This window comes from Candoia aspera, chromosome 1 (genome assembly GCF_035149785.1).
Source record: "Candoia aspera isolate rCanAsp1 chromosome 1, rCanAsp1.hap2, whole genome shotgun sequence".
Classification (NCBI taxonomy): domain Eukaryota; kingdom Metazoa; phylum Chordata; class Lepidosauria; order Squamata; family Boidae; genus Candoia; species Candoia aspera.
In genome coordinates this window covers 2,068,580-2,196,006 of record NC_086153.1, presented here as the reverse complement: position 1 = coordinate 2,196,006, position 127,427 = coordinate 2,068,580, and the positions used below count along the sequence as shown (strand labels likewise).

General features: G+C 47.1%; 3 protein-coding genes across 4 annotated transcripts; 1 reads left to right on the top strand and 2 right to left on the bottom strand.

Annotated features, from left to right (window-relative positions):
• Positions 1-5,733: 5,733 nt before the first annotated feature.
• On the bottom strand, positions 5,734-54,275 carry GOSR1 (golgi SNAP receptor complex member 1). 2 transcript variants are annotated; one of them, XM_063296064.1, is made up of 9 exons: positions 54,165-54,275; positions 52,044-52,164; positions 50,172-50,259; positions 47,155-47,262; positions 45,066-45,157; positions 31,486-31,560; positions 15,822-15,851; positions 9,030-9,112; positions 5,734-7,562 (listed from the first exon to the last, which is right to left on the bottom strand). In XM_063296064.1, exons 1-9 carry the CDS (start codon positions 54,211-54,213, stop codon positions 7,438-7,440), a joined length of 771 nt encoding a protein of 256 aa, XP_063152134.1. In that variant the 5' UTR covers positions 54,214-54,275; the 3' UTR covers positions 5,734-7,437. The 2 variants fall into 2 exon arrangements, with proteins under 2 accessions (XP_063152134.1, XP_063152143.1); XM_063296073.1 differs by having other exon boundaries at positions 52,050-52,164.
• A 6,115-nt stretch (positions 54,276-60,390) lies between these two features.
• On the bottom strand, positions 60,391-101,249 carry CPD (carboxypeptidase D). The gene is made up of 21 exons (XM_063295718.1): positions 100,555-101,249; positions 98,506-98,753; positions 88,291-88,433; positions 84,918-85,087; positions 83,092-83,456; positions 78,619-78,810; positions 77,477-77,644; positions 76,585-76,694; positions 74,468-74,570; positions 73,493-73,635; positions 73,145-73,314; positions 69,451-69,762; positions 68,073-68,268; positions 67,164-67,299; positions 66,578-66,718; positions 66,299-66,394; positions 66,154-66,218; positions 65,874-66,005; positions 65,015-65,200; positions 63,580-63,679; positions 60,391-63,145 (listed from the first exon to the last, which is right to left on the bottom strand). Exons 1-21 carry the CDS (start codon positions 101,214-101,216, stop codon positions 62,919-62,921), a joined length of 4,065 nt encoding a protein of 1,354 aa, XP_063151788.1. The 5' UTR covers positions 101,217-101,249; the 3' UTR covers positions 60,391-62,918.
• Positions 101,250-111,397: 10,148 nt separating this feature from the next.
• TMIGD1 (transmembrane and immunoglobulin domain containing 1) lies at positions 111,398-117,480 on the top strand. Its single transcript, XM_063296086.1, has 6 exons — positions 111,398-111,509; positions 111,905-112,183; positions 112,586-112,864; positions 114,141-114,244; positions 115,341-115,378; positions 117,312-117,480. The coding sequence occupies exons 1-6, from the start codon at positions 111,446-111,448 to the stop codon at positions 117,313-117,315; spliced, it is 768 nt and encodes a 255-aa protein (XP_063152156.1). The 5' UTR covers positions 111,398-111,445; the 3' UTR covers positions 117,316-117,480.
• Positions 117,481-127,427: the final 9,947 nt, after the last annotated feature.

Below are 127,427 nucleotides of genomic sequence, written 5' to 3'. Positions count from 1 at the left end.
TGTGTATCCCCAGGCACTGGCTGGACCAGTCGCCTTCTCTTTCACAGCCCCTGATGTTTACGTGCATTTTCAAGGCCTGGGATCTTCCAGGCCAGTGTTTCTCAAGCTCGGCGGCTTGAAGGTGTGTGGACTTCAACTCCCAGAATTCCCCAGCCAGCTATGCTGTCTGGGGAATTCTGGGAGTTGAAGTCCACACACCTTCAAGCCGCCGAGCTTGAGAAACACTGTTCCAGGCACTATGAATCGCAATAGAGCTTCGGTGCTGGAGGAGGCTGCCTGTTGTCATCCTGCATGAGTCACTGATCTGGCGAGCATCCTGCTGATTGGGAAAATCCCAGGCACCCCTCCCTGACGCCTCCACCCTTCAGATCCACACAGGGAAAACAGAACCAAGTAGGGCCTGGAGAATGGGGGCCTGGAGTGAAACAAGGGGTGCATTTAGATGTCAGTGTCTGAGCTGCTGCTGGCAGCCCCAGGACTCCCCCACCCCCGGCTATGTTCAGGCTTGCCTCCCCCTCCCCCAAAGCTTATTTCGGTGCTCAGCATCTCAGAGCAAGACTCTGCGCAAGACTCTGAAGATGCTGCTGGGGGTTGGGGCAAGAGTGCTGGGGGTGGAAAGGCTTCCCGTTGCAGTGCCCCCCCCCCAGGCTAAGACACTATTTGGCCTGTTTGGCTTGGATTAGGAAATCATAGCTTGTGAACTAGCCACTGTGGTTTACAGGTAGTCCTCGACTTACAACCACAATTGGGACCGGAACTTCCATTGCTAAGCGAGGCAGTTGTTAAGTGAGTCATGCCTGCTTTTATGACCCTTTTTGCCACTGTCCATCACATGGTCATTAAGTGAATCTGGCTTCCCTGTTGACTTTGCTTGTTGGAAGCTGGCCAGGAAGGTTGCAAATGGTGATCATGTGACCTCGGGATGCTGCAGCTGTCGTAAATACAGGCCAGTTGCCAAGTGCCTGAATTTTGATCATGTGACTGCAGGGACACTGACGGTCATAAGCACAAGGACCAGTTGCAAGTCACTTTTTCCAGTGCCGTCATAACTTTGAATGGTCACTAAACAAATGGTCAGAAGTCGAGGACTACCTGTATCAAGTGGCTCATTCAAGTAGCCATAATGATCATGGTATGGGTCCCTCTCTCACACAGATGCTGAATTCACTCGTTGCACTAGTCCACAACGTGCTTTGTTTGATTTTGGCTTCCATGTTGGGTGATGCCGGCCCATGAAGGCTTATCCAGCCAACCATGATTAAGCAAGCGACAGCTTAGTTCAATGCACCCAGCTTCTTCTCTTCCCCCCTCCCGCCACCAACTGATGCATTACAGAGGCCATTTCTTTGCCTGAGTGAGCAGCATATTCTGCTGGGAGGGGCGGCTGGCTGGGCTCCTGTTGGCTTCTTTCTGCCAAATGGAGAAGCTGCAACAAAATTAAAACGCACGCTCCTGCACGCACACAGCCCACAGCGGCCCCGACTCCAGCGTCTTGGTATTCTTCCAGTCTCTCGATCGGCAGGAATGATCGGTGCAGAGTGTGCATGCAGGCAGAAAGCCCAGAGATCACTCTCCCTACATCTCCAGTTAAATTTCAAAAAAAAAAAATCACGTAACTTTGAGGGACACCATTCTGCGCTCCCCAAGCTGCTGTCATGCATTTGCTTAAATATAAGGCAAAACCTCCTGACGGATTTGCACAGCTGTTGAACAGCTCCTGTGTGTAGGCAGTTAAATTCTCGGAGGCTGGATGGAAGGTTTCATTGGTTTTTCTACACCAGTGTTTCTCAACCTCGGCAACTTTAAGACGTGTGGACTTCAACTCCCAGAATTCCCCAGCCAGCCATGCTGGCTGGGGAATTCTGGGAGTTGAAGTCCACACGTCTTAAAGCTGCCAAGGTTGAGAAACACTGTGTGGAAAAACATGCAGGGCTGTGGCTTGAGGGGAAGAGTGACTTTCTGCTTCTGGAAACTGGAATCTTGGGGGAGATGGGCGGTAATTAAATCTGAATAATAAATACCAGCCCCGAAGATAGTTATGCAGAGCCCTCTTTTAAAAACTGGAGACCCCTGAGCCAGCTCTCCCGTTTTCCTTTTGAAAAACCTCGATTTTTCACATCAGCAAATGGGAAAGCAGGAAATCATTCTAATGGGCGTTTGCAGCTTGTTCACAGTTCGCAATATTTAAAGCCGTTTTCACACCTACCCCCCCATATCTATAAATTTATACGTCAAAGATGGCTTGCAGTCTAAACTATGGCTGTGTTTGCGCAGCGTATCTGACCACAGTTAAGGCACTTTCGGGAGCTTGCGTGACACACTGTGCAGCCAGCTGAAGCGCACTCACTAGGTCTGTGACACTTGCTTCAATGTGGTTGGCTAATTTGCACTTGTGTGTGTTGTTTGAATGAAGCCAGCATATGGAAAATGAATAGAAAATCATTAAAAACCAGCAGGGATCTGGTAGTTGACAAACTGCTTCCAGGATGAGGGACGAAGTCCAGCTGCTGGACCTGCGTAGCCTGCAAAGGGAACTGAGGTTTGCCCAACTCTGCAAGTATGGAAGAGGCCGGCGGGTGTGAAAGAGCATTCCCGTTCTCTGCTGAAACCGTGGGCAGAACAAGGACCAGGAGGCTGGGCCGAAAAAAAGGAGATTTTCTGATAATAGGAGTTGTTAAGCAGCGGAACCCAGACTGGTGGTGGGAAGTTGTCAAGCCTGCTGGCTGGGGGATTCTGGGAGTTGAAGCCCACCCGTCTTAAAGCCTGCTGGCTGGGGGATTCTGGGAGTTGAAGCCCACCCGTCTTAAAGCCTGCTGGCTGGGGGATTCTGGGAGTTGAAGCCCACCCGTCTTAAAGCCTGCTGGCTGGGGGATTCTGGGAGTTGAAGCCCCGTCTTAAAGCCTGCTGGCTGGGGGATTCTGGGAATTGAAGTCCACCCATCTTAAGGATGCCAAGGTTGCAAACACTGCTCTAGCTTGGTTTGTGTTCCTCCCTTGGCTCTGCGTATGAAACCAGCCATAACGAGAGACCAAGGAGTAAGCAGCTGAGCAAACTCAATGCTTCCTAGAAAAAAACACACCCTCTCACAAACAGAGAACCACTAGAGTTAGGAGATGGGAGTTCCAATTCTGGTTTTCTTTGGAGCCATGAGGACTAGAAACTTGACTTTTATTCCTGAATATAGCTGGCCCACCCACCCATATAGCAATCAGAAATTCTGAAGATAGGACTCAGAAGCCTTGACTTATGATTTCTTCAAAGTCTTTGCTTGATTTCCAGGCTAATGAAACATCTTCCTGGTCACCTGGACACAGTCTTGTGCCGCAGCCACTGGACAAGCCCCCCGCCCCAGCTGAAATCACAGCCTGTGGGGTGAACCAAGCCAGAAGCATCAGGGAGGGAGAACAAAAGGGAAACGGGGGCAGGTTCTCCTGGCAGCCCCAGGCAGGCCAGAGTGCTAAGCTGTCAAAAGATTAGACCTGACGGTTTTTCGGGAGTGCTGAGTACTTTGGCCTGCTGAATTATTAATAAATATACCAACTTAACGGGTTCCCATGAATAATAGATTCAGATTGGAAGGCCAGACAGTGAAAGAAAACCCAGGAACAACACAGTTGGGTATTTCTGCCCAAAGTGTGAAAGCAGATTCATTCATTTTAATACTGTTCCCACCCCCCACTTTTTAAAATTGATTTAGTTTTGCAGAGGAGGCCTAACAGCTGCCTGGGAAAGGGGTGGGGAGGTATGCTAGCCGAACAGGAGACCCCCACCCCACCCCAGAAGGCTTCCAGCAGAACGACAAGAGCAGCAGCTGCCCCATCCGATCGGTTTGCAAAATCAGCTGGCTGGAGAAAAAGCAGCCAGCATGGGGCTGAGAAAACTCCCCAGCGTCTCCAGATACCGAAAAGGGAGATTGTAGCAGCCGTTCTGCACACCTGAGGCCCTGGGTTCAAATCCCAGCATCTTGAGTTCCTCCGTCAGAAGGAGATGGGAAATATTATTCTCTGCCCACCGTCCTGGATAATGAGGGAGGGAATTGCGTAGAGATAATAGAAAATCCATGTATAAACCAACTCAGTTACATCTACATAGAGCGGTGTTTCTCAGCCTTGGCCACTTGAAGATGGGTGGACTTCAACTCCCAGAATTCCCCAGCCAGCATGGGTGGCTGAGGAATTCTGGGAGTTGAAGTCCACCCATCTTCAAGTGGCCAAGGCTGAGAAACACTGACAAAGACTTAAACCTTTTCAGCAAGAAACTATGCTAGTTACTGGCACACAAATTATTATGGGTTGGAGGATGGACCATACCCTGGGGAGAACGTAGATTCTACTGTTGGGTTCTTGGTGTTCTTTGAACTTTTTTTCCTGTTTTGTGACCAGGCGAGGTAACATCCTGAGGGCAGGGGAGAAGGAGGGGGGGGCAGGTGCTGGGTCCTCCTATAGATGGTCTTGGTGGGAATGTGGTTTCCTCCTGGGGGGTTCTTCGACCGGGCTATTGCTTCTTCCAAGATCGGCTATCCCACCTGGGTGTTGGCTGCTAAGGAGAATGGGCTCTTTGTGGCCCTCCTTGACTTTTGGTTCTTTCAAATGGTATGCTGATGGGGGTCACCGCTACCTGTCTGTTGATGGCTGCTTGGCTAGACCTTCCAGGAATTCCCGAGCATTTTTAGACTGGCCTCGATCCAAAGGGCCAAGTTGCAACTGGGGTTGAATTAGGGGCTGAGACATTCGGGAACGAGGTCGCTTCTGCTCGCCACCCTGGGCTTGGCCACGGCTGCCCCTTCTCTAGGCTGCACCCGCCTGTGACTAACCCCAGGCCTGCCGTGGGGAAGAGGAAGGCATTTGCTGGAGGCGGCCCCAGCAGGGAGCAGCCCCACCACACCGGCTCAGCTCACCTGGGAAGTCATTATCCCCATCCAATTTGCGAGAGAAACACCCTGGCAAGGCGGTTCCAGGCCGCCTTCCTCTCCTGTCCCCACGGTAAAACACTTCACTGGGCAGGAATGGGGAGACACAGCTTTGTAGGAAAGGTACCCCCCAGAAGCTTCTCAGAGGATGGGGAAGGCAGATGGGTCTTCAGTGGTCTAATAGCGACCTGGTAGGCTGATGCCCCAGGCTGGAGTCTCAAACTGGAGAATATAGCTTGCCCAGAAGGAAGAAAAGAAGGCACCCACAGGTATAAGATATGTAAGTATATAGGTAGCCCTCATTTAATGGCCACTCGTTCAAACTTATAATTGTGCTGAGCAAGGGGGACACAAGACCGGTCCTCGAAGTTCCGGCCATCTCAGCCCCCCCACATCACGTGATTGTGATTTCTGACCTTCCCTGCCAGCTTCCCTATTGACTTTGCTTGCATGCTTTTAAGACATGCTGGCTGGGGAATAAAGCATGCTGGCTGGGGAATTCTGGGAGTTGAAGTCCACACATCTTAAAGTTGCTGAGGTTGAGAAACACTAAGCTAACGTACCCAGATACGCCCATTAAAACGAAACAGCTCCTTCCAGCATGGGGAATTCTGGGAACTGAAGTCCACACATCTTAAACTTGCCAAGGTTGAAAAATGCTGCTGTAGACCCCAACATGTCAACGTATTTTAGCTTCACGTGCTAGGCAAACTCACCCCCAGATCGTGCATTTCACACCTGATTTCTTAAGCCTCCCAAATCAGTTCTGCGGCTGCCACTGAACCCCAGGAAGAGAAACAAATGAAGAAACAAGAATCCTAAGATTAAACAAATACGTTTTATTCGGAGATAGTGCTTAATCTTTTCATTTTTGTTAGCTAGATAATGCAACCAAATCTTTCCTATCTCAGCAGAGTCGAACCATCCGAGGTGGAAAGAAAAAATAAAACTCCAGCAGCAGTTCCTTAATGCAGAGCTCCGATAATGAATTCATCTTCATCTTTTCCCCCGTTTTTGCTATTCTGAAAGGGCCAATAAACAGCTTATTTGAAACAGGAGCCTTCTCTAACATCAAGCAATCTCTTACAGCCGAAAACTACCTGTCATTTTCTTTTATTCATAGCACTAACAGGATTAAACAGTCTTCCAAACTCAAAAGAGAAAAAATAGTTCATCAATTTAGGAACTTGATGCCACAGACCCTCATGGCATAGTGGCCGTCTCTGGAACTCATTGGAACAAAACCATTGTGTGTTAATGTTTAATTTCACAGTGTATGAATGGAGGTGAGGACCAGGATTCCTGGCAGCCAAAGCGCTCCAGATCATCTCTTCTCACCCTTGAGTCCTCTAAATACATTGGACTTCAAATCCCATGATCCTCACCGGCTGAGTGACAAATGGAAGTTGCAGTCTGCATACCACCATGGAGGAAGAGGTGACGTTTGGGTTAGCTTGGGTTGCATATAAAAAGACAAAATCTCTGTTTCTGAATCAGAAGATCCAACAGAATTATGCAATAGACATCTTTTTTAGATTTTATTTTTTGTTTCAAAGCGGGGGTGGGCAGGGGACGTCCAGTGTCTTTGTTAGGACGGGAACCAAACCAAAGTTGGACAAACAGAAGCTGAGGACAGGCCGGTGTTTTGTGGAAAACGCTTTTGACCAAGAATACATCTGATAAAATGGTTAACAGATATGTATGCCAGAGATGCTCCTGTGCTCCCCACACCCGCCATCGCCCTTTGGTGGTCGATCAAGATGAGGAACACGCTCCCTTGCTTTCAAGAGGGACCCGTGCAATGTTGACTGGGCTTCCTGTTGGTCAAAAAGTCCACGTGGAGTGCCTGGCTGACAAATGTCCTCCCCAACAAGAGGTTAGACCTCAGTCCCTGTCCACACACTTGCCCAGCATCTGCTGAGCTGGTACGTCTTGGTCATTCTCAGTGCTGTGGGAAGGAGATGAGAAGGCCCGGTCTTCTTCTTCTTCTTCTTCTCCACAAGGGGGTTGGGTTCTCACCAACCCAACCCTTGAGGATCTTCTTCCTTAAATCAGGCAAGAATGCCTCTCCATCGTTTTCGGATCTCCGACTGGGCCCGGCCGAAGTTTAAGTAGCAAAGTCTTGGCTAAGCTGCCTTGGATCTAAGCATCTGAGAGGGTGCTTAGCATCTGAGAGGGTGTGAACAAAGGCATCAACGTTCTCCTTGGGAAGATAAAAGTCATGGCCGGACGGGAACACGTTTTGGAGCTGGCTCACCTTCGGCCGGGAGAAAAATGGTACAAAAGGGGCAGGACACGTTCACGGGGTGGGAGGGACTGTGCCTCCAAAGTGGGAGAACTGGATGGGGAGCAGAAAGGGCGGCCCCTTTGGATCTCGTGGCCAGCCTTGGAGGGAGGAAGAGGGGAGCCCACCTGCCCGGGGAACCTTGGCCTCCGCGTGCCCAGATGGAGGGTCCCGCGGCAGTCTGCCTGCCCCTTCCCAGGCGGTGGAACATGGTCCCAGAAGTCCCTGTAGGCAGCGTCCTCCGTCAATGGAAAGCATAGAGCAGCAGGAGGATCGTGCAGATGCTGATGACGCCCCCCAGGATGAGCGTGTCCCGCCGCTTGCGCAGGTTGATCCTCTGGATCAGGCTGTTCACGGCTGGAAAACGGTCTTGGGAGGGAGCCGCGAGTTAAGGAAGCAAGGAGGAGCGTTGGCTTGCCCCCCCCCCGCCGCTTGTGGGCTTTTTGAGGGGATGTGCTTAAAAGAACCATCCAACCTTGACTCCACAGACGCCTAACCAGTGTTTCTCAACCTCAGCAACTTTAAGATGTGTGGACTTCAACTCCCAGAATTCCCCAGCCAGCCATGCTGGCTGGGGAATTCTGGGAGTTGAAGTCCACACATCTTAAAGTTGCTGAGGTTGAGAAACACCATGCCTAAGTGTGGCGGGCAAAGCTGCCTGTTGGCCCCCAAGTAGCTCAGGGGGTCTCAGACCCTCCTCACACGCATAACTTCATACTGACACAGCAGCACATGAAGGGTTCTTGTTCGCTGTTATTGCGATGTGTATTTGCTCCTCCGTATTGAGGAGGCCACCTCCCACGGGGGTCCTGATGAGGGGCTGGGACTGTGTCACCCATCCCTCCTGGAGCAGCCCCACCACCCTGGAGGCATTTTCTCAGAGGCAAGCCTCACATCGCTCAGGATCTTACCCCCTGGGTGGCGTGGACTGGAGGACAGCCAAATGCTTGCAGGCAGGGGCTGGCCCCTTTCCTCAGAGATGCGTCGGGAGTTGTACCTCTTAAGAGCCAGACGCAAAGGCCAAGCAGTCAGCCCCAATCCCAGATCCTGGCTGTTCTGGATCCAGCCCTCCCTTCTGAAGGGCCAAAGCACCCCAACCTGACCTTTCCACTCTTCCACCTTCAGGCCTCCGTCACCCTCCCTCCAGCAACCACAAATTGGGACTCACAGCTCAGTCGTTAAGTGAAGCAGTTGTTAAGTGAAACTGCGACTGGGCTTATGATCTTACTGTACTTCAGCTTTCCAGACCTGTCAAAGTCGTAAAGGCGAGGATTGGTCGCAAAGTGACTTTTTCATCACTGTCTTAACTGTGAATGGTTGCTGAAGGAGGCAGCCGCTAAACGAGGACTACCTGTGTATGCTCAGCCTACAGAAAAAGAGATTGAGGGGAGGTTTGACAAAGGCATCCGCAGCGTCTTCTCCTTTTGTGCACGTAACACAGCAGCACCATGCGTGACAGAGCTTATGGTGCTTCTGTCGTTTTGCCCCTCTCTGGATACAGCAGCTGTTTTGAGACATCTGAGGGGCTTTCAAAGGGAGTGGACCGACTCTTAGTTCCCCAAAAGGCGGGGTCAGAACGAGGGGTGAAAATGACAAGGAAGGGATTTCAGGCTAGCCATCAGGCAGAACTTCCTTACTGTATCAGCGGTCAGCCCGCGAGACAGGCTGCCCCCTGAAATGGTGACTTCTCCTTCCCGGATTATCTGCCAAAAATGCTCTAACGGACCTTGCACCGAGCAGGGGGTTGGACTGGATGACCTCTGAGGTCATTTCCAACTTTGGGATTCCAATCTCATCCAGTGCCCTGGAGGTGAGAAGCAGCAGGAGAAAGGATACTGGCCAGGGTGTTCATCTTACTCTGTATGGATTTCATCACCCCTCGCTGGGAAGTCATATTTTCTTTCGTGGCCATGGCAATGCTGGCGGGGGGACCAGAGAGAGAGAGAAAAAAGGATTAGGCATGAAACTCAGGTTGAGGTAACTGAGCTGTGCTGTGGCTCTCCTGCTTTGCCGGACAAGCAACATTTGGTTTTATAAATCTGTTTAAGCCCCCGGAGCTTCCCCCATGGAATCCTGGGGTTTGTAGTTCGGGGGGAGAAAAGTTTGACCTCCCCAGACTGTTAGATCAACAGAAGGTCCAGAAAAGCCGTTCCTAAACCCTGGAACTTTTCTGTGGCTGCATGGAGATTTCCTGCTACGGGTCTCGAAGGAGGCATTCAGCGGCTGTTAGGCAAAGGCCAGCTTGGCCCAGCGAGGGAGGAGGGAGTGAGAAGCAAGCTCAGGATAATCCAGCCTTGATCCTCTTAGGTATAAGAGGGAAAGGAAGGGGAACACCAGCAGGCTTTCAAGATTCTGTTGTTATTATACCCTGTAACAACAAAGTCGTTCTTGTGGAACCCGTTTCCTGACATTGCCTACCTTGAAGGGCTGGCATATGCTAATGACTGGGCTGCCCACAACCACAAGCCCGCCCCCCCCGTTTTACCTGTGCTGCAAACAGCCAGTCCCCCATCAGCTGCGCCAGGCCGGGGGGTTGAGCAAGCCAGGGAGGCCTGGAACTGAGCTGGTTTTCCCTCACCCAGTGGCCCACGGAGGTATTGGGATCAGCCAGGAGGACCCCTCTTAACAGTTTCTCATGAAGGTACCCCGAGTGTGCGAAGAGAGGGTGTGTGTGTATGTATGGCAGATGCTCAAAGTCTAAGTATAATGCAGAGACAGCCTTTTCCTTTTGCAAGATGGGACTGCCTGCAGGGGGTGGGATGTGGAACAGACACCGGGACAGTCTTTTCCCTGGAGTGGAAAATCAGGGCTTCCACACCGCTCCCCACACCTGTCCCCAAGAAAGGCAGTTAGGATTAAACTGCGATGATTAAGCTGCTGCTTGCAAATGAAGAAGAAAACCACAGGGAGCCAGGAGAAAGTGGGCCCAAGATTGGGCAGTTTTCTTCATCTGACGCTGCAGCATCTGTCCGGAACTTTTGCACCAGGGGGACCTTCCAAGCAGACCGACATTTCAGCCAGGAGGCTTAACCGGGAATGCGTGTCTCTCTGCCACAGCAGATGAGCGCGTTTCCCGGGCTACCAAACCAGGGAATTGGGGCCGACCCATCTCTACCCAGGGGACCCTCCTTGAGGAATTGGGGCCAGCCCAGGAAGGAGAGAGAAACAAGGAGCCTGGGGGGAGAAAGGCCAGGTTGGTGCAGCAAAGCTGCTGACAAAGTCGAAATAACAATGTGGCAGGAGGGGGACCTGCCGAGAACAACAAAGAGAAGCAAACTGCTTCTTGGGGCTGGGAAGAACTCCGATGGCCGTAACAGAGAGAGAAGAACATGCCCGGGCTCTTTGGAATTCCAGGCTGGAAAGATGGGCAAGTCAAAGGGATTCCCAAGAGAAAAACAGCCATCGATGACCAGCCAAGCACCTCCTTTTCGCACAGACCCAATACAGGCAGTCCTTGCTTAACGACCACAATTGGGACCAGAATTTTGGGGGTTAAGCAAAGTGGTCATTAAGTGAATCCGACCCAATTTAATGATTTTTTGCAGCAGTCGTTAAGCGAATCACCGTGGGTGTTAAGCAAACCAGGTGGCCGTTAAGCAAATCACGTGGCTCCCCATTGATTTTGCTTGCTGGAAGCTGGCCGGGAAGGTCAAAAATGGCAATCATGTGACCGTGGGACACTGCGATGGTCATAAATGCAAACCAGTTGCCAAGTGCCTGAATCGTGATCGTGTGACCGCAGGGACACTGCAATGGCCATAAGCGTAAGGACCGGTCATAATTGTTTTTCAACACGGTTGTAAGTCTGAACTGTTGCTAAACAAATGGTTGTTAAGCGAGGACTACCTGCAAACTGACCTCTTAATAAAACTGGCTCCACCCAGTGGGTCCACCCAGTGACTGATGTGAAGAGGTAGCCCCACCATTTTAGAGTGGGCCCAGAGCTCAAGGTACAGCACTTTGTACATTCAAGGAGCTAAAAACAAATTTTTTTTTAAAATGGGGGGGGGGGGACAATAGGAAGGAGAATCCCAAACCATTTTATGAAGAGTGAGGATGCTGGTGATCCCAGAAAGCTGACCATTGAAGAGGCCAGGGAATGAGGGGAAAAAATGGAGCATCCCCAAAAAAAGCCCACTGCTGGATGGCTGGAAGCCTACCGTTCTACGCATCAACATTTTGTTGCAGTTGCCACTTATTCTAGCAGCAGAGTGAGCAACCTAAAAGCATTCAGTACTATCCCTTAATCTGTGCTCAAGCTCACATTTGAATTCATGCCCAAGATAGAAAAATGTCATTTATTATTGAGGTGAGAAACCTGAGGCCTTTCTTGCAGCCCCAGCAGGACTCTCCAAACATACAGCCAAAGGTCAATTTCGCACCACTTTTACGTTGTAAACACTCACCACCAACAATGTTCCCCTAAAAAAGGCTTGAAAATTTAACCCCCCCCAAACAAAACATAAGCAGCACACACACCCTTGCATCATCTGTGCCTCCAGGAAAAAAAAGGGCTACCAACTGGATAATTATAATTAAGAGAGGGTGAGGCTATCGAAGTCCAATTGTCACAGGGGCCAGGTATTAAGTAGCCAGCCAGGAACCCTGGATTGACTGCAAGGGGCTTTCCTCGTGGTCTTTCTTGCTCCTGCCTGCAGTGCAGGCCAGTTCCTGCCTAGCAAGCTGTTCAAGCAAGGCAGGTTAGCAGCCACGCTGCCTCTTCCTCCCTGACCCAACGCTGCCACTTCTAAAGCAGTTGAGAGGGCCACGGCTCTTCCCCGGAGCGCCCCTGGTGTGCTCAGCATCAGACCAGGCAAGGGTGTGTGTGCAAATACGGGCTGCATCGGCCCACAGCCACTGCCTGCAGCCAGCAGGGTGGCTCAGAGGCCCGGAGCCAAGCGCTAATGTTAAATACACTTTAGATTCTCTCCCTCAGAAGGCCACAATCGCGGCCCTTGTTCCAGGGGAAAAAAAGGCTGCCAGATGGTGCCTCTGGCAGAGGAGAGGAAAGGCAAGGAGTCAGAACAGACACCATTAAGGAAAGAGGTTTGAAAGCGCTGCTTCCCCGAGGCGACTTGTAAAACTTCCAATTTCCAATCACCCCGGGTCTCGAATGCGATACAGCCGTCCCAGATAGACTGCACCACAATTGCCATCGTCTTCCAGGCAGAACTTTGTAGTGGAGGGAGAAAAGAGGGACTGAGCCATTTTGATGGTCCCTTCCTACCCTTCCCTGTTGTTGTTTTTTTTGTGGGGGGGAGTTAATTTAGTTCCATACGTACTGAAGAGCTAAGAAGTTCCCACTTTAAAAAAGAAAGATCTGAAACAGTGCAAAGAAGCAAGAAGCAATGAAAGACACACTTCCTGGGGGCCCCTGCCCCCCCCCCCCAAATCTGTAAAGCTGTGCAGCAGGTGAGGCCCACCTTGCGGGCCAACACCTAGCCAAACCTTAGCTCAGCCTTTCTCAACCGTAGCCACTTTAAGATGTGTGGACTTCAACTCCCAGAATTCCCCAGCCAGCGTGGCTGGCTGGGGAATTCTGGGAGTTGAAGTCCACACATCTTAAAGTGGCCAAGGTTGAGAAACACTGCCTTAGCTGATCTCCAAACCTATGCAGGACCAGGCCTGATTGGGGCTTGGATGCGACACCACCAGGAAATCCCAAGCCTAAAATGGGATTAAAAAAAACAAAACAAATCCCAGCTAACCATCAGTGACCAACCATTTCCATATTGCTGCCCATGATGTGAACGTGGCCATGGATTCACCACCAGCAAAAATGGACTCGTTGGAGGCTGTCCTCGCGAGACGATGCAGAGATTTTGCTTCCTTTCGGTGGAACGGGACCCAAGGCCCAAAATCTGTTTTTCTTCGTTTCAAGGAAAGCTGGCAAAGCCCAAGGGAAGCGAAGGCGGGACAGGAGCCCCCCCACCGCAAGGAAGACCCCAAGGCCAGGGCAGAACGAGACTCCCACAGGCTAGAGACTGGGAGAGGAAACGGGAGGGAAGGAATGGGACAGAAAAAGAGGGACCCCCCCCAAACACTAACACAGAAGGGAGAAGTGGGCCCTGGACCCCAGAAACAAGGCCACGCTAACCAGCCAGCTACACCCTGGAAGAAAAGCTGACCATCAGTTTCCCTATTTGCTGCCCCTCCAGTTAAAATCAGGCAGTGCTGATTTCCAGCATCTGGCCCCCGAGAGGTAGGCTACTCTTGGAGAGGGAGGCTCCATCGAACCATCAGGGCTAACCATGTGGGGTAAACCGTGCCTCTGTGGAGGTTCCCAGTCCCTCCTGAAAGCTATCCAGTGGCCGTCACCAAATCTCCTGGAACGAGTGCCCGTAACGGGTTGCTCAGAGTCTGTGCTCTGAGTCAAGAGGCTTTCTGGGGGTCGACCTGCCTTCCTTGCTTCGGCACAAGAGGAAAAGGTGCCTTAAAAATCAATGGATTTAATCTCTGCCCAAGGCCACTCTGCCCTCCCATGTGCCACTGCCTGCTCCTGTGGGATCTCCTGGTGGTCCCCCATCCAAGTCCTGACCAGATCCGATCCCACTTAGCCTTTCTGTCTCAAAAGCCAAATCCAATAAATTAGGATGGCCCCGAAGGACAGGGAGGGGGCCATAACCCCCCTCCAGGGGAATTAAAAAGGTAACCCTGCCATTCCCCAATGAGAATTCTGGATTTGCCTTGAAGCAGAAACCTGGGGAGGAGGTGAATGGGGGAAGACTCGTTCCAGCTGCAGAAAGGATCAGAAAAAGGGCGCGGACGATGCCAAAGCAGCAGCGAGGATGCTTCCAAGAACGTCCAGCCCAGCGTGGTCACTGCTAGAGAGCAGCAGAAACTGGATGTACATTTCCACGGCCTCCTGCAGATCAGGAAAATGCTGTCAGCAGCCAGGAGCAGCAGAAATGGTAGCAGTGGGGGGGGGGGGGGGACACAGCAGAAAAACCATCTGTTTGCAGGAGGAAAAGGGCAGATGCGAAACCAGCACAGCCTAAATCACAGAGTCAGCACTGCTGTCCCGTCCCAAGACCCCTATGTAGCTCTGCTTTCCCAGCATCCCCCCTGCAAGGCCCTGGGGGGAGGCTGGTGATCTCGGGCACGTGCCCCCTTCAATTCAGCCTCCCCGGGGTGCAGCCCAGGCCTGTCGAGTGCTCAGTGTTTGCTGAAAAGAGAGTCTCGTTAGCCAGCTTGAGCATTGCAGAGTTGGAAGGGACCTCAGAGGTCATCCAGACCAACCCTGCTCAAGGCAGAGCCCACTAGAGCAGTGTTTCCCAACTTTGGCAACCTTAAGGTACGTGGGCTTCAAACTCCCAGAATTCCCCAGCCAGCCATGCTGGCTGGGGCATTCTGGGAGTTTGAAGCCCACCCACCTTAAGGTTGCCACGGTTGAGAAACACTGGCCTAAGCAGATGACGATGGAGTGGCTTTGTTTTCGTGGGACCAAGGTTTAGATGACGCACGCGAAGAGGTCATGCAACTTGAGCAGCCCTCCCGGCCACTTTCGGGGAACTCGGGAGCGATGTCTCATGCATTAAATCAAACCGATTTTGCACTCCGCAGTGCAGCCAGGGCGATAAAAGAAGAGATGGAAAAGAGCTGATTTTCGAAAGACGTTTTCTTACTGTTCAGTCCCTTTAGCAAATGTCCCTTTTGCCCTCCTGGCAGTAAAACTCTTTGGGAACAAAACAAAACTCTTTTTCTGCCCAGCACTGCAGGCAGCAGGAGCCTGGTACCGTATCTTTTATCGTATGGTAAGATGCAAGGAAAACAGAGAGAAAAATGGGGCATTGGGGGAATGCTGCTAGCAGGAAGGACCGGGGTGGGGGGGGCAAATCTTGGACCTTTCGGGCAGCCACCCCAAGACAGTACCAGGCAGCATCTCTCTAAGTACTTCTTAAAATACTAGGCTTCCCCTTTCCAAAAAACACTACCATTTTAATATAAACAAATAAAAAACTGAGATTACAGGTAGTCCTTGCTTAACAACCATTTAGTGACAGTTCAAACTTATGACAGTGCTGAAAAAACCCAACTTACAACTAGTCCTCACACTTACAGCCATCACAGTGTCCCTGCGGTCATGTGATCACGATTTGGGCACTTGGCAACCGGTTCGCATTTATGACCATCACAGCATCCCGTGGTCATGTGATTGCCATTTTTGACCTTCCTGGCCGGCTTCTGGCCAGCAAAATCAATGGGGAACTGTGTGATTCACTTAATGAACACATGGTTCGCTTAATGCCTGTGGTGATTTGCTTAACGACCACCACAAAAAGGTTGTAAAATTGGGTCAGATTCACTTAATGACCACTTGGCTTAGCAACCGAATTTCCAGTCCCAATTTTGGTCATTAAGCGAGGACCACCTGCAAGCCTGCCCCCGAGGTTTAGGAAACATTCAGATCCCTTGGTTGCAAGGGGGTAACCCTTCTAGAAGGCCCTTCTGCGGCCCAGGAACTGGGGAATCTGGGGAGGCAACAGGGAGTGGGTTTTCTAATTCTGGGATAACGTTAAAGCTGATAGGCTCTGGGCTGGGGGACAAGCAACGCGGGGATCCTCCAGGGTGGGTGCCAGTTGAAGCAATGCAGTGGATCACTTTGAAGGAAGCCATCTGCGGTCTTACCTTATCGTCTCTTCTATCAGCCGGTCGGAGCTGGAAGGAAAAGCCAAATGTTTAATTTTCATACCCCCGCTTTCCCTGCACCAACCATAAAAATAAAACTGGTGTCTATAAATATTGAGAGACAGCAAACCAATCAAAATAAACAACCGAATAAATGTGTTAGCATCTACATTTATTTTACAAAGAGTGTTGGCAGTAAAAGTTGGGGAGCCCACGCAAGGAAAGGCAGAGGAGGTGAAAACGCTGCCCAGCCACCCTCCCTCCCTCTTCTTCACTCATGCTTCTGGCCTGGCCTGAGCTGTGATCAAGAAAGCACCAAGGATTCCTGGAAGGCAAAGTCCTTTCTAACAGCCCGACATCTTTCCCAACTCCCTGCCTTTCTGCCTGCCTTCCCTGGGCCCGCCTGTCCCCTGGTGCTGCCAGGAAGCCCGGATGCAGATCAGCACCCCAAGTTTCCTAACTCTTTGTCTTTGGAGTCCCCCACCAGGGACAGGAAAGGCTTCTGCAGAGATCCACAATCTGGGATGTTAGCTTTTAGTACAAGCATCTGCCTGGATGACGTCACTTAAAGGAGCTGAAAAGAGATGCCACATGCTAATCACAGAGAGGGAGCAAGCAGGTAAAAGATGGATGCAATTCTTAAAAATGGGAAAAGTTTGGGGGGGGCATACAGTCAGATACACGTTTTTTTGGCCTCCAAGGACCGCAGGGGTGAAAGGCCAGGATGTCCCCAGAAGGGGTGTGAGCCAAACTTTGTTCTGGTTTGAGGGGGCTGCCTAAAATAGATGGGTTAAAGTTACTGCATGCCTAATTCACTTTTTTTTACAAGTGAAGAACGGCATCAACAAAACTGGGCGAATTTCTGCCAAAAATCGGCAGCATGATCCGGTGATTATTCCTTTATTTATTATTAAGTATATTCATTAGATTTGTACACTGCCTGACTCCCAGCGACTCTGGGCAGTTCGCAAGGTTAAAAACCCAGAAATAATACAATAATAAAGATGAAAGAGCAAAAAGAGGGCAAAACCAAGAAACAGACAGAGGGGCTTCAACCACCGTAGCTAAAAGTCTGAGCAAAGAGTCTTCAAGGCTGTTTTTTTTCTTTAATGAATTGCAAAAATTGGATTGGGGGTACAGCCTGCAGCTAGCAGGCTATTCAACCCCTGCTGGAAACATATTTATTAAAAAAAAAGTCAAGGCGGGGCTTGGGGGATGTATTTACTGGTACACTGGCACATTTCTAAAGCTGCCACCTCCTCCCTCTCTCTACTACTCCAGATTTCCCCAAAACATCCGCTTTCGGTCCCAGTCTAAAAGTGAGCTCTAAGGAAGACTTTGCATGCTTCTTGAGAACAGGAAAATACTCCACCGCCGATTTGCAAAGCAAGAAAGAATCTGGCCTCGCCAGCATTTAGCAAAAGCTCCCAGCCCCCTCCTGCTTTCCCAATATTAACAGACCACCACCCCAAAGTCAGCAGCATCTTCATTTTTCCTTTCTCCATTTTTTCTGAAAATATTGCCAATTCCTTTGCAGGGAGCTGACGTTCATTTCCATCTACTTTTAGGAGCGCAGGGGGGGGAAAATCTGAACAGATGGCTGTTTTGGTTTGTTGAGTGTGTTAATATTGTGAAAAGGAACAGAAAAGGAGCAGGAAAAAAAACTGTCTAAGGATAACTGACTCGGAAAGAAGATCACGTTGTTGCTTTCCTGTATGAGTCCCTGCTCTGGGCTTGCTCCAGTCAAAACTAAAACTAAGAAACTCCAGAGGGCTGTGCTAATTCTAAAGAATAAAATATTTTTTAGCTGGTGTGTGTGTATGTGTGCGCGCAGTATTTTGGTTGTCTGAAGTTTTGTTTTTTTAACAGGCTGACTTGCAGCTGTGCAGGAAGGCTGCAGTACTTGCTCTGCGGTGGGAAGGACTCTGGATTAATCCATTTGATTAATCCTTGGAAGTCACTGGTGCTGTGTGCTGTAAGCAGGTCTGATGTAGCAGGAGAAGCCACCCTGTGCAAAGGCCATGGCTTAGCAGGAGGCTCCCAAGGATCTCAGTTTTAATCTACAGGATACCAGGCAGGGCTGAGAAGAGTCAAGGCCCATTGCCCAGTTTCTGCCCACCTGGTCAAAGCTGATGGAGCTGGTGCACTCCAGATCCCCTTGATTAGACAGTGCCAGTAATCGGGACCCAGGCAGCAGGCCCTCCCTGTCACAGCACCTGCCCTCTGGAATGAGATCCTTCCCGAGATCCAGGTGGGCCCCCTTCCTCAGTGTGTTTCTGTCTATATAGCGTATTGTTTGAATGGATGCTGATTTTGTTCACTTTTAACTGTTGCTTGGTCAACGTTGTGAGCTGCAGAGAGTTGTCTTGAAGTCGGGTGGTGCCTAAATCTAGGTGAATGAATCAATAGGCTGCAGTAAGGGACTCTGGAGGAGCTGCTGCCACTGGCCAGCGTAGGATTGGGGTAGGACATCTCCGTTTCCCCTTCCCTTCCTGTGAGAGGTTGTGAGGAAGCTGGGAAAGGATTGGAAAGGGGAGGAGAGGAGGCAGAAACAGTCAAGGGATGGAAGGCGAGAGCACAGGCAGCTTAGCTCATAAAGAGCAACTCAGCCCAGGTGGTGAGAAACCCCGGAGGAAGCCTTTCGAGCCACTCAGCGAGACTCTGCCTTAATAAACTCACTCCCAGTGAGGTGGGAAAGACCTCTTGCTGTTCCCAGGACCCCGTGTTTACCCCAGACTAGCCTTCAAGGCATCTTGATGAAATCTTCCTTGATCTTGCCCACCTGTGGTGGGGCTTCACACCTCCCTCCAGGAAATCATCAGGGGCTGCAGGATCCCCAAAATCGGACAGCAGCTGAAGCCCATGCAGAAGTTCTGGGAGTTGAAGTCCACGCATCTTGCAGCGGCCAAGCTTGGAAAACCCCGGTCTAAAGCATCCTGCATCTTCCTCGCTCATCTGGCGAGCAGGCAGGGATCATCTCTTAAAGCGCCCCTTGGAAAGGGATGCTGAGTCAAGCCAAAGCCACCGGCCTGGCTCCAGCAACGCCGGGGGGGAAACTAGCCAGGTTTCCAAGCAAGATGACAGATTCAGCGCAAAGGGGACGACTTGGCTGTCTACGGTCAACCCCCGCCCTGGTGATGGGTTCCAGGAGAGCCAGTTGGATGAGTCAGACCACCGAACCAGCAAGGCTAATGGGGGTATCCAAGAGGATCCGGTTCTGGGAAGCTCATGAGGGAGTCAAAGAGGAAGGGCTCTCTCCTCCCTGTGACCAGCATCCAATCCTCAGAAATATAATGCCATTCAAAACGGGGGTTCTGTTCCTGGCTGTTCTCTCCAACCAATCCACGAAATAACTTGTGGTACCCAGATGCACAACTGAATTCGACATGTAGAGTCGTCTTTCCTTCCTCCTCAACTCCCTGCCAATCTCTTCAGCTCCTAGCATGATCATCTCTCTCAATGCAACCTCTAAATCAGTGTTTTTCAAAGTTGGCAATGTTAAGACGGTGAACTTCAACGCCCAGAATTCCCCAGCCAGCCATGCTGGCTGGGGAATTCTGGGAGTTGAAGTCCACACTTCTTAAAGCTGTTGAGGCTGAGAAACACTGCTCTCAACCATTCCTAAATTCTCGACAAAGTGCTCTGGGCAGAATAAACCTTGCGCCTTCTTCTGGAGCCTCAGTGGCAGCTGGCAGGGAGCATGGCACCTTGCGCCAATTCTGGCCCACTGGTCCTTTGTGGGTTTCTCAACATTTCCTCCAGAAAATGAAACCAGCTGGTGGGATTTCCAGAGTGGCTCTTCCACTCTGGGTGAAAGTGGCACAGCGCTGTGGCTAGATTACAAGTGATTTCGCAGCCAAGGAGACTATCCAGGACTAACTTTTAAAGACGGGTTGGCTGGATCTACTGCCTCAGTTGCCTTTTTATACTGCTTCTGTTCATGTAGGCTTCTCCAACGGCTCCTGCTCATTAAGTGAGGACTACCTGTAGCTTTGGGTGTCTCCCATCCAAGCCTGAACTCGGCCTGACACTGCTTAGCTTTCTAGCCCAGAGGAGGACAGCCAGGTGCCACCTCTCTGAACTAGAAATGCAAAGATACAGTCCCACCCTTCTGACTGGAGGGGGTGGCAAACCTATTGGGATTTCCCTCCCTCTGGGAAGTTCCTCCTGAGAGCCATCCCCGGGTCTGTGTCCACCCTGAGGCTCCATCTGTGCTACCCACTCCTAACTTCCCAAGTGTGCTCTGCAGCCGACAATGCAGCTCAGACAAGCATCTTCTACCTCCCTGGAAGGCCAGTTCCTGGGGAGATTGACCCTTCCTCGTAATTGCAGCCGATTCCCCCAAGGGATGGGTCTAAACGAACTTAAAAACAAAGCAGCGGGCATTAATGTAAGTCATTAGCACCAGCTACCTCTGTCAGAATGAATTCCGGTAATTTGCTAATGGACTCGGCTAACTTTCCCCTTCCAATGTTCTTGCAGCCCCAGGTTGTTGAGGCGGCACAGAAATTCACTCCGCAGATTCCATCTGGACGTGAGTGTAGAAGGGATGGGCAATTACGGATGGGGGAAAAAAGCAGAACAAAGCGAAAAACAACGCAGGAAATGTGGGAGCTTTAATACCGCAGGTGGAAACCAATCAAAAGGTTACCACAATGTCAGCTTCTGAGTTCATTAAAAAAAGACAGGAAAAATCAGACGGGAGGTGGAAGGGACGAACCAGAAAAACAAAGAAAAGGCCATGTTCCAAAGGGGCGTAACCAAATAGCAAAGGGAATTTGCTCATTCATCCGCAGGGCCTTCGTTCCTGGCTCTCTTATTACTTTGAAATTAAAACAAAACGCATCCGAGTGAGGCTTTATCTAATACCAGCCAAACAAGGATGCTAATCCAGGCCTGGACACGAACCGGTGGTGAGCAGAGGAACAAATGTACAAGCAGACACATTCTGTGGCCCAAATGGGGGACCGGAGGAACCATTTCATACATCACGCTACGCCAGGGTACAAATGGTCACACTCCAGGAGACGAATGGGTCTATTTTAGTCAATGCCACTGGGGTGTTAAAGCCCAGCCGAACAAAATGATGTTTCGGAAAAGTCTGACTTCCAGGAATCCGAGCCGAGGGTCACACAATGTTCGGGGGGGGGGGGGGAGAGATACCTGGCTCTGGGGGACAACTTTATTAGTGGCCTTCCTAGCCAAAGAGACCAGCTGAATTTTATTAAAGATGTTTTTAGCAAGCCCTGCAACCAGACCAGTGGGGCCTCGCAGCCAGCTAGCAGTGCAGATTTCCAAAGTCTATTTTTTACAAACGTCAGAAGGGCAGAACGGAGAGAGAGACATCTTCCCGGACAAAACTCCACCCGAGACACTCACAGAGCGAATGAGGTTTCTGCAGGCCTCCCCACCGGGAACCCCCAGGGCCCACGCTGCCATTTCTACAAGGAAGATCTGTGGTTTCCTACTTCACTCAAGCATCACAGCTTCAGAAATTGAGCTTTCAAAAAACGGATGGCGGAACACATTTCTTTTGCCTTCTCAAGGAAGAGAGCAGGCTGTGATGACTGGAATGGAGACCTGGGTTCAAGTCTGCCCCCACTCCTGAATGCAGCTGGAATCTCACGGTGCAGCTCAGGATAACAGGGTGGGGCGGGGGGAACCCTGTACGGGAATTCACCTTCTATGCTAACCCTTGGCTTCTTTTAACTATGGTTTGGGGACACCCCCCCCCCCATAAGCTATACACCCTGACTGACAGACCTCATTGGCAAGCATTCCACAGGATGCTTAGCCAGCAGCAGGCTAAATGCTCCTGAAAGAGTGAACCCAATGGGTGCTCAGAGGCTGATGATGCCCCAGATGCCTCTCATTCTGGGCCACGGCTCAGGAGAACAGAGAGCGTCTCAATGCTGGATTCACTTCCGCCCCAGCCTCTTGGTTAGTACCTTTTTCAGTAACCTGCTTGGCTCCACTGCCTACCAGTTGCACAGAGAAGATTGATTCTTTCTTTTTCTTTTCTTTTTCTTCCTATCTATCTATCTACCTACCTACCTACCTACCTAATTTGTCACCGCCCATCTCCTCTCACCAGAGGGACTCTGGGCGGTTGCTCAGGGAAGAGGCCCACCTTGGCTCCAGGGAATCTGGATCAAGGGCTGGGGAAGGGCCCTTCTTCCGGTGAGGTGCTGGGTTGCAATGCCCATCATCCCCAGCCAGGGCAGCCATTGTCAGGAGGTGACGGGCATTCCAGATGTGGAGGAGAGACTTTCACTTGGTCCCCACCCCACCCCGTTAGCTCAAAGCTCGCCTCCTTTCCGCAAGCGCTGGTGCCAAGCCAGCTCCCACCAAAATGAAACTCAGCACATTGCCGGATTTGGCTGCACCCCACCTTGTCCTCCTCCACCTCGGCCATTATCTGCGGCTTCTGTTAACTAACAAGGACCGCTAGTAACTCTGTTCTGCCTTCCACCCACTCCTCCGCAAAGGGCCCTGCTGGGGAATTCTCCACTTTTATAATGAATTAATTACCCAGAAGGTGGAACCGCCGAAAACGAACAAGGGGCGACTTCATTGCTTCAGCTCACAGCAAGGACCTGCGGCTACAGGGCTGTGCCCGGCCAGCAATTTGGCCGGAGTGGCACGAAAACGGCAGAATCTAGCGGAGGACCCCTGCTGCTTGGCTTTTAAAATCAAGTTTCTAGACCTCATGGTTGGAAGCCCAGATGTCAGAATCATGCACAACAACAAAAATGCACACCTTGGCTTAACCAGCATAGTTGATATCAATTGCAGATTTTTTTTTCTCCCAGCGCAGAAATTTATTTTTGTTTTTTAGAAATGCAGCACAGGTAGGCTGTTCTCGGATCAGCCAACTGAGGACAGATACCGAAATAACAGAACTCTTGATGAGCGGCCACTTCCTGCAGCCATACCTACTTTGGATTCCTCCAGATGTGTTGGGTCTACAGCTCTTATTTATTTGATGTATACACAACTCTGGGCAGCTCAGAACAACAATAAAAACTAGGTAGTCCTTGTTTAGCGACCACAAATTGAGACTGGCCACTCAGTTGTTAAGTGAAGCAGTTGCTAAGTGAAACTGCAACTGTGCTTACAATCTGACTTCCACTTTCCTTTACAGACCTGCAAAGGTCGTAAATATGAGGATTGGTCGCAAAGTGACTTTTTCATCACTGTCGTAACTGCAAATGGTCACTAAATGAGGCAGTCACTGAATGAGGACTACCTATAAAAACAAAAACCTGGTGCCTCAGCCATCCTCCTTGGATGCACCCATCCAAAAGAACCACCCCCAGGTGCCCACCTCACCTTATCCCAGCCCTTGGGGGAGAGCCAGATCCTTACAGCCTTCTGGAAGGCTAAGAGGGTGGGGGGCTTGCCGGATCCCAGGGTGGAGAGTGTTCCACGGGGTAGGGCTGCTCCGGAAAAAGCACGCTTCCTGCAAGTTTGAGACCCTGTTCTAAGGCCGACGGTGAGTGAGAACTGCTGAAGTACCAGCTGAAGCCCTGCCAGACGTTGGCCACGCTCCTTGGGGGCCATGAGAACTGCGGTCCAGCAACACTGGAGGACGAGGGCACAGGCGCCCCATCCCTGGGCAGAAGCTCCTTTGAGTTCAGCTGGTGCTCCAGCTGCGGCCCTTCCGGAGCACGATGGCTACTCATCGCCTCTCGAACTGACTACCGCAACACCCTTAAGGCGGGGCTGCCTTTGAAGACCACCCAGAAGCCGCTCTCTGTGGAGGAGACCCACCAGTGCCCCAGAATCCCAGCCTCCTTGGTGCTAAGGAGCTTCTGAGTCCTACCAAAAGCGGTTTTTAACCCACAGGGCCCTTCCTTGGCAGCTTGGCACCTGGCCACCTGCAGGACTGCTCCTTCAAGGGGAACCCCCCTACCTGGTTCACTCAGCTAGGATGGGGATGGCTGAATGTGCCCCCTCCCAACAAGGCTGGGGGAGGAGCTAAAGCTGGTTATTCCCCTGGGGATGCCCCGGAAGACCCTCCCTGCGAAGGACAAGCAACGCGCCCGAGGCATCTTTTCAGGGAGCTGTGAAAGCAGAGCTCTTCTGCGGAGCCATTAACGGATGAGGCTCTGTGGAGTTGGGCTGGTTTTCACGTTTTTGTGGTTTTCCATTTAGCTTCTGCAAAGCACTGGGAGTCCTTGTGGAGCTGGTGGTCTATCAATCAATCAATCAATCAATCTTTATCCCACACCCCATGATAAATGGGAAAAAAAGCAGTATATATCTGTAGTAAAACATATACTCTTTGTTTGGGGGCAAATCAGCTCCCAGGTACCCAGAGGGCAAAGCCAGCTGCCCAAATCCTTACTCTCATTCTAAACAAACCTCTTTTTCTTTGGGGTGAGGTTTTGATTGCCCAAAATTAACAAAGAACAAACATGCACAGGCCAAAAGCTTCCAAGGCTTCATTCACTTTCCTGATATAGATTGTCCTTGACTTATGACATTCATTTAGCGACCGTTTGAAGTTACAACGGCACTGAAAAAAAGTGACTTACGACCATCACAGCGTCCCTGCGGTCATGTGATCAAAATTCGGGCGCTTGGCAACCAGCATGTGTTTACGGCAGTTGCAGTGTCCTGGGGTCACATGACAGCCATTTGGGACCTTCCCAGGGGGCTTCCAACAAGCAAAGTCAATGGGGAACTGTATGATTCACTTAATGACCGCTGCAAAAAAGGTAATAAAATCAGATGTGGTCACATGATGCTTTGCTTAACGACCATACTGCTTAACAACAAATTTCCTGGTCCCTATTGTGGTTGTAAGTCGAGGACTTCCTGATGGAGAACCCTGTCCCTGGAGGAGCCGAGGAGCCAGACGATGTAAATGGATGAATGATTTACTCTCCTGGCCTGAAAGGGCATTAACAGGAAAAGCCGGACAAAGACATTCCCCACGCAGACCGCAGGAGCAAGATGCTCCAGTTGTCACACACTGACAGGGAGGAAGTGCTTCCTCACAGAAGCCTTTGGGCAGAATCTCAGAAAAGTGACCTACAAGGGGAGGGGAAGGCAGGGAGGCTCCCCCTGAGTCCCAAATGCCCCCCCACCACTGAGGGTGCCTGTGTAGAAGCCCAACGATGCCAACTTCAGTGGGTGCCAACTTGGCTGGAGCTCTAGCACCCTATACTGGGGGCACTGGAGGGGCAACCTGTGGCTGATGACCATGGGTTAACCTTAGGGAGAGAGCAGCTGCTCCCTTGAGAGGGTGGCTTGGAGTCACGTCCCGCTGCAGGCTGGCCCACCTTCCCCAAAGAGACAGGCCTCCTCTCTTGCACCCCAGAAGCACCCAAGAGACCGGGACTTCCACTGCCCAGATTTGCCTAGGCTGGCACTTCTCAACCGCAGCAACTTGAAGAGGTGGGGACTTCACCTGGGGAATTTTGAGAAAACGGCTATTGAGAAAATGGTCTTTTCGAGAAAATGGCTATTTTCCAAAGCCAAAAAAAAAAAGAAAAGAAAAGAAAAAAGATATTGGATGGGAGCAGAAAAACAACCGAAAAATTCATTCGCCGATTTGGCCTAGAAGCCGCTAAGTGCTGGAGTGAGCGGGAGCGACCCGCCTTTTGCCAGCGGGAAGGAGGGGAAAGCCTGCTTTTTGCAAGATGAAGTTCGGCCTCGGGCACAGCAAGCCCATTAGCCTCTGGTCAAAAGCTGTATTTGAGGGGAGGAGATGAACAGACCCTTTTTAAAAAGTCATCAGGTTTACAGGATATCAATCAAGGGGTTTTTTCCTCCCTGTAATTAAAGTGTTGTGGTGCCTCGTTGCAAAGATGCAAGATTAATGAACCTTCAAAACGAACGTGGTCTCTTGGCAGACAGGTGTTGTTCTTGAAGGAAGCTGCATCTGCAAATCGAGGAGCAGCAGCAGATGCCACCGGTCCAAAATCTGGCCAACAGAACGATGTGAAAGGGCCTCCCTGCCTCAGCGAAACTGGCACGCGAGACCCTTATTGCTGATTAATTACCCTCCAGACCGGTGGCTCCCCGCCCTCCTGTTTTCATCAGGGAGAAAAACTTGAGAGCGGAGAAGCCAATAGTCGGGGCTTTCATTAGCGTTCATTACACCTCACTGAACAGGCCAGAGATCCCCTCACAATGGGCAGAAGATGAATGAAACCATCTGAAGGAGTGCGTTTGCACAGAAGTACGAAAAGCCAGCCTTGCCTGGGCATCGAATGGTCCTATAGCCCCAAGACACGCCCCGAACTTGGCCACCACATGGCACAACCTTTCCCAACCTGGAACCCACCAGCTGCAATTCTTGCCATTCCCCAGCCAGAATGTCCATCGGAGAGCTGGGCCCCCAGCATGTCAGCAGGGGTCCGAGCCTGGAAAGACGGATACAGCAGGTACGAACCTTCCCCCGTAAGAGCAGCCCTGGGTGATGGCTAACACTACAGGTAGTCCTTGCTTAACGACCATTCGTTTAACGAGGATCCAAAGTTATGACAGCCTTGAAAAAGTGCTTTAGGACCTGTACTCACACTTACGACTGTCGCAAAACATCGTACCACCCCTGCAGCCACGTGATCACAATCCGGGCACTTGGCAGTCAGCTTGCATTTACGACCAGTTGCAGCATCTTGCAGTCACGTGACTGTGATTTGCGACCTTTTTTGGCAGTTTCCGGCAAAAAACGTCCTTTGAGGAAGCTGGATTCGCTCAATGACCCGTGGTTCACTTAACAACCATCGTAAAAATGGTCATAAAATCGGGTCCGGCCATGTGGTGACTCACTTAACAACCGCACTGCTTAACAACCAGTTTTCTGGTCCCTATTGTGATCATTAAGTGTACAGTCCTGTATTACAGATGCAAGACCGAGGAGGAGTGCCAGCACTCTGGTCATGGCCATTTAATTCCTGGTTGTCACAACTCCAGTTTAGCAGCCTTTCTTTGACAGAGGAGGAGCAGGAATGGGCTTCTAGCCAGGCTCCCACGAGCAGCACAGAAAGGGTTATTTCAGACAACGTTTCACCCTTTGCCCCCCCCCAAGACTCCCCATCAGGTTTCAGGCTGCTTAGCCCACACAAGCGTCCACGGCTTCTAGCTGAGAGCCAGAAAATTTTAGGAAGTTTTAAGCAGCTTGTGGCTCTGAAGCACCAGACTCAGTACTGAGGGGTGAAAGGCACATGGAATGCCCTGGCACAGGCTGGGAATGCGGGCATTTAAGTTTCTACCCGCTGGAATTCGGCGCAGGCAACGGCTTCCGCTGTACAGCCCATTCCCACTGTAGGAATTCTCGCCTCCACTCAGCCTTGGCCATTTTTCTGCCTGGCTCTTTGAACACAGTTCAGTGGGAGAACGCTGGTGCCTTAAACCGGATCGAATTAGTCAAACGGGCTTGCCTTGCAAATTAACAGAACGTGCCCCAGTGGGCACCGTGGGCCAGGACAGGAATCCCCCGTTTTCACCCCACAGCCAGACCACTGGCAAGGAATGCCTGAACGTCACATCAAACAAACGGGGGAAGTTCACTTTGCGCGCAATTCAAGTTGCAACTCACACTAAGGCAGCCACTCATCCAGATGCTTCCAATAGCATTAATAATAATAATAATAATAATAATCCAGATGCTTTCAAAATGTGTTAGGCTTGCAAGTTTTGGGATTCTGGCTGGGAATTCTGAAAGTCCCAGCCCCAGCAGGGGTTCAGATAGGGGAAGCAAAGACGGAGACATGCCTGTGAGCACCAGGAATCCAGCGCCAAAGCCCTGGGGAACTGGAAACATCTGATGGGCAGTGGGTTGCCTACGCATGCGAACAGCCTGACCCTTCTAGAATGCCTTTTGGTAAAATATTAATACCCCCTGTCCATTACTCAGTGGTTACAACAGTCGCCAAGCATAAAGAACAGCAGCAGGAGGTTCACATGGGTTAGCACCAGCAAACAGCCCCAAAGACACTGCGATGCGCTGACCCTGACGTGGTTTATCATCCACTCCACAGTTATCTCCCAACCAGCAGCAAGGGGAAAAAAATGGCAATAACCTGTCTGAGTTATATTATGCACACTTCATTACCGATCACCACAATGGCTTTTAGGAACTGGTATTTGATCACTTCCGAAAAGAGCCGGTCCGTGAAGAAACAGCGCCCCCTTGAGCTGACACGCTGAGAGGGGCTGCTTCATCACACCCCCGTACAAATACAGATTAGGGACCCGGGACGGGTCAGACTGGGCAGCTAAATGTAAAATTCTCACAAGGCCATCCTGCACACATTTAGGTTGGAAAACTCTGGAGATGAGCCGGAACTGAGTCCAAGGTAAGTAAATAAAAAGAGTCCCGCTTTTGGGGGAGATGGGCGGTAGCAAAATTTGAATAATAAATTAAATAAAGAAATAAAGTTAGGGTTGTAAGCCTAAAGTAGTCTTTACGAAGCAGCTAGTTATGCAAACAGTCGTCCAGATACATCACGATCATCTTTTTATCCCGCCACCATTAGTACGTTAATGGCTCCAGCACCTCCACTTTTCAAAAATCCAAACAACGCCAAGTTTATCCTGTGTTAGTACACAGCATGGGTGTCCTAATGGTGGAACTACAGTATGTTGGTTTGCAAGGTAATCTCTAGATTAGACATCCTAGCTTGCACAGAATAGATAAACCTGGGATTTGGTTACACTTGTGGCCTATTGGCAGAAATGTGCCCAAACTGACCAGAACTTCAATTCTGGGAGCTGAAGTCCACCCATCTTAAACTCACCACGGTTGAGAAATGTTGATCAAGGCGCTCGTCTCGTGATGGTAGATGGAAGGTTATGATGGGAACGTAAAACGAGTCAAGGGCAAGGGGTAGGAATTGATGAGTGAAAGAAAAGAAAGAACATGACCATATATACTTGCGGATAAGCCAAGAACTTTAGATGCCAAAATACAAAATCCGCAAGTGTTTTTCCCTCAGCTTTTTAAAAGTACCCGTGTATCCCGTATATACTTCTGTATAAGCAGACCTTTGAAATTTTAACCAAAATACCACAAAAAATGCACCACCCACAGATAAGCCAACTGTGAAAATTAAAACATACAAAAATTTTGAGGGTCGGCTTATGGTATTCTATTAGACGGCATGGATGGGTGGGTGGGTGGGTGGGTGGGATCGAGGAAGAGCCTTCGCAAAAAGCGACTGGGCCATTTAGAGATTCCAAAAGGAACGAAGAGGGTGACTGTTTATTAAAAAAGAGCTGGGCTCCAATGCACGCCTTCAGCATGTCTGTTCACGTGTACTGAACACGGCAAAGGGCTGAATATAATTAGCAAAGAACACCAGGTAATGAGAGCTTCTGGATTTGGAAGAGAGCATTTTTGGTACCATCAAGAATAGTTCTCGGGGAAAATGGACATTTAATCACTACTGCTCTCGGAACAGAGCGAAACAAATGTGCCGCCGCGGGAAAGGAAGTTCGCAGTATGTCTGTGGATAACGAGGACTGAATTAGGGGATGTTTTGTGCGGTTATGAAGTTGGTGGTTGAATGTGGCCAGTAGATGACAGGAATAAAAGCATGCTTGAGAATAAACGAATGTTCAGTGAATGGTTCAAGGGTGAGCAGGGAGTAAGACAAAAATATGTGATGTCCCGTTTGTGTTTCATGTAGTTAGGGGTAAATGTAAGCTTGTGGTGCCGGTAGAAGCAACTTTGCTGGAGACATGAACCTGCATGTAATTTTTGCATGCCGACCACGCTGCCTGGGAGCCAAAATTATTTGCAGCAAATGTTGGATAGATTATATGATGCAATAAGGAGAAGGGATTGGAATTTATCAAAATTTCTGATAATTTATCAAAAACCAGTGTTTGATGGGGAAGTTAGAGCTTGCAACTGCATGTTGTTCATAAGTGGCAAAAAAATAGAGCAAGGAGATAAATGTGGGTACCTTGGCAAAACGTTTTCTAAATGGAGACATTCTTAAGACTTGCAAAAGGAAATCTTACAAACAGGATGCAGCCTATTGAGAGGAAAGTCTGTTTGTTGAGAGAAGTGAAATCGGCTACGTGTAAGGGTGTGCTTTTGCCCACTTCGTTACGGTGGCTTATAGAATCAAAGAGTTGGTGACGACTTCATCGTTTCCAGAAAAGGAACTGTTGCGGCAAAGCAACGTTTTTTTGCGTGGGCGTAGATCTTCAGCTGATCTACAAAGGCAAAATGCATCACCGGCTGGAACCTTCTGTGCCAGATGGAAAATGCTCTCTACCAGAATACAACTGTTAAGTATTTTCAGGCATCCCAGAATGGGGTGGTGGTGATTGAAGCAATAATCGGAGCTTTTGATCACCAGCAAAATGTGGCGACGGTACAAGGACAGCTTTCAGAGGGTTAAGTAACGCACCACGAATCTATCATTTAACAGATTATCTGGTTTCAACTGTAGCACAAGCAAATTGCATAAAGCCAAAAAGCCAAAAACCAAGCCCATAGGCAAGGCGCCCTCTGGGAAAAAAACATGAATTTTAAGCAAGCCTGTAATCCTAATCAAACATGGAACTGGGAGAAAACCCTAACAAACACAAGAAAAGACTTACTTCCAAGTAAATGCAGCATGGCACTATAAGGTTGCCATTTACAGGCAGTCCTCGATTTATGACCACAATAGGGACTGGAAATTTCATTGTTAAGCAATGTGGTCGTTAAGCGAGGCATCACGTGACCACACCCAATTTCAAGACCTTTTTTTGCCATGGCCATTAAGTGAATCGCCAGGGCCACTAAGTGAATCACATGGTTGTTAAGTGAATCCAGCTTCCCCCACTGATTTCGCTTGCTGGAAGCTGACTGGGAAGGTCACAAATGACCCTGGGATGCTGCGACCACCGTAAATGGTTGCCGGTTGCCAAGTGCCTGAATTTTGGTCACGGTGGGGATGGTGCTACGGTCGTAAATGTGAGGAGAGGTCGCAAGTCATTTTTTCAGCACCGTCGTAACTTCGAATGGTCGCTAAACGAATGGTCATAAGTCAAGGACTATCTGTATTGTCAGACAGACAGACCATATTTCTGGAACATTTCAGTTTCAAAACGAAATAAGCAAGCATGATTGTGGTTGAAATATGTTATGATGTGTTGATCAACTAGACCCAAGCAGGTGGTGAATACCCTAAATTTTTTGAGGCTGGGGACTGGACTTGGTCTTCGGATAACAAGCCAGGAGTCACATTCCAGAAGTAACGGGTGGGGCAAAACCAAATTTCTATTGAATTAAAACTGAATACTTTAAATACAATTTCCGCCTAGACCCAGGCTAAATCATTTCCCCTTTTGTTCTATTAAGAGTTACGATTTTCACAATAAATTGTGTTGGGGGAACCAACAGGGAAAAGGCGTATTTAGTGTGTCAGTTTCACAGGCTTTGCTTCAAATTCCTCTCCTCCTCCGGCCTGAAGTCGACCACCCCCGGTGAACAGCCGAGCCCACGCCTCCGGGGGCCGGGCTGGATCCCCAGGGAGGGCGGCCAGGGCTGCAGAGTGAGTTGGGTGGCTCGCCTAAACCGGCTTTCCCTGAACCAGGAAGGCCCGAGGAAGGACGCAGCGGGAGAGCGGCGATTGGGAAGCCGCGGAATAAGCAAGCCGGGCAGCAGACGGCCCACAGGGGGAAGACCCAGCGCGGGATGGCCGCTTACCTTCGGAGATGCTCGTTCTCCTTCAAGAACAGCTCCGTTCGTCTGTTGTTGACGCCGCACCCGCTTTTGTACGACCTGGGGGGTTTTGAAGAAAAGCAAAACGAGGTGTGACAAAGAATCCAGACTGCAAGCAGTGGCGACTGTCGGAGAGGCTCCCTGTCTGGACAACCCCCAGCCTCCCTGTTTCCTTCGGAATATCGCTTTTCTCATCCATTTCGGCGCAGGGCCCCCTAACTCCTTCCACCCCCATGAGATCCGCAGCACTGTCCCCTTCTTACGAGCTTCTGAAGCAGGGGTGGGGGGTAGGCCTAGAGGGTAAGTAATATTCTTACTTACAGGTAGTCCTCATTTAACCACCCCAATTGGGACCGGAATTTTGGTTGCTAAGTGAAGCGGTCATTAAGTGAATCTGATCCAATTTTACTACTTTTGCAGCGGTTAAGCGAATCACTGCGGGCATTAAGCAAACCACATGGTCACTAAGCGAATCACATGGCTCCCATTGATTTTGCTTGCCAGAAGCCAGCCAGGAAGGTTGAAAATGGCAATCACATGACCACGGGATGCTGCAATGGTTATAAATGCAAAGCGGTTGCCAAGCATCCAAATTGCGGTTATATGACCCCGGGGACACTGCAACAATTTTAAGTGTGAGGGCCTGTCGTAAGTTGGTTTTTTCAGCACCATTGTAAGTCTAAACTGTCACTAAATGAATGGTTGTTAAGCGAGGACTGCCTGTAGCGATAAAGCACCCACCTCTCTCCATGAATTGGCCATGTAAGAGATATGGGAGTTAAAACAAGAAAAAAAAATGTGCCCACCCAACTTGGTGCTGTATGAGCCTGCAACAAATTTGCACGTATTCTAAATTCTTCGGGTCAGTCTGGACCTTGAATGGGTGTTCTGCCCCATCAAGGCGATGGTGCCCCGGCTGAAAGTTTCCTTTGATAGACAAAAACTCTTTGTTAAAAACATAATTGCTCCTTTCTATTGGAAGTATTTGCCTTGAAAGGCATGCACGAGGAGGGTGTTGCCAAACTCTGGAGCGGGCTGTAGAAGTTCAGCTCCTGAGCAAAACTGGAAGTATCAGCCTGTACAACAAGGGGATGGGAAGGATCTAGACCAGTGTTTCTCAACCTCAGCAACTTTAAAAGGTGTGGATTTCAACTCCCAGAATTCCCCAGCCAGCCATGCTGGCTAGGGAATTCTGGGAGTTGAAGTCCACACCTCTTAAAGTTGCTGAGGTTGAGAAACACTGGTCTAGATGACAGAAGGTGGGCAGAGACACAAATACTTGTTTGAAAAGAAGCCCATTTGTTGAACTTTGCAATTCTGCTTTAAGGGAGCCCCCTTCTTGGTCCGCTGAGCCAGCAGCGAAGCAAAATCAGGAGGGAAATATGAAAAAAGATTACGGTGAACATTGCTAAAGCCCAGATAACACATCCAAATTCCACTCAAAGACGTAGGACAACTCAAAAAATCCAACTCAGGCAGATCAAAGGCACATTTTCCAAAGCCAGGTGGAGAGATCTTTGAAGAACTTCTTGAACATGTTGAGTTTGGGCAGCAGGGTCTCCAAAGTAAATGAGCAAATCGTCCAAATACTCAAAAAATATCCTAGAGTCATGAAAAACGGGGTTTATGAATTTCTTGAAGACTGAAAATCCAAAGCATATTCCTGTCCACACGTAGTCCCTGAAGTAGGCATAAACTAAAGAGTCGGTTGGAGTTGGACGGCTTATAAATAACTCTTCTCCTTCTTCTATTTTTTCTTTATGTCAGGCTGTGCACTGTTTTCCATGTGTGCAAAAGTGATGTCCATCATTTTTGTATCTCTTGAGTAAAGCTGGGTTTGTGTAACTCGGTTATCTGGAGACTGCCTGCATTCTTCCAATAATGCATAACAAATGCAATTAAATACTTAAGCCTTTCAGTGACTGATGATGATAAGCAGGAGAGGTTCAGGATGCTGAGCAATGGGTCCTAAGTGTCAGAGCCAGCCGTCACCCCTAATAGGGGGTTGAACAGTCTGTGCGGGTAGAGAAAGTAGATGTGTGGCGGTTTCAAAGATGCTGCCCCTGGTACCAAAGTATTTCTAAGTTGTCTGAGTCTACAGAACAACAGGAATGATTAACTTTCATTGTGTAGGTCTGACTGTCTGGGCTCCACTTAATTTCTGGATGGCTCAGCCTCTGAGCACATCTGGAAAATTTAGGGCATCGTCAATGGTTTGGAAGGGTGGGTTGTCTTAGCAGGGCATCACGAGCAAAGTGGCCAGGTTCCCCATAATATAAACATAAGCCTTCTATAAAGCTGGGCAATATCTAAATTGAATAAATAAATTAAATTAAATTAAATTAAATTAAATTAAATTAAATTAAATTAAATTAAATTAAATTAAATTTCTCCTTGGACAGAGAGGACTTTTGCTAGCTTCTAGATGAATGGGTTTAACTTCTAAAAAGGGCAAGGAAAGAGAGCATACCTTCAGTCCCTAATCCAGTGTTTCTCAACCTTTGCAACTTTAAGCTGTGTGGACTTTAACTCCTAGAATTCCCCAGTCAGCATGGCTGGCTGGGGAATTCTGGGAGTTGAAGTCCACACAGCTTAAAGTTGCCAGGGTTGAGAAACACTGCTCTAATCAGTACCTAAGAGATCTGAATTAATGTAGTCAGTCTCTGATACGCCCTGACTAATGAGTTCACCTCGTATTTCATCTGATGGTTCGTCTTTAAACTGGACAACTAAACTTCATTCATTCCAGCCCACATCCTGAGGCCGCAACTGAATGCCAGCAACCTATCCCACACTTCATTGGAGGGAAGCAATTTTGAGGAGGGCAGTCATCTGTTTGACCGGATCATCCGAGTTGGCTCCCAGGCATTTCATGAAATTGGCTTAATTGTCCAAATCCTTGCATTTGCATATCAAAAGGAGCTGCCTGTCTGGCAGTTTGTCATGTTCACTGATTCAATGTAGTTTATACATCGTAACGTTTCACATGCCATGGCGCTGACGCTTGTTTCTGTTTGGGAGGGAGCAGCTGTGAACCTTGTACCAAGCTCTGTATGTGAAATCAGTACAAAGGAATATGTTTGGGTTATGTTATCTGTTCAAGGCCTTTTCCTGCAGACCATCAGAGACCGTTAGGAGCACCTGGGATTGTGAACTTGAGAAGACTCTGCAGGGGGAGGGATTTCATTTGCACCAAGGGTTTTTAGTTTGAATTTGGCGCGCTTTTATCATTCTCAGCTTTCTTTGTGATCCTGCATACTGTTCTTTAATAAATCAGATATCCTTGAACTTTGCCTATGAGTCTGATACTATTTTAGAATAGGCAATCTTTTCATAAAGCTGAGAATCCCAAAATTGCACCGTTAGCTCCTACCAAGATCAGTCTCTTGTGAGGGAAAATAGTTAACGATGGCTGAGGCGCAATCCATGACCGGGGGACTCGAGGAGACGGCTAGCGTGATGCCCGAGTTGACGGTCAGGAGCGGAGAACTGAATCCCTCCCCCCGTAGGCAATTACAAAGTTTCCTAGGGTTCAGTAATTTCTATCAGCAATTCATCCAGGGGTTCGCTGAGATTGCTCTGCCCCTGATTTGCTCCGTACCAAGGGCTTGGGGGAAACCTGCAAAGTAAAAAACCCTGGGGCAGTGCTGAATTGGATGCCTGAATGTCAGGCAGCATTTGAGAAACTAAAAACCCTTTTCACTGCTGAACCCATTCTACAGCACCCTGATCCTGAGTGCCCTTTTGTGGTCCAAGTTGATGCTTCTGACTCCTCCATTGGGGCTATTTTATTACAAAGGGATTCAGAAAATCGCTTAAAACCCTGCGCTTATCTATCCAGGAAATTTTCTGAAACAGAACGCCGTTGGCATGTTTGGGAAAAGGAGGCATTTGCTGTAAAAGCAGCTTTAGAAACCTGGCGCCATCTCCTTGAAAGCACTAAATGCCCTTTTGAGGTTTGGACCGATCACAGGAATTTAGAAGCCCTCCGCACCCCATGACGTCTCAGCCCTAAACAGATTTGCTGGGCTCAGTTTTTCAGCCACTTCAACTTCCAGTTAAAATTTATTCCAGGAAAGAACTTTCTAGCCGATGCCTTGTCATGTTTACCTCAGGACCTTGACCAGGTGGCAGATGTGGTTGGAACTGTTCTCACTGAACTACAATTGGGCTTGGTTGCTGTCACTCGGAGCCAGACCCGTGCACAGGCAACCCCGCCCCCAGCCCAGCCTGGGAAGCGGAAAGTGCAAGTTCCTTGTCAGTTACAGAAGGACTTTCTCCAGGCACTGAAATCTGACACTTGGTTGCTAGCTAATAGAGACAATGTTTCTTTTGAAAATGGTCTGATGTGGGTGGAACACCGCCTTTATGTGCCTGAAACCTTAAGAGCCGATGTTTTGCAGTGTTCCCATGATGATAAACTTGCTGGACCCTTTGGTTTTGTCAAAACCTTGCATTTGGTTCGTCGTCAATTTTGGTGGCCGACCTTAAGACGTGATGTAAAAGACTATGTTGCTTCCTGTCCTGTTTGTGCCATGTCAAAACCACAGGGCGTGTTACAGCCAGTGGCCAGTCCATCTGGCCCTGAGATGAGATTTCTATGGATTTCATTGTAGATTTACCTCCCAGTCGGAAGAAAACTGTCATTTGGGTGGTAAAAGATTTTTTCTCCAAGCAAGTGCACTTCATTCCATGTGCATCCATCCCGTCAGCCCCGGAATTGGCATGCCTGTTTCTCCTCCACATCTACCGCCTCCACGGTAGCCCCTCCCGCTTGGTCAGTGATTGCGGCACACAGTTTACTTCCCAATTTTGGAAATCATTTTTAAAATTGATTGGCACTAAACAAGCCCTGTCCATATCATCCCATCCTGAAACTGACGGTTCTACTGAGATTTTAAATGCCACTCTTGAACAGTTTCTAAGAGCATACATTAACTACCATCAGGACGATTGGGTGGAGTTACTACCTTTTGCTGAAGTTGCTTACAACAATGCTGTGCATCAAAGTACCGGACAAACCCCTTTTCGTGTGGTCTCCGGTCACGACTTTGTTCCCATCCCTGAACTGCCACAGCCCCCTTCCCAAACATGTTCTGCATCTGACTGGGCTGTTAAACTGTCTGATTCCTGGCCGGTAGTTCACTTCACGCAGGCACAGCGACAAATCTTGACTCTTCAATACCTAAACCCCTAACTCAGAAACTTGCTTCAGCAGAAACTTCAAAGATACGATACGGCTAGGGAAGTTGCTTTATTGCAAAAAAGCAAGTTCTGCTGCAACACCTGCCCTCTGAAATACTATACTCTCATGATCCAGCTGGCCCCAGCTAGGCTGGTACTCCAGAACATGTGAAAAACATGGCTGTTTTCCCAGACGTAGGAAGTTAACGGGTCCCATGAGGTAGGTGCTACTGTTGTGATTACTGCTCTCCTCGGCTGCCACAAGATGTGTATTTATTATTGGTCTTTGTCAGCCACCCAGACTCACTGTTGTGAGATGAGCAGTCGTATAAACCAATTTAAATAAAATCAGATATACACAGAAGATCTGCCTCTAGCACAGGGTTTCTCAACCAGGGTTCCATGGCATCCTCGGGTTCCGCGAAAGGTCATGAGGGGTTCCCTGGGAGATCATGACTTGTTTAAAAAATGATTTCAAATTCGGGCAACTTCACCTTAAAGAGGAGAGTTTCATTCTTTATTTTTAGTTTAAGGACACTGTTGATGCATCTATCCAGGCCTACCCATGAAACGAATGTAATAATTTTGTAACTCCTGGCCTCTGTTTGAGCCTGGATGTGCAGGGGTTCCTTGAGGCCTGAAAAATATTTCAAGGGTTCCTCCAGGGTCAAAAGGTTGAGAAAGGCGGCTCTAGCAGAACAAAGAAATTAAGCCCTATCTGTATGTCAGCTCCCGAGGTTAAAGTTTAGCCTGTTCCCCCCGACTTCTCAAGTCAATGGAGTTTTCTCTTCCCTTTTCCCATCCTTGAAGCTGGAGACTTCTGTTCAATGTTTACATATTGGATCTGCCTGGCTTCAGCACTGCTGGTTCCTGTCTCACCATCTCCAGCCCCAGGATGCAGCCAAAGAGCCTCTGATGTTCTCCTTCCCAGGCAGGGAAGTTTCTCTCCAACAGTCATTTAACTCAAGGATGTGGAACCGGAGGCCTTCTGAACGTTGCTGAACTGCAAAGCCCAGCAGCCTTGCTCAGCCCAGCCCACAGTGAAGGATGCTGGGCGTTGCAGTTCAGAAATACCTGGAAGGTAGCCAAAGAGTTCCCACTCCCGGGGCCCTTAGCAGCTTAATCCTTTTATTTGCATCTCACTTTGAAATCAGAAGGCAACAACAGAGTTTTATAAGGAAAGAGCTCTGGTAGGGCCTTGGCTTCCATAATGGGGAGGGGGAGCCATTCTGCTAAGTCATCAGCTCACAGGGTGGTGAACGCAATGCCAGTTTTGCTGCTCTTTCATGTTGGGTGTGAGCGAATTAAATATATGTACAGAGAGGAAGAGAGAGTTGCTGATAAGAAGGAAATGACCATGCCCCGTCGTTACTGGGGGAGTGGGAAGTTCAAAGCCTCCAAAGTATATATAAGTGTACAGACAGTCCTTGCTTAACGACCACAACTGGGACCAGAATATTGGTTGCTAAGAAAAGCGAATCCGACCCGATTTTACTACCTTTTTTGCAGCAGGCATTAAGCGAAACACCACAGGCATTAAGCAAACCATGTGGTTGTTAAGCAAATCATGTGGTTCTGCATTGATTTTGCTTACCAGAAGCCGGCCGGGAAGGTAAAAAAATGGCGATCACGTGACCACGGGATGCTGCAATGGTCATAAATGTGAACTGGTTGCCAAGCACTCAAATCGTGATCACGTGACTGTGGGGATGCTGCGATGGTTTTAAGTGTGAGGACTAGTTGTAAGTTGGTATTTGGCAGTGTCGTAGGTCCGAATTGTCACTAAATGGTTGTTAAGCGAGTACTACCTGTACTTGTCTGACCTGTGCTGATGGGGCAGAAAGGCAGAGGGAAAATGGTGTGTCCCGTCTTATAACCTGCCAAATGAAGGAAACAAAGCAGGCCATAGACTGAGCAACAGGAAATCAAGAAGCGGAATGAAGAAGATCAAGGAGACATTTAAGGAATGACTGATGGAGAAACAAAGGGGACCAGGGGCGACAGAGTGGTAAAGAGAGAGGCACATGGAGGCAGGCTTAGAAAAACAGACAGGAAGTGCAGGAAGATGGCCAGAGGGAAGGAACTGACTTTGACCCTTCGTATTTCTTAGATACTTGAGGGCACCGCTTCTCCCTAACCCTTTTTCTATTCTGCCTTTTGGACGGAGAGTAGATGGTCTTATTTTATGCATTGTACTAGAACTCCCTTCAGCAAAGGATCGTTACCTTGTCGTGGTGCTGGAGCTTGAGCACCTCAGTGATGCCATGAGCTAAACCGTGAAGGGCCACCCAAGACGGGAAGGTCATGACAGAGAGGTCAGACTAAATGCGATCCCTGGGGAAGGTAATGGCAACCCACCCCAGTATTCTTGCCGTGAAAACTAAATGGATCAGTACAACCAGAGATATGTCGGTATACCAGCGGAAGATGAGACCCCCAGGTCGGAAGATGGTCAAAATGCTACCGGGGAGGAACAGAGGATGAGCTCAACTAGCCCCAGACGTGATGACGCAGCTAGCTCAAAGCCGAAAGGACGGCTAGCGGCCGACGGTGCCGGTGGTGAACGGCGAATCCGATGTTCTAAGGATCAACACACCATTGGAAGCTGGAGTGTAAGATCTATGAGCCAGGGCAAATTGGATGTGGTTCTTGGTGAGATGTCAAGACTAAAGATAGACATTTTGGGCGTCAGTGAACTGAAAGGGACTGGAATGGGCCACTTCACATCAGACGACCACCAGATCTACTACTACTGTGGACAAGAGGACCACAGAAGAAATGGAGTAGCCTTCATAATTAATAGTCAAGTGGCTAAAGCAGTGCTTGGATACAATCCAAAAAACGACAGAATGATCTCAATTCGAATTCAGGGCAAGCCATCTAACATCACAGTGATCCAAATATACGCCCCAACCACAGATGCTGAAGAAGCTGAAGTAGAGCAGTTCTATGAGGATCTGCAGCACCTGCTGGACAACACGCCTAAAAGAGATGTTATTTTCATCACGGGAGACTGGAATGCTAAGGTGCGCAGTCAAAGGACACCTGGAATTACAGGTAAGCATGGTCTGGGAGAACAAAACGAAGCAGGACATAGGCTGATAGAGTTTTGCCAAGACAACTCACTCTGCATAACAAACACTCTCTTCCAACAACCTAAGAGATGGCTTTATACGTGGACTTCCCCAGATGGACAACACCGAAATCAGATTGACTACATCCTTTGCAGCCAAAGGTGGCGGACATCTATACAGTCGGTAAAAACAAGACCTGGAGCTGACTGTAGTTCAGATCACGAACTTCTTCTTGCACAATTTAGGATCAGACTCAAGAGATTAGGGAAGACCCACAGATCAGCTAGATATGAGCTCACTAATATTCCTGAAGAATATGCAGTGGAGGTGAAGAATCGATTTAAAGGACTGGACTTAGTAGATAGGGTCCCGGAAGAATTATGGACAGAAGTTTGCAACATTGTTCAGGAGGCGGCAACAAAATACATCCCAAAGAAAGAGAAAACCAAGAAGGCAAAGTGGCTGTCTGCTAAGACACTAGAAGTAGCCCAAGAAAGAAGGAAAGCAAAAGGCAACAGCGATAGGGGGAGATATGCCCAATTAAATGCAAAATTCCAGAGGTTAGCCGGAAGAGATAAGGAATTATTTTTAAACAAGCAATGCGCGGAAGTGGAAGAAGACGATAGAATAGGAAGGACAAGAGACCTCTTCCAGAAAATTAGAAACATTGGAGGTAAATTCCAGGCAAAAATGGGCATGATCAAAAACAAAGATGGCAAGGACCTAACAGAAGAAGAAGAGATCAAGAAAAGGTGGCAAGAATATACAGAAAACCTGTATAGGAAGGATAACAATATCGGGGATAGCTTTGACGATGTGGTCAGTGAGCTGGAGCCAGACATCCTGAAGAGTGAGGTTGAGTGGGCCTTAAGAAGCATTGCTAATAACAAGGCAGCAGGAGACGACAGCATCCCAGCTGAACTGTTCAAAATCTTGCAAGATGATGCTGTCAAGGTAATGCATGCTATATGCCAGCAAATTTGGAAAACACAGGAATGGCCATCAGACTGGAAAAAATCAACTTATATCCCCATACCAAAAAAGGGAAACACTAAAGAATGTTCAAACTATCGAACAGTGGCACTCATTTCACGTGCCAGTAAGGTAATGCTCAAGATCCTGCAAGGGAGACTTCAGCAATTCATGGAGCGAGAATTGCCAGATGTACAAGCTGGGTTTAGAAAAGGCAGAGGAACTAGGGACCAAATTGCCAATATCCGCTCGATAATGGGAAAAGCCAAGGAGTTTCAGAAAAACATCTATTTCTGTTTTATTGACTCTTCTAAAGCCTTTGACTGTGTGGACCATAACAAATTTGGCAAGTTCTTAGTGATATGGGGATACCAAGTCATCTTGTATGCCTCCTGAAGAATCTGTATAACGACCAAGTAGCAACAGTAAGAACAGACCACGGAACAACGGACTGGTTAAGATTGGGAAAGGAGTACGGCAGGGCTGTATCCTCTCACCCTACCTATTCAACTTGTACGCAGAACACATCATGCGACATGCTGGGCTTAAGGAATCCAAGGCTGGAGTTAAAATCGCTGGAGGAAACATTAACAAGCTCAGATATGCAGATGATACCACTTTGATGGCTGAAAGCGAAGAGGAACTGAGGAGCCTTATGACGAAGATGAAAGAAGAAAGTGCAAAAGCTGGCTTGCAGCTAAACCTCAAAAAAACCAAGATTATGGCAACCAGCCTGATGGACAACTGGCAAATAGAGGGAGAAAATGTAGAAGCAGTGAAAGACTTTGTATTTCTAGGTGCAAAGATTATCGCAGATGCTGACTGCAGTCAGGAAATCAGAAGACGCTTAATCCTTGGGAGAAGAGCAATGACAAATCTCGATAAAATAGTTAAGAGCAGAGACATCACACTGACAACAAAGGTCCGCATAGTTAAAGCAATGGTGTTCCCCGTAGTAACGTATGGCTGTGAGAGCTGGACCATAAGGAAGGCTGAGAGAAGGAAGATCGATGCTTTGGAACTGTGGTGTTGGAGGAAAATCCTGAGAGTGCCTTGGACTGCCAGAAGATCAAACCAGTCCATCCTCCAGGAAATAAAGCCAGACTGCTCACTTGAGGGAATGATATTAAAGGCAAAACTGAAATACTCTGGCCACATAATGAGAAGACAGGACACCCTGGAGAAGGTGCTGATGCTGGGGAGAGTGGAGGGCAAAAGGAAGAGGGGCCGACCAAGGGCAAGGTGGATGGATGATATTCTAGAGGTGACGGACTCGTCCCTGGGGGAGCTGGGGGTGTTGACGACCGGCAGGAAGCTCTGGTGTGGGCTGGTCCACGAAGTCACGAAGAGTCGGAAGCGACTAAACGAATAAACAACAAACTAGAAGTCCAAGATCTGAAGGTTGGGGACAGAGTGTCCTGGAGAAAATCTACTTAAGTGGTCACTAAGCATTGACACCGACTTGATGGCGCACAATTAATCCATCCATCCATCAACTAGAACTCCTTTACTGGCTGATCAGTAATGGTGAATATTGAAAGCACCTTTGCTAAGGAGGAGGACCAGAAAGGAGGGAGACAATGGATAGTCTGTCTCTTGTGCCCTACCCCTTATTACTCATGGGAAAGTGAGGGACAATTTCTTCTGGCTTTACCTTTCCTGCTAGCTCAGCTTTCTGAAACCAAATGCTCTCAGAGGCATGGCACTGCAGCTACCATCCAACTAAAACAGCATTGTGTTTTAGGCCAGAAGAAATTCCCTCTACAGGGAGTCCTTGCTTAATGACCCTAAGTAGGACTAGCAACTCTGCTGCTAAGTGAAGGAGTCACTAAGTGGGAAATCATGTGACTGTGACTGTGCTTTCCGGCTGGAAAGAGACAAGACTACTCAGTTTTGTTTGCCTCCTAACCACTCTCCCACCCTTTGGAATACTCAAGGGCCTGCTTACTGTCTTGTAGACAACAAAAGCAATGTGATTGGATTGCAGCCCGGGAGCCGCGAGCATGGTACACAAGCAGCTTACTCTCTTGAAATCCCCTTCTCTCCAATCTCTCCACTCTGTGAGGGGCAGGGAGCAGTTTCTGCAGGCAATCTCTCCTTTGCCTGACGCTTTCCTGCTGCTGGTGTGATCGCATTGCTTTTGATGTATAGAAGAGCAAACAGCTTACTCTCTTGCAATCCCTTCCTCTCCAATCTCTCTGCTCTGCACAGGTCAGGCATGGGGCTGGGTTATTTGAGGAATTGCCTCTCCCTGATTTATTTATTTATTTCATACCCCACCTTTATTATTTTTTTATAAATAACTCAAGGCGCCGAACATACCTAACACTCCTTCCTCCTCCTCCTTTCCCCACAACAACAACCCTGTGAGGTGGGCTGGGCTGAGAGAGAGGGACTGGCCCAAGGTCACCCAGCTGGCCTTCGTGCCTAAGGTGGGACTAGAACTCTCAATCTCCTGGTTTTTAGCCCATTGCCTTAACCACTAGACCAAACTGGCTCCATCTGCCTGCCCCATCAGGTCTGGCAAAGAAGGCATGCTGTGGGTCCCATCAGCCAGGGGATTACATTTGGCGGGTCTCAGGAGGCGGTCCGTCTCTGCCGCAGCGCCCGCCTTGTGAAATCTTCTCCCCCCGGACATGAGATTAGCTCCACCCCTCTCAATGTTCTGCAACTCCCCCAAGACCTGGCCGTGTGATCAGGCCTGGGGATCCCAGAGGACTGGGGAGATCTTGCGATGGCTCCCTTACTGTGGTAAATATCATCCCCTCTTGTTTTATGTGCCTTTTTATAGTTATTTTTAAATTGTGACTGTTTTTACATATTTATTGTTTTTAATTAAGTGTTCTACGCCGCCCAGAGTCACTTTTACATGAGAAGGGTGGCTATGTAAATATGATAAATAAACAAAGAGAAATAAATGAAGAGAAATAAATAACACGTCCTGACTGTAATGGTGATTGTGTGACTGAGGGACACTGCGAAGGTCGTAAATGGCCGTAAAGTTATTTCTTCAGGTCGCTGAATGAGTGGTTGGCAAGCAAGGACCACCTGTGTTCTTCGTGGGCTAATTAGAGGTCAGTACAATCACAGGCAGAGTTAATCTTTAGTCATTTGAATGAGCGCTAAGAAATCTTTTAGGTAATGTGGGGGGCAGTGATGCATCATGTAAGGGCCGCCCACCTGCCTGCTCAGGGAAGACATCTAGGGAGGGCCTGCTGAAGGCTGGGTCTTGATGCAAATTGAAAGAACGTGGACCAAAAAGCGTGCCTTGCCAGAAATGAAACATCAAGAGACGGCCTGTCGTAGACCAGGTGCGGATCAGGCAAGGGGCCTTCCCAGTAGCAGCCCCTCCTTAACGGCAGAGCTTCCCCCTAGAAGTATGGGGGTCCCCCATCCAACTGGCATTTCACAGACAAGCCAAAACAGCTTTGCCTCAGTGCACGCCAGGCCCTTCAATCAGATCAGTTTAGTTTAAGGACATCATGATACTGACTGACAGTTTTGATATTGCTTTTAATGGTTTATATAGTTTTATTTTTGCTTTGACTTCGTTGTACTCTGCCCAGATGTTTTGCTGGTTAAAAGCACAGTGGAATAGGATTGTCTGAACAGCTTAGCCTACCGACCTATTTATTTACTTACTTATTCACCAAATTACCTCTTTAAAATATTGGTATACTGCCTCCTATGCTATGCACCTCCAGGTCTTATGCCAAATTTAAATATGTTATATATAACTTAGGATGCAGTAAAACATGTAAAGCAATAAAAATGAAAATATATTGAAATATATACAGCTAGACCTTGGGTTATGATGGCAATTGGGACTGGAACTGCCGTCGCTAAGTGACACAGTTGTAAAGTGTGATGCCGCATGACTGTTACTTACAACAGCAATTCTGGTTGTCCCAGTTGCCGTCATTAAGCGAGGACCCTGCAGGTTGTTAAGTAAGGACCTCACGTGTCCACGACTTCCAACTTCCTGCCAGCTTCCCCACTGACTTTGCTTGTGGGAAGCTGGCAGAGAATGTCAGAAATCATGATTACGTGACTGTGGCTCGCTGCAATGTAATCATGAGCTAGGTGCCAAGCACCCAGATCGCAATTATGTGACTGCAGGGATGCTGCAATGGCCAGAACTCCAAGGACCTGTTGCAAGTCCTCCTCATTCAGCACTGTTGCAAGTTTGAACCGTCGCTGTACAAGTGGTCGTAACTCAAGGACCACCTGTAAACAAAAACTAAGAGTAACATAGCAGCAGCACTGCAAGATGCCAAAAGGCAATGTGATTGAAATAATAATAATAATAATACGGTTAAAAAATTAACAACTTACTCAATATCTTTTCGGACCGATCCCATGAGATTCTCTCTTTCCCGAACTGCCACAAAGTTGGTTTTGGTTTTGTGGAATTCATGCGTGTAATCCTGCCATGAAAAAGAAATGATTCCAAGCTAGTCAGATGGCTAGGAACTTACAACAGAATTGGTAGGTCTCAGCCTTCAACTTAACCAGGGTTGAAGTTCAAAGTATTGTTACCGTCCTTCAAAGGGGTGGTCAAGAGACGCTAAAAGATACATTAGGTAACTGTTCCCAAGCCCTACAGCACTACTGTCCAATGTGGGAACTCCTGGAGAGGGTTACAACTGCAATTCAAGGAATCTCTTTTGCTGCACTGACCTTGGAGTTAGGGATGTGCACAAAATCATGAAGGGGGCCTCCAACATGCCTCCCAGAGACTCTGGTTCAATGCAAGCCCACCCTTACCTTGGCGAACGTGGCTAGTTATTTGCACCCCATTCATAAAAGCCTGGGGTTGCCAAAGTCCCACATCAGCCAGTGCCATGTTGGAGTGACCACTGGATGGCGTTTGGGGCTATCCAGACAAAATCTCCTTTCAGTTCCTGCACAGGGGGCACCTGGAGCCACCTCTCTGAAAAATTTCAAAACCACAACCTGTTACAAAGGGCTTATGGTGAGCTATGGGATGCCCATGATGGGGTGATATTTGGTTGTTATGTTTTTATCGGTTTATTTTAATTCTTACTGTGGATGGTTTATTAGGAATTGCTCTTAATTACTCTAAACCGTACGCCCAAAGCGCTTTTTCCTAATTATTTCTGAAACACTGCCCAGCCCTATTCTCGCGGAAGAGCGCACTGCAACCCACCCAGTCTGGATACAACCAAGACACGTCTCTGACTTCGACAGGAACAGGTACAAGTCAGTGCACATTTTTCAACTGGATGTAAGCACCACTGGCTACAGCTGATTGCAGCAACGCCCCTCGACCTAAAACCTGCATCTCTGAGGGAATCTTCACCCATCCCAAACAAGGAGCACCTCTGCCTCACTTGATTTAAGGCTCCATTTTTTAGCCCTCATCTGTCCATCCATCCGTTCTGGATCCTGCAGATCCAGAAACCGGATCTGAGCCGTAACAGAGGGACAAGCAGACACCGTGGTGCACCATCAGATCTACTGCGAGGGAGAAATCCAACCCAACACAGGCAACTTCTCCAGCACTGTCACCCGTGCTGCTCCTCGGCTTTAACGGATGCTAACAGGACAGCGCCCGTCTGCACCGACAGCGGCATCAGCTTCTAGTGGTGGGCAAAACTGTTCCTCCTACGCGAACCTGCCCAGCCATTAAGGCAGGAATCCGTGCCACTTTCTGAGACCCCGGAGTAAGGGGGAGGGGTCCTTTTCCTGCCCCAGGTTTCTCTGAACAGGAAACATTTCTCCACACAGAGGAAACAAACAGAAAACTAGCATCTAGAGCAGGGTTTCCCCACCAGGGTTCCGTGGCACCCGAGGGTTCCGCGAGAGGTCACCCGGGGTTCCCTGGGAGATCATGATTTCTTTAAAAAACTATTTCAGATTCGGGCCACTTCACATTAAAGAAGTTTCATTCGTTATTTTTAGCTAAAGAAGACTGTTCATGCATCTAGACGGGCCTACCCATGGAACAAATGTAAGAATTTTGTGACCTCCGGCCTCTATTTGAGCCTGAATGTGCAGGCGCTCCCCCAGGCCTGGAAAACATTTCAAGGGCTCCTCCAGGGCCAAAGGGTTGAGAAAAGCTGATTTCAGGGTACACAAAACCGCCTCAAATCCAAAGCATCCATGAGCGTAAAATGAGCCGTTTCAACATCTTGGAGGTGTTTTGGCCTTGAGACAGTTCAAATCCTAAACGCTTTATGCCCTCCCAAGAGCATCGCTTCACAGTGATGGAAGGGGACAGGCTTTGCCCAGATGGAGCTCAACAGTCGGGGGAGAGACTGTCGCCCAGGAGCTTCGAGGCCTAACTTAAAAAGCCTCAGCCAACAGGTCAGGGAGTGGCCCTCCTCTGCCTGGGGCCTGCCAAGCGCCACGTCTTCCAGTGTTGCCGTGGGAAGGCCCGGGGCCTGGGGGTCTGCCCCACCTGCAAGATGTCTCGGTGCCGCTGCAAGGTGTGCATCAGAGCCGCGTTGAGGGAGGGGACGCCGGCGCTGCTGGTGTACTCAGCCATTTTGTCATTGACCCCGGTGAGCTGCAACAGAGGGTACAGGCAGGGTTAATGCCCTTCGAGACAAGCATCCGATGGATGTGGAAGAACAATTCAATGCGCAGCGACCGTCACACTACCCTCGAATGTGCTGAGACGGTTGGCAGTACCAACTTGCTTCTCCATACAAACAACCGCGTGGCACCTCCTGCTTCCTTGCCTTTACCACATCTGTTGTTGCACCAGCCCACTGGGGCGCTGGCGCCTTAGCCGTGCGTTGGGCGGCGCAGAACATTTCTGACTTATTGGGTTACAGGCAGTCCTTGCTTAGCAACCACAATCAGGACCAGCAATCCCACCGCTAAGTGCTGCGGTCACTAAAGGGAAAATCACGTGACTGCGCCAGACGCATGTCACTTCTGCTGTGGTCATTAAGTGAATCACAAGTTGTTAAGCAAGACATCACATAATCACAGTTGGCGATTTTACTTCGGCGTTCTCCATTAACTCTGCTTGTTGGAAGCCAGCTGTGAAGAGCACAAATGGCAATCACATGACCAGGGGTGCCCCAACAGTTGTAAATGTGAGGACTGGTCACAAAGCCACTTTTTCTTCCACAGTCCTAACTCTGATCGCTAAATAAGGCAGTCGGTAAGCGAGGACTACCTGCCCTTGAAGGTGGGGTTTTTGTGGGAGGTGAGGCATGGTTAAGAGAGTCAAGATGGCTGCCACAACCATACCATTCAAAGTCCTGCCCCTTTTTTACCTGTGTTGTGACAGTTCTAGGTAGGGGGGCATTTCACATGGCCTTCAACCTTGGGGGTGCCTTGGGATTCCCTCTTGCCCCCTTTCTCCTGTGCATCCAGATGCAGCTGCTAGAGGCCACGCAGACGTGGGCTGCAACATCCCCAGCAAGCCAATGGTAAAATGCCAACAAATGCCGGAATGCTGAGAGGAGCACATTCTGGCTCACTCTGGGGAAGAACGAGGGACAGAAAGGGTGGGGGCGTTGTAGGCAGCAAAACCGGCTGAGCCAGGTGGAACGGCAACGCCAGCCTCTGATGAGGTTCCGTTCCGCTTGAAAAATCACGTTTGGCTGTCCGAGTTAAGGCACATGGGACGTGGTTGTCCAAATGCTCCCAGTTTTCTCTGAAAAACTGCCCAGGGTCAGGCAGCCTCTAGATCTAAAGAGCGTCATCTGATGGGACCAGGAGGAGGGCCTTCTCTGCTGCTGCACCCACCCCCGGGACATCCCACCCCCCGAGGTCAGGCTGGCCCTGACTCTGATGGCCTTCCGGAAGAGCCTGAAGACCTGGCTTCGCCCCCTGACCTGGGGATCGCAGAGTGGCGTGAAGCCCAAAAACTGGCTGTGTGGTTCTTGAACGACTGTGCCCTCCCCTGGACTGCACTGCGTGGTTTTTAATTGTTTTAACGTCTTGTATTGTGTGTATGGATGTTTTATTTTTCAGTTTTTTGGTATTATGTTTTAATTGTAAGCCACCCAGTGTCATGGATGTGAGATGGGCAGCTATATAAATCAAATAAATAAATACATCTAAGTAATAACGACAACGTTTGCAGCCTGCAGCTGTGGCTTTCTACAAACAGGCGGGTGGAGTCACCTGGCGTGAGTGCAATCAATGATTAGCTTTTCAAACTGCCCAAGAACAGAGAAGGCCCCACTGAGTCATGCTTAACCCCTAGCAAATACATTAAGCAGCCTCACCCACAGCCTTTTCTGGGGCTTGCCACTGCCTTCTTACAAATATGAGAAGAAAAAAACTCCAGGCAACAAATCAGCACAAAACAATAAAAATGGGAGCATTATATAGTTATAAAAAACAGCAATCAGTGGCTGGAAAAAAAAAAATCCAGTAATTCTAAAATGTCTTCTTTGATTACAAGTAATCCTCAACTTATGACCATTCATTTAATGATGGTCTGAAGTTACAACGGCTTCAGAATGGGTGCTTTACAGCCTGTAAAGCACTTCCAAGCATCGCAAAATGTCGCACCACACCCCCATGGTCACATGACCACATTTCGGGTGCTTGGCAACTGGCTCACATTTACGACCGGTTGCAGCATCCTGTGGCCACATGATCGCATTTTGCGACTTTTTTTGCCATTTTCCACGTAAAGACCCATGATTCACTTAACAACTGCCATAAAAATGGTTGTCAAATTGGGTCCAGTCATGGGGTGATTCGACTTTCAGCCACAACAACTTACAATGGAAATTCCTGCCCCAACTGTGGTCGTAAGTCGAGGACTACCTGTACCCATGAAAACAAATGGTCTTCACCTGGCACTAGAAAAACAACAACCGAAGCATCAAATATTCAAGATAAAACAGAGCATTAAAAAAAATTAGCCAAGAAAAAAGATTTAGAGCAACAATATAAATGGCAGTAAAGGCAAAGTAAGACAAATAGCCATACGACTGCAAATTCTAAAAAACTGGAAATCTGTGGGGCTTTTCACAGGCTGAGGCCTTGCCCTGGGGTCAAAAAGACTGTAATGTCGGAGCCAGACAAGCCTCCGGAGGGAAGGCATTCCACAGGCGGACCACCACCAGCAGAACTGTACCTGGTGAACCCCTGCCCTGCCTGGCTTCACTGGGCAGAAATATCTGGAAAAAGGCCACAAGAGGCCCTGGAGGGATTGAATGGGGAAACAGGGCAGAGGACCCTGTTTTGGTCACCAGCCCTTTGAACTGGTACCTTAAACCGATTGGCAGCCACTGGCATAATCCAGTTGCACTTTTGCCGAGCTGAGAATAGCCCCATAAAGCTGCGGGAGCTCCTGCACAAATGAAACTCAGCTTGCATTACTTCGATATGCCGAACGCCTCACTGCAACCCCGCTTTTCCAAGCCACTCCAGCCATTCATTTAAAAACCCTCCAAGCGTTTCAGCAGGAGTCAGAGCTGGCCTCGGTGACACGCCACTTACCTTCCCCAAGAGCTGCTCAATTTCCACAGCCATTGCTTCAAACATTCGGTCTTGGCTCGATCCATTCAGGAGAGGGGTTGTGTCCGAGCTGAGCAATGAACAACACAGAGGTAGCGTTCCATTAAATTTTAACCCATGGCAGGAAACACCCTTAATCTTTAAGAATCATATAAACTGGGAGGTCCTAAGATCGATGGCCAGGAGTTAGGCATACCCAACAGAGCTGGGAACCACTTCTCGATCTCAGACACCAGTAGCATCTATCTTGGACAAGCCGGTTTTGGGAATTCAAGTGCCTTTTATGTTGGAATTATCAGGGATCAACTCAGCATTGTCTCATAAGCATAAGGGGGTCTCTCTAGCAAACACATCTCTATTGTGCTTGTGGGATGTCACGTGGGTCACCTGATTTCCACTTCCTCCTCCTCCTCCTTTTTTTTATTTATTTATCAAATTTGTCACTGCCCATATCTTCCGAGTGGAGGGAATTTGGGCAGTTTACAATATAAAACAATAAATATATATAATAAAACTTCAATATAAAACACACTATAAAACAATTTCACAGAACTACCAAATATAATAAAATCCAGATGGCTGTGATCTCATTCAGTCATTGTACAGGAGGGGGACTTCAAGGCACTAGCCAACCCCAAGTATGATTATTCTCCTCCCTGCCTCAAGCCCGGTGGCAGAGCCAGGTCTTCAACTTCCTCCGGAAGGCTAGGAGCAATGGGGCTAATCTCACCTCCGGGGGCAAGATGTTTCAGAGGGTGGGATGTCACGTGGGTCACCTGATTTCCACTTCCTCCTTCTTCCTGGGCTTGGAGATGAACAGTCTCCATTACCCTTCTGGCACACATGTAAGCAGGAGGTGCTGCAGGAAGGCAGCCCTCCCCCAACCATCCTCTGCTACCAAGAACCAGTGATGACTAAGTGCTTTCTACTACGAACCTCCCTGCATCCAGAACTACTGAATAAAAGTAAGCTATCTCTATTTTCTTCATCTAACTACAGTGTGAAGACTGAATTTGTTTCTGAACATAATTAAGCTTAATGTGCAAGTTCCTTTTTTGGTTCACACTTCTACTCTGCAAGATTGCTGTTTGCTGCTTGGAGTTCTTTTATTAACATTTTAAAACTCCATCATTTTAGACCAGTGGAAAATGAGAAGCAGACAGCCACATCATGACTCCATGCCAGGAAGGATCCTGGAGTTTTCTCTTAGAAGGCAGCCTAGAGAGTCCATCCACCTTGCTATCTACTTCTTTTGCTGTGTCCTAGGAGATTGGAGGTGGCAGCTAAAGGGTTGGACTGGCACAACAAACACCTATTTGACCACAGAGCTACCTGGGTGACTTAGGGTAGACCTTCTCTCTCTCAACCCAGTCTATCTTACAAGGCTTGTGGGAAAAATTGCTCACCTCACCCCAGAAACCTTTGGCACTCAAAGAAATAAAAAAACAGTACATACGTACAATAAATACAATCCAATTTCTCTCCAAACAATTCATCTGCATTTCAATTATTCAAACTTGGAGGTTCAGGCCAACCCAAGAGAGGGCATGCTTGGAAAAACTTGTAAAATTTAATAAAGTTAATTAAATAAAAATAGTAGACTCGAGGCTGCAAGTATAGGACTGGATTAAGGAAAGACTGATGCCCAGAAGATCCTACTTGCTCTTCTGGGCTGGCTACTCAAGCACTCTAAGAATTTCCCAAGTGAGACTCACTCAGTCCCGAAACCTAAAAATCACAGCCAAACTTCCAGAAGCACAAAACTAAAGCAAATGAAGAAAGCTTGGTTTGGGGAGTGAAAAAACAAGTTCACAACTGCAACGGAAATAAAAAGAAGTAGCAGCAGGATAGTACCTATACCTGTCGCGCCTTCCATCTCGAGTGCCACCGTGGCTGTAGCTGGTGCACAACTTGCTGAAGGAGACCAGCTTGAGGTCCAGTTCGTTTTCGAGCTGCCGGGCCTGCTTCCTTAGGTCTGCCGAAAGAGCGCAGAGGGAGACAGGAGTGACCCTTCGCTACCTGGATGCTTTCTTCCACCCCTTCAGCTCTCCAAGTTCAAAAACAACATGGTTCAAACCACTTCTGGAGATTCTGAACAGTGAAGTGGCTGCTTATGGTTCATCACAAATCATCAAAATGAAGACATTCTTCTCTAGGAGTACAAAAGTCTTAATTCTATGGCATGGTTTGAACCTTTTCTTCCCAGGTTCAAATCTTTGGCTGTCCTAGTAAACAGGTAGAACTACTACAGGTAGTCTGCGCTTAACGACCACAATTGGGACCAGAATTCTGGTTGCTAAGTGAGGCGGTCATTAAGCGATTCTGACCCAATTTTATGGCCTTTTTTGCAGTGGTCATTAAATGAATCACTCTCAGTGTTAAGCAAGCCATGAAGTCATTACATGAATCACGCAGTTCCCCATTGATTTTGCTTGCCAGATCACATGACCACGGTTGCGATGGTCATAAATGCAAACCAGTTGCCAAGCGTCCAAATCATGATCACATGACCGCAGGGGCACTGTGATGGTCATAAGCATGAGGACCAGTTGTAAGTCATTTTTTTCACCACCACCGTAAGTCTGAACCATCACTAAACGAATGGTTGTTAAGCGAGGACTACCTGTAGATGCTTGCTTTGGGATAGAAGGATCCAAGTTCAGCTTCGCCAGGCAAGGCTGGAGAAATCCACTGTGTAAAAGGCTGGAGAGACGGTAAATCACAGCAGCAGTAGGCTTTATTTTTTGCAAATTTGGGCATAATTTCTTAATATTTAGATTTCTTCCAGCACGCTAGGGGGATGGTTGGACTAGCTATAAGGGAATTTCCATTTTCCCCATTTTTCCTAATGTTATGGTGTTGATTACAGGCAACACTTGTCAACAAGTAATCCCAGGAAAGCTTACAAGAAAAGAAAATTAATGGCTAAGAAAGTAGAACAATCACATCTAAAGCATTTGCAGGATCCATCTTCTCATGTATCTGAAGGAGAACTTTTGCCAGCCAGCAGCAGCTGAGCAATAAACAGCCAAGAAAGTTCTTGTTTGCAGAACACTTTCCCTGCGTGAAGCTTGCGCAGCTGAGGGCATCGTCTAAGGGCCTACGCGTGCGCCCTGCAATGTTGGATTAACATGTGCGTATCTGAGTGCCTAAAGGCATGGGTGTAAGGTCCACCTCACTCGCAACATCACGCACACGAGTCATTTCTGGGAATCGTCTTCCCAGGACGCGGAGAAGGCTCTTCGCAGCTGGGTCCCGCTCCCGACTCGCATGGCACTCCTGCCCCTGAGCACTGTTAATCCTTCATTCTTGCAAGAGGAGCTCCATCAGGCTCCCCTAAAGGGGGCCTTTCACGGCAGTTTAGCTAAAAGAGCCTCCATGTTCAGGGGCAGCATATCTGAGCCCCCCCCTTCCCCACCGGGTGGGAGCAGACACCGCCGCGCCCTCGGGCAGCCCTCCCCGCTCGGCCAGGCCCCTCCGGAGACCCGCTCCTCCCCCGGAAAGACCCCCGTCGGGTCCTGCAACGACCCTCGGCGGGCCTCGCTCCTGCCCCTGCCCCTGCCCCTCCCGAGGGGTTAGGGCTGGGGGGGCTCTTCTTTCAGCCGCTGCACCCCCATCCCAAGGCCCTGGGATCGGCCCGATGCTCTCGAGGCGCCCCGGCCTGAGGCTTCCATCCTCCTCAGCCCGCGGAGCGATTACATAACCCACCTCCTTCCGGGGGCCTGAAGGGTAATCCCCTCCTGCCCGGTGCCTTCGGGATGGGCTAGGCTGGGCTGCACCCCCGCACCCGCTAACATGGGCCGTGCTGGCTGGGGAATGATGGGGGTTGTAGTCCAGCACCCCCGCGGGCGGGGCGGGCGTCTCGGGCCCTGCCGGCCGGGCTGCTCGCTTCCAGGCCTCGGCAAGCAAACCGGCCGCCTCCCGGGACGCCCCTTCCCTGGAGAGTGGCCCCCTCCCCGCCGCGCCCCCGCTCACCCTCCCAGTAGTTGCTGCCGGCCGCCGCCGCCGCCGCCGCCGCCGCCATCTTTGTTGTCCAACGTCAGCCCTCCTCGACCCCAGCCGGCTGCGCGCTCAGGCATAGAGCGGGCCGGCCAGAGCGCCCCTGCCGTGACTTCCGACCGTAGCGCGCCCACGCCTTGGAGTCTGGTGAGGAGGGAGGACGGAAGAACCATCGAGGGAGGAAGAGCGGCGCCGGGCACTCCCAGACCGCCCCTCGCACCGCCCCCTGTCGGCCACGGCCCGAAAGGCCGTCTCTGCTTTCTGATGAATAATCCTAAACGGCTCTGCGGGGCGGCGACGTCGCTCAGCTGTGTGCGCGCATGCTCGTGGGCACATGGGTGCATTCTCGTGCTCATGCTAATAGGTGGTTGGCCTTACCGTGATGGTGCCAACGGTAAGAGCTTGATTTGCCGTCTTGTATTTATACTTTATACTTTTTCTATTTTTCTATTTACATTATATTTATACACATTTATAAGTACATTGTATTTTTTAATATGTTATTTTTATTATTGTAAACTGCCCAGAGTCGTTGTATACGAGTTGGGTGGTCAAGAAGTTCAATCAATCAATCAATCAATCAATCAGGGTGGTGGGATACCCACGGCTTCCCACAACCGTCCTGGATGGTCTCTGATGCTCCTGCTGGGTTCTTTTTGCTTATTTTTATTTTCATCATCCTTTAATAGCTCAGATAATGGTATGGCTTTTTCTTCCATTATAATATGAATGGGGGGCCTATGCCGTTGTGCAGACCATCTGGCCCCAAAGAAGACAGTCTAAACTGGCACATCAGGAAGAGGCTGGCAGGACACGCTTTATTCAAAGGCAGAAGCTTTTGTGAGCTGCTGGTCCCTTCCTCAGATGGAGAGAAATGGCTAGCCCAGTGTTTCTCAACCTGCTGGCTGGGGAATTCTGGGAGTTGAAGTCTGCACATCTTCAAGTTGCCAAGATTGAGAAACAGTGGGCTAGGCTGATGTGGGATTTAAATTATGGTTTGTTATGTTTGTTCACTTTATTGTCCTTTTGGAACAAGGGTTCCTGATGATTTGCAAAAGTCTGGGAGCCCCTTTTCCAACCAAGTTGTTGTTTATTCGTTCAGTCGCTTCCGACTCTTCGTGACTTCATGGACCAGCCCACCCCAGAGCTTCCTGTCGGTCGTCAACACCCCCAGCTCCCCCAGGGACGAGTCCGTCACCTCTAGAATATCATCCATCCATCTTGCCCTTGGTCGGCCCCTCTTCCTTTTGCCCTCCACTCTCCCCAGCATCAGCATCTTCTTTCCAACCAAGAGATTTTATAAAAAGGCAGAAGCTTTTGTGAGCCACAGTGCCCTTCGTCAGAGGTTGATGGTGCTACCAGATTCCTGATTTTGCCGTCGTAGACTAATCCAACTCCCCTCCTGCTGTAGCAGCTATGTTACTATCCCAAGGGCTGTATTAAACAGCATATTTACTAATTATTAATGTAAAATGGCTTAACTAATGTTCTGGGTTTGTGTACTGTAAACCGTAAGCTAACCATAAGGTCACACAAAGTTCCTTTGGCTTGTTCAGTGGACAGGTTTAAAACATCTGCTTTAGCATTATGTGGAAATGCAGTCAGTCTCTGAACATTTATTTATTTATTTATTTATTTATTCATTCATTCATTCATTCATTCATTCATTCATTCATTCATTCATTCATTCAATTTGTCCCCACCCATCTCCTCCCATCGGTGGACTCTGGGGACCATCTACCTTTCATGTAATGTTAAATTATGCAAGTTTGGCTGCGCTAAGTCAAAACCTCAACAGGAAAGGAACAGGCAGTCAAGAAATACACTGCAGACTGGTACTTGGTGAGCAGCCATGAAGGCCCTGGAAAAGATAGTCAAATATTTTGTGATTTGTCTATACCTATGAAGATCAGAATTGGGCAAGCCACGGTATTCCCTGTGACCCACTATGGAACTGAAAGTTGGACTTTGAAGAAGCAGGAGAGGAAGAGTATTGGCGCCTTTGAACTTTGGTGCTGGAGAAGACTCCTGAGAAGACCATGGACAGCCGTGGACAGCCAAGAAAACCAACGAATGGATCATCAAACAAATCAACCCAGAGTTCTCACTCGAGGCACCAATGACCAGGCTCGCCTTGTCTCATTTTGTGTCAGAAATGCAGGAAGTAGAAAGGGGGAATTTGACCAGGCTCAAATTATTCTACTTCGGACACATTACGCAAAGACCCAGCTGTCTTGGGAAGTCCATAATGGTGGGAAAGGTGGAAGGAAAGAGAAGAAGGGGAGAACCAGCAGCAAGGGGGAGGGACTCAGCGACAGCAGCGAGGGGCACCGCTGGAAGCACTGCAAGATCAGCTTAGGGGTGTCACGGAGAAAATCTATGTGGTTGCTAGGAGTTGACACTGACTTGATGGCCCATAATTAATCCGGTCAAAACCAATTAACTCTGTTATGGCCTATCATGCTTTATGACTGGCCAGCCGTGGACTGTAAATCATTCTGGTTTACTGCTGCCCTGCCCACCGATTTTGGCTTACTCAATAAACCATGAGTAAGCAGGCCCCATCTTAGTGGAAAGCCTGAAGTCATTCCTTCTCAGGCCTGTTTCTTGCGATTAAGTGCTAGCCTTCAATTCCCACATGGCAAATATCCCAGGATACTTGTATAAGACTTAGATGCTGTAGCTGTATGTCTGTACAAGGGAAGACTCTTTTTCAACTGCGGCGATTACCTCCCATGGCAACCAGCATCACGAGAATAGCTTGAGCCAAGATGCTGCGTTTTGCAGCTTGATCTAGGAAGAAGGTAGGATCTAGGAAGACATTTACTTGATTGGCCCTGGCTGGTTTAAAGAGTAAACAACCATGGTGGGTGGAAGGAACAGTTCCTGGAAAAGGCAGGTTTGCCCCTTACAACACCGCAGGCGTTCCCAGGTGGCAAGGCCAGCATGTCCTTCCGTCTATACTTATTTAGACCACCAAGCTTGTGGAACAGCTAAGGAGGCTGGGTCAGTGCTCCTGATTTTATCAGCCGATTCCTTGTTTTTAACAGAACTCACTAACGAGCAATTTAGCGATGGGGCACTTGGTTTATTGGTTCTTGTTCACCAGAGGAACATGGAGGAGGAGGGAACTGCTCCCATACCCCCTGGGGGAAGTGCCGTGTTTGTTCTCTCCCAAGAAAACAAGCATGCATGGGCAGTACAGGCTGAGTGCCCTCGTGGAAGAGGTGGTGAAGGGGCTGAAGTCCCGCCACCACCGTCCCGGATGCCGGCGAAGACGGGGCCCTCCTCAGACAGGCTCAGGAAGTGCTTTAGAAGGGCCACAGCACCAAGAAGAAAGCCAAGTGGAGAGGAAGGGATGGGGTGCCAAGGGTCAAGGCTGAGAAGTTTGTTGGTCAGCCTGTTGGGGTGTGATGGAAAATCTCCAGATTCTTTCAGCTTGCTGACAAACAACAGCCAGACTGAGTCTTGAGTCCACGTAAGGCAGGGTTCCTCAACCTTGGCAACTCTAAGCTGTGCAAAGCTGGCTGGGGAATTCTGGGAGTTGAAGTCCACGCAGCTTAGAGTTGCCAAGGTTGAGGAACCCTGATGTAAGGGACCAGGAAGTGCTAAACAGAAGGGTGAAGTTGCTGGGGGCACAGATGATGCTTTCTTTACTCTGCTTTGTCAGGATGAGGCCTGAGAAAGAATACAAGAGGATGGGCAGATGGTGCCAACAGGGATGGTTTAGATTCCTGGATAATGGGGTCTGTTTCTGAGAGGAGTGGGTCCTGGCAAGAGATGGGCTGCATCTCAGAAGAACTGGCCGGGATGTGTTTGGAAGGCACCGCGGAGCAGTGACCCAAAGGGCTCTAAACTGAATCCTGTGGGGAGGGAGAAGCGAGCCTGTTAACGTGTTCAGGGAGGTTGAGGGATGAATTGATGTCTCGGGACTAGACCAGTACATCTGAGTGGATGAACTTGTGGATGTCATCTTAGAGCCCAATTCTATGATCTTTAAGAAATCACGGGGAATGGACATAGACCACGGGACTGAGAGCAGAACGGATGTCCCTATCCTCAAATAAGGAGGGAAAGATGACCTGGGGCCTGTAGATAGGCCAGCTTGATGTCACCATTGGCTAATGTATCTGTATCCAGGGATTTGCCATCTCTAGTTCTGGATGGGGTGGCAGTGCCCCATACAGACCTGGTGTGCAAGCTGGGGGTCCTCCTGGACTCACGGCTCCTGCTCGAAGAGCAGGTGGCAGTTGTGGCCAGGAGGGCCTTTGTGCAGCTTCATGTTGTGCTCCAGTTGTGCCCTGCCTGGATTGAGAGGCCCTCCGGTCAGTCAGTCATGCCCTAGTCATCTCCAGTATAGACTACTGCAATGTGCTCTACATGGGGCTACCCTTGAAGAATATCCGGAAGCTACAGCTGGTTCAGAATGTGGCCGCGCAGGTAGTTTTGGGTGCCCCAAGGACGGCACATGTAACACCTTTGCTGCGGGAGCTGCATTGGGTGTCAGGGCCAGCCCAAGAACGAGTCAGTGCATTCCAAACTCCAGTTCTTTATTTGCTCTCACCATGCAGACAGAATCTTGCCAGACTAAAGCTATCCTAACTAACCTAAGGGGGAGTAACCTAGGAGACTCTAGGGCAGGGCTACTCTCTCTCTCTCTGTCTCCCTGCCAAGGCTTTCCAGACTGCGAGTCCTCTTATCTCCTTGGAACGTGCTCTCTCCTTGCTGAGAATCAGGGACAGCTCCAAAATCCACCACATCACCCCCCCCTTCAGGGACACATTCCTTCACATTGGGTGCCAGTCCGCTTCCGGGTCCAATTCAAGGTCTCAATACATACGGGGGGTCCCTATAGTATTAACCATTGGAAAACTTTAAGAGTGATGTAAATATTATTCTGCAAGGCTGACCAGCGCACAAACCTTTTACTGGTCCAGTTAGCCTTTCCCTGCCGCTTCCCCCTAAGGAAGTTGGGTGCTGCCTCTGCACTGCGGAGCTCTGAGAACGAGCTTGCAGCTTTCCCTTTCCTAACTACGTGCTCCTGCCCATGCCGGGCAATTGCCCTGACCCATTTCACGCCCACCATGTAATTTACCTCCCTGCCTGGGGGAACTATGCCGTTAACCTTTTGCTCTGTTCTCATTGACTGACTTCTTGCATGCAGCTCGGGGGCCACCAATACACCTCGTCCCCCCACGCACACTTTTACTGATATGAATCCACCAACGTCAATTCCATGATCACTCACTCTGGCAGTTTCCTGGTGCTAGACAAAAGGGGGGAGCCCGGGCCTATGAACACGGGCAGTAAAGGATCCACAAGTATAGACACAACCAGCGAATCGCTTCTCCCACCACGGTCTGTCACGGCTGAACAGGGCGAGAGTGCCCCTGTGTCAGTGTATGGCTTTTATTAATATCACTCTACTTAATAAAGCTTTGGATCTTACTGTAATTCTGGTGTCTGTACGTAGTTTCTTCAGGATCTCACGTGCGACAGCCACTGCCCACAGCAGATGGCCAGTAGAATAAAGTAAGTACTATAATGTATTAGTTGCATTTACATGAGATGACTACTCCTGACTGACTAGACCATGGCTTATCCAGTTACCCAGCTTTTGCAGCTTTGAGTGTTTCTTTTCCTTAATAGCTTTCTCTCCTCCTCCCCCTCCCCCTCCCTCCTCCTCCATGGAACACACTCCCCAAGGAGGCCATTTGGCTTCCCATTCTTGGCATTTAGGATATTTTAACAACACACTTCTTTTGCCAGGGTTTGAACTGCTAGCTTATGATGCAGAAAAGGTTATGCCTCCTTGAACTAGCTAGAAAGAACGTCTGACCTTTGATAGTTCCTAAAATGTCTACAAGAGGGCCTGCAGTACACAGCCAGGTTGTCCAAAGGGTTGTTTATCATGTTGCATTAGGACTACGGATATGGCACCAAGATTTCAAGGACAACGACCGTTAAACCCTGGTGCGGATTTTTGTGTTGCTCTTCCCCCACCAATTCAAGGGCATCAGAATGGAGATGGACGGTGAAACAGCAGAGATATTCCAGAATGGGCCTCTACGGACAGAGGAAGATTTTGAAGTGGCTCTCCAGAGGCACTTTCAGACAAAATATCAAAAAGGTAGAAAACCAACGAGAAATTGTGTACATCCTAAGTGACGTAACTGGCGAAGCAAATGAAGCACAGAAAGGAGAGACATCGTAAAAGTTTTACACAGATTAGAGCTTAGCATACATTTTAATCAAACACACTTGCAGTCTTGTTTGGTGTACAGACCTTCAAGTTGTCACTGACACTAATTGGTTTGCATTCCTAAGTCAAGCCCTTCCTTTCAACACCTGCTTCCGAAGGCACAGTACAGGGACCCCCCCCCCCAAATCAAAGTGGCAAGCACACATAGGTGGCTGCAGTTGATTCTTCTATGCCACAGAGGCTAACATGGCCTCTCAAAGACATATAGTGTTCTACAAAAAGTAACAGCAGCCACCCTATTATTTTAATAGAAAAAAAATACATAATTACTACCAGAAAGATGCAGCCACCTGTGAACACTGTGGCAAGACTGACTTCCAAGTTGTGTTTCTAGCTAGATTTGAACAAGTCGAAAGAAGGCTATGGCTGGTGCTTGACACATCAGTTATTGCTGGCAAATTTAGTCAAGAGATTTTGAACTGCTTTTCTTTTAAATTCTGGACTAGAATGAGGAGGATAATGCACATTCCAACAGAGATTAAAGAAACCTACCCCGAGGCCCAAAAGATACCGGCTAGGGATTTGGAATCAAATCCAACTTCATTTCAAAGAAAGCTCTTATAGGTAATCTGACAAAAAGCAGCGAAGTTCAATTAAAGCAGAACACAACAGGGATAACATTGCTTGAACCTTACGACATGGATATACTAGGAGAATTAATAATGCTAACAGACTGAGGCACTTGGTTTAGTACTGCATACTTTCCAGCAGATGGCAGGGGCTAAAATAAACTGATTCAGAAGGACAAACTTAAAACATTTACTTGTTGATTTTAAATATAAGTCCCACAATTTGTCCTACATCATAGTATGCTTAAGAATGTAGCCTAAACTTCTAGCATCTACGCTCTATGGCTTTCCTGGGAAAGATGGCCACAGAGTCCAACATTATTATTATTATTATTATTATTATTATTATTATTATTATTATTATTATAATGCCCGTTATAAAATGGGTTTGACATTTCACAAGGGAGCTAAACTGTTTTGGGAAATCCTTATTAGTACAACCAAGCAACTGAATAAGCCATCAAAACAAGTCATTGTTCCCATTTCTGGCAAGTTTTAAGAGACTAGAAAGAATTTTGAGGCGTCTGAGGTCAAACCTCGTGGTAATAACAAGACCCTAAACAGATTCTCTAGATCCATTTCCAGTTCTTAAGCAAGCACTTGGAGTTGCAGATAACACTTTCAACTATATTCTCAGCCTCCATGCACTACCTAAAGTTATCAAGGAATGGTAGAATTTAACTCCCCAATGCATAAATAGGAAAGTGATCTTGTTTAAAGATGGTCTTCTAGTCCAAGACTAGTACTTAGCAGCTGTACAACAGCTTCTCACTTTTTCCAAACATTTAACATTTCAAATCAAAGTGCTACAAGAATAAAAGGCTAGACTCGTAACATATAATGTGAGGAACAGTAACCACTGCACCACCTTCCTTCCAGAACAGACCCACTATATATTTGGGACATAGTTCAAAAGAAGAATCTGAGAAGAGCACAATTCCACACAAAATTCAGTCTGGGCAGAAGAGCAGCAAACTGTAGTTACAGATGCAGTAACTGAAAGGAAAGAACAAGGCATTTTCCTGAAAAAGTGGCTTGGCGCTTTCAAAGCAGATTTTCTTATGGAAAGTTTTTCCTCGACTGCAGCCCCTGTCAAACCAAGCAGTAGTCTGGATGCTTCCACAGATCCCAAAAGTAAGTTGCAAAACATTTGGCACCAAGCTGGAATTTCAATACCCAATTAGTATTAGACTATCAGGAGTTATTCTTTCTCAGCACAGAACTGCACCGCCTGCTGTCCTATGTTCTCAAATAAAGCCAGCAGAAATGCTGCAGCAGGACCTGTGCAAGAGAATTAAAGGAAGGGTAAGTGTTGTGTTTTAAAAATCAACAACTGCAGCCTCAACCGGAGAGGGAGATATTCCCATATCTCAACACATATTTCAAGTCAGTATCCGCCAAAAAGACCTAACCTGAAGTCATTCTCAGCAGACAAAATTTTACTCTCCTTAATAAAGGGAATAAGCTTGTTGTTTTTAACGCCTTTGCAACCAACCCTGGAAACTATTCCAGGGAGGTAGGCAGGCAGGCAGGCAGGCAGGGAAGAAAGTTCCGAACTGTCCATATGCTGCAGTGGACAGTAGCTCAGAGACCAAGCCTTGTATCTCCCCCAAGTAGCAGAAGAATGGTTTAAGGAAAACTTTCCTGAAGTACTAGAAAAGCCAGCAGCTCCATGGCAGCTTCCATCATTGGAGTGGCTATTTTGCCACTGGCCGAATTGCCAAAGGGTCCCAGTTCTGACTCCAAGCATGTACAGTAAGACCGTCTTGTGCATAAACAGAAATTGGCATGAACCAAGAACTGGGATTTGGAAGGTCACGCATTCTGTGTCCACTGGTTGAGAAAAATGCTCAGTGTTGTGAAGTGTGTCTCTGCAGGGAGCTCCCTGCCGCTGGTAGATCAGTGTTTGCTGGAGTAAACTGTTTCCTCCTCAGTGTCCGTTTCATCCTGGAATTCATGGCTCAGAAGCGACTTCTTAGAGCCAGTGGACATCATACGGATCTCGTCCTCATAATCGTCATGGTGCTGCCGCAGGCGGTGGAAGCCATCTTTGTGCCGGTTGGACTTGATAGAACACACACACCAGATGATGCAGGCTGTGAGGATCAGGGCTGACATGGTCGCACCTGAGCAAAGGTGAGGGGAAATTAAAACACAGAGGCCATTATTACCTTCAGGGCATGTGCTCAGAGTGAAACATTCTTGCCTGTAATTACCTCAGCAGGGATCACGAAAGGGATTAAGTTCTGTCCAGTGAGCGCAGTAATCTTTCCTTTCTAAGGACCTCTCACATCTGCATTACAATACATGTAATGCAAGACCAGCTTAGCAGCCCTGTGTAGAGTTCTCTTGTTCTATTGTGATACGATGTGGAAGAGGCGTTTTATAAGTATGCCTTAAATATAAAGCTGTCTCTGCAAGCAAGGAATGGCACATTTGTACAGGGAGGAAGCAGAATGGTTCAGCGCCTTAAAAGGTCAGAATGGTGAAAGGCGCCTCTCTTGCCTCCACTCAAATAGAACACGCCCCCCACCCCCGAGAAAGCAGTTCTGGGGTCTACCTGCTACTGTAACCACCAACTCTCTCGGAAGACCAAAGATCTTATTGTCTATGTCAAACTGTATACGCAGGAAGCTGGCCATGTCAGGGCGAACCAAGACCTGGAATGACAAAGCGCATTTTTCAACAATCATATCGATGCACGCAGGGCCAAGGAATCACACCACCCATAAGCAAAGCAGCTTGCCATGAAAGAACTTTCTGACTTCAGCAGAAAGAGTCAGCCCTGAGCTCCAGCTGATGTGTTTGAAAGACAGATTAAAAGGAGGGGGGGGGAAGAGAAAGAAGTGGGACTTTTCTCTACCTTTGGAAGGGAAGGACTCGAGTTGACCAGAGATGCAATTCGACCTATATTAATTCTGCTTTTTTTACGGTGGGTCCCATGCTGTGGAACAAACTGCCAATGGAATGTAAGCTCACTCCTTATTACAGTTTAGTGGGGGGGGGGGTCAAAACACAGTTATTTACCCAGGCATACCCAGAATTCTGGAAGTTGAAGCCCACACAGCTTAAAGTTGCTGAGGTTGAGAAACACTAATTTAAAGGTTTCTTTTAGTTGCATTTCTGATGTTTTAATTCTATTTCCACAAAACACACTGAGATATTATGATTGGCAAATAATGAAATAAATTCCCAACCGAGGAGAGGCCCTGGGACCACACCCACAATTTCATTTCAGGAAATAAAGAAGGTCCATCTGATGTTGACATCAGTCTCTAAATCCATCTTGGGTCTACTCTATAAGCGATTGATTGATTGTGCCTTCAAATCAGTGTTCACCCTTGGACTGCCTGGACTAGTCCCCGCAAAAAAGAATCAGAAAAGAAACTACAATAAAACGTAAAAGGTAAAGATAAAAGACGGCAAACACAACAGAAGTGGTTTGCCATTGCCTCCTTCCTAGGGCTGAGAGAGAAGGACTGGCCCAAGGTCACCCAGCTGGCTTCGTGCCTAAGGCGGGACTAGAACTTACGGTGTCCCGGTTTCTAGCCTGGTGCCTTGACCACTGCACCAAACTGGCTCTCATAAGTTATATTAGATTACTTGAATTAAATCATGAAACAACAACAAATGCATATAATGGCCAGGAATTAGCAATGCTTCCTTGCCTGTTCTGTGGCTTCATTTATATGCATGGAAAATGACAGAAACATTAAAGGCTGGAGCTGTAAACCCTGAAGAGACAGAGGAACCACACATCTGATGTTCTAGTATTCATATGAAGGCAAGTGTACGTCCTTTCCAAGTATATTCCCCAGGGGCCAATCATTCAGATCCAGAATTCCCAACTGGCCACGTACTCAGATTCAGTCTTCTTATATGAGGAGCAGCTATCTATTTTTTAAGAAAAAGGACTGCCAGCCATGCCACATAACTACTGCATTGCACTTCTTCCAAAGTTGAGCCTTGCTAAAACAAAGAGACTTTTCCCATACCTGGACATGCTGCTGCTGATAGCCTTCAGCGATAGCATGGATCTTATGATAGCCTGGAGCGAGAAGCACATGGAAATAGCCACCTTCCTCGGTGCGCACTTTTATTCCTTCATTGAACACAATTTGGGCCTTGGGCACTGGTCGGCCATGCTTGTCTCTGACGAAGCCATAGACTCCTTTATGAACCTGGAAGAAGGATGGCAGGGGAGGGGGGCAGGAAAAACGATGACTAGGTGCTTTCTAGGAAGGAAAACACGTCCCCAGGTGTACTCATTGTGTATGCATACGCATTCCTCGTGTATGGAATACTAGATTCTCTACGGAATAAAACGTACAGTATTATGTTCAGTGTCCACTGAAGATGTATCTATTTATCCACCCTATTGGCCTTGTGGCTGTTCTGTGTTATGACTTCTTAAGCTGTTTGACTGTAAACTTTGTGTCAATTGCTTCAAATGGTTTGCATCCCTGCCTTGGGATTGCTGCATCTACGAGAACAGGCTATAAGCCCAATAAATAAAGCGGAATCCACAGATACACTTTTTCTGGGGTTACCTATCTTGGTTGCAGTATTCTAGCCAGCATAACGGCCCAATATGACCAGAGCGGCATGGAAGACTGAAAGTAGAGCCATTTGCCCAAGGCCATCTAGCATGAGAGAAATTTGGGCGAGAGATTCCTTTGCCCCATCTTATCAACACGCCTCTCTCCTTCACCACGCTTGCATTTGCTATTCACTGCATTCAACAGCTACCTGAGACCGGATTCTTAAGTCGCGTCTCATCTCTATTCCTTTTGGAGCAGCTGCAAATAAAAACCTGAATGTGCTGACATCCAGCGACAGTTCATCAAAGCTCACCTCCACCAGCATACTGAGAAGAGATTTCTTATTCTCTGTCCATAGAGTATGGAGTTGTCCTGCACTTGGAAAGTAACAGCAACTGGTATATACCGTGATCTCAGGGCAGTGCCCATACGTGACACTAAAATCCTGGAGAAATAAGAATAAGAGGATTTGGGACAAAAGACAGACAGCACCACATTAAAAAAAATCCTATTGGCAAAGGATTATGGGCAACCTCGATTAATTATACCCACTAACTGCATGGTAAGCACCAACGTGACTATCTCTGGAATACCTTCATGCTGCCCAGATGACTGTGCCATTGCGCTCCAAGCAACACACCTCCCGGGATATTCTCATCTGCAAAGGAGCCAGAAATCAGCAATCCTTCATAAGGAGCAGTCCAGCCCCAAATGGCTTAGGACTCTGTAGGCACGTACCTGATTTGTTTGGACAACCAGGCTGCCCCAGGTGCATTGTAGGGTGATTGTTTGCATAGACCGAAGCCAAATGTTTCAGAGTTTCTTTGTTTTCCACTAAAAAAAAAGGACACCAGGAGTGCACGGCTCAATCTCAGATTTCTTTTCAGAGTTAGAATTTTTAGTTTTTGCCATGGAATTGGCTCAAGAACCAGAGCAAAATGAAACGCTCTACACAGAAGAGCCAGTCTGAAAAGCCAGTCTGTTTCGCAAAGCATCGGGAAGAAAGAACCAGCTCACCTGTCTGCACTGGTTTGTCATATGGGTAAGTAACAAGTAGGGACCCTCCATCTAAGGCAACCGAGAGGCTGAAGTCTTGCTTCTGTATCAGGTTCTCCATAATGGCCTTTGTTTCGGGTTCCCTTGCCACAGAGGAATTGCCTAATGAAACAATCAAGTGATTCTCAAGGAAAAGAGACAGGCTCTCTATTCAAATTGATGTAGATACACAATATGCTACTGGTCCAGAACCATATTTATTTAATCATTCTTTTATTTAATCATTCTTTTAATCTGTACAACAGCCCACTTGCTGTGCAACTCTGGGTGGTTACCAGAGGGTTAAAATAAATCACTAAAAGTAATTAAAAACACACTGTGTGAGAGGCAACCTACACTCAGAACATTAAAAACCATATAAATGGAATAAATAAACCACTGATTAAGACATCGGAACACCTGAGTGAAATCAAAAACAGATGACACATGATTAATCTACACATGCTAAGACAATCGAATAACCAAGGGATCAGAGGAATGGCTCTCTCTCTCTATCCTGGTCCAGACAAAATACAGCTCAGAAAGGAATAAATTAACCTGCTCTTACTTGTGAAATCTGTGTCCAGATCTTTGCTGTTGGCATTGGTTTGACCCGTTTTGGAGGTACAATCTCCTTCCTGGGCAATCTCACGCCCATCTGGATTTAGGGATGGCACAATCACTATTCTTGTCTTCTCAATCATCTGGAAAAACACATGCAGCCAACAAGAAATAAAACATCTCACTGAGCATTAATTCACTCTATCTAATCAAGGTGTGGTGGGAAAGCTGAAGGGTGGCCCGCTTCGAAACGTGGCAGAGCTCCACCAAAACCCTGTGCTTTGGAGCAAGGCAGGATTGAGCGCCTTCAGCTGAGACTGTTGGGCACAAACTGCTGGCTTTTGAAGCAAGTGCAACGAGTAACTTCCCTCCGCTGAACAAGATGCCTCTCCTTCACACCCTAAAACCGTTTTAGCAGTTTATCCCAATTAAGTTGGGAAACATTCAAAGGTGGTATTAGTGGCTGTCATGGTAACGTGTCCTAGGAATGTTACAATAATTTGAACAGTACTGTGGTTGTTTAATTCAAGCGATTTGATGGACATCCCCTTACCAGATTTGGATATTTTAAAACTCTTACAGGGAACAATTCTCAGGTGCAGTATTTCAACATTTGTAAACAGTTTTTGTGCTCTGAAAATAGATGAAACAGTGGGAAAAAAGGAGAACAAAGTTCTCCCACAAAGTACATTATAAGGCAGAGTGACTGCATATAAAAGGCCTCACCTGGAACGTTCCCAAAACAAGAGAAAAGCCCCAGTATACTTTGCCCTCTTCAAATTTCAGGCTGCCCGAGGCTGTTTTCCACGGGGCTCTAACGCATTTCCTTTCATGTTCCACCTAATGCGGTCAGAAAGCGATTCCACACCGAACTGCTACAGTCCTGGAGATGCTTGCACACATGCAGGTCACCCACCTGTGTAATAGCCATGTTCTTTTTGTAGTTCATGCAGAGGAACTCTGCCAGAGCCAGGAGGAGCTCGGTACCAACAGGGGCATTGCCATGGATGCCAGCAACAAAACGGATCTTTGGCTCTTCTGGCTCAGACTGGTTGGGTTTGTTAGAGATTTCTAGGGACCAGATGTGACGAATCTCACGACTTTGGCCCAAGCTGCCGAAACAGAAGAGAGTAGAAGTCTACTGGCTGCTTTTCAAAAATGGAAATAGCAATTTTACACTGCCTTTTCATTCTGCAGAAGTCAGAAATGTTTCCAATCATACTGAGACGCTTATAGTAAGATACCAGCACAGCAAGGAAGCAACCTCCCACTGAAGGAAACCTGAGGACCTCCAGGCTGCTCCACTGAAAAAGAGCAACAAAACACCAACAAATGGAGGCAGTTTCCAGCTACTTTCTTTGGTGGGAAACTCAAGGTAGTTTCCCAAGTTTCTCATAGGCTTATTGCTTTTTAAAAAGTCATCCCTGAGGTGAGATTGGCCGCCACTCTTCTGGCCTTCAGGAAGAGCGTCAAGACCAGGCTCTGCCAACTAGTTTGAGGACCCAGGAGTGATAGGCAGCCCTGTGGGTACTTGGGGGCTTAAGACGCTCTCTTCGCCTTTTAGTTTCCCTATTTTTTATTTATATATATACATATATATAGTATTTTTTCTATTTTTATAATGGTTTTATAATTTTTATTTGTAAGCCACCCAGAGTCACTTTTATAGTGAGATGGGCGGCATATGTATTTAATAATAAATAAAATAAATCCCATCCTAACCCAGGAAATGCCCCCATACCTTCCAATGATGCCAATTACATTACTAAGGTTCTCAGCTACTGAACATAATAAGTATTTTGGCGGTCAGAACAACGAGTGACAAAGGGTTTTTTTTGCTGACTTTGTATTCTCAAGGAACAGGAGTGACTCACTCTTTCCTGGTGCAGAATCCAACTTTCAGAGAAGTTCAGCTACCATTTAAAGTAGGATGTCTATCCCTAACGATTTACCAAACAAAGAGAGTAACAAAAGTATGGTCAAAGCAACAATTTCAGGGCTCACCCCCTTCTCCATTATTAACGAAGGCAGAACGCCGTTAGTCACAGGGATATTCCAAAACTCAGTCTAGCTACAGAATACATTATTTGGCAGCTATGAACACAGAATTTAGATGGTCTAGGTTAAGCGCAGAATGTTTCTTAGAATGGCGGACACATTCTGTGGACCGCATTGCTGTATCAGCTCATTTTCTTTTGAACTTTCTTCCAGGAACACAGCTGTGACACAATGATGGAACACAACTGTGATTACATTTTTCCAGAATGTAAATCTCCCCAAGCAGTGTCACCTACCTAACAAGATTTGTGATTTCTGGATAATTCAAATTCAAGCCTCTAAGGAACATAGACAGGTCTTTGTAGGGACGATAACGGGAGGGCTGAACATCAGCTGAAGAAGCCAAGAGGAGATGTTCCAAGCCATTCTCTGCTGAGAGGTCTTTGACCAGGGTTTCAAACTCCTTGGTGATGGGCCCGTTAGAGTCTGCCATGTTCACATGTGGTGCCAATCCTTCTTCAACTTTGGAGCCTTTTCGACTCAAAGTAAAGTTGACTTGTACCGCATTGTTGGCTTCAACGTTTACTATCTTTGTCTCTGAATTATACCTTCCCAAAAAAACAGGAGGAAAAACATGTAAGAATTTGAAGGAAAGAGAAACAGTCCATTCCGTCTGAGGCAATACCATTCCTCTGAAGGAAGCTTAATCAGACCTAACTATTACAGTAAGTATCATAGTTTCTAACTAGTTCCTGCGGGCTAAGCTGGCATGGCGATTCAGAATTTGGCAGTCTACGATGGTCCCAGCTTCTTAAACCATTAATATTGCAGAAACTAAGTTGGTTCATTTAGATTTTACTTCTGTTTAACTGCAGGTAACGATAATGACTATTCCTCCCACACATATTCACATATTTAGCATGCTTTACAAATTGAGGCAGTAGAAATATTCTTATGTAAACTGCATGAAACAGAACCACACAGAGAAAAGGAAAGAGGTGTCTCCTTTAATTTTTTTTTCTCATTCTCTGACTTCTTCTACAGGATGTTAATCAGGCAATAATAAGGGCTGTAAGTGTTCTTATCAGCTCAGGCACATACCACACTTCCACCTACTTCTTACTGCTGATTATGGAACATCCTTTCTGACTTCCAATATGGGGATAAAAGCTGTAGCATAATGGCCAGAGCTGCTGGTTAATAGTTTGAGAAGAAGAGAGTCAGAAGTGTTGTAGTATTCAACACAGAATTAAATTGTGATATGCAAAGGAAAATTTCTACAGAAAGGTGATAGACACATGACTGAGTTGCTTGGTGTGAGAATCAGAATGCTGTATTCCTATTTTTGAAATAAAGAGTAAAGTTCCATTTCTTTTATCATCTTACTGTATGGATTTGATTGTATCCCAAGAATGAGATGGGAGAAACATTTGACTTTCAGGGGGCAATCTTTTGAGGGCCAGGTACTGCACAATGATTACCGGGAGAGTCAAAGACCATGGGAGGAGGGAACGTTTATTCGTTTATCGGATGTATATGGCCACCCACTGCAAATACATGACTCTGGCCAACTAACAATATTAAACATAAAAAAACCCCACATACATGATGATACAAAGTGGATGGCTACATCACGCATGATTCTGTTTTGATGGTGGGTAGTGAAAAAATTAAGTCTAGCCTCTTTCAAGGTGGATATCACAGGCCCTGCTGGCGAGCCCTGCGCTATGACGCCTCCACCAGCTTTGAAGATAGGCGCTGCCAAAAACTGACAGAAATCTGTGAGTGGCACCACAGAACAACACCCACAGTTACTACAATAATGGGCTTCCGGTGCCCCCATTGCGCCAGGCTCTGTGCTTCCAGACTGGGACTGCAGGAGGCAGCTGCAGGGGTCACAAACAGGTAGTTTGATGGCCACAGGATCAGCAGTCCTGATTTGCAGCCAAAGGGAAGCTCAACGTGCTTGGCAATATAAAGTATTTAGAAAATGCTAACAGTATTATCAGGGTAGATGCACCCAAAAGATGGCATTTGCCACCTTGATGGGAAGTTAGAGGGAGTAGTTGCTGCGACTTATGAGAAATTCAGGAAAAGATTAAACTACACAGAATAAGGAAAGAGCTGCAACCTACAATTTTTCTTATTTCTTGTTAACACCAAGCTGCTTGTGCTGTCCATGGATTTACTAACAAGACTGCTTTGAAATGTATGGATTTACTTCAAGTCCCACATAGGCAGCAGTGTCGAAGTCCTAAGGACACCAGAACAGGAAATGAAGACCCATATAGTACAAGCCTGTTTTGGAATAGTTTTTAATATTGATATCTGGGTGAAATGGTTTCACAATAAATAAATGTCAGCCTTCCCAGGTAGACCAGACAGGAAACCTGACCAGATAAGCTAATTCTACGTTATTGTAAAGCTAGTACATTAACAGAATCTTGCAAGCCTGAAAGTACAATTCTCCCACCATCTCCTTTACAGCCCAAGAAAGGGGGTGGGTGGGTGGGGGTGTCCCTTCTGAGCCTCTTGACCCACCTACTATCCAGCTGCGGGCTCTGCCCTCTCTTATCTGACCGTTCCCTAAGCGGCGTCTCTTGGCCCCATCTCACAAGGTCTTTCCCACATACCATTACAATAAGGCAACAGGCCAGGAGATAGTAATGGCTTATATAATTCAATTATTCTTATAACTGTTGCTGTACTCATCCCAGAATCATAAGGGCTCACAGTGAGAACTTTTTTTTCTTACAGATGCTCAATCTATTTCACAGAAGCCATCTTTACTTCCATTAATTGCCGTTTCCAGAACAGTACCTGCATTAGTCCTCTCCAGTGAAAGCAACTGAGCCTTGTAACCCCTTAAAGATAAGTGAATAAATTATCGTAATAGCTTTTGTAGCTCACATTCCATTCCAGCAGACTTGATGTGACTGGAAAGACTTTCTTTGCTAACCCAGCTCCTTTTCCTACAATACTTAGGACGTTGCCTCATCCCACTTCAGACCTTTGGCACACCCCAGCAGAGAATAAATCTCCAAAACTCTTAGGTAACATTGCCTTCCTCTCAACTGCTCTCTCATTCTTTTAAATGAAGATGCCAGGGCCCTGCTAGCCTGAAAAATGAAATTAAGCCTTCCATGCAAAAAAAAAAAACATTTTCATCTTGCCTTTCACAGAAACCTGAGCTAAAAAAAAAAAAATCTGCGCTTCCAGACTGGGACTGCAGTTTTTCCCTTCAGCAAGAGTGATAAGCTGCCTGTCTCTACATTTGGAGCTGGATGGAGATCATGTTCCTCCTTAGGATGATGTAGAAGATGCATGGTCAAGATATCTCAAGAGCCTTAACTGTGCAGGATTAAGGATTCTCTCTCTCCAATCTTTTTTGTTCTAAATCTGAGTGAGAGATTGACTTGTTCAGTCATTCAGTCACTCCTGCTTCTTTGTGACCCAAAGGGACATACTTTTACTAGGACTATTTGCCAGTAACTGCTTCTTTAAAATCTTGTAAGCAACTGGTTGTGTCATCCGTGATAGTATCTAGCCACCTTGTCATCTGTTGGCCTGTCTTCAATTTTTTTTCAAGTATCAGGATCTTCTCCAATGACTGTTGCCTTTGCATTACGTGTCCAAATTATTTAAGCTGTAGCTTCATTATCAGTGCTTCCAATGAGCTGTCTGGTTCTACTTTGTTTAGTATCACCTTCTTATAGTCCAAGACATTCCCAGTACTTTTTCCAGCACCACAATAAAAAGCCATTACTTTCTTTCCACTAACAGCAACTAAAAATTAATCAAGTTGCAGCAATGAAACAGTCACCCTTCATTTAACAGCAGGAAGAGAAGACAGCAAGTACTACAATTCCTATGAAAATAAGCCAAAAATACCAGCAACCTTTTCTTTCGTAGGGAGTAGGTTATTTAACTCCAGCCCATTTAAGAAAGGTGAAACAATAGCTATTGGAAATCGAAAGCTGTGTGGCTTACCCCCGGGCCGATGCTGTGATCTTGTACGTTCCTGGAGTCAGCAGGCGCCAGTAATCCCCAGTCGTGTAGGTAGGGACAGGGTGGTCGATGCCGGCAATGCTGATGGTTGCATTCAAGATGCCTCGTCCATCAGTGGCGTCCAACACAAACCCTCTGACTCCTTGATGAACCTAAGTGAAGACAGATGGATGAGCTGTTAGATTTTGCAAAAAGACTCAACCGGTCTTTGATCTATTTTCCCAAACCTACGAGAAAACAAGGGCTAGGCATGTTTTTTCCCCCCTTTGTGCAGTACACAGCGCTATTGGTGAGCATTTCTTAATCCTGTGGGGTAGCACATCATCTTACCTGCTTGATAAACTGCAGCAGAGACCGGCGGTTCTGCTCCCAATATTTTGGCAGCTCTTCTGCCCTGGGATATTTGACACAGCCCAACTCAATCGTCACCTCAAAGCAATTTGTGTTAAAGTAATTCCAATCCTGCATGCCACCTGGAACAAGGACATCAGAAGAGACATCAAAAGGTTCCGCTTAATGGCAAAGGTCTTCGCAGCATGAGAATAAAGAAATTAATCCCACAGAGCTGAAATTCTAACCATAATACTTTGAGTTTGTGGAACAATAAAACAAGATGCCATTTTAGGAAAAGGAATTTAAAACCTCAGATTTCAAAATCTGAGCAGTCACCTTCACCTATGCATATAGCTTAAAAAGTAGCAACACTTCTTTTATATCCATAGAAACAAATCAAATTCACGTGAAATAAAAGCAAACCTGAAAATGTGTCGGAACAAAGAAGATGCCAAACAGAGAATTGCTTTCTTAAACACCTGGACCTAGCAGTAGGAGGCAGTATTTGCATTAAAAAAACAGAACTCAGGGGAATATGGTTGGAAAATCCTATGCAATTTCCTCATTAAACATTGGCTTTGTTCACACATTGTTTAAACCAGGATTTAAAAAAAAAAAATACTGATTTGGTTCACATATAATAAAAAGCAAACAAATATTAGTAGCGTGCAAATAACAGTCACTTGCTGAGATGGGCGGCTACAAAAACTGAATGAATGAATGAATAAATAAATAAATGTTTCAAATTCAAAGCTCGCAGTTTCAAAATCGAAACTGTTCTGACCTTGAAAGGGGGCTTTTCAAATAACTTTTTTCACAGCCCTAGAAAACATCATGGTTTGCTTCCAAGGAAAAGTTCTCATCCTGAGAAACTCAGAACAACCTGAAGGGGATTCAGGATCTTATTTTCACACATAAGGCCCATAGATTTTGTCAGCTCCACAACAAACATCTCCAGCATTTATGCTTTACCTGGAACATTATACCATTTTGCGCCGTTAGTGATGCCATGGGGGAAGTATTCATCAGGATACATGTTGTCACATGGGTGGCCCTGGAACATCTGCACATTCTCCTGAAAGAACAGAACGTGACCTCCTATGAAATCTACATGAGTTCAGGTTCATGTAGTTGATTCCTGTGTTACACTTGAAGTCATAGACAAACCTTTTGTGAGAAGAGTTTTGTTAATATGCCTATTTATGAGCAGCTGTATGAGTAACAGATCACAGGCAGTTGAAGTTCTAGTGACCGCATCTGATCTTAAAAGCATACTGAACCTGTTTGGCACTTGGAAGGGAGACAGCCAGGAAATCCTAGGGCTGTGAGCTAGGCTGGGAAGTTGGACAACATGCCGGATGAAAACAAAGGCCAGACGCCCCCAGAAAAACTACATGGACATGCCTGTGATGTCACCAACCGTTCAGCTTGACCCCAAGAGACTTGATTTTATAAACTCTTAAATTCAGATTGGAAAAATCCAAGTCTTATATCATGATAGAATTTTTATATCACTTTTCAACTTCCATTCCAAACAGGATACAACTAAGTAGTTTGTGAACAATCAACTTTAACTACATTTTTATTTTTGTTGATGAGATCTTAAAATTAAAGTATGTGAAGATTTACTACATATTTATCCCATCATTAATCCAGTATACCACTCTCTTGCAATTTTAGTTAAATAACACAGTGAGATAGGTTAGGCTGAGCAAATGTGACCGACTCAGGATCATCCACCAAGTTTCACAGTTGTCACAGAGTCTCCCGAGTTCCCATTTAAAAGGCCTTCTTGTTATATTCTTTCATGTGCAGCCTAACAATTCAGCCTTTCCAAGACTTAGTGCCTTCCAGACATTTTGCAGTGCATCTTCCAGGATCCCCAGGTCAGCATACTGGATTAGTTAATGGGTTTACACTTCCCATTACTGTATACCATCGTTTCTTTTAACCTGGATTTATAAAGTAATCACAATGGCTGGTTTCAGAATGACATTAAGCCACAAACCAGAGGAATAAAATTTATACCCTGGAGGTCACAAAAAACTACAGGCACAGTCCTTTCAGAAATTGCCAGAAAATTATATTTTTTGAAGTGACAAGAAGAAAAACTGTATTTAACTGATCTAATGTAATTTCAATTCAATTAAAATTAAATTAATTCAAATCTATTTTTGGGCCTAACCATATCTAGTTCTTTGTCCTGTCCTGTCCTGTCCTGCTTTTTTTTTGGAGCATGGGCCCCCACAAAAGTCAAACTGAAAAAAGTTGTTCACCCGTGCCATGAACCATGGTTACAAAGCACAACGGCTGAGTTAACGTATCAAGTTAAACGAACATATTTCACTATGGTTTGGTGCAGGAATCTTTAAACTTTGTGATATTGTGAACCCCTAAAAAGATAAAATTTGTGTGATACCCTCCATCCCACACTAAATAAAGCTAATGATTTCATGGCAATTAGGGCTGGGCAAAATAAAATATATCCCTTACTAAAGATAAATTTTCATCACATTCGCTTCACCTGAGTCTACCTTTATCAGTATTATTTATTTTACACTGCCATAATTAGCAAGGACTCCTAATATCAACAAAAAGAGCAAAAAGAGCAAACAAAGGGCATTTAAATACACAATACTACTTTAACACCTGCCCACAGTAAATACCACCTATGCCCACCATGGATAGATTGGTCACTTTTGCTTTTCTCTTATCATCCAACAGAACTTTTCCCATCTCAAAAGATTAGAAATTTATAATAATGACTTCTTCCAGAAGGCCTTTCTAACAAGTTAGATAATGCCACTGGAATTTTATGCCATTATGTCTATTTTAGTCAAACTGCCTTTTAACTCTTATACGTACCTTATGGTGGATGCTTTGTATATCTACCACCCAGAGCTATATAGTTGCACTTCGTCTGGACAAGCCTGACAGCTTTAGAAAAAGTTGTAGCCTGTCCTAATTTGCTTGCAACCTCCCAGGAATCACAACCCGCATATCACACTATATAAGCTGAGTGTAATACATAAGCCAGTGGATCTCAGAGGTTCCAGGAACTGTTGGATAAACCTCCCAATAACTGTTACCTTAGCATAGGCAAGAGCTATCTGCCGAAAAATAGAATCATCAGGGGATTTACTATATGTGGCAATTCCTAGTCGATTATCATCATAGGGGTAGTTAACCACCAGAGAACCTGCAAAGGAACAAAAAAACAGCTTTCAGGATTTTATCGCCCTGAGTAAATTAATCATAACATAGAAGGCAGCTGTTTCACCATCACAATGAAGAACAATACTGCTGTTTGCTTAGATTTCAGAACTAACCACAAAGCTAATCCAGGTAAATAAAGACAACGATGACCAGAATCCACCTATTGGAATGCATCAAGAGGCTGCAAGACAGCACCTGTTTGTTACTTGCTCTTCAAAATCAGGAGCCAGTACAGAGGAAATGCACTCATAAAGTCCGCACATAGCCAAAAAAGGGGAAACTAGACTTTTCAGAAGGGCTATGCAAAAGCCAGGGTTGTGCGTACTTTAAAAATGATTCTGAAGTTCTCTGGACTTCATGCAAGCACAGTACCAATGGGTTACTTATTAAAGCATGCATGTCTTTTTTTCAGGCTTCTACAAGCCTGAAAAAAAAGATGAATCTGCTTTAATAAATCAAGTAATTCAAGTAGCATTATTTTTAATGCAATTCTTCTGATCATTTTCAAAGTAACCCGAATAAGAGCACATACCGTATACTGGATGCAAATGCTCTTTTTCACTACAAGCTATCTTTTGGATGATCTTGGCCAGCAGCCCTAGCTTGTAGAGGATTATCAGATAAAATTCTATACTGAAAATTCTTTGTGGTTTTCAGGAGATTTCCATGCACTGGGAGGTTCTCCTGCCATGATCCCTCAGGCTTACTGCATCTAGAATAAAAGTGCCACACACTTCTGTACAGGCTGGTCTGCATCCCTCTTACCTCCATGCAAGTTTGCAGATAGCACAAAGGGATAGGTCTTCAGCCAGTTCATAACAGCTATTGTCTCTGGCTGCAGGGGATCAGTGATTTGGACAAACTGATCTGGAAAGTTGCGATTCAAATCATAGTTGTTGCTGTTGTTTCTGCCAAAAGTTCCCGATGTGTCTCCTGAGAAAAAAAACAAAGTCTGTTGAGCTCAGAGCCATCTGTGCTTTATAGCAATACCAGTATTGCTGTAAAGCAATATGGTCCCTCCTGCACACAAAATTTGTACCCCAAAGTTAAGTGGACAAAGCAAGAGGCATTATTTTTTTCTGTGATTCTCCTCTACCAAAGTCTAAGAGATTTTATAACTACCAAGATAGAAATGAAAACTTCTCCTCAAACACTTTATCCATCTCAGAAACTTCAGAAGTTCTGCCTATAGAGATCTGCGTAACTGTGTGAAGAGCCACAAACTGTTGCACAGGAGGCAAAGTGTACTGCTACTGCAATATGCCTTGGGACCAAGCCATTATAAATATCCACACTAATCAAACATTCAGCTGGGAAAAATCCTTCATTAGAAAGAATTCAAATTCTAAGAATTCAAGGTGTAGCCAAATAAGCTATTGTTCAAACGCCAAGTTCTGGCTTGCCAAACAAGGTATCTGCTACGGACTTGTCAGATTCAGTCTTTCTTTCATTAATGACCCAACTTTCATTACTTCATCTTTCCACAGCCCTTATGACCCACCCATTTGCTTGTGGGAAGCCAGCAGGGAATGTCAGAAACCGTGATCACATGACCACGGCCCGCTGCACTGTTGTTCAGTGCCATCAGAACTTTGAACCATCACTGAACGAAAGGTTGTAACCCAAGGACTACCTGTACCAGGAAATCCCTAAGTTGTAGGATAACCCCCAGAAAAAGTCAATGGCAAACCACTTCTGTATTGTTGCCAACAGGGACAGAGATGATTCAAGGAGAGGAGAAATTCTGGGCTAATACATAGAAAAGAAAGTGGGCTCGTGAATATTATGGTTAAAGCTGAATCAGCTATGTGGGAAAGCTGAAGCTGTCTGCCTTGTAAAACCACCACCTCTCCTCGTCCAAAGCCTTTAACAGAAGCGTAACCAAGAAAGCTGGTAAGCAAGACTACCTTCTAGAGACCTTTCATAGCCATCAGGGTTCATTGATGGCATGATATGTATCCGAGTTTTTTGGATCAAGTCAGTAACTTCAGGATCAGTTCCATAGTTCTTGCAGAGATACTCTATGAGATTGAGGAGTAACTCCCTTCCTACTACTTCATTGCCATGCATATTCCCAATATACTTGAATTCCGGTTCACCTGGACGAGGAAGAAAACGAGGCAGAGAGCACTTAGTCTAACCATTACATTTAACAGTTTGTCTGGCAGGATGAGGGGTAGAAGTGGGGCAGATCAAAGCACACATACAAACATGAGCATACATGCATTCATACAAAGAGGCCTCAGTTGCTCTCTTCCCTGTTTAGTAGAGGAATTCTAAACATGAACCAAAAACACCACGTGCAGTCCAGCAAATGAATCCAAGTTCTGCTCATGCCACATGAATTACACAAGAGAATTAGTCGATGTTCAGATTTATAAACTGTTTTTCCAAGTGTCTTTTAAATTCTCATCCAAATGCATGCATATCTAATGTTTTGGAGCTGTAATCTTTGCAACTAATAAAAATAATGAGGTACAATGTTGCTTCATTTAGGCCAAAACAAATGGTCTGTAATGTTAACAGAACCTATAATGAACATAAACCTTAGAAAGTAAAACTGATTTGGCCCAAAGAAGGTCCTTTAATAAAAACTACATTTGAAATTATTGATAAAACTACAAAATTTAAACTAAAGATGAAAACTAAAATTCATTCAACTTGTCCTTAAAAATTATTATTTTAGAAGTCTATCAGCATATATACTCTCTTACTTTAAGAAGTTCTTCCTCAAGTTTGCAAAATAAAAATTGAAAACCTTGTTACTCTCCTACCCTACTTATGAAATTAACTCAATATAGGAAAAACATATTAAAAAGCTAAGATAGTTAAAAAGAAATAATGCTATGAAGAACTCTGAAAGACTCCTCCCAATCTGACAGCATGGCTGGTAAAATGGAAAATGCAGTTCAGTATAAACTAGTGGAAAGGGATGGACGCTGGGGCAAAACAACAACAAACCAGCCTCTTCTTCCCTCTTTCTGACACACAAACAGACCCTGATAGCATTAAAAGATAGTGATCATTAAAAAAGGGATCTAGGATCGGAGGTGGATAAGTCAGTGAAATGCTGGTGTCAGTATAGGCAAATATTAGAGAAGTACTAGGTGTGATCCCACTTCAGCAAAGGATCGTTACCTTGTCATGGTGCTGGAGCTTGAGCACCTCAATGATGCCGTGAGCTAAACCGTGAAGGGCCACCCAAGACGGGAAGGTCATGACAGAGAGGTCAGACTAAATGCGATCCCTGGGGAAGGTAATGGCAACCCACCCCAGTATTCTTGCCGTGAAAACTAAATGGATCAGTACAACCAGAGATATGTCGGTATACCATCGGAAGGTGAGACCCCCAGGTCGGAAGATGGTCAAAATGCTACTGGGGAGGAACAGAGGATGAGCTCGACTAGCCCCAGTCGTGATGACGCAGCTAGCTCAAAGCCGAAAGGACGGCTAGCGGCCGACGGTGCCGGTGGTGAACGGCGAATCCGATGTTCTAAGGATCAACACACCATTGGAACCTGGAACGTAAGATCTATGAGCCAGGGCAAATTGGATGTAGTTATTGGTGAGATGTCAAGATTAAAGATAGACATTCTGGGCGTCAGTGAACTGAAATGGACTGGAATGGGCCACTTCACATCAAATGACCACCAGATCTACTACTGTGGACAAGAGGACCACAGAAGAAATGGAGTAGCCTTCATAATTAATAGTAAAGTGGCTAAAGCAGTGCTTGGATACAATCCAAAAAATGATAGAATGATCTCAATTCGAATTCAGGGCAAGCCATCTAACATGGGCATGATCAAAAAGAAAGATGGCAAGGACCTAACAGAAGAAGAAGAGATCAAGAAAAGGTGGCAAGAATATACAGAAGACTTGTATAGGAAGGATAACAATATCGGGGATAGCTTTGACGGTGAGGTCAGTGAGCTGGAGCCAGACATCCTGAAGAGTGAGGTTGAATGGGCCTTAAGAAGCATTGCTAATAACAAGGCAGCAGGAGACGACGGCATCCCAGCTGAACTGTTCAAAATCTTGCAAGATGAGGCTGTCAAGGTAATGCATGCTATATGCCAGCAAATTTGGAAAACACAAGAATGGCCATCAGACTGGAAAAAATCAACTTATATCCCCATACCAAAAAAGGGAAACACTAAAGAATGTTCAAACTATCGAACAGTGGCACTCATTTCACATGCCAGTAAGGTAATGCTCAAGATCCTGCAAGGGAGACTTCAGCAGTTCATGGAGCGAGAATTGCCAGATGTACAAGCTGGGTTTAGAAAAGGCAGAGGAACTAGGGACCAAATTGCCAATATCCGATGGATAATGGAAAAAGCCAGGGAGTTTCAGAAAAACATCTATTTCTGTTTTATTGACTATTCTAAAGCCTTTGACTGTGTGAACCATAACAAATTGTGGCAAGTTCTTAGTGGTATGGGGATACCAAGTCATCTTGTATGCCTCCTGAAGAATCTGTATAACAACCAAGTAGCAACAGTAAGAACAGACCACGGAACAACGGACTGGTTTAAGATTGGGAAAGGAGTACGGCAGGGCTGTATACTCTCACCCTACCTATTCAACTTGTACGCAGAACACACCGTGCGACAAGCTGGGCTTGAGGAATCCAAGGCTGGAGCTAAAATCGCTGGAAGAAACATTAACAATCTCAGATATGCAGATGATACCACTTTGATGGCTGAAAGTGAAGAGGAACTGAGGAGCCTTATGATGAAGGTGAAAGAAGAAAGTGCAAAAGCTGGCTTGCAGCTAAACCTCAAAAAAACCAAGATTATGGCAACCAGCTTGATGGATAACTGGCAAATAGAGGGAGAAAATGTAGAAGCAGTGAAAGACTTTGTATTTCTAGGTGTGAAGATTACTGCAGATGCTGACTGCAGCCAGGAAATCAGAAGACGCTTAATCCTTGGGAGAAGAGCAATGACAAATCTCGATAAAATAGTTAAGAGCAGAGACATCACACTGACAACAAAGGCCCGCATAGTTAAAGCAATGGTGTTCCCTGTAGTAACATATGGCTGTGAGAGCTGGACCATAAGGAAGGCTGAGAGAAGGAAGATCGATGCTTTTGAACTGTGATGTTGGAGGAAAATTCTGGGAGTGCCTCGGACTGCCAGAAGATCAAACCAGTCCATCCTCCAGGAAATCAAGCCAGACTGCTCCCTTGAGGGAACGATATTAAAGGCAGAACTGAAATATTTTGGCCACATAATGAGAAGACAGGACACCCTGGAGAAGATGCTGATGCTAGGGAGAGTGGAAGGCAAAAGGAAGAGGGGCCGACCAAGGGCAAGGTGGATGGATGATATTCTAGAGGTGACGGACGCGTTCCTGGGGGAGCTGGGGGTGTTGACGACCGACAGGAAGCTCTGGCGTGGGCTGGTCCATGAAGTCACGAAGAGTCGGAAGCGACTAAACAAATAAACAACAACAACAAAGGTGTGATCCCATAGACAGAAATCATCAATTGAAAGGGAATACAGAAGGGTTGGGAACCTCTCAAAATAATATATTTGAAGTGCGATCACACACATTCCAATAAGAAAAAGTTGGGGGAGGGCAGCTAAGAAAACCACTATGGATACATAGGAAGTTGTCAACTGAGTATCTTAAAAGGGACATGTCCAGGAAACACAAGAATATAATCACCAAGGAAACTTTTTAGCAAATTGCTAGTATATATAGAAAAATATTAGGAAAGTGCAAAAAAACTTAAGCTAAAAGGAACAAAAGGGGGTGGGTTGGGGTTTGCCTGTGTCAAAAAGAAGAAAAAGAAGAAGAGGTAAGTCTCCATCTATAAGGGAGGGTACGACAGTAACAGATAATAAGAAAATGGTGAAGCTCAATTCCTACTACTTTGTTCTTCTTCCCAAAGGGGAATTGGGTTCAAATCAATCTAAGCAGAACAAATGACAAAAGAAAGGAGTGGCAATCCATGGTAAGTAGAAGAGTAGAGAGCATCTTTCAAACTTTACATTCTATGATTCTATGAAATTCAATGTTGGGATAATTAGGAAGGGAATTAAAACAAAATTGTCAAAAGCATAATGCTCTACTATGGTGTCACTGTACATTGATTACTGTGTATAGTTGGTTCTGATGACTGCAACTAAAAAAGGATATTTCAGAGCAAAAATATTCTGAATGATCGAAGTAGTTAAGACTTGGACCAATTCATTTATGAGGAAAGATTACAAGATGTTGGCCTTTGTACCTTTGACAAACGATAACTAAGGTAGTGGAACTTACTCAAAGTTCATAAAACTATGCTTGGAGACAGGAAGAAATATTTTCCCATTTTTTAAACTGCTAGAATCTAGGTCATGCAACAGAGCTGCATAATGGGAGATTACCTGCTTCGTGGATGCCTGGGTTATCTGATATCTCCATTGCATACAATTCCCTTTGTTCCACTGACTTGCCTACCGAGTAGAGATGTGTGATGTTTGGGTATTCAGTGGCATATTTCCTCAGAAAGATCCCCATATCAGGGAAGTGGTGATGGCGAAAATCATCTGGCTGGATCACCTGGTGAACAGAGGTGGACCTGTTTACATCAGTTGTACTTGCTGCACTGTCAAGAGAGTGGTTGGCAGCTATCGGAGCTTCCTTAGTAGGCCTGGAAGTCAACACTGTGACTGCAGGATGCAAGGAGAAGTCCACTACAGTTGCATTTTCTTCCTTCACTTCAATGTTCTCTGTGGTGACTGGCAGGTAACTGGGGGAAAAGAGGGAAGAACTTACTTTCAGCCTGAAATTAGCCTGACCTCACTTAAGAGCATCGCTAATAAAGTTTACCTTATCTTCCATTACTACGTGCAGGGATCTGCAAAACTAGTTATCTATAGAGCAGGAATATAACAAAAAATTGTTCCAAAGACTGGATTGCGACTTAGCGTTCTCCCAAGGATCAGATGACATTACAGGGGTGGAGCCAACATTCCTCATCATCCCTTAGATATCACCTGACTTGTATGGAAGGCCTGCTTTCGAGCGCCAGGAATACTTTAAAGCAGGTCCTCTCTGAGAGTGGACAGTGGCAAGAGGTCCCAACTGGGAGCATTTTGAAATACAGTAGTGTGAAAAAGGCTTTAAGCTGAACCACAACAAATTCAAAATTTTGAATGTGAAACAGCTTTTCCCAAGCTCGAAAGAAGCTGCTTTAATCACGTTGGATGTTTGTGTGTATGAAATATTTACAAAATTATAAAAAGCTGTTTCATATTCAAGACCTTTCATACTCAATATATTTTAATTCAAAACATTTTGCAAACCCCTATTGAAATGCTATCTCTCAGAACTACATTAATTTTAATCTACCCTTCCCAGTTTGGAAAGGCAGAGAGCAAGCAAAGCATGAAGAGGGGAAATAACCCCCCAACTGGCAAGGCCTTCAAGTGTCAGATCCCTGAAACGTGACTTCGTTCAACTGCCCCTCCTCCCTCATGGGAAAGGCATGGGCGGGTAATGTTCTAGGGAAGGACTGCTTCAAGCCACCTGAACCAAGTGGTACCAAGAGAGGCCTCATCTGAGGCACATGTAACTACACAGAGATCATCCTTATCAAAACAAAATTTAAATAAAAATCTAATAATTAGATTGCATCGTAATGCATGGTACACTAAGAAGGTCAATAGGATACAATGGAGCTTATTATATACTAACACGTAACACAACAGTACCGTGTTTCCTCACACAAACAGCATTTTTAGCAAGCCAAACACCGTATTTATTCATATTGATTATGAATAATCATTTTCCATTTTACTAATGGAAAAATAAGACCCAACAGCAACGTTATTATTTCTCATAGCCAACTGAAGAACTGAGCCCAGTTTCCCATGTCAAAGCCCCACTGTGTTTGCTTAGGTGCAGACATCAGGCTTGCAGAACAGCAGCTCCAAATCCTTCACCTAATTTACCTTAACAAAGAAGCAGTGAAGGTAGGCTTAATGCTCATGGAACTAAACAGGTAAATGTGGCCCTTTCTTGCCTTTCCGTGTGCCTGCTTTTTTGTTGTTGCACATGCAGTATGGTGATATGACAGCACCTGCCTAGTTTATGGCAAAATGAGACAAAGCAGCAAGAATGGCTTCTAATATTTTCACTAAGCAGCTCTCTACTAGAAGAAGCTATGCCAAGATAACAAACATGTCTATGCCTGCTCTAGGTAATTTACCCTATGACAGAAGCTGTGATATTATAGGTCCCAGGCACCAACAGTCTGTAATAGTCACCAAACTGTCCGGTTGTAACGTTGTGAGCAATCCCAGCCACAGCAATGGTTGCATTTTCCAAGCCAGACCCAGTGACTGAATCTCTCACAAATCCTTTAATTCCAATATGTACCTGTATTAAATAAACGTGAATTAGATCCAGAACATGTATGTTGTAAAAAAATCTTAACCTCATGTGGCTACATTATTCCTCTCACATTCAGTACCTTCTAATTTCATGCTAAGAGATCTGTGCAATACTTTTTTTCATCCAAGGAAGTTTAACATTTTGCTGTTAAGCTTGCACACAAAAATGAAATGAAATAAAACAACAAGGAAAACAAGAAGGAAAAATTGGCAAAGAACAGCACATCCTTTACATAACTAGGGTAGCTAGACAGTATCACCAGTAGGATGGCAAAATCAAAAACTAGTGCTTAGGTGCACAGGTAACTTGATGGTATGCCTGTGCATTTCTGTATTATGGCTTGCTTTATGTAAGCTTCAGGATGCTAGAAAGAACATCTGCCTGTAGACTGAATGAAATACATGAAGCTGCCATGGATTCATCAGCTGTGCCTGCCGTTTTAGATTTATTTTCCTCTAACCAAGAGACTGTTTCTGTCTCTTACAGCTGCTAAAACAGAACACAGGCTGTCTTTCAAAAAAAAAAAAAAGCAAGAACAATTCTGCAAAACAACAAGAGGACAGTTTTTTGCTTTTGAATCATGCTTGCAAAAGCAAATGATAACTCAGCCCAATTTTACAGATAAATATACCATCTTTTGTGCATTGCTTTTGCCAAAATGCTTCACTCAAAACAGATGCTGAATTAAGATTCATGTGGCTTTAGAATATAAAATTATGTTTAAGAAGGTATGCAAAACATATTATTTATTGCCATGGCTATTGACAGGAACTTCAATAGAAATACATTTGGCAGCTGCCAAGGGTAAGAGGGAATGTTATATTAAAAGTATATTTATTATTACATATAATTAAACATATAATTATGTTACTTTGTACTCATTTCATATTCAGCATCGTTTACCATTCATTAATAAAACTACACAAATGACACAGGGTTGTCATTCTTCATGTCACTTCTTTTTTGATGTGACATAAATATCTAATAATGGGTTCTCACTTTGCAGTGAGGCAGTAACCTATTTTTTTATCTATAGTTTGGTGGTGTTGGACATGTCTTGGTTCCATCTCATAAAAGAGCTTGAGACAGAGTACAAATTAAGAAGCTCCTAGAGTAAAATGAAAGACTTTCTTCCACAGCTAGAAGACTGAGGACGGTGGCAATAAATTTACGGCCTGTTGCTGTGCTTTAAGCAAGCCAGCTATTGATTTATGAGGGCATGGTCTGGAAGCATCCTCAAGGGAATCTTCGTGGGTATTATGCAATGCTATGCTGTTTAAGTGAAAAAGGATTGAACAGTGGAAATATACAGCTAGCCAAATGTCCAGGGTGGGCAACAGGAGTTGACATTATGAAAGAGGGAACAAAAGACTGCCTCAAGATATCAACTGTGTAAAATTTAGTACAGGTGTTTTATGTATGGCCCTAAATATTTCTGTAAGACCACTACCCTGGCAGAGTGAACTATTAGAACAGGTTTAGGCAGGTTTCACATGCTGCTGTAATATATGCCTTAAGCCATCTGGCTAAAAAATAAAGACCTTTTCCTCAGGGAAGTTAGGTGAAAGAAAACTAAGTATATCTATGCCTAAAGGATTTTGTGCAAAGATTTAGATACTGAGTGCTCTGCTCTCATCCAGTTTGTGACAACCCTCTCAGTGGGGTAAAAGTATTCAGCAGACTAATTCTCTAAGACCTGGAGAAGACCTTAATGCTGAAAACAGTGACGAATCATGATCTGTCCCTCACTGTTCTAATTGGCATTTCAGTGACCTTTGTGGTGACTACTACTTTCAGGAGGATTTTAGTATATGCACAACAACAAAATGAGAATTCTTCCTCCAGCCTTTCTGTTACCAAAAGGGAGTTCCTATACAGTTATAGTGAGTGAAAACAGAAAATTATCAAGCATGATGCTGCTATATGAGCACCTCAACTTTGCCAGCACTCGCCCTGAGCCATATTCAAAGAGGACAAGTGACTCCTTGACCATAGCCAGCCTTTAGTCGGGATTTGGACAACACTCTGAGCCACAGATTACATTGCTAGCCCCCACCCCCAAGAAGGATACTGACCGTGATTTACAGCCATGAAGTGGTGAAGTTTCTGGATTAGGGTACAATAATCCAAACTGTAAAGTCATGAAATGGCTTAATATATCATACCAATGTAGTCCGTAGTTTGGTCCATGATCAGCCATTGTTTAATTTAACCATAGCTTGTTGAATAAACCACAAAGGTAGAGTTTGCATTTACCTGATTCCAAATATCAACAGCTGAATTCAGATAATATACTAAGCCAAAACCAAACAAATATTCCATTTAGTGTGATGTGTGAACATAGCCACTATTGACTTTAGGTATGAAAGAGGGATCAGCACAGGAAGTAACTTTGAAAGAACTACAAGTAACTCTTGAGGTAAAGTATTTTTGAGGATACTTGAATATTTTTGAGCACACACAAACAGTTACACTGAAAGATCTGAGATAATGTAAGTGACACTGGGTAAAGCTTGTGAAGAAGGGAATTGACCAGACACCTTTACTCTGGGCAAGTGAAAGGAAAGTAACTTGAGCAGAGACAAAAATCTAATTTACTTATTCCCTGCCTACTTGGATAAGTAAACAAGCAATTGTTAAATGTGTCAAGAGTGATAAGAAACTGAGACAAAGACCTGATTAACACAGGTCTGATTATGGCTTGCTGAACCATAATTTAATAAATAAGACATGATTAACTGGAGTCACAAAACAGCTAAAACTAAACACACTTATTATTATAGCTTAGTGTACTGTACATCTAAAGCAGAAGCCTTTTTGTGATTTGAAACAAGGGAATTGAAACATGGATCAGTGGTATTTTCTTGTCTTTAAATATTATCTAAATGCTGGTGTACCACAATCACATTACCTCTTATTTCATTTCTTATGAATCATGCTAGGCTTTGTATGTGTTCACAAAGCAATAATATAAACGTGAAAAAACTGTATTTGGTCCAATTCATGAGTCAGAAGGGATTAGGCAGAGCTGACATTTTGGCAAACAAGAGCATATTCAAAATCTATTGTCAAGCAAAGCCCCGACAAAGATGAATACCGTCTTTTCATTTTCTGGAACAAAAACAGACTCAAGTATACAAGGATTGTTCTCTGACATAGTCTAGAAAAGGGCTAAAGTCAAGTCTTACTTTTTCAATGAAGGTGAGCAGAGATTCCCGGTTATTCTGCCACTCCTGCTCAAGCTGTGCAGCTGGTGGGTATTTGCAACAGGAAAGTTCAAATGTGATCTCAAAGCAGTTAGCCCAAAGATAGTTATAATCTTGCATTCCACCTAAGAAATTTAAAGGAAGAATCATGAAATAATTATGCTAAAAACAGTCACTCAAGAGCCTTTTGCATCAACAGACTGTTCACATGATTTCAGATTAGCATTTCTCAGTAGGCAGGGAAAACTCATTTGTGCAAATGAGAAAATAAATTACAATTTTCAAAGGAAACAAACAGGGAAAAAAATTTAAGAGGGAAAAAATCAGAAAGTATCTGTTGCCTTTAAAAAAAATAGTTCTCATTTAGTAACTGCCTTATTTAGTGACAATTCAGAGTTACGACGGTGATGAAAAAGTAACTTTGCAACCAATCCTTGCATTTACAATCTTCGCAGGTCTGTAAAGCAAAGGGAAGCTGAAGTAAGATTGTAAGCACAGTTGTAGTTTCACTTAGTGACCACTTCACTTAATGACTGAGCTACCGGTCCCAACTGTGGTCGCTAAATGAGGACTACCTGTACTGTAAAGATTTAAGTAAATCAGAATATGATGATTATAGAATGTGTGTTAGTGTATACTAATTACTTCCTGGATGATTGATAAAACAAAGAAGAGAACAGGTGAAAGAAGCAACCTTAACTATCACTTGCATCCATTTTTCTAGACCAGTGTTTTCCAACTGCGTCAACTTCCAGATGTGCAGGCCAACTCCCAGAATTTTTATCACAGTCCACACATCTAGAAGTTGCTGTAACAAGGAAATACTGCTATAAATCATTTTAATATGGTTTTAATATGGTTTTATCTTTTTGTTTAAGGGATTTATAAGGCACACTTAAATTATTAATTACAGGTAGCCCTTGTTTAATGACCACTCTTTCAGCAACTGTTTGAACTTACAACAGTGCTGAACGAGTGGTAGTTACAACCAGATCTCGTACTTATGGCCACTGCAGCGTCCTGCAGTCATGTGATCATGATTTGCAACTTGCCCTGCCAGCTTCCCACAAGCGAAGTCAATGGGGAAGCCAGAAGGAAGTCATGGTCATGGAGGTCCTCACTTAATGACCCACAAGTCCTTGTTTAAGGACAGAAACCGGGGCTGCCATCGCTATGCGGCATACTTATGTGGTTTTTCAACTTATGACAACATCACTTAACGATGGAATTTCCGGTCCCAATTAGCATTGTCACACAAGGACTACCTATATACAGTGTTATAGTGAACACTGTATATAAAAGTGTTAGAAACAGAGAAACTTAAACTAGCTTGCTTCTTATTTAAACATACTCCAACCAATTTCCTTTATACAATATTTAAAGCAAAAATACATTTTTAAAGACATCTTATAGTTTCCTGTTTTCTATATCTGTAAAAGTATTTCATCACCACTGAAGGAACACCAATGTATACTGTTAGTGTACCTTCAGTGCCGATGAAAGACTTCACAGGTGTAGAAAACAGGGAACCACAAAATGCCTTTCAAAATGCATTTTTGAATTAAATATTTATTATATTTAAATGTTCTTCAGCAAAGGATCATTACCTTGCCGTGGTGCTGGAGCTTGAGCAGCTCAATGATGCCATGAGCTAAACCGTGAAGGGCCACCCAAGATGGGAAGGTCATGACAGAGAGGTCAGACTAAATGCGATCCCTGGGGAAGGTAATGGCAACCCACCCCAGTATTCTTGCCGTGAAAACTAAATGGATCAGTACAACCAGAGAGATGTCGGTACACCATTGGAAGATGAGACCCCCAGGTCAGAAGATGGTCAAAATGCTACCGGGGAGGAACAGAGGATGAGTTCGACTTGCCCCAGACGTGATGACGCAGCTAGCTCAAAGCCGAAAGGACGGCTAGCGGCCGACGGTGAACGGCAAATCCGATGTTCTAAGGATCAACACACCATTGGAAGCTGGCATGTAAGATCTATGAGCCAGGGCAAATTGGATGTGGTTATTGGTGAGATGTCAAGATTAAAGATAGACATTTTGGGCGTCAGTGAACTGAAATGGACTGGAATGGGCCACTTCACATCAGATGACCACCAGATCGACTACTGTGGACAAGAGGACCACAGAAGAAATGGAGTAGCCTTCATAATTAATAGTAAAGTGGCTAAAGCAGTGCTTGGATACAATCCAAAAAACGACAGAATGATCTCAATTCGAATTCAGGGCAAGCCATCTAACATCACAGTGATCCAAATATACGCCCCAACCACAAATGCTGAAGAAGCTGAAGTAGAGCAGTTCTATGAGGATCTGCAGCACCTACTGGACAACATGCCTAAAAGATATGTTATTTTCATCACGGGAGACTGGAATGCTAAGGTGGGCAGTCAAATGACACCTGGAATTACAGGTAAGCATGGCCTGGGAGAACAAAACGAAGCAGGACATAGGCTGATAGGATTTTGCCAAGACAACTCACTCTGCATAACAAACACTCCCTTCCAACACCTAAGAGACGGCTTTATACATGGACTTCCCCAGATGGTCAACACTGAAATCAGATTGACTACATCCTTTGCAGCCAAAGGTGGCGGACATCTACACAGTCGGTAAAAACAAGACCTGGAGCTGACTGTAGTTCCGATCACGAACTTCTTATTGCACAATTTAGGATCAGACTCAAGAGATTAGGGAAGACCCACAGATCAGCTAGATATGAGCTCACTAATATTCCGGAGGAATATGCAGTGGAGGTGAAGAATAGATTTAAGGGACTGGAGTTAGTAGATAGGGTCCCAGAAGAACTATGGACAGAAGTCCGCAACATTGTTCAGGAGGCGGCAACAAAATACATCCCAAAGAAAGAGAAAACCAAGAAGGCAAAATGGCTGTCTGCTGAGACACTAGAAGTAGCCCAAGAAAGAAGGAAAGCAAAAGGCAACAGTGATAGGGGGAGATATGCCCAATTAAATGCAAAATTCCAGAGGTTAGCCAGAAGAGATAAGGAATTATCTTTAAACAAGCAATGCGCAGAAGTGGATGAAGACAATAGAATAGGAAGGACAAGAGACCTCTTCCAGAAAATTAGAACCATCGGAGGTAAATTCCAGGCAAAAATGGGTATGATCAAAAAGAAAGATGGCAAGGACCTAACAGAAGAAGAAGAGATCAAGAAAAGGCAAGAATATACAGAAGACCTGTATAGGAAGGATAACAATATCGGGGATAGCTTTGACGGTGAGGTCAGTGAGCTGGAGCCAGACATCCTGAAGAGTGAGTGTCATGTTCGCCGTTTCAATGTCTTTGATACATCGTAACGTTTCGCATGTCATTAGCTGGATGCGTGTTTCATCTTTCACGGGAGGATGGGAGTAGTTATCTCTTGGCTGTGCTTTGGAATGTATTCGCTTTATCTGCTATGTTCAAGGTTACTTTCCCAGGCTAGCAGGTCTGACGATTGCTAGCACCTGGACCGGGCGGGGCTGTTGCCAGGGAGGCGGGATACATTCGTACCGAGGGTTTTAAGTTTGTATTTGGCGCGCTTTTTGCTCATTCTCAGCTTTCTCTGTATTTGTCCTAAGATCCTTAATAAATCAGATTTCATTTAGCAGCCTCTTGTGAGTCTGAGTATTTGGGGCTGGGCAATCATTACAGTGAGGTTGAATGGGCCTTAAGAAGCATCGCTAATAACAAGGCAGCAGGAGACGACGGCATCCCAGCTGAACTGTTCAAAATCTTGAGAGATGATGCTGTCAAGGTAATGCATGCTATATGCCAGCAAATTTGGAAAACACAAGAATGGCCATCAGATTGGAAAAAATCAACTTATATCCCCATACCAAAAAAGGGAAACACTAAAGAATGTTCAAACTATCGAACAGTGGCACTCATTTCACATGCCAGTAAGGTAATGCTCAAGATCCTGCAAGGGAGACTTCAGCAATTCATGGAGCGAGAATTGCCAGATGTACAAGCTGGGTTTGGAAAAGGCAGAGGAACTAGGGACCAAATTGCCAATATCCGATGGATAATGGAATAAGCCAGGGAGTTTCAGAAAAACATCTATTTCTGTTTTATTGACTATTCTAAAGCCTTTGACTGTGTGGACCATAACAAATTGTGGCAAGTTCTTAGTGGTATGGGGATACCAAGTCATCTTGTATGCCTCCTGAAGAATCTGTATAACGACCAAGTAGCAACAGTAAGAACAGACCACGGAACAACGGACTGGTTTAAGATTGGGAAAGGAGTACGGCAGGGCTGTCTACTCTCACCCTACCTATTCAACTTGTACGCAGAACACATCATGCAACATGCTGGGCTTGAGGAATCCAAGGCTGGAGTTAAAATCGCTGGAAGAAACATTAACCATCTCAGATATGCAGAGGATGCCACTTTGATGGCTCAAAGCGAAGAGGAACTGAGGAGCCTTATGATGAAGGTGAAAGAAGAAAGTGCAAAAGCTGGCTTGCAGCTAAACCTCAAAAAAACCAAGATTATGGCAACCAGCTTGATTGATAACTGGCAAATAGAGGGAGAAAACGTAGAGGCAGTGAAAGACTTTGTATTCCTAGGTGCAAAGATTACTGCAGATGCTGACTGCAGTCAGGAAATCAGAAGACGCTTAATCCTTGGGAGAAGAGCAATGACCAATCTCGATAAAATACTTAAGAGCAGAGACATCACACTGACAACAAAGGTCCGCGTTTAAGTTAAAGCAATGGTGTTCCCCGTAGTAACGTATGGCTGCGAGAGCTGGACCATAAGGAAGGCTGAGCGAAGGAAGATCGATGCTTTGGAACTGTGATGTTGGAGGAAAATTCTGGGAGTGCCTCGGACTGCCAGAAGATCAAACCAGTCCATCCTCCAGGAAATCAAGCCAGACTGCTCCCTTGAGGGAACGATATTAAAGGCAAAACCGAAATACTTTGGCCACATAATGAGAAGACAGGACACCCTGGAGAAGATGCTGATGCTGGGGAGAGTGGAGGGCAAAAGGAAGAGGGGCCGACCAAGGGCAAGGTGGATGGATGATATTCTGGAGGTGACGGGCTCGTCCCTGGGGGAGCTGGGGGTGTTGACAACCGACAGGAAGCTCTGGGGTGGGCTGGTCCATGAAGTCACGAAGAGTCGGAAGCGACTGAACAAATAAACAACAACATATTTAAACGTTATTAGAAATAAACCCTGAGTTTAGAAGGATTTACTTTCTGTTAATTTGTTCCTGTACTGGGAGGCCCTACTCACAATTAGTCCTGGCCTAGTCACTTCCCAATTGGATTGTTGCAATGTGCTCAACATGGAGCTGTCCTTGAAGTTCCAGCTGGTTCAGAATGCAACAGCAGATGCAGTTTTGGGTGCCTCAAGGTTTGCCAAGGTTAGACTGCCATTTCAGAACCTGCCCTGACTCCCAGCATGCTTCTGAGTGCAACTGAAGGTGCTGCAAGGTTTACTTGTGGGCCCACCTATCCTGAAGGGTTTCTCAGGCCCAGTAAGGTGGGTGAGCTCCAGGTCCTCTCTATTAAACAGTGTCACCTTGTGGGACCAAGGAGTCACGCCTTCTCTGTTGCGGTGCCTGCCATATCTAAGTCTTTCCCCTAAGATCTGGAGGGTCCCAACTTTCCTGGCCTTCCAAGAGGCTGTGACGACCTGGTTTTTTCCCCAGACACTGAGCAAAAGTGCTAGATGAGCCCAATATAGGTGTGGTGTATGTGTGCTTGAGTCTTACAGTGGCTGGGTTATGGTGCTATATTTTAATTTTGTGTCTTGTCTGAGTAGTAAAGTTTTATTATATTGTTTCAATTTGCTATTGTTAGCTGCTCAGAATTCATATGGAAGATGGGCGGCCACATGAATTTTCCAAACAGATAGATAAATAGCTTCATGCAAAATAGGAAACTGCCTATAGAACTTAAAGAAGTATATCCTACAGTGCTAGTAAGGATTTTCTCGTAAGCAAGCACACAGGTTTTGAAGTTCACAGCTACTAATAGCTCTGCTTAAAAAGTGAGCAGTACCAGGTTGTCCCATTATTATTATTATTATTATTATTATTTTAATGAAGAGAGAAACATTTTTTTAATTTGTTTCTCCTGCCTTTATTATTTTTATAAATAACTCAAGGCAGCAAACATATCTAATACTCCTTCCCCCTCCTATTTTCCCCACCACAACAACCACCCTGTGAGGTGAGTTGGGCTGAGAGGGAGGGACTGGCCCACGGTCACCCAGCCGGCTTTCGTGCCTCAGGCGGGGCTGGAATTCGCAGCCTCCTGGTTTCTAGCCCGCTGCCTTAACCACTAGGCCAAACTGGTTCCCTTGCAGGAAGGTTTACCCAATAAATAGTGTGAAGCATAAAAAGCAGAACTAAGGATCAGGAAATACAGTTGAGAATACCTGGTCTTTGTGATAATGCATTTTTAAAAAGAACTACAATTTAAGAATGCAATGTACAAGAAATTAATCTATAAGGAAAAAACGAAAGACAAAATTGAGATCCAGAAGGGAACATTTGTTTCAACTACTTCTACTGCTATCGTAAGATACAGCAGGGGTGACACACTGGTGCCCTCCAAGAGTAGTGTTTTTATGAGTTTTAGATTTATGTTATTTTAATGTTGTTCATGTTAATTATCAGGAGTTATTGTGGATTACAGCAGCATACTAAAAAAAATAAATGTTTTTAGCAGCCATGTGGTAAGTGACAAGGGGTTGCGGGACTTTTACTTCAAAGTATGTAGAGGGCACCACACGGCTTGCTATATATAACTTGCATTTGCTTGTTAAAATGATAGCAAAGACTTAATCTACAATTCATAGTTTTCTACCAAACAGAGGTATTTGTAAATGCAAATAAAGAAACTTGGTTCCTTCAGGACATCCTGCTTCAAGCTGAGTAATAATATAAAGTTTTGCAACTATTTACTCATTCTGTTTCCTTGTACAGTAAATCAAACAGAGCAACCCCTGTAAATATAATCAGCTCATAGCTTCCTCCACTATTTGGGTGTGTTCACTGAGGAGAGTGAGAGAAAAATGGGGGATATTTTATTGATTGATTGATTGTTCAAATTTATATCACCGACCATCTCCCCCATAAAGGGGGACTCTGGGCAGTTATATATCAGAAAAAAATATCAGAAAAAAAGAGATAATGGTTGCTGATAAACAATGTAAGAGATAGTTTTATTTCAACAAGTTAAATGTTTGGTCAGTGCAAATATCTGCTAATTGACCAGATTAAATTATTAATTTTATTAGAACAAAAAGTTATTTTTCTCATCGGATCTAACACATATCTTAATTATGTCAAATTAATTAAGCTCTTATATAAAACTTCTATTGATATGAATTCAAGTCTTTAAAATAATTCATAATTAATCCTTTGTTCCATTGATAACAATGAACTAATTTCATTGTGATAATCAGACTTAGAAAGAAATGTGGTTGTTTAATCTGTTTATCACTACTTTATATAAAGTTATTGAGAAAGAAGTAAAAAAGTAGAGTTAGATCTAGAGCATTTAACCAGGAGAAATTTTGTATGCTTCTCTTACCCAACATAATTAAAAAACTAAAGTATTTCTAAATCCTATACACTTAGCAACAAATCATATTTAATTCAATCAATTCCTTTTTCTGACATTTCTTATTTTATCAAATGTATAGGCTGTCTAAATTGCAGCTGCCATTCTAAGCAGCTTGCAAAATATAAAAAGCCACCCAGAGTCACTTGCTGAGATGGGCAGCTATAGAAATCAAATCAAATCAAATCAAATCAAAATTATTTAAACTGTGATAGAAAATTATCAAGCATCCACCCTGAGAAGAACAACAAAACCAACTGCAGAATTATAAAAAAAAGAATCAGGTTGATGTTAGAAATGTCTACTGTATGTGAAGGCCACTATAAAATAATCCAGTACTGATATATTTTTAACCATTATTTCAGTTAGGTCTTAGTTATTCTTGATGATGCTGAGTGTATTTTCAGAATCCCAAATAATTTTAACTAATTGAGCATACTTGTTCAATTATGTCAGTTTGGTCTAGTGGTTAAGGCAATGGGCTAGAAACCAGGAGACTGAGAGTTCTAGTCCCGCCTTAGGCACGAAAGCCGGCTGGGTGACCCTGGGCCAGTCCCTCTCTCTCAGCCCAAGAGCCAATCAGGCGTGGTGGGAGAGTTCTAGTCCCGCCTTAGGCACAAAAGCCGGCTGGGTGACCCTGGGCCAGTCCCTCTCTCTCAGCCCAAGAGCCAATCAGGCGTGGTGGGAGAGTTCTAGTCCCGCCTTAGGCACAAAAGCCGGCTGGGTGACCCTGGGCCAGTCCTTCTCTCTCAGCCCAAGAGCCAATCAGGCGTGGTAGGAGAGTTCTAGTCCCGCCTTAGGCACGAAAGCCGGCTGGGTGACCGTGGGCCTGTCACTCTCTCAGCCCAACTCACCTCTCACAGGGTGGTTGTTGTGGGGAAAATAGGAGGAAAGAGTTTTAGGTATGTTCGCCGCCTGGAGTTACTTATAAAAATAATGAAGGTGGGTGGGTTGGTGAATGAATGAATAAGTAAATGTCAATAGCTATGCCAAAACTAACCACTAGCGTTAACATAGTTGCAATCCTTTGTTCAATCAACAACAAAACCAAAAGCACATAATTATCTATGGAAACATCTGCCACAAATAGAGACATCAGCACAACAGGAGTTTGTACTGTTTTTCTTTGTCAAGTGCCCAAAGATATCTATTTTTCTTCATAATGAAACCTTACTATATTCTTCAGCATAAGCTTGGAAGATAACATTCTCCTCACTTACAAGCTACCCTAGATGCATTTGCAATCTTTTTTAGCAGCTGAGTATTTCTTAAATTTTTGCTGAAGAATACAGTGCAAAATGAAATGAATTGATATATACTATGGGCCCAGAACAGGAGAGGAAGCATATTTAGGCACTGGTTCATAAATTATAGCAAATGCAAACTACACTTCAAAAGTTGCCATGGCTAACTCTGCATGAGGACTATAGATAATGTGAAAATTCTATGAGACTGATACAGCCTGGGTTGTTAATGCAATTCAAAGACCATAAAAACCTTAACATTAAATTATTATTATTATTTATTAAACTTGTGTGCTGCCCAGCTCTCAATGACTCTAGGCAGCTCAGAACAATAAAAGGAATTACAATTCAATTAATAAAACATAAAAGACAAAGATAAAAGATGGCAAACTGACGAAGCGAGGCGTCTCACTCTTCCTTGCGAAAGGCCTGGGTGAACAGCCAGGTCCGCATGGCTTTTCTAAATAACAGTGGGGGGGGGGGGCATCTAGATCTCCAGGAGGAACCTCATTCCACAGGGCAGGTGCTACTACAGAGAAGGCCCACTTCCAGGGTCCCAACAGAGACATTGTTTAATTGAAGGAACCTGGAGCATGCCAACCCCGCAGGATCAAATCACCCAGGCGGACATTATGGGAGACAGTTGCACCCTTTCCTGGATCAGGGAGCCCTTCGCAGAGCCACTCATGCCCTAGTCACCTTGCAGCTTGACTACTGCAACACACTCTATATAGGGCTGCCCCTGAAGACCACCCAGAAACTTCAACGGGTCCAGAATGTGGCAGTGGAAGCACTAATGGGCATGACTCAGTGTGCCCATGTAACACTTCTGCTTCACGAGCTGCGCTGGTTTGACTCTTTGCTTCCAGGTGCAATTCAAAGTGCTGGTTACTACTCATAAGGCCCTACACAGCATAGGGCCTGGTTACTTGAGGGAGAGCCTGTCTCCCATATCAGTTAGAATAAGAGCAGCTGCATCCATCCATCTGCAAGTGGAATGTATAGCATCCTTCTAGCTTTGTGGGTCTAGGAGGAAACCCCAACCAGTTGCAATGCGCCCCAAAAAGCTATGCACAAGTGCTTTTGCTTAATATGTATTTGACGAGTTAAATCTGATGGTTTCTTGATATATTGCGTTACTGCATGACAATGAAATTTAAACAAGCAGAATCAATATCCAACATTAACCTTGTTGCTAAGCTACATCTTTTTTTCAGCAGCACGTTTTTCTGTAGCGCAGTTGTATAGTGCTATTGACTGAAACTATTTATTTATTTATTTCTGACATATCTATGCCACTGTACTTTCAAAGGCTCAGATTAGTTGGCGATCAATTTACAGACAGCCTACCTTCTATATCATACCACTGAGCACCATTGGTGATGCCATCTTTGAAAGTTTCTTCCTCTTCCCCAGGACAGTTTGGGACTCCAGTTTTCATTATTGGATGGTTTGATGCATAGGCTTTTGCCAGATATTTGAAAACTTCATCATCAGCAGATTTACTGTATACTCCAGAGGACTGGTGTGAGTCTGAGTCGTCAAATGGATAGCTGGCAACAACAGATCCCCCATGGAAGTTCCCAGAAAGCACAAATCTGTATTAAAAAAGCAGCACAACACTAATCAAAACCTCAGCAGTTCTCAGGTAAAAAATACTTATTTTCCTACCAAAGTAGTTGTCTTTAAATCAGCAGCAGCAAAACCAACTTGCAGAAACTTCAGTTGATACTTGAAAGCCGTGAAATGTCACAACGTAAAAATGGGGAACGTCCCACATATAGTGGATCAACTGAGGTGAGCAGGAGAGGAGGAGGATTCTAGCCTTATTTAAAGGTCAGCTCTCTAGGGTCTCTTTCCAGGAGTACAAAAAGCACGTGATAGTTAAACATTTCCAATGTTAAGTAAGCTAGCATCAAAAGAATTCTCTTTAACAAGTTGCTGATTGCCATTCAGAACATTAATGTATTGAAAAATCATTAAAAGCCTTCACGCATTTATTAATTCCTTCACTAAAGTTACTTACAAGCCACTTTTAAAAGTGAAGCATTCATAAGCAACATTCAATATACAGCCAATATATCCAATTAGTGTATAGGTAAGCTACTTTGGAACACAAAGCCATCATTTTTTTAAATTTAGGAAAGGCAACAGATAAGATTTATGCACCCCTTTAAAAGCCTTTATTGAAAGCATCAAGCAAATACTTTCCCCAAACAGCCACCCTTTAGGGTAAATGTCGGACCAAGAGAATGATAGCTCAAAGGCACCCAGTGATTTTCCACAGCCCGGCAGCACTGAAACCTGGGTCCCCCTGGTGACTCTCTAACACTTTCACCACCAGACCATACTAGCCCGCTCTTTTCCAGAAAGAATTAAACTGCTTGTTTTTTAGTAAGAGTGTGAAGTATCTTAAGATTAAAAGGGGCAAAACAGGCCATTTAGAACTCAAGAGATTTTACCCAGCCCTTTAGGCATTTAATTTGGTTTCTGTGTTTAACTGCCGGTATTTCTGCTTTTTGACAAAACTGCTGGTTGCCATTTCCTCGGGCAAACTGCACACCACCAGAAGCTCCTCAGCACCCATTTTTGTGGCTGGGAATTTACTCATCCCTGTAAACCGGATCACATCCATTCCATCTGCAGCCTTCAAAGGTCTTTTTAAAAAATAGACACTCCTCAGGCATAAAGAAGTTATCTCATCCTGCCTGATCCCCCCTTGTTCGCCCTGCGTTTGCCTTAAGCCTGTACACCCCCTGGGACAAAGACTAAAGTCATCATACAACCCCGCATTGGCCTTCCTCACCAGGCACCCACCCCGTCCGTCAAAAGACCGAGAACCAGCATGCCGCGGTGATTAAGCGCAGAGATCTGGCCGGGTCCCCCTCCCCGACACGGGAGGCCCAGAGCAAGCAGACCTGGGGGCTCTGAGCCAGGCCCTGCCTCTCAGCCCGCCCGATCTGGCCACGACGGAGCTGGAGGAGGGCGGGGAGCCCCGGGTCCCACCCTCCCCTCGGCTCCTGAAGCTTCCAGGCCCGGCCCGGCCCGGCCGCCTTCCCGCCCTCCCTCCCAGCCCCAGAGCCACTGCGGGGCGGGGGGGTGCCGGGCCAGGAGCGGGGAGCCCCCGGGCGCGCTCCCTCCTCGCCAGGAGAGCTGCGTGGGTGACCCCCACCCGCAGCCCCCCTCCTGACAGGCTGTTATTCTGGGGGGGAAGCAGGCCCCGCCCCGCGCCGCGCTTCAACGTAAGCCCACGCGAGCCGGGGCCGCCGAAAAAGGCGCGGCGCTCGGGGCGGGGCGGGGCGGGGCGGGGCGGGGCCGCACCGGCCGGGAGAAGGCGGCGCCTCCGGGGAAGAAGCGCCGCGCCGCGCCCCGCCCCGCCCCCCCACGTGCGCGCCTCACCGGTTGCGCCGCATCCAGGCCATCAGCGCCCGCACCTCGGGCACGGCCGCCAGGCCCGGCCGGGCGGCGCCGAACTGGTCCGGGAAGCTGCGGTTGAGGTCCCTGCCGCGGCCGTTCTCCCGCCCGCCGTCGCCCTGGCAGTCGCCCTCCTCGGCGCGCGCGAAGCCGTCCGGGTTGAGGCTGGGCAGGAGGAAGAGGTCGGTGGTGCCGAGCAGGCGGCGCGCCCGCGGCTCCCCGCGCGCCCAGGCGGCCACCAGCTCGCGGGCCAGGCGCACCAGCAGCGCGCGGCCCAGCGCCTCGTCGCCGTGCATGTTGGCCACCAGCTTGACCTGAGGGCGGCCCGCGATGGGGGGGCCGCCGCCGCCGCCGCCGCCCGGCTCCGGGAGGCCGTCGCTGAGGCGCAGCACCCAAAGCTCCCGCCCTTCGTTCGAGCGCCCGATGGAGAAGAGCCGCGCCAGGCCGCGCGGAGCCTCCTCCTCCGACAGCCGCCGCAGCGTCTCGGCCAGCTCGGCTTCGTCCAAGTAGCGCGCGGCCTCCCCGGGCGACGCGGCGGCCTCCGCCTTCTTGATGTGCGCCGCCGCCTGGGCCGCGCCGCCCCGCCACGAGAGCAACAACAGGAGCTGCAACCACGGCCTCCAAGCCGCGCCGCGCCGGCCCGCCATCGCCGCCCCGGCTCTGACAGGTCGCCGCCGCCGCCGCCGGGGAGGAAAATGCTCGTGAGGTAATTCGACACCCGATTGGTGGGTCGGGAGGAGAGCGGCCCGCCAATCAGGGAGAGGCGCGATGGAGCCAATGGGGTCCCGGAGATGTGCGGCTGGGAGCCAGTGGCGGAGGGCGGGGCCAGAGCCCTTAGGGCGTGCCGCTCCACCCTCGGAAGGGGCGGGGACAGCTCGGTAACGTAGTCACCGCAAGGTACAGAGAGGTATTGGGACTGCTGTACAGTGAATGACGTGGAGAGAGGCGGGGCAGAAGGCGGTCCAAGGACAGGTGGGCGGGAAGAAGCAATGATGACGACCAATGAGAGGTGCGGTAGGAGGTGGCGGCGGGCAGAACCGAACGGGGAAAGATGCAAACGACGCTAGGCTTTCGCGTGAGCAGTACAGTCACGTCGGAACGGGGAAATCAGGAAGACTTACTATTTTTAAAATCTTTTTTCAGTGCAAATAATGTCAGTTTAAAAAATAGAGGGAGATATACTTTATTCTTGCGAAAGGCAAGATTCTCTTTAAAATGAGGCTGCATTCCACTTCGCAGTTGCACGTTGCTCCTGAAGATTGCATTATCTGGATGCTGTGAGCAAAAAAAAAAAATGAATGTGATAATTTTTCTGTGGTTTAGCCCTTCTGGTTGTGTGTTGTTTATACAAGTAAACTATTGCACTATTGGTTAGCTGGTAGGTTGAATAGGGTCAAAGTGGGTCATTGGATCAAGTGCTTCTCTTTGAAAGCGTGAATGAATTGAATTTCTCAGTGGGAAGAGTTGTGTTTTGTTTTGTTTTTTAAGCTGAAATTAGAGTTTGGAACTTCAGCAAAGGATCGTTACCTTGTTGTGGTGCTGGAGCTTGAGCACCTCAATGATGCCATGAGCTAAACCGTGAAGGGCCACCCAAGACAGGAAGGTCGTGACAGAGAGGTCAGACTAAATGCGATCCCTGGGGAAGGTAATGGCAACCCACCCCAGTATTCTTGCCGTGAAAACCAAATGGATCGGTACAACCAGAGATATGTCGGTATACCATCGGAAGATGAGACCCCCAGGTCGGAAGATGGTCAAAATGCTACTGGGGAGGAACAGAGGATGAGCTCAACTAGCCCCAGACGTGATGACGCAGCTAGCTCAAAGCCGAAAGGACGGCTAGCGGCCGACGGTGCCGGTGGTGAACGGCGAATCCGATGTTCTAAGGATCAACACACCACTGGAACCTGGAACGTAAGATCTATGAGCCAGGGCAAATTGGATGTAGTTATTGGTGAGATGTCAAGATTAAAGATAGACGTTCTGGGTGTCAGTGAACTGAAATGGACTGGAATGGGCCACTTCACATCAAATGACCACCAGATCGACTACTGTGGACAAGAGGACCACAGAAGAAATGGAGTAGCCTTCATAATTAATAGTCAAGTGGCTGAAGCAGTGCTTGGATACAATCCAAAAAACGACAGAATGATCTCAATTCGAATTCAGGGCAAGCCATCTAACATCACCGTGATCCAAATATACGCCTCAACCACAGATGCTGAAGAAGCTGAAGTAGAGCAGTTCTATGAGGATCTGCAGCACCTGCTGGACAACACGCCTAAAAGAGATGTTATTTTCATCACGGGAGACTGGAATGCTAAGGTGGGCAGTCAAAGGACACCTGGAATTACAGGTAAGCATGGCCTGGGAGAACAAAACGAAGCAGGACATAGGCTGATAGGATTTTGCCAAGACAACTCACTCTGCATAACAAACACTCTCTTCCAACAACCTAAGAGACGGCTTTATACGTGGACTTCCCCAGAGGGACAACACCGAAATCAGATTGACTACATCCTTTGCAGCCAAAGGTGGCGGACATCTGTACAGTCGGTAAAAACAAGGCCTGGAGCTGACTGTAGTTCCGATCACGAACTTCTTATTGCACAATTGAGGATCAGACTCAAGAGATTAGGGAAGACCCACAGATCAGCTAGATATGAGCTCACTAATATTCCTGAGGAATATGCAGTGGAGGTGAAGAATAGATTTGAGGGACTGGACTTAGTAGATAGGGTCCCGGAAGAACTATGGACAGAAGTCCGCAACATTGTTCAGGAGGCGGCAACAAAATACATCCCAAAGAAAGAGAAAACCAAGAAGGCAAAATGGCTGTCTGCTGAGACACTAGAAGTAGCCCAAGAAAGAAGGAAAGCAAAAGGCAACAGTGATAGGGGGAGATATGCCCAATTAAATGCAAAATTCCAGAGGTTAGCCAGAAGAGATAAGGAATTATTTTTAAACAAGCAATGCGCGGAAGTAGAAGAAGACAATAGAATAGGAAGGACAAGAGACCTCTTCCAGAAAATTAGAACCATCGGAGGTAAATTCCAGGCAAAAATGGGTATGATCAAAAAGAAAGATGGCAAGGACCTAACAGAAGAAGAAGAGATCAAGAAAAGGTGGCAAGAATATACAGAAGACCTGTATAGGAAGGATAACAATATCGGGGATAGCTTTGATGGTGTGGTCAGTGAGCTAGAGCCAGACATCCTGAAGAGTGAGGTTGAGTGGGCCTTAAGAAGCATTGCTAATAACAAGGCAGCAGGAGATGACGGCATCCCAGCTGAACTGTTCAAAATCTTGCAAGATGATGCTGTCAAGGTAGCGCATGCTATATGCCAGCAAATTTGGAAAACACAAGAATGGCCATCAGACTGGAAAAAATCAACTTATATCCCCATACCAAAAAAGGGAAACACTAAAGAATGTTCAAACGATCGAACAGTGGCACTCATTTCACATGCCAGTAAGGTAATGCTCAAGATCCTGCAAGGTAGACTTCAGCAGTTCATGGAGCGAGAATTGCCAGATGTACCAGCTGGGTTTAGAAAAGGCAGAGGAACTAGAGACCAAATTGCCAATATCCGCTGGATAATGGAAAAAGCCAGGGAGTTTCAGAAAAACATCTATTTCTGTTTTATTGACTATTCTAAAGCCTTTGACTGTGTGGACCATAACAAATTGTGGCAAGTTCTTAGTGGTATGGGGATACCAAGTCATCTTGTCTGCCTCCTGAAGAATCTGTATAACGACCAAGTAGCAACAGTAAGAACAGACCACGGAACAACGGACTGGTTTAAGATTGGGAAAGGAGTACGGCAGGGCTGTATACTCTCACCCTACCTATTCAACTTGTACGCAGAACACATCATGCGACATGCTGGGCTTGAGGAATCCAAGGCTGGAGTTAAAATCTCTGGAAGAAACATTAACAATCTCAGATATGCAGAGGATGCCACTTTGATGGCTGAAAGCAAAGAGGAACTGAGGATCCTTATGATGAAGGTGAAAGAAGAAAGTGCAAAAGCTGGCTTGCAGCTAAACCTCAAAAAAACCAAGATTATGGCAACCAGCTTGATCGATAACTGGCAAATAGAGGGAGAAAATGTAGAAGCAGTGAAAGACTTTGTATTTCTAGGTGCGAAGATTACTGCAGATGCTGACTGCAATCAGGAAATCAGAAGACGCTTAATCCTTGGGAGAAGAGCAATGACAAATCTCGATAAAATAGTCAAGAGCAGAGACATCACACTGACAACAAAGGTCCGCATCGTTAAAGCAATGGTGTTCCCCGTAGTAACGTATGGCTGCGAGAGTTGGACCATAAGGAAGGCTGAGCGAAGGAAGATCGATGCTTTGGAACTGTGGTGTTGGAGGAAAATCCTGAGAGTGCCTTGGACTTCCAGAAGATCAAACCAGTCCATCCTCCAGGAAATAAAGCCAGACTGCTCACTTGAGGGGATGATACTAAAGGCAAAACTGAAGTACTTTGGCCACATAATGAGAAGACAAGACACCCTGGAGAAGATGCTGATGCTGGGGAGAGTGGAGGGCAAAAGGAAGAGGGGCCGACCAAGGGCAAGGTGGATGAATGATATTCTGGAGGTGACGGACTCATCCCTGGGGGAGCTGGGGGTGTTGACGACCGACGGGAAGCTCTGGCGTGGGCTGGTCCATGAAGTCACGAAGAGTCGGAAGCAACTAAACGAATAAACAACAAAAGAGTTTGGAAAAGAAACTACCTTATTTTCAGGATCTGAAATTTATTGTAAACCCCCCCGAGTCCCTCTTTGAGTGAGGTGGGTGGTGACTAAATTTGAAATATAAATAAATATAAATGAATAAATCTGCCTTGTGTACTGGTACCAAAGGCCAATTTAAAAAAAACCAAAACAAAACACCGTAACTTTCACAAAGCATTAAGTTGCACGTGAGCTAATGCCTGGTAGTATTTTTTTTAAAAAATTGCATTCTGTTATTCTCAAAGAAGCATCATGCTCTTGGGTTCAATTTTTATTCTTGTGCCTGTGAGTCCGTGTTGACCCCTGTCGACTGCTGGCGTCGTGCCCAAGTCAGGAGTTTCTAGCCTGGAGCCGTAACCACCGCACCAAGCTGGCTCTCTTGGGTACAAATCATAGAAACAGGCAAAAACAACCACCAGTCCCCAAAGGAATGCAGAATGGTTTGACATATTTATTTATTATTTATTCAGTTTATATATCTGTCAACCCAAGAGTCCCTTTTCTGTGGGAGATGGGCGGTGGCTAAATTTGAGTAATAAATAAAATAAATAAAATCTGTGCTCATCCTGCCAGTATATCCCATTTTTCACTCAGATTGGATATCCAAGAGGAAGCTAAAAGGCTCGTCTCTACAGTCTTCTCTGCAATGAGCTGATGCCAGCCGGGGATAACCAATGGACAGCAAGAGGTCTGGAAGTAGATTCTCTCCCACCTTCATTCTGCAGAAACGTCCCTGAGAGCGATTTCAGTAACGTTATGAAATCAAGGAAGGCGTGCAGGAGTGGCAGGCGGCATTGACCCCTGTGGAATTTCTCTGCAGGGCGGGGCTAATGCCATAAGCGACCCACTTCAAGCTGAAATGCAGGCCCGTTCCTTGGATCATGGACCTTGTGTTTATACAGCCAAGAGGGTGGCCGGCTGCCCTGGCTTCCCTCCAGCGTTCCCCGACGTAGGACTCCCAAGGGGAGATACACCCGTGTGGGAACCCGTTCTCCCTAAAGCCACTCAGAAGCCAGGACAGAGCAGCTTCATAACATGGAAGCCGCCCAGAGTCACTTGTTGAGATGGGCAGCTATAGAAATCAATCAATCAATCAAAGAAAGAAAGAAAGCAGTTTCCCTGTGCCTGTGTTTCCTTTTGATTTGGCTCCAAGGCCTTTGAGAGTAACAAAGCCCAAGCAGGTGCGAAACCCATTTAGACTCAGTTGCATTGTTGCCGTTATGTCGTTGCATCTCCGCATTGACAGGCTGAAGCAATGTTTCTCAACCTCGGCCGTTTTAAAACGGCTGAGGTTGAGAAACCCTGCGCTGAAGACATAGTTTTTCAAGGTGGAATTAAGTGCACCCTCGGGTTTGGCTAGAGTTGGCAAGGGGAAATTCCGCATGTGTGCCTCCTTAGTTTTGGGAAACTGTGTTGGCCCCTGCCAAGACATCATGTAATCTTTGCCCTTTACACCTGTTTGAAACGAGATCTGAGGGGGGAGGGTAGGATGTGGAAACGTAGCTTTTCTTCCACTTACCACCTTCTAGATCACCTTTCCTTTCAGTCCCGTTAAGCTTTCAGTGTTGCACCAGTTGTGACCCCCAAGGATTAATTCATTCCTTTCGGTGTGTTATGTTGGTGAGAAAAGGTCTGAGACGTGCTCGGCTTTCATCCCCAGTTCCAAACCTGGCCTCTGCCTCTTGGCCTGGAACTGCAAGAGGGAGGAAGGCACTGATGGCAAAGAGCTGCCACCTCCCCTGATTTCTGTTTTTATCCACTGGATTGGCCCAGGCCCTTCTCTGCAGGGGCTGTTAGTTCCAGTTGCTATAGGAAAAGCAGCAGATACCTGAGGGACCGTCCCACCCGGTCAGGCACAGAGGGCACGTTACGGACCCTGTCCGTGAGAGACTGTCAATTGGCAGGTCCCAGGAAGGGAGCCTCCTCTGCCGTGGCCCCCGCCCTGTGGAACACTCTCCCCCCAGAGGAGAGGCGGGCCCCCTCTCTCCCAGGGCCTTCCGGAAGGGGGCAAAGTCCTGGCTCTGCCGTCTCGCGTGGGGCGGGAGGGGGGATAACCAACCCTGGGGGTGGTTGGCACCCCGAAGATGCTCCCGTAGATCAAGAACTTTTTAACACCTATATCTTGGATTATATATTTTTATTTAAGAACATTGTTTTTATTGTATTTTAGTGTAATGATTTTTTCTGGTTTTATTGTAAACCACCCAGCGTCGCTCTTTGAGTGAGATGGATGGTGACGAAATTCAAAATATAATAACAATAATGTTTCTGGGTGGGCATCTTCTCAGCCCCCTGCCTTTTTTGGTGATTGCTGGAATGACAAGGAACGAACAGGCTCACTACCCTGCTCAACCAATAGCTTTATATTGTAAACTGCTTGGCACACGCCTATATATAAGTACCATCAATAAGGAAATAAACTTCCACAGCTGCGCTTGAACAGCAGGTCCATCTAAGAATTTTATAACTTTAAGAATTAAATTTAAGTTTGCTCTCAATGCATCATCCTTTTCTCTTCCTGTGTTGTGTGTTCTTTCAGATCATGACCCTGAGGACAGGGATTCTTTTATTTTTTATAATTGGTAAGAGAGCAATATGCCATCTCTTCTGAGAGTCCTTCTAGCTAAGATCATAATTCCTGTAAAAAAAACTTGGAGGTAATATAAGCTGTTACAGGGCAGTTGATTCACGCAGGTTTTCCATACTGGCCGTTGCCAGATGCTTCAAGACAAAGGGCACAAATCTAATCTTTCTGTTGAATTGCGCAATTGCGTTCCCACGGGAGACCTAAAGATACGGCAGGTTTACCTTTCCTTTGAATTCTTTGAGTCACCTGATTTTCATGGAACTGACTTGAGTTTTCACACTACGGCCATCAACGCTTAAGCTTACGAGTGTCACCTGGAATCTGGAATGCCTTATTTTAAAATACCGGCTATTTTAGAATTGCTTCCAGCAGGAGACAAAGCACTGGCTCTTTGCCATTCATAGATAAAAAGGTGGTAATAATGATAATTTATGAGATTTGCAAGGCCACCAGATTGGAGAGTTTCAAGGCAGCTTGCAGTTAAAAAGGTAATGGCAGTAATGAATGTGAAATATTTTCTAGAAGCATTGTGAAAGTACTGTTGTCCTTAGACCAGATTCCTGGCTGCCATGAGGCTACATGGGTGGCTTCCAGGCACATGGCTTCTATTCTCCTTTGTAGCACACCCAATCATTGCTCTTTGTTGCAAATTATGAATGGGACTTCAGTGCACTTTTCCAGGTGATTTGGAGCACTGCAAATCATTCATACATTATTCGAAGCTGCAGTATGCTTTGGTTGGTTTTGGCTGTATGGAACGTGTGCTGGGTGAGATTTGCAGAGGAGCCATGTTTCGCTAGTTCTTGGGCTCTGTACCCCTGAGTTCTTCAGCAGCTTGGGCAGAGCACAAAAGCAAACCAGGAATAAACCAGGAAACCTCAAACAAGCCATTATATTTCCATTCACCCACTTCAATAAGCCAAGAAAAAGATCGTGGCTCCAAACTCTGATTTATTGTCCTAAAGCTGTGTTTTTTCAAACTTGGCAAATTCGAGACGGGTGGACTTCAACTATCAGAATTCCCCAGCCAACGTGCTGGCGGGGGGATTCTGGGAGTTGAAGTCCACTCGTCTTCAATTTGCCAAGTTTGAAAAACACTGTCCGAAAGCTTTCCATGGGTGGTTCGCTCACCCTGTTTGCAACGCAGAAGTCATCTGCACAAGAAGAAGCAGTGCTCGTTCCCTGTTTTAATGAAAAGGTCAGGTTCCCTGTGATCTGAGGAAAAAACCGAAACTACCTGATAACAGGACAACCCAGCATTGCAATTTCATGCTCACCTGCAAAGGTGGGAGTAGCTTTAGCGATTAAAACTGGTTTCAAAAGGGCAATCCCAAATCCTGTCCTGCTGCTCCCTCTAGTGGCCATCTCCATTCCGAAGTGGTGCAGCCACAAAATTAAAGTGTATTGACGGCTTCATTATCAGCCAAGTCAGACTTATTGGAGAGACTGCCTCCCTGGCTGTGGATCTGCCAGCCTGATTAGATAGTAGGAGAGACTTTTCTGAAGACCCAGCATCGCCAGGAGCTCAGCTCTCTGGACGGCGGACCAAGGCCACCTTCTGTGTGACTCCCAGGCTGTGGCATCTGGTCCCTGAAGAGCTGCATCAGATTCCTGTTCCAACAACATCCAGAAAATGCCTAAAATGCATCTCTATCACCGAGCTTTGAACTGCTGAGTTTGATGATTTTGAATTTAATTGTACTGATTTGACATTCTTTCTACTTAGTGTTTTTTTAAACGGTTGTAAGCTATCTTGGCTATTTATACAAGCAGATGGGGTGAGCATTTAGCAATAATAAAAGTTGGCCGAAGGAAACCATTTCCCCCTTCTCAAGAGCCGGGATCAATTTTGGAGAGGTGGGTGTTCCATTGCTCATTTTTCCTGGCTGCTTCCCTCCAGAGCATCTGGATCTGGCCCGGTGCCCCCCACTGAGCACAAACCCCCTCCTCGTCCCTTTGTTTCCATTTTTCCATCATGCCGTGCCAAAGCAGGTCACTTCCAAAGAGTTTACACTGAAAAAACTTAGTAACATTAAACCATGTTTAATGTAACATTAAAAAACAAGCAATTTAAATAATCATACAAATATTGATTGCTTAAATGCCATCAAGTCAGGGCATTAAGATGTTGATGTCTAAAACCCCAAGGGAAACATAACACCATCAACCGAGTGAAATGCCGTCCCCAGCTGCAGATGGGCTGGGGGTACCTTCAGCAGCTGCCGGCTTCGTCAGTGGCGCCCAGAACCTTGCAGAGGTGGGTCGGCTGAAGGATGAGGGTCCGGCTTGCAGGAGCCCAGCAACATTGTCTCAGGTGTCCTTGAGCTTTTATTCTTACTGAGAATTCTGGCGTGTTTCGTTTAAATATGCTTATACCTCTTTTTTTTTTATGTTTTATGTTTTATTGTAATTTCTTTGGTGGTTGCGAGCTGCCCAGAGTCATTGAGAGTTGGGTGGCCTACAAGTTTATATAAATCATTCTTAATTATTCTTATGTGAGGCATGCACGAATCCAAACTCATAAAGGAAAAAGACCCCCATCTGTTGCTCGGCCTGTGGTTAGAATGAGCCTTTCACCGCTGTTTCCGCTGTATGTATCTGCTTGTGGTTGCGGCGGTGGGAACAGAGGTCGAATGCTTTTCGTGGCGTGCGGGGCTCTGTGGCCTGGCAGGGGAGGCAAATTACTGGATTCAGATTCGACTTCACTGAAGCTAAGAGGCAGGGAGATCTGTAGACTACGAGCATCCTACAGCTGAGGTCTTGGGCTCTTCCGAAGCAGGACTTTGGAGAGCTCTGTCAGATTCACCCCTCTGCGCTCATTCTGTTAAGCTTCTAGTCCTCTTCGGATGATAAAGGTCAATCTGTAAGAAGGTTTCTTGCTGCCCACCAGGTCAAAAGCAGTCCTGTTAACCCAGCGTGAAGTGAAGCTCGTTACTCATTCTCCCAACCAGGCCCATAAAGCAGTAACAGTCCTATCCAGCTGCCTCTTTGGAGGAGCACCGAGTGTTTACCCAGAAAGTCCTTGAAACGGGTGACACCTTGAACTCAGCACGCCTGACTCACTTCTCCACGCACTGCAATAAAGTCATATAACTGGGTCGCCTATAAAAAAGCCGGGAAGTCGCAGCTGCCTCTCCTTTTACAGACAAGTGACCGGCAGTGCCTGTGATCTACAACAGTGCCCGCTTGGATAGCCCGAGGGTGCTGGGAGGAGGCCTAGGGTGGGTGCTGGGTGAGGGTGGGTGGAAGACATAGAGTGGGTGCTGGGTGCTGGGTGGGAGACACAGAAAAAAATGGGACTCCTGTGGAGGGCACCGTGTCCTGGAAGACAGCAGCCTGTGGAATTTATCTGCAGATCGTTTCCCGGGATGAAAATGGGACCAGTCCAAGCCCTTCTCTGCTTCGACCGGTCCAATTTTCTCTGTGGCCGGGGAAGATGGCTGTGGGTGGTTTTGGGGAGCCCCTTAAACTCCACGGAGGGAATAAGCGGCTCCCTCTTGTCTGTTTTCCACCTCAGGGCTCCGGGCAGCGTGCGTGGGAAATGCAGGGCATCATTTACCCAACATTCCTGTTCGTTGTAGCGCTTGTGCCGTGTGCTGTCACAGGTAAGCAGACTGCCGCATCCATCTCCTTTGGGGGGAGAACGGGCAGGGATAGAAATCTGAAAAATAAAACAAATAAACGAGCCAGTTATTAGAGGGACTCTGGGTATGCGAAGTGGGGTTTGTAAGTCGTTTCTGCTCTCTGTCTGGGACAGTGCTTCTCAACCTTGGCAACGTTAAGGTGTGCGGACTTCAACTCCCAGAATTCCCTAGCCAGCCATGAATTCTGGGAGTTGAAGTCCACACACCTTAACGTTGCCAAGGTTGAGAAGCACTGGTCTGGAATCACTGATGTTTGGAACAGCTACGAAGAGAGATGCTGCCTTTCTGTTCCTAAAATGCTAGTTCTTCGTGGGACCCACTATGGGTAACCCTGGGCAACCCCTTCCTCCCCTCAGGCGTTCATCTGGCCATCAACTCCAACACGGCTGACTTCCAGCTGGCAACCAAGCCGGGCCAGACCCAGTCGCTCTGGTGCACCGTTTGGGACCACCACCAGGAAGAGGAATTGCTTTGGCTGCGAGGAGACGGGACCGTCGGCCTGCAGGAGGGGAACAGAGCCAACGCCAGCAACATCTGCATCTCCCCCGTCATGGAGGAGGACAACGGCGTGTCTTTTACCTGCCAGCTGGCCCGGGACAAATCCATCCAGATCTCTGTGCGGCTCAATGTCACGTGTGAGTGGTTGGCCACCGGGGTCTGGAGGAGGGAGGGGGTCCTGTTGCCCTGGGCTTGGAGGCCGGGTTCCCTACCCAGCAAGAGTCCCCCGGTGGGAGGAGATGGACGGGGACAAAATAAATAAATAAATAAATGAATGAATGAATGAATGAAGTTGGCCAAAAAGTTGTCCCCTCTCTGATATTTGGATCTGATTGAAATCTTTGTAATTATTTGTATTTTCCCACTGGGAAAATACAAATGGGACCCACTGGGAAAATACACTTCTGGGACCCACTGCTGCTCCCACTTCTGTACTTATTGGGGCTGTTCCGGGTGGTGGTGGGCAGAGGCTGGTGTCAAAGGCAGCTGCAGAAGAACCTGTGTTGTCTTCGCTGACCCTTGTGCTGGTGCTCCAACAGACGCCCCCATCCTAAGCGGAGAAGACCCTCCCGCCATCCCCGGAGAGTGGGATGCGACGCTCAGTTGCCATGTCAAAGCCAACCCCCCTGCTGAGCTTACCTGGTACAAGGACAACCAGATCCTGGGCCTGGAGGAGTCCCACCACTGGGTTCACCAGACCAGTGAGCTGTTCCAGCTGACCATTAAGCACGTCCAACAGTCGGATGAAGGAATATACACGTGCGCGGCTGTCTCTCCGCATGGAATAAGCCGTAAAGACTTCCACCTGGTAATCACAGGTAACTGCGATGACACACCTGGCCCTGTTCATGGGGGTCTGGGGCTCAGCCAGCAAGGCTTCTTACCATAAGCCTGCCTTTGTCTCCCAATCTTTCCTTTTTTCAAAAACAGTATTTATTATAGATTTAAGAAAGAAACACACAGCAATAGCCCACCCCTCCCATACCTACCAAAAAAGTACAAAAGCAAACTACATAAAATGTATTAATGGCAGAGAATAACTAGGGAAACAAAAAAGGGAAAATATAATTCTAAACAATCTAAGCCTAGAACCACCGTGTATCACTTCGTTTCAAATATTAAACAATATATTAAGATTTCAAACTTAAAAGAATAAACCTGTTGTAGTAAAATACCATGATACCTGTGCCAAAGGCAATTTGCATCATTTTGGGTTAGCCAAAAAGTTTGCCTTTTCAAAAACGGATAAATTACATATGGCCTGAATCCAGTCCTTAACCACACATCATAATAATCCTTTTCCAATTTCTCCAGATAGTTTTCTGGTCTCCCAATCCTTCCTTCCCACCTGGGTTGGCACAGGTGAGGATTATCTTTTGCAGATTCTGCAGGCTGGATTCTCACTGGATTCCCATTCATGCTGTGAAGGCCAGGATTTCTAAATGCATATATTGGGCAACTGAGCCACTTTTGAGAGCTAGTTTGGTCTGATGGTTAAAGGCACCAGGCTAGAAACCGGGAGACTGTGAGTTCTAGTCCTGCCTTAGGTATGAAAGCTGGCTGGGTGACTTTGGGCCCGTCACTCCCTCTCAGCCCCACGAAGAAGAACGCCAGGGCAAACCACTTCCTCAAATCTTGCCAAGAAAACTGCAGGGACTGGTCCAGGCAGTTGCCAGGAGTTGGGGTTGAAAGGAGCTTTTCTTAAAATCCTTTTTAATACCTTCCAACTAATTCGTGGCCCAGTTCTTCTTAGGTTAGTATCCAAGAGGCGGGAGTGACTTGTGGGAATGTTCTTGCAAGCTGACATTGCAGAGTGGGACTAGTAAAGGGTATTAGCAAATTCAGGGCAGTGTGTCTTTCATGCCTTGGTTACTTACCCAGCCTGAGCTAGATAACCTTGACTGCAACCTTCTCCAACTAGGGCTCTCGCCACATAAATGGATGGCAGCCCAGAGTTCTCAGCAAAGCCCATGCCGGCTGGGGCATTCTGGGAGTTGAAGTCCACCCATCTCCAAGTGGCCAAGGTTGAGAAACACTGTGAGTCTAGCTTTTCCCGTGTGATACCACCGTGGCTTTTTTTCCTTCCACCCCCAGAGAGAAAACTGCCCTTCCCCACCGAAGCCGTCATTGCTGCAGCCGTGGTGATTTCGCTGACAGCCCTCTTTGCCCTTGTGGTCCGACGAGAGAAGATTGTAAAGGTAGGAAGGGCCTGAGATTGCTCTGACCCGTTCAGAAATCTTGAACCGTGAGGCTTGAAACCCAGCCAAGAGGAAGAAGAAAAAAAAGAAACGTGTAGAACTTGGGGGAAAACGGGTAGAAATGTTTTTTTCCCCCTTTAATTGGCAACAGCTTTGCAAGGCTGAAGTCCCAAGCCTACACAAACTGGATTAAAACAAAAGATGCACCTCCTGAGGTGTGCTTTATTGTAATGGGACGTGGCCGTTCTCTTCCACATGCCGAAATTTAGTGTTTGCCGCTGCGTGGGGATGTAATGGAGAAGAGCAGTGCTGTGAAAAGCCCAGGGGTGCTTTTTCCTGTTTTTAAGAGGTGGCCGTTTCTGGTGAGATGCTGATTTCCTTCAGCCGTAAATTTTGTATCTTCTGGGAGCCTGCACATGACCAAGGTGCCATTTGGTGGTCTTATTGCTTTCGAAAGCCACGTTCCTCCAAGAAAATGCCTCTGGGGAGCGACCTTCTAACTTGGCTTAGCTGGCAGGAGGCGCTGCTCTTGCCTGGGTCCCCGTGCCCTCATTCAGCCACCCGCCCAGCAGGAAAGAGCTGCCGTCAGGCTGATGTCCCAAGGTTGTCTTGCCTAATTGCTGCTGCCTTCCTGCAAGAATGCAGTGCGTTCAGGTAGATAATTGCCTTGGTGCGGTTGCTCCGCTTCTGTGTCACATCTGCGTGGAGGAGTGGCAGAGAGCGAAATGGCTGCCACCCACGCCGTTTCATAAGGGCCTCGGGCTAAGGGGAACCTGAAGCCACAGATGGTAGTCTTAAAGTCAGCCCTCAAAAATTTTGGGCCACAGACCATTTCCGGCTGCCGGGAAGGGGAGGGGAGGGGAGGGGAGGCTGGCATAGGGTAATTATCCTGCCAGCTTGAACAAAAGCCCAGGTCAACACACCCATCCTAAGTGGATAACCTGGACATTGTGCCAACAACATTATCGGAATGTGCACGTGTCTAGAAATGGACAAGTAGCACGTATTTACTCTTCTTTCTTTCTTTCTTTCTTTCTTTCTTTCTTTCTTTCTTTCTTTCTTTCATTCATTCATTCATTTTCACTTTCTGTTAAAGTGTTTCAAGAAAACTGACTCTCCAAGCCAAACTGCACTGTAAGTATCTTTGATATTAGTTCTTATTCATCGGCTTTTCAGGAAAAAACAGTCAAGATAATGTAATCGGGCCCTGCATTCCTGTCCTGCAGGCAGAATCTGCAGTGACGCTTTGATGCCCAAAGTAGAAAAGCACCTTTCTACTAATTTATTAATGATTGCTAGTTATCCATATACGTTATATCCCACATATTAGTAACACTGCCACTGGCCAGTCCTCCTCCTGAAGAGTTTGGGAATTGAACAGAACTTCATCTCCAGGTTGCACCTTGTGAGCCAGATCCATTTAAGCTAACGTAGCTCGGGAAATGAGCTTTGGGCTGTGGTCTCTGAATGGCACATTTCCACCTTTCCCGTTTTTCTTCTTGCAAAGCAACCTTCCCCAGCTTAAGCCCTTCAGGTACATTCATACAGGTAGTCCTCAACTTGCGACCACAATAGGGACTGGAAAATTTGTCATTAAGTGATGTAGTTGTTAAGTGAGGCATCACATGACCACACCCAATTTTACTACCTTTTTTGCTGTGGTCGTTAAGTGAGACATCACGTGACTGACTTGCGACCTTCCCAGCCAGCTTCCCCATTGACTTTGCTTGTCAAAAGCCAGCTGGGAAGGTCGCAAATGGCGATCACATGACTGCAGGATGCGACAACCGTCGTAAAGGCATAAAGGTTGCCAAGCACCTGAATCACATTCACGTGACTGGAGGGATGCTGCGACGGTCGTAAGTGTGAGGACTGGTCGCAAGTCACTTCTTTCAACACTGTTGTAACTTAAAATAGTTGCTAAACGAATGGTTATAAGTCGAGGACTACCTGTAGATCATAGAGCGCAACCCTAGAATCAGAAGGTGCCATCAAGGCCGCGAAGCCCAGCTGTGCCAGACTCCAAACAAGCCCCTCAGGGTGATGGCTGTCTAATGTCTGCTGGGACATGTTGATTTAAGGGGAACCCACACTTAGAATGTTTTTCTATGATTCGTGATGGATCGCTATTGCTTTCCCCAGTCAGGACCTGTTGGGAAGCATGGGAGTTGTGGTCCAGCATATTTGGGCGGTGGGCCTTGCCAAAAGAGAATGGGGGGAAAGCCATCCTTTTTGGCAAGGAGAAGAAATTTGGAATCCATCACCCACAGACCCCTTTGGGCCACTATTCCGGTGGGCACTGCCTTGCCCATAGGGGTGTCCACGTCACTGTTCCTGTGCGGGCCAATCCATGTTACAGTTAAGAAGAAAGCCCACAATGAGCCAGGAAGAGGCCTGTATTTTAAGATGAGGCCTCTCTGTACATGGCAAGTGGCAAGTGGCACTTGTGGAAGGAGGGTGTGGCAGACTCAGAAGCCTAGAAGTGCTACCAGCCCGTTTGACCCAGGATTTCTACCTGGCTCAAGGCCAGGCTGTTTGTGGGGCTGCCGGTCTACGCTCGTTTTGGCTCGCCCTGCCAGAACCAGTGGGGAGGGCGTGCCCCAAGTCCCTCCCGTTAAGGAATGCCATCTCGTGGGACCCGGGAGTCATGCCCTCTCTGGAAACAGCTTCCCGAGCCAGAAATCCTGTCGGTGGGTTGCTTTGAGGTTGAGGTTTTTCCCTGACTGTAAAACAAAATGATGGTTTGGATCTCCGCCCCATGATCTATTGGCAGATTGTGGCTGAAATTTCATTTTTTTTAATCATGTTGTTTTTGTCGTTTTTGGTTTTCATTTCCTGTTTGCTGCCCAGCGTCACAGTGTGAGATGGGCAGCCATTATAAATTGCTTTAATTAATTTCTGGTAGTGCTAGAATGAAGGTTGAGGCTCTGGACTCATCCCATGCTATACTGGCTGTATTTATTATCTTAGTGCCCAGGAATCAGCCAGAATCATTTTTGTTCCTTTGTTTATTCTATTGCCGGCATTGAGTTATTTGAATACTTTTCCCTTTTTTTTTTCTTTTCAGGTGAAGGAATTCTTATCTCAGAGCAACTTCAGAGGCATCCTGGGTTACTTCAGATTGCAAATCCTTCCTGTTACCAAGGAAATTCTTAGCATGGCCGCAGTTGAAACATTGCTTTGATTTATACCTTAGAATACTATCCACTTTCCACTCTCAAGCAGACACTCCTTTATATGTTTGGCTTACTGTAGCTTTCAAAAGACTTCGTAAACAATTAACCAAGAGCTGATTTCCATGTTGCCTTCAGGCCTGTGGCATCACCACTTTTAAGAAATACTGAGTTGTTAAAATGGGTTTGGTAATGAGTGGCTGACTAATACGTATATATAATAGGCCCTTAATTAATTCTACATTTCGTCTCCTCAGAAAGTTTCAAAACAGACCCGGAAAGGATCATTCTAGCAGTAAGACTTGGTCATCTGCCAGCCTCTGGTGAGATAAAGTTAGCTGCTGCCAGGAGCCACTTTCCATCTTTGTAGAATGGCGTAGACATTAGTGAAATGGCTGTTGGGCAGATGTTTGTGATTTGGGGGCAATAAATAATCTTTTCAGAGGGGAAAGCAGAATCTGCTAAATGAACAGAGTCTGAGAGAAGACAGAGATCTCATTGATTGAGGCAGATCTGGGCCCACATACAGGTAGTCCTCGCTTAACAACCATTTGTTTAATGATGATTCAAACTTACGATGGTGCTGAAAAAAACAACTTACAACCAGTCTTCACACTTATGATCGTAACAGCATCCCCACGGTCATGTGATCGTCATTTTTGATCTTCCCAGCTGGCTTCTGGCAAGCAAAATCAATGGGGAACTGCGTGATTTGCTTCATGACCATTTTTTTCATGTCAGAAGCACCTACCAAGGCGCTTCTGTATTGAAAGGATTTGCTGGTGACGTCACCATTGCCCGGGGGACGCCCAAGGGGGCTCCTTTCATGTCCCTGTTATTTTCCCACCGAAGTGGTACCTATTCATCTACTTGCATTTGCATGCTTTTGAACTGCTAGGTTAGCAGGAGATGGGGCAAGTTGATGGGAGCTCACTCCGTCACGCGGCTTGCGCTCTCGGGTTTCAAACTGCTGAGCTGCCAACCTTAATGGTCCTCTGACTCAGCGTCTTAACCACTGAACCACTGCGGACCCTGCTTAATGACCATGTGGCTTGCTTAGCGGCGGCTGCAGAAGTGGTTGTAAATCGGGTCAGATTCACTTAATGACCGCTTTGCTTAGCAACCAAAATTCTGGTCCCAATTGTGGTCGTAAGCAAGGACTACCCGTAAACGTTCAGGGAATTTTTTTTTTTTTTCATCCGTTCAGTTGTGTCTGATTCTCGGAGACTGCTTGGACAAGTCCTTGCAGAGTTCTTGGCAAGGTTTTTCAGAAGTGGTTTGCCATTGCCTCCTTCTTAAAGGAAGTAGTACATTTTGGCTTTTACAAATGGCCAGGTGTGGGGAGGGGGAAAGGGTGCCTCCCCTACCCCCCTGGTCTCCCCACATTCCATGGCTGCAGGTCCTAGCCGGTCATCATGGAACTGTTTGGATGCAGGGCGGGGGGCGGTTTGCCTTTTTGCTTGTCGCCGTTTAGTCTTTCCTTATTCATACTTCCCTCTCCTTTCCAACTGGCCTCGTCTGCGATCGTTGATCAGAAAACATTCAACTCTGGAATTTGCCACTTCATAGAAAGGAGGACTTGAAGAGTTTCGTACCTTATGCCTGTATAGAGAAAGGACCATTGGTATGGATTATATCTGAGTAGACACCTGTGAAATGTTACTCTAATGCAGTCTTCCTCAGCCTTGGCAACTTTAAGATATGTGGACTTTGACTCCCAGAATTCCCCAGCCAGCATAGCTGGCTGGGGAATTCTGGGAGTCAAAGTCCACATATCTTAAAGTTGCCAAGGCTGAGGAAGACTGCTGTAATGCCTTCCTTACCCCAGCATTTGAGTGATGGAGAAAAGGCTTTGTTTCATGTGGGCCTCCGGCACGAACTGAAGAAGTTGGCAGAATCATTTCCATGACTGATGTCTTCTTTTTCTTTTAATATTGTTTTTAATTATTAATTGCTCAGGGTATGATTAAGGCACATAATGCAGAATAGATGGATGCGCAGTACTATTCAAAAGATTCTTAAGGTGGACTTACAACTGAAACTGGAGCTGTCGCTCTTGGGTTTGATGACTGATGTCTTCCCAATGTGCAGCGGTCCCCGACACCGAGGGCTTCCGTAGCTGCGGGAGACGAGACACGGATGAGCGAGGGGTGGCTTTATTCCCGGGTGGCAGGGAGAGCATTCTTTGCAGCTGTCCTGGTGGCTTGTTTCCAGCCAGCTCTTGTGGTCTCTTTGGAACCTGCAAAAGGTGCCATAGCTAGTTTGGAAAACGTTGCCCACCTGGAAACTGCCGAGTTCCCTGGGAAAATTGCTCAGTCTCCTGAATATTGGTCAGTGACCAAGCGACTGAAGGGGCTTCTGCACTGACGAACTGTAAGATAAATGGGGCTCTTAAGTATTCCAGCTGCTGAAATTTCTGTAACCTTGTCCATGACCCTTGCAATAAATCTTGTTAAGAAGACTTTGCGGACTCCGGCTTTCAGTTGAATCCGCTCCCAAGACCCTGACGTCAGCCCTCATGAAGGATGGCTTGACTCTGGTAAACCCCACCATCACCCACTGCCAGACCCAGATCCAGCTGTCTGAGCCAGCGTGCCTGTTGCTGGACCAGCTGGCTGCCCTTTTTCCTTTGCAGGTAGTTCCCCACTCTCTGCCTTTTCAAAAGGCGGTTTAGGTGCTTTCTGACGTCTCTTCCACCTCCTGCCAGAAGCCAGGAGCCGTGATCCACACAGAGGCACAATGTGCCACTCATTTGAGCTTTCATAACTACAAGCTTGTATTATGGTGAATGACCAGAATAAAGAGCACCCAGAAAAAAGGAGATCCACATGTGGCTGCTGTGAAAAGGGCGGGATCTGTTTTCTTTAGCAGAGGAATCAAAACACAAACCACCAGGATGTTGAGCTTGACTCAGAAGATATTTTTATCTTTATCGTGATAGAAGTACAAAGAAGAACCGCATAAAAGGAAGCACTGGCATTAAAAGAAAGCAACAGAAAAAGGTTTGAAATGGGTTCCCAAGTGCCAGCGAAGAAAAAAAATCAGGCCTGATGTATTAGGAATATACTGTGGTTTTATTGTTGTCAGCTGCCCAGAGTCACTTGTTGAGATGGGCGGCTATAGAAATTGAATAAACAAACAAACAAACGGATATGCACCCACAGTGTAGACACAGTGTATACAGTGGTCTTGGATGGGGTGGCACTGCCCCAGACAGACCCGGTATGTAATCTGGGCGTTCTCCTGGACTCACGACTCCTGCTCAAAATGGCAGGTGGCAGTCGTGGCCAGGAGGGCCTTTGCACAACTGCATGTTGAGCACATGTTGCACCCATTCCTGGACCAACAGGCCCTTCTCACGGTCACCCTCGCCCTGGTCACCTCCCGTTTGGACAGTTGTATTCCACTCTACATGGGGCTGCCCTTGGAAAGTATCCAGAAGCTTCAGTTGGTTCAAAATGCAGCTGCCCGCAGAGTTTTGTGCAAGCCTAGGTTTACCGGATCAGGGAGCCAGGGTATGTTAGGAGTCCCCCCCACTAAGGAGGTCCATCTAGTGGGACCGAGAAGAAGGGCCTTCTCTGGGGTGGCTCCCGCCCTTTGGGACCTCATTCCCCCAAATACAAGATTGGCCCCCTCCTTGCTCCTTTTCCCGGAGGCCCTGAAGACGGGGTTTCGCCAGCGGGCCCGGGGACCCCAGGCTGCTTCGGAGCCAATCAAGTGGCTGATACGAATGTGTTTGCTGCTGCCAGCGGGGTGTCTGTTGCGTTTTTATGGTTTTTAATTTTGTAAGCCACCCGGAGTCACTGTGTGTGAGTTGGGCGGCTTGCTTCATTCATTCATTCATTCATTCATTCATTCATTCATTTATTTGATGTTTATCCCGCCTTTATTATTTTTATAAATAACTGAAGGTGGCGAACACACCTAATATGAATTTGTTTAATAAATAAAATAAATACAGTTTAATAAATACAATAAATACTCATTTGCCTTCCAGTTACGACAACTCAAAAGCACTTGTTGATAGCTACATAATTTACCAAAAACGAAGCACTATTCGAGCATATCTGAATATTGCCTTGGTCAAAAAACTGCTAAAAATAAATACTTTTATTTTATCAGAAATAAAAGTCAAAATTATAAAACCACGCTTGCTATTCCGTGACATTTATTTAAACACAGCGTGGTTTATTGTTCACTGTCATGCGCTGCCTATCTCTGAATAACGTTCAGACACTGGTTTGCAAATCAGGTTCTGGTTTATTTCAGGGCAGGTACAACGTTGGTAGAAAAAAGCTGAGAGTGACAGGAGCGCGCCGGTGCGGGGTTTAAATACCCCGCGCCGGTCAGCGCCCCCTCGCTCACGGTCACGTCACCCCCCTTTGTCCCATGCGTTGCCCTGCCGTTGGTTGAGGGTTTCCAGGATCGCCCATCCTCAGGTTTCCATTCTTCTGCTGATTGCTTTCAGCTGGGCGATCCCCGTTGTATTGCCGCTGATGGCTTGGGTGGCTCCGTGATTCATTTGGCTATTGTTTGTTGGCCGTTAGTCGTTGTAGGTTGATGGCTACTTAACTTGTACCCCTTCACCTATTTCCTTGTCATTGTCATGTGTGCCATTGCGCTGATGACTTTAGCTCAACGGCACTCATGACATACTGCCCCCTTTTCGAATAGTGTTCTCCCCCGGTTTTCTTGGTTTTCCCCGTGGAGCTGTCAAAACGCCAGATTTTTTTTTTTTTTTTTTTTTCAAAGTTCCCGCCGGAGTAGTTGTCGCCCCTCCCTTTGCTCCTCCCTCTACCACGTGCCTTCCCAGGGTGTGTCCATGGTGCGCATGCTCGGGTTCTGACCTGGCGTGCGCATGCTCCAACCACACCCTGTTTGTTTGGCTCAGTTCGGCGAGGCGAGAGGCGTGGCTGGTCGGGTGCTTCTCAGCTCCAGGTAGGGCCCTTCTTTTCTTATTTAGAGTGCGTCGCCTTTGTTGTGTCTCCTGGGCGTTGCCCCCAGGTTGCCCTGTTGACTTGCTTGCCACTCCCCCGCGGCCGGGGGGCGGGGGGAGGGTGCTGGCGATCGTTTGTCACCACCCCGTGGGCCCGGGGTGGGGGGAGTGAGTCCCGGGGGGGGAAGGTCCACCCAAGTCGCGGGCTTGGGGGGGGCCCTTTCCCTTGGGGCACGGGAGGCGGGGGGGGCCTGCGGGGGGGGGTTGGTTTTGCTGACCTTGGTTGCGGTTTGTCGGGGTATGCCCGGTGAAATGCTCTGGTCAGGTCAGGCGCGTTAACGTTGTGCGCCGCCACCCATTCCGGGTGGGGGAAGTGTTTCCACCTGACCAGATAGTGTAGAGTTCCTCGTTGCTTGCGGGAGTCGAGGATGTCCCTTATCTCGAAGTGGTGTTGCCCGTCGATCATTAGCGGTGCGGGCTGTGGCGTGCTTGGGTGCCATCGGGAGGTGGTTGCCGGTTTTAGGAGGCTGGTATGGAACACCGGGTGGAGTCTCCGGAGGTTGTGTGGCAGGTCCAGGCGTATTGCTACCGGGTTCACTATTTGCGTGACTCGGAACGGCCCGATGTACTTAGGCCCCAGTTTTTTCGAGGGTTGGGTTGACTTTAGGAACTTGGTGGAGAGATAGGCCATATCCCCCGCCTGGAACGTCGGTTGTTGGCGCCGGTGCTTGTCGGCCTGCTCTTTGTAAGCAGCCTGTGCCTCCTTCAGCGCCGCCGTGATTACTGGCCATGCTTCCGCGATCTTCCGTCCCTAGTCGCTGGCGTCCACCTGGGGTTCCGGGGGTTGAGGTAGCTCCGGTATGGGGACGAAGTCGCGCCCCGAGACTACTTCGAACGGGGTTTTCCCCGTGCTCGTGTGGACGGCGTTGTTGTATGCGACTTCGGCGAACGGGAGCAGTTCAGCCCAGTCGTCTTGGTGGTAGTTCGTATATGATCGTATAAATTGCTCTAAGGTGGCATTAAGAACCTCAGTGGCTCCGTCCGTCTGCGGATGCCAAGCCGTAGATAGGGCCTGTTGGGTCCCCGTCAGCTTCAGGAAGGCCCGCCAGAATTTGGAGGTGAACTGTGTGCCCCTGTCGGTCACCACATGTGCGGGACATCCGTGTAGCCTGTACACGTGGATGAGGAAGAGTTTGGCTAGTTGTTGTGAGGATGGGACCGACGTGCAGGGGATGAAGTGGGCCTGCTTTGAGAAGTAGTCCTTCACCACCCAAATGGCCGTTTTCTTCTGGCTGGGTGGGAGGTCCACTATAAAATCCATAGAGATTTCCTCCCATGGGCGGGAGGGTTCTGCCACCCATTGCAATAGCCCCGCGGGTTTGCCTGGTGCCCGTTTGGCCCTAGCGCACGTTGGGCAGGACGCCACGTAGGTTTTTACGTCTCGCCTGAGCGCGGGCCACCAGAATTGGCGCCGTGTTAGGTGTAGGGTCTTGAGGAACCCAAAGTGTCCCGCTTGCTTGGCGTCGTGTGACCTATGCAAGATCGCCTGGCGTTGCGAGTCCGGGACGTAGATTCTGCCTTCCCCCCATGCCAGGTCTTGCGCCATCGTTACCTTGTCGGGGTTTGCCAGGAACCAGGGGTCGGTTTTGAGGGCGGCGGCGAGGTCCGTGCGCATTCCCCCTGGTAGTTGCGGTTGGCTTCTTTCCGTCGCCGGTTGTCCCGCCGTCGGCTGCGCCGTAGCGTCGAGCTGCCTCCGTGCGCCGCTTCGGGTGGTCACGGCCATCCCCAGTTGCGAGGCGGATAGGACCGTCCCAATGGTGTCTGGGGCGGGCTCTTCGTCTTGGGGCAGTCGGGAGAGGGCGTCGGCCAGGAAGTTCTTCTTGCCCGGCATGAACTTCAGCTGGAAATCAAAGCGGCTGAAGAATTGGGCCCATCGGACCTGTTTTGGGCTAAGGCGTCTAGGCGTTCGTAGGGCCTCGAGGTTCCGGTGGTCCGTCCAGACCTCGAATGGTTGGGTGGCTCCCTCGAGTAGGTGTCGCCATGTCTCTAGTGCCGATTTCACCGCGAAGGCTTCTTTCTCCCAGACGTGCCATCGCCTCTCTGTCTCGGAGAACTTCCTTGACAGGTAGGCGCATGGTTTCAGGAGCCCCGTGGAGTCTTTTTGTAGCAGGATGGCTCCCAGGGAGAAGTCTGAGGCGTCGGCTTGGACCACGAACGGCCGTTCTGGGTCCGGGTGCGCGAGGATTGGCTCCGTCGTGAACAGCGCTTTCAGCTTGTCGAAAGCGGTCTGGCACGCGGGAGTCCAATTTAGCACTGTGCCTGGGTTCTTGGCGCGTCGGGTGTCCCCCACCCCTTTGGTTTTGAGGAGGTCCGTTAAGGGGAGGGCTATCTCAGCGAACCCCCGGGCGAATGACCTGTAGAAATTCGCGAATCCCAGGAAGCTCTGTAGTTGCCGTCTGTTGCGGGGCCGCTCCCAGTTTAGCACCGCTTCGACTTTTGCGGGGTCCATTTCGATGCCGTCCCCGGAGATTCGATACCCCAAATAGTCTAGGCGCTCTTTGTGAAACTCGCACTTTGTAGGCTTTGCATAGAGCTGCGCCCTTCTGAGCTTGTCGAGGACTTGCCTGACTAAGGTTACGTGTTCCTCGTGTGTTTTTGTGTAAATGAGGACGTCGTCGATGTAGACCAGGACCCCTTTAAACAGATGTTCATGCAGTACCTCATTGATGAGCTGCATGAACACCCCAGGGGCCCCCGCGAGTCCGAAGGGCAGTACCTTGTACTGGAAAGCGCCTAGGGGGCAATTAAACGCCGTCTTCCATTCGTCCCCCTCCCTGATTCGGATGCGATAGTACGCCTCGCGAAGGTCCAATTTGGAAAAGACTTTGCCCGTGGACAGGTGGGCGAGCATGTCCTTCACCAGGGGTAAGGGGTATTTGTTGGACAGGGAAGCCGCGTTTAGGCCCCGGTAGTCGGTGCAGAGCCGTAGGGTCCCGTCTTTCTTCTCCCGGAATAAGACGGGGGCTCCGACCGGTGAGCATGCTGGCTCTATGAATCCCCTGTCTAGGTTTTTATCGATGAACTCCCGGAGGGTTGCCATCTCCTTCGGGGTCATCGAATAGATCTTTGGTCTAGGTAGGGGGACGTCGGGCAGTAGGTCGATCCGGCAATCCGTCTTGCGGTGGGGGGGTAGTTGGTCTGCCTCTGCCTCTCCGAAGACCTCGGAGAAGTCGGCGTATTGTTCTGGTAGGTCTGCTGTGGTAGCGGCGTTGTCTTGTGTGGTCGCCTCCGCTCGTCCTACCGTGGGGTTGCTTTTGCCAGCTGGTACTGGTGCTCGATACTCGCCGTCGCCGAATGTGAAGGTGCGGGTCGCCCAGTTGATCCGCGGGTTGTTTTTCGCGAGCCATGGCATCCCCAGGACTGCAATGGGCCATCCGATGGGCGTGACTACGAACGATGTGCGCTCGGTGTGAGTGCCCATTTGCAGGGTGACCGGCTCGGTTTGTAGCGTGGCTGGTTTCCCTCCCGCTGTAGAGCCGTCCAGCTGGTGGAATGCCAGCGGCGTGGGGAGGGGAAAGCAGCGGAGGTCGAGTTTGGCGACTAGGTCGGGGTGGATGAGGTTTTTTGAGCACCCCGAGTCCACTAGTGCCGCGGCCGTGGTGGCTCCGTTGCCGGCAGAGAGTTGAATTGCTGCCAATATTACGGAGCTTTTGTCGTTTCGTTGAGGTGGTCCGCGTTGCTGTCCCACCGCCTGCCTCGCCACGCGTCTCAGGGCAAGCGGGGAGCATTTCCCGCCGGCTGGTCGGGGTCGGTATTGTCCTCTTCCCCCCAGTAAGCGTCCCAGCCCTCTTCCGGTGTCGCTGTGGCCACGGTCATTCGGCGGTGAGGGGGCGGCCCCGGGTTGGGTGGTTTGGGGCTAATTTTCGGGGCGGGCTTGGGCGCGCTGGTCGGCGGTCGGTTGGCGAAGCAATCCGCCGTCTTGTGCCCTAATTTGCCACACCTCCCGCAGGGCTCCCGGTTGAACTTCTTTTTTGGGTATATGGGGCCGGCCATCCCCCCGTGTGGTGCGGGTACCTTTTTCCCGGCATAGTTTGTGTCTTCCGTGGTTGTCATAAGGAAGGTGCGGTGCGCGTGTTCGGCTTTCCCCGCGAGGTGGATCCACCCGTGTAACGTTTCTGGGTCGTCGCGGTAGAGGGCCCATTGGAGAACGTCGCGGTTGAGCCCCCTTTTGAAGATTTCCAGCAGGGTGGTCTCAGACCAGTCGCAGACCTTTCCCGCGAGGGCTTTGAACTCCAGGGCGTAGTCAGGGACCGTGCGTGTGCCCTGTTTAAGTCTCTGGAGTGCGCTTTTCGCCCGTACTTTAGCTAGGGGGTCTTCGAAGTAGTTTTTCATCTCTTTGATGAAAGCAGGGAAGGTGGCGAGGGCGGGGGAGCTGGACTCGTACAGTTGGACGTACCAGTCCGCCGCCCTGTCTTGGAGTTTGATCGCCACGGCGGCGATCTTGTCGGCCTCGGAGTCATAGGAGTGTCCGTGCCTCCCCATGAACTCCCTAGCGTTGGTCACGAAAAACGAGAGTTTTGAGGGGGTCCCATCGAAGAAGATGGGGAAGTCCTTTGGGGCCCGGGCGTTTTGTGCGGCCCCGCCTCTCGCTTCCCGGGGTGTGGTGTCGGCCGCCTGTGCCGTCTGCTGGCTCTCCGCTGGCCCGTGTGGGTTCGGTGCTTCGCTCGGGGTGTGGGCTTGTGCGGGGACGTCGTTGGGTGGCGCGGGGGGCATAAGCGCCTGGAGCATGGTCCGGAGTTCCGTCAGCTGAGCCCGCATGGCCGCGAGTTCAGCTCGTGCCTCCTCGTCCACAGCCCGCGCCGCCGCTGGGGCCGGTTCCGTTGGCGCGTCCTCGGGGGTGGGTTGCCGGTGGGGTTCATCGTCCCTCCGCCGCGGGTCCGCTTCCTCCTCCGTCTGATGGGTGTCTCCGTCGTCCTCCTCCGTGTTGAGCACCGTGGGGCTGTCGCTCCACGCCCGTTGCTGGGGTGCGATGTGGGGCGCGGGGTCCTCCGCTGGTTTCGGAAGTCGTGCTACT

What these genes read in the sequence shown, in the direction of transcription:
- GOSR1 (XM_063296064.1), bottom strand. Translation starts at nt 54,213, where the DNA reads ATGGCGGCGGCGGCGGCGGCGGCGGCGGCCGGCAGCAACTACTGGGAG. An exon ending in CGGCAGCAACTACTGGGAGG is followed by an intron (nt 52,165 to 54,164) that starts GTGAGCGGGGGC and finishes CTCTTTCGGCAG; the next exon opens with ACCTAAGGAAGCAGGCCCGG. An exon ending in TCGGTCCGAAAAGATATTGA is followed by an intron (nt 31,561 to 45,065) that starts GTAAGTTGTTAA and finishes AAAACCCCCCAG; the next exon opens with GTCGTACAAAAGCGGGTGCG.
- CPD (XM_063295718.1), bottom strand. Translation starts at nt 101,216, where the DNA reads ATGGCGGGCCGGCGCGGCGCGGCTTGGAGGCCGTGGTTGCAGCTCCTG. An exon ending in ATCACAGCATCGGCCCGGGG is followed by an intron (nt 69,763 to 73,144) that starts GTAAGCCACACA and finishes TTTTTTGGGAAG; the next exon opens with GTATAATTCAGAGACAAAGA. An exon ending in ATCAGCAGCAGCATGTCCAG is followed by an intron (nt 63,680 to 65,014) that starts GTATGGGAAAAG and finishes TTGTCATTCCAG; the next exon opens with GTCTTGGTTCGCCCTGACAT.
- TMIGD1 (XM_063296086.1), top strand. Translation starts at nt 111,446, where the DNA reads ATGCAGGGCATCATTTACCCAACATTCCTGTTCGTTGTAGCGCTTGTG. An exon ending in TGTGCGGCTCAATGTCACGT is followed by an intron (nt 112,184 to 112,585) that starts GTGAGTGGTTGG and finishes GTGCTCCAACAG; the next exon opens with ACGCCCCCATCCTAAGCGGA. An exon ending in CTTCCACCTGGTAATCACAG is followed by an intron (nt 112,865 to 114,140) that starts GTAACTGCGATG and finishes TTCCACCCCCAG; the next exon opens with AGAGAAAACTGCCCTTCCCC.